The sequence below is a fragment of the Myxine glutinosa genome, chromosome 6 (genome assembly GCF_964187855.1).
Source record: "Myxine glutinosa chromosome 6, kmMyxGlut1.1, whole genome shotgun sequence".
Lineage (NCBI taxonomy): Eukaryota > Metazoa > Chordata > Myxini > Myxiniformes > Myxinidae > Myxine > Myxine glutinosa.
This window is the reverse complement of record NC_136266.1, coordinates 14507951-14652129: the sequence shown is the minus strand read 5'-3', so window position 1 is coordinate 14652129 and position 144179 is coordinate 14507951. Positions and strand designations below refer to the sequence as shown.

At 46.7% G+C, this 144179-nt stretch overlaps 4 protein-coding genes and 3 long non-coding RNA genes across 9 annotated transcripts in view; 5 read left to right on the top strand and 2 right to left on the bottom strand.

Moving 5' to 3' along the window:
- The window catches only part of LOC137429606 (uncharacterized), a 31763-nt gene extending 11574 nt beyond the window's left edge, over positions 1-20189 (bottom strand). The window contains exon 1 of the mRNA XM_068119652.2: positions 20118-20189. Coding sequence (XP_067975753.2) covers positions 20118-20189 — 72 coding nt within the window. The remainder of the gene's footprint in view (positions 1-20117) is intronic.
- Positions 20190-40323: 20134 nt separating this feature from the next.
- On the top strand, positions 40324-78116 carry LOC137429604 (ras suppressor protein 1). 2 transcript variants are annotated; one of them, XR_013623766.1, is made up of 9 exons: positions 40324-40872; positions 43592-43642; positions 45831-45951; positions 53341-53459; positions 54345-54427; positions 54941-55055; positions 55460-55592; positions 67722-67874; positions 68506-78116. XR_013623766.1 is itself a non-coding variant. In XM_078779624.1 (8 exons), the coding sequence occupies exons 1-8, from the start codon at positions 40764-40766 to the stop codon at positions 68606-68608; spliced, it is 834 nt and encodes a 277-aa protein (XP_078635750.1). In that variant the 5' UTR covers positions 40333-40763; the 3' UTR covers positions 68609-78116. The 2 variants fall into 2 exon arrangements, 1 of the variants encoding a protein (XP_078635750.1); XM_078779624.1 differs by lacking the exon at positions 67722-67874 and having other exon boundaries at positions 40333-40872.
- LOC137429605 (uncharacterized) lies at positions 46207-82760 on the bottom strand. Its single transcript, XR_013623767.1, has 3 exons — positions 82150-82760; positions 81511-81634; positions 46207-46504 (listed from the first exon to the last, which is right to left on the bottom strand). It is a non-coding gene; the product is annotated as an uncharacterized LOC137429605 (long non-coding RNA).
- Positions 59528-60888, top strand: LOC144892567 (uncharacterized). The gene is made up of 2 exons (XR_013623768.1): positions 59528-59965; positions 60062-60888. It is a non-coding gene; the product is annotated as an uncharacterized LOC144892567 (long non-coding RNA).
- A 5713-nt stretch (positions 82761-88473) lies between the features above and the next one.
- Positions 88474-113209, top strand: LOC137429332 (ras suppressor protein 1-like). The gene is made up of 9 exons (XM_078780997.1): positions 88474-88753; positions 91660-91710; positions 93759-93879; positions 94974-95028; positions 98293-98332; positions 98379-98461; positions 98975-99089; positions 99494-99626; positions 111778-113209. The coding sequence occupies exons 1-9, from the start codon at positions 88645-88647 to the stop codon at positions 111878-111880; spliced, it is 810 nt and encodes a 269-aa protein (XP_078637123.1). The 5' UTR covers positions 88474-88644; the 3' UTR covers positions 111881-113209.
- LOC144892566 (uncharacterized) lies at positions 102017-104123 on the top strand. The gene is made up of 2 exons (XR_013623765.1): positions 102017-103200; positions 103297-104123. It is a non-coding gene; the product is annotated as an uncharacterized LOC144892566 (long non-coding RNA).
- An 8659-nt stretch (positions 113210-121868) lies between the features above and the next one.
- LOC137429139 (protein mono-ADP-ribosyltransferase PARP6-like) overlaps positions 121869-144179 on the top strand; it is a 139396-nt gene continuing 117085 nt past the window's right edge. The window contains exons 1-3 of one of the 2 annotated variants that reach the window (XM_078779623.1): positions 121869-122232; positions 138786-138938; positions 141962-142129. In XM_078779623.1, coding sequence (XP_078635749.1) covers positions 142079-142129 — 51 coding nt within the window. In that variant the 5' untranslated portion in view covers positions 121869-122232; positions 138786-138938; positions 141962-142078. Of the gene's footprint in view, positions 122233-131863; positions 132438-138785; positions 138939-141961; positions 142130-144179 lie in introns of those variants that run through there. The other variant, XM_078779622.1, reaches the window with a different exon arrangement.

Here is a 144179-nt window from a genome sequence, read left to right as displayed (position 1 = left end):
TCCTTGTCAGACACACAACCTGTCCAACAAGTTTCGTCCAAATCCATCCAAAATTCTTTGAGATATCCTGCTATGAATCGTTTTTGGCCCGATCTCCCAATGGTGAAGAATCACTTTAAAAATTATAGTAGCCGGATCCGAATCCGGATCTTCAACAACATCTAATCATTTCGTCCTTGTCACATACGCTACATCTCTGCCAAATTTCGTCCGAATCCGTCCATAACTTTTTGATACATAACAGACAGGGGTGAAAACATAACCTCCATCCATCCACCTTTGCTGGCGGAGGTAATGATGTAAATCATGTAAAATTCACAACTAAGTTTGTACACTTCTGAATTCAATAAAACTTTTACCACAAAAACTTGAAATATGCACCTGAGGTCACGTCAAAAAGTAAGTACACCCCATGTAAAGTTTTGACCTTTTCAACATATTTCAACATACATCTATTTGATCTTCATTTCAACAATATTGATAGATAAAGGTGATATAATATAACAAATATCATGAAACATTTACATATTGTACTCCATTGTACAATTTAAATAAACATAAATGCAAATTTTGCATGTGGAAAAAGTAAGTACACCCCATGTAAAGTTTTGACTTTTTCAACATATTTCAACATACAGCTGTTTGATCTTCATTTCAACAATATTGATAGATAAAGGTGATATAATATAACAAATATCATGAAACATTTACATATTGTAGTCCATTGTATAATTTAAATAAACATAAATGCAAATTTAGCATGTGGAAAAAGTAAGTACACCCCTACATTTATCACCACTTCAAATACCTAAAATTAGAATCAGGTGCACCAGCTCAGGTGCAAATTAGAGGCTCAGGTTAGAGATTAGATCTTGGTTAGAGAGGATCTTGGAGGAACCTGTCTTATTTAAACCTCAGACATTTAGTTTTGTTTGGGGCAGCTTTGCTGCATCAGGGCCTGGGCAGCTCACCATCATAGAATCCACTATGAATTCTTCATTGTACCAGAGGTTGCTTGAGGATAATGTGAGGCCATCTGTCGGAAAGTTGAAGCTCAACCGAAGATGGACCTTGCAACATGACAATGACCCTAAACATACCAGTAAATCCACCAAGGAATGGCTGAAAAGAAAGAAATGGAGGGTTCTGGAATGGCCAAGTCAAACCCCAGATATAAATCCCATCGAGATGTTGTGGGGGGATTTGAAACGAGCTGAGCATGCAAGAAACCCCTCAAACATCGCACAGCTGAAATAATTCTGCATGGAGGAGTGGGCAAAAATTTCTCCCAGTCAATGTCAGAGACTGGTAGACAGTGTTACGTGCTCTTCCCCAAACCCCGGCCAAGGTGTACCTCCGAGTCCCGAAAGGAGTCACGGCAGAAAGATGTGCTATTATGTGTGTCAATGACCAATGGTGAAACCACACCAATCAGTTGTTACAAAAACCAAGTATTGTATTAAAACCACACAATAATAACAAGTAACGCACGTACAAGAAAACCTTACTTGCACAGCAAACACCATTTAATTTCTATGATGGTACCACCAATTTCCTGAATCAATAACTCACGGTATGCCCACATGAGCAATCGGTAACATCCCCCAAAGTCACTGTGTCACGATACCAGGCCAAAGTCGATCCCCTTGGCTCTCGCGATCACAAGAAAAGGTTGTACTGAGACCTGAACCCAGAATGGCTAACAGTCGACGCTGCAGACGAGCCGCTTGGTGAGGTGTCGGGCCGACGTCGGTCCGGTAAAAGTTCACCCAAAAGGCGACTGGGAATTCACACCTTCGGTTCACCAGACAATGACGCTGACCTGAACGATCAGCGGCTCCCAAGCGGAGAACCACGAAGAACCGCAAGTTCCCAAGCAAAATCCACGACACACACGAGAACCAGACGAAAGGCTGGTGCGAGTTGAAATGGCTGGTGCGAGGTGAAATGGCTGGTGCGAGGTGAAATGGCGGACGGCCCGGTAATGGAGGCGTACCTGCTCTCCAGCGATGATTCACTTTCGGAACCAAAAGCAAAACCCATCACGCAGGTTTCTTTGCCACAGCAATAACGACAATGTCACAGGAATCCCTTTCCCGGGGAAACCAATATTTGCTCGTGACCAATGTCCAACAGCGTCCGCTCGACACCTCGAAGCAGATAGGCCTTCCTTTCCCGATCTCACTCGAGCTGCTTCTTCTTCTTCTTCCGGTTTCGCCCTCACCCATCTCGTTTTCCTTCTGAGACATTATATTTACCTTTGAAGACAGTTATCTCCATTTCACACTCAAACTGTAACAATAATAGTACATGAAACTAAAAATGCTTCAAGTGGATGACAACCACAAAGACGGAAGTGACGAATCCATAACACTCACCACCCTCAAGAAAGAAAGTTTGAACATAGTGAAAACTTTATTTTCATGCAAAAACCCTCTTTAACAAACAAAAGTAAAACTCACACCCAAACACTACCAATCAACCTATGGCTGACCAACTCACGTGAGCAACAATAACTAATATTCCTCAGAAGAAAGCAACAAAATTTCCAAACAACCTACAGGAATTTTTAAAGTTAGTTCACTCTGGATAAAGCATCGGCAACGACATTGTCCCTGCCCTTTACATGCTCAATTTCCAAGTTGAACTCCTGCAAAGACAAACTCCATCTCATCAACCTCTGATTTTTATTTTTCATTTTTTGAATGAAGGTTTAGGGGTTGTGATCAGTGAAGACTTTTATAGGAAAGGTAGTAGTTCCCAGATACACCTCATAATGCTGAAGCGCTAGCAGGAGAGCAAGGGTCTCTTTTTCCACAGTGGCATAATTTGCCTGATGTTTGTTAAACTTTTTGGAATAGTAGCACACCGGGTGATCCACGCCATCATCATCTTCCTGTAATAGAACTGCCCCAGCCCCCACATCACTTGCATCAATGGCCAACTTGAAAGGTTCTTGAAAATCCGGCGCTGCTAGGACAGGAGAGCTCATTCATATCACTTTGACGTGAGCAAAGTCAGCCTGGCATTTGTCATCCCAAACAAACTTGGTCTCTTTCCTCAGCAAATTCGTTAAAGGGGCTACCACATCAGAAAAATTCCTGCAGAACTGTCGGTACCAACCAGCCATACCCAAGAATCTCATAAGCTCCTTCTTCCCTTTTGGAACTTGGAAGCGATCAATGGTTTCAATCTTGGCTGTCACTGGTTGCACCTGACCCTGACCTACTACATGGCCTAGGAACACCACCTGTGCTTTTACAAACTCACTCTTAGATAAGTTGATGGTCAACCCTGCCTCGGTCAATTTCTTGAAAAATGCATGAATTTGTTTAATATGATCTTCCATGGTCATTGGTCATGGTGTGGATGATGATATCATCCAGATAAGCCTCCACCCCCTCAAGGTCTGCAATAAGCTTATTAATCAGCCGTTGAAATGTAGCAGGCCCGTTTTTCAATCCAAAGGGAAGAACCTTGTACTGATACAACCCATTTGGTGTGAATAAAGCCGAGATTTCCTTGGCTCTATCAGCAAGAGGAATCTGCCAATACTCTTTCAGCAAGTCAAACTTAGTTACAAATTTAGCTGGGCCTATTCTAACAATAGTCATCAATCCTCGGGATGGGATATGAGTCGGTCTTGGTCACTGCATTAACCCGTTTTAAATCCGTACAACAGCGAAAACTGCCATCGGGTTTTGGAACCAACACACATGGTGAGCTCCATTCACTGCTGCTTGGTTCGATGATGTCATTCTCCAACATATACTGAACCTCCTTCCGAAGATGCTCCATCTTCACAGGGTTCATCCGATAGGGGTGTTGTTTCACAGGAGTGGCTTCCCCCTCCTCAATATCATAATATACCAAGTCAGTACGACCAGGTACATCTGTGAACAAATGTGCAAACTCAAAAATTAGGCTGGATAGTTGTCCTTGTTGTTCCCTCGTCAAATGACCTAGTTTCTCATCTAAATTGCTCAACACTTCCGTGTTCGTCAATCTGGGACAAGCCTGGTCATCAAAGTTATCAAACTTCACACTGGCGTCAACCTCTGGATTCTCTTGCACCCCAACTACAGGCACGACAGGTGAGACAGGAACCATTTTTTCCACAGGATTCCTCTCATAATATTTCTTCAGTCGGTTAACATGACACAGCTGCCACTTTTTCCGTCGGTCGAGAGTTGTCACCACATAATCTGTTTCATTAACCCTCCTTTCGATTGCATAGGGACCAAAATACCTCGCCTTTAGTGGCTGACCTGGAACAGGAAGCAACACTAACACTCGGTCATCAGGACTGAAATTTCTTATCTGAGATTTCTTGTCATGTCTCACTTTCATTTTATCCTGTGCCACATTCAAGTTTCTTCTCGCAACTTCACAAACCTTTGTCAATCTGTGCCTAACCGTTGACACATACTCTACCACTGTTGACTGCAACTCCTCCTGTAGCCACTGTTCTTTCACAAATTTCAATGGTCCTCAAACGGCGTGTCCAAACACAAGTTCAAAAGGACTGAATCCCAATGACTCCTGAACAGATTCTCTCGTAGCAAACAGCAATAAGGGTATTCCCTCATCCCAATCCTTGTCACATTCAAAACAGTACGTTCTGATCATATTGTTGTGGTTGTGAGAAATAAAGATAACCCCCCTCTTAGTTAGTTGCACCACAACATGTAGCCTCGCTTAGTTAAGTTATTTCTTATTACATGTAAGCATAGTCTCCTTTCCTGTGTTAGTATGCGTTGAAGCAGGCCAGTAAGTGTATACCATGTGCTCTTTGGGCTGGAATACCATGTGCTAGGGCCTGCAACAAGTCTGGAAGGCCCGAGAGAGGAGCTACAGGGGAGTGGCCGGTAAGCGGCAAGCAGCCAATGAAAGCTCAAGGGGAGTGGCTAACAACGGCAGCCAGGGGAGTGGCTTGGAACATTCTAATGGGACTCTGGGCGGGGCTATAAAACCCTGCCCGGGCCCCCGAACCAGAGGCGAGTCGAGTCGAGAGAGAAGTGGGTGATCGAGAGAAAGCACGAACTCTCCCTGTGCCCTGCGCTCTGCTGCCTGTTAACAGCACTTGCGAGGACGATCCCTCCCGGGGCCCACAGATGCCAATGATCTCCTTGCCTGAGCTCCCTGAATGTGCCACGAACATCCCAGGGATGCGCCCAACGAGCTGACTGGGGCGAACGGCGCCAAGGCCACGCTTGAGCGCGTTCTCTTCTCTTCCTTCCTTTCCCCGCGTGAGTGAAAGGGCCCTTGTCCAGGTATTAAGTTAAGGATGATAAGGTTCTGCTCTGTGTCTCTTTGCCCTGATCATTTGTATAAATTGTATAATAAACCTGTGTTCTTTCGCATCCATTTGGCCGTTCACCTCATTTCCCACCATTGGCTTCGCACTGTACGAATAAAACTGCTCAATCGGGTTCAATAAGAATTAACGGCATGAGTCACATGACACGCAAACCGCTCGGGTGTATCAGACCAGCGTGACTCGTGCGAGGCCCAATCCCCGTTCTCGTGGCGGCGTGTGTATAGAAGGTATGTGGGGATTCGACCCGATACCCTTCCGCACGCTCGCTGTGGGGGTGGTGGCTGGAATTGCTCCGCAATCCGCCCCACGAGTGTAAAGCGGGTCGCGGCCTTGTGGACTCGAAGGCCCGAGGGGGAAAAGGGTTTAACCCCCCTCTGTACGTCGACAGGCTCGAGATCCGCAACAATATTCTTCACTGTCTGGTGAAACCTTTCCAAAGCCCTTTGGCTCTCGGGATGGTAAGTACATGATCTTACTTGCTCCACTCCCAACAGGTATACCACTTGCTGAAAAAGCATTGACATGAAATTGGAACCCTGATCGGACTGGATGACCTTAGGTAGGCCAACCAAAGTGAAAAATTTAATCAAGGCCTTCGCAATAACTGCCGCAGTAATTTTCCTAAGAGGCACCGCTTCTGGGAACCTCGTGGAAGCGCACATGATGGTCAGCAAATACTGATGTCCAGCCTTAGTTTTAGGTAAAGGGCCTACACAGTCAACAATGACTTGGCTGAATGGCTCTTCAAAAGCTGGAATTGGTTTTAAAGGTGCAGATGGGACTTTCTGATTAGGTTTTCCCACCAGCTGGCAAGAATGGCAAGATTTACAGAACTCCGCCACATCACGTCGCAATCCTGGCCAGAAAAAATGTACCAAAATTCTGTCACATGTCTTGTTCACTCCAAGGTGCCCGGCCAAAGGTGTCTCATGTGCCAAACTCAATATCTCCTTCTGGTACGGTGGTGGCACCACAATTTGGTAATGAACTTTCCACTCGTCATTTGCTGGCACCTCCGGTGGTCTCCATTTTCTCATGAGTATTTCCCCTTTCATGAAGTAACCAACAGGTACCTTCATAGCCTCTTCCTCTGTAATGGCTTTACCAATCAAACTCTGGAGCTCCGAATCTCTGTGTTGTTCTTCAACAAGTCTCTTTTGGACCAGCACCGTCTGTTCAGCCTCGTTCCCAGATGTCTACGACGGACACTGCATTTTCTCTTTTGGTCCAGATGCCACCTTTTCCTTAGGTTCCTTGATGTCACTCCCTTTCCTATTACCGCTTCCAGACTTTTCATCCAATATCTCTATGGAACCTAAATCCATACCACCTTCCTTCTCCTTCTCTTCAGAGCACTTCTTACCCATAGCACGAGTCACTGCACAGGATGGAAAGATACCCGGTATCTCCTGCTCTAACTGTGCGGTGCTATTTTCCATACTGGGCTTTTCAACCAACATCGGATTACCAGAAACTCGACCCCCGGCCAAATCATTCCCGATAATAAAAGAAATTCCCTCTACAGGAAGAGTGGCTTGTAACCCCACAGTGACCGGTCCTGACACCAACTCAGACTTTAAATGGATTACATGAAGAGGAGCTTTAACATAGCCACCAACCCCCTGTAAGGGAACACTAACCCCAGTTGCCAACTTCTCCGACTGGTAAAATGCCCTCAAGCATCAAAGATTGATGTGCTCCTGTGTCCCTCAATACCCTAACAGGTCTCTGGTTAGTCAAGTCTCCATCCAGTGACACAAACCCCTCGGAAATAAAAGGTTTGTAACCCTCTTGGACAAGGTCGTTCGGTGATGCCGTAACTTTGGCACGGGAACCTTCACAAGGCACTGTCCTCCAAGGACCATTTCTCGCATTGGCCAACGCATTCGGAGTTGCACTAGCCTGACGCCGATCCTGATTTTTCCTTTTCAGGGCATAACATTGGGACATCAAATGCCCAGGTTTCTTGCAAAAAGTGCAAGTAGGCTCGGAGGAAAAACCCGTGGTCTGCCTCGGCCCCCCCGGAAGATAGATATGCTTTGGAACTGCAGTGTTCTGATCCCTAAAAGTCACGGTATCAGATTTTTCCCCATAGTCCTCTCCAGGCCGCCTCCATGAAAATTTGTTCTCCGACCCTGATTTACCGTAACTCCCCTGGCTAACTCTAGGTGGGAAGTTAGGTTTGTGGAACCCCATCCGGTGTGTCAAGGCAGAGTCATCTGCCACTGTTGCTGCCTCATACAACTCCAGTACCTTTTTTTCATCCAGATGCACTTTAATGTCCACGTGGACACACTGTTTGAATTCCTCCACCAAGATCAATTGTTGTAAACGGTTGAAGTCTTTCCCAATTTCCTTCGAGTCACACCACCTATCAAACATAGTTTCCTTCATTCTGGCAAACTCCACATGGGTCTCACTCTCCCTCTTCCTGGCATTCCTAAATTTTTGTTGGTAAGCTTCAGGGACCAATTCATAGGCTTTGAGAATGGCTTTCTTCACCATCTCATAATCTACACATTGGTCAATCGGTAAAGCCGAATAGATATCTTGAGCTTTACCCACCAGAACACTTTGTACAAACATAGTCCATGACCAACAGGCCATTTTAACATTTGAGCCACCTTCTCAAAGTGTAGAAAGAACTTGGCTACCTCCTTTTCATTAAAGGGTGGAACCAGCCCCACATGCCTACCAACATCCCAAGAGTTCTGACTGGTTGTCGAACTAGCCGGCATGGATACTACTTCTCTCCGTTCCCCCAGTAATTCAAGCTCCGTGAGTTTAAGTTCCCTCTGATACTCCATGTCCCATTCCTTTAACTCCCTTCCGGCTCTCCTTTCCTCTGCTCTTTCCTCTGCTCTTCTCTCCTCGAGTTCTCGTTCCTGTTCTGCTCTTTTCTTTTCTGCTTTCCATTCCAACTCTTTTAACCTTTCCTGGCTCTGCAGTTGCATCTCTATTTTCTGGAGCTCCATATTTCCTTTTTCCTCTGGTAACCAATCCAAGGCTACCTCTTCCCATGTTCCTTGTCCCACAAGAGATTCTACCACCAATGTCTGAATCTCTGCTTTCTTCATACCAACTCGGACCTCCAAGTTATAATATTTGGCCAATATCCTAAGTTCCGATCTTTTTAACGGCTGGAATTGTGCCACGTTAGGGGACGTCGCAAACTTTTCTATTTCAAACACCATTGTGACTATTAGTTAGCACCTGTTAAACTTCACACAAAAAATTCCAAATTTTTAAAAATACAAATTTGGGAATGTTAGAAAATTCCAAATTTAGGAATTTTAGGAATGTTAGGGAATTCGATCCCGGATGAGCCCCCAATTTCTGTTACGTGCTCCTCCCCAAATCCCGGCCCTGTGTACCTCCGAGCCCCGAAAGGAGTCACTGCAGAAAGATGTGCTATTATGTGTGTCAATGACCAATGGTGAAACCACACCAATCAGTTGTTACAAAAACCAAGTATTGTATTAAAACCACACAATAATAACAAGCAACGCACGTACAAGAAAACCTCACTTGCACAGCAAACACCATATAATTTCTATGATGGTACCACCAATTTCCTGAATCAATAACTCATGGTATTCCCACATGAGCAATCGGTAACATCCCCCAAAGTCACTGTGCCACGATACCAGGCCAAAGTCGATCCCCTTGGCTCTCGCGATCACAAGAAAGAGTCGTACTGAGACCTGAACCCAGAACAGCTAACAGTCGATGCTGCAGACGAGCCGCTTGGTGAGCTGTCGGGCCGACGTCGGTCCGGTAAAAGTTCACCCAAAAGGCGACTGCGAATTCACACCTTCGGTTCACCAGACAATGACGCTGACATGAATGATCAGCGGCTCCCAAGCGGAGAACCGCGAAGAACCGCGAGTTCCCAAGCCAAATCCACGACACACACGAGAACCAGGCGAAAGGCTGGTGCGAGGTGAAATGGCTGGTGCGAGGTGAAATGGTGGACGGCCCGGTAATGGAGGCGTACCTGCTCTTCAGCGATGATTCACTTTCGGAACCAAAAGCAAAACCCGTCACGCAGGTTTCTTTGCCACAGCAATAACGACACTGTCACAGGAATCCCTTTCCCGGGGAAACCAATATTAGCTCGTGACCAATGTCCACCAGCATCTGCTCGACACCTCAAAGCAGATAGGCCTTCCTTTCCCGATCTCACTTGAGCCGCTTCTTCTTCTTCCGGTTTCGCCCTCACCCATCTCGTTTTCCTTCTGAGACATTATTTTTTACCTTTGAAGACAGTCATCTCCATCTCACACTCAAACTGTAACAATAATAGTACTGTACATGAAACTAAAAATGCTTCAAGTGGATGACAACCACAAAGACGGAAGTGACGAATCCGTAACAACAGTTATAAGAAACGCCTACATGAGGTTGTTTCTGCCAAAGGGGGCAATACCACCTATAGGGTGTACTTACTTTTTCCACATGCAAAATTTGCATTTATGTTTATTTAAATTATAAAATGGACTACCTCTAAGGTGGTTCTATCAATATTGTTGAAATGAAGATCAAGTAGCTGTATGTTGAAATATGTTGAAAAAGTCAAAACTTTACATGGGGTGTACTTACTTTTTCACATGACTGTATGTCCTGTAAATATTTTGTTCGATTTTGTTTCTTAGCAACAGAATTACAGGGGTTGAAAAGCAGGAATAAATAAAAGGCCCACCCACCCTGTACATGCGAGATGGGTGTTTGCCTAATCTGCAAGACTAACACCAATGTCAATATCCCAATGATATCCCCACAGTACCTACTCGGCTCATAATCACTCCCAAGTAAACTATAGTTGATTCTGCTCTTTCGAGAAGCACACAATGCTCAGCAGTAAGACCCTCAGGTTGAATGTTTTAACATCTGAAGCCACTTAGAGAGGACTCCATAAAGATGACTTTCTACTCGTACAGTAAGAATTGAAGTTCACCTCCATTATAAGGTGGGGCCAGATCATTATTCAAATAATGCCCCACCTACCTGCTCGAAACAGAAGGGACAGGAAAGCCTCATAAGCCTTTTTAGCTGTATCTGAATTAATTCCCAGAATTCCAAATGTGGGAGTCGCCCCCATGTGGTGGAATTTACAATCCTATCGACATCAAACCTGTTTCACAAGTTTTTGGGGGAAAGAAAAGGCCAAATGAACCTTTTCATCAATGTCACCCAACTTACCGTGATTTCATGAACACACGGCGTGACTCCCATCACCTTCGCAGACGGTTTAATGAAAAGACAGCATGTCGTAATTAAAAAATATATTGCACATATATCTGAGATTGTCAACGACGATGTAAAATGAAGTAAAACATGTGATGAAGGATCTATAACATGTAATTACATCCGCCACCAAAGGTGGATGGAGGTTATGTTTTCACCCCTGTCTGTCTGTCCGTTTGTCTGTCAGTTTGTGAACAAAATATCTCAAAAAGTTGTGGACGGATTTGGACGAAACTTGGTGGACATATTGGGTGTGTGACGAGGATGAATTTATTCGATTTTGGTGAAGATCTGAATATGGATTCGGATATGAGAATTCTTTAATTCCTTAAGTGATTCTTCACCATTGGGAGATCAGGCGAAAACCGATATATAACATGACTAGCAGAAGTACCCGGCGTTGCCGGGCGGGGGAGAGGGGGGGGGTGACGGGGGGAGGGGGAGGGGAGGGGAGAAGGGGAGCAGTCAGAAGTGGCAGCTCTTTTACGGAGAATTTATATCTTAAAGGGGAGGGGTAGAAAAGGGAGGGGGAGAGGAGGGGAGGGGGGGAAGGGGAGGGGGAAAGGAGGGGGGAAGGAGGGGGGAAGGGTGGGGAGAGGGGGAAGGGGGAGGGGGGAAGAATAGGGAGGAGGGAGGCAGGAGAGGAAGGGGAGTGGCTCACGTTTCTGAGTGAATGTGGCTCACGTTTCTGAGTTAAGTGTGATGTCGATCAGGAAGAAGAAGAAGCCATACAACCAAATTCGTACACTTCCGGAATCGTTTGATTTATTTGTATTCAAATGTCTCGTAATTGTTTTGTATTTATTTATTTATGCAAATGTGTACTTGCATATAGCTGTCATTAATTTAAAAGGCTTCTGCACTATCGAGCGATTTTTATTTTCTTTTTTTTTTACTCTAAAAAAAACGCACTTTTTTTCTATTTATTTATTTATTTATTTTGCCGAAAACACTCCCAGGCACTCACTGATGAGCATGTGAAAGTTTGATGAAGATCCGTGCAGCCACCTCTGAATAAAACGCGGACACACACACACAGACAACTCACATCACTCACATCACACACTCACATCATACGTATATAATAAATCGGGATTTAAATTTAATTCAAAAATTGATCCAGACGTCGATTCTCTTTCAAACATTCAAACCAACAGAGGTAGTTATTACTCCCGCGAGGGAGTAATGCATTCGATCGTGTCCGTCCGTGTGTGTGTGTGTGTGTTCGTGTGTTTGTGAACAAGATATCTGGAAAAGTTCTGAACGGATTTGGATGAAAGTTGGTGGGATGATTGCCCTTGGGATAAGGAAGAATTGATTAGTTTTTGGTGAAGCTCAGGATATTATTCCGGATCCAGGAATTTTTTGAAGGATTTTTTTTTACCATTGGAAGATAGGGCTCATTTTTTTGGAGAGAGGGGATGTTAAACATAACGTATTATTCCAACTTGACCCACGGCGGGAGTATATGCTCTACTGAGTGGCGTTCTACTTTATCACAGCATTTGTAGAATTTTCACCCTTTTACTCAACTCCGTTTTGCTGTTATTTGGTGGAGCAAAAAGTCAACTGAGCTTTATAGATATTTAGATATTTCAAAAAGTTATGAATGAGTTATGACTAAACTTGGTGGACGAGTTGGTTTGGTGACAAGAACAAGCCGATTAGATTTTGGTTCAGGTCCGAATCCAGATCCGGCCTATCAGTGGGATACAAAACATTAACTGTTCAGCCTGGTGGAGGTATGTGCTCTACCGTGTGATGTTCTTGTTACGAATGAAACCACACCGCTTCTTCTTTCTCACTACCGGAAACACGGACTATTAAAAGAGGCAAGTAAATGTGATTAAAGGAAGTAATTTTTCTTCCAAGTAAAGTGTTTTTTAGCTTTCCAAGCAAGCAAATTGATTATGCCCTTTCCAGCGGTACCATTTATATTATTGTATGACAGCAGAAACTCTAAAATAACACGTGAGGGATGGAGAGATCACGCTCACATTTATATACAGACTAGCGAAGGTACCTGGTGTTGCCAGGCAAAGCTGGGTCCCTCCTCCTGCCCCTTCCCCTTCCTCATCCCATCTCCTACCCTGCTTCCTCCGTCCACACTCCCACCTCAACCCTTCCCCTCCCTCCTCCCACACATCAGGCACGGCTGCGGCAGCCTTCACGGCGATCCCGCTGGTTAATTATTGTTACGTTTGTGGGGGTAAAAAATGAAATACCTTAGTCGAGATAGAATAGTGTAGATTAGAATGCTCCTAGTGTCCCGTAGAGGAATCTCGATGTATCGAAGTTGGCCATCTGTCCGGGTAAGAGCGTTTGCATGTCACCTTAAGAGGCGTGGCTTTGTGTTAAGTAATTATTGGGCTTAAATATTAATTGGTAACCTAATGACCTCAGCTAAGGACCGCACCTTCAGCGTTCACCCGTCTTCCAACTACTATCACCACTATAGCCGAGCGAACCGTGAGTGCACAAAAGAGTAGACTTATCCTGAGCGAGTATTCTTAGAAATCTTAGTGTTGTTCAGTCCTCAGAAATTCTCAGTGTTTTGTCATTTAATTTGATTTCCTGGTACAGTTATCTTAATGTGCAGAATAAGTCACGATTGATAAAGGTCATTACACTGGCATTTAAAGCTGTAAGTGGGCCTTCAACTAGTCTGGAGCCTCTATACTTGCGAGCATTGAAAAGGAAGGCCGTGCAGGTGTGTACTGATGAAAGTCATTTCTTGAACGGACTTTTTGAAAAACTGCCATCAGGGAGACGCTTTCGTGTAAGGAGGACGAAGAAGAACATTTTCAAAAGGTCATTTGTACCATGTGCAATTCAAATGCTAAATTCAAATTCCTAGACATTTTGCTGTGGTCAATATTCCATATTTTATATTTATTTTATATTTTATATGTTTTTATATTATTTTATTATTCCCTTTGTGTTTTATGTTTTAATGATGGTCAACTTACAGTCACCAAAGAATAATTTCCTTGAAAATGGGACAATAAAGATTTATTATTATTATTATTAACCCACACAACAGGAGAAAGTACCTGCATGCATTCTGTGAGAAGAAAGAAAGGCAGAATAATAGAAAGAGGTGGTTTGGAGTATTTTTTTTTTTTTGGATACAGAATCGAGGCTTGTGAAAGAGCTAACATTTATCACACAAACAAATCAAACAGACAAACAAACAAAGTATATAAAAAGGGGAGCGGTAGACAAGATGGGGAGAGAAGGGGAAGCACATAAACACAACATTTGAGAGCAGGGACATCGGGAGATGTGTGGGGGGGGGGGCTTGGGGGGAGGCGGCGTGGGGAGGGGGTGGGTGAAGTATAAGCACAAGGACACCAAGGACTTCCAGGAAAGAAGTTGGCATTTCAAAAAAGTGGATTTGGGGTGAAATTAGCGGGGGTAGAAAAGATCAAGGTTTTGGATGGGGGAAGATAAGAGATGGTGGTGAACAGCTGTTTTAAAGACCTGGAGGGGGGAGTGGCATTGAAGAGAGTGAGGGAGTTTGTTCCAGAGGCAGGAGAAAAGAGGAATGAAGGAGTGAAGGTGAGCAGAGAGTCTTGATTTTGGCAGTTCAACAATCAGAGGGTTGCAGGCAGATCTTGTGCGACCTGTAGGAATATTTGGGGGACAGAGCCCAGAGAGAGCTGGAGGAGCAAGGCCGGAGAGGAGTCGGTAGAAGACAGAAAGACCACCAACCTGCCTGCGGTGAGTAAGTGAAAGGCCCTCGGAGTTAGCTTCATCGCGGGAGATTCCAATGATTCTGAACGCTTTGGTTTCAACAGCGTGAAGACGAGCTAGGTGTGAGGCAGGAGCACCAGCCCAGAGGGGAGAGCAGTATTCCATTGAGCTGCGGATGAAAGCCTTGTATGTGGTGAGGAGCTCAGGTGTGCCAAGGAAGGACTTCGCACGACGGAGGATGCCCAGTCGGCGACTGGCTTTGGAGGCCAGATTTGAAATGTGGTTTTCCCAGGAAAGATCATGGCAGATAGTGAGACCCAATAGCTTGAGTGACAGAACTTCTTGGAGAGGATTATTCAGAAAGTGGATGGGAGGGTTGTCCAGTCGGTCTTTTCGGAGAGAGTTAGTAAGAGTGTGAGATTTGTCAGGATTGAAAGACATGTTCCACTTGTTTGCCCAGTCTGTGATATGGAAAGGACTCCTTTCTCGCCTGACCCAGCAAGGCGGGGCTGGATCTGGCCATATAATATAGGCCGAGGAAAGGGTTATGATGAGGAGGGCGATGGAGTGTTAATGTGGTGACAGGTATGTATGGTGTAAATGTGATGCACATGTGACGATGGTGCCGTGTGACATGCCAGGGCCTCTGCTGCATCACTGTGCCCTCGCCTTGCATTCCTCGCGCCTCACTCCAGGCCCAGAGTAGCTTGTTCCGGCAGGCGAACCTTCGAGCAGGCAGCATCTTAACGGGGCGTCCCTGACGTACTCACAACTGACAGCTCGTATTGAGGCGTCCCTGATGTGCACAGTACAGCCGCTTTGAATCAAGCTACATTCTGGGCTTTATACTTGCCACGCAGGGTGTGGCTTCCAATCAAGTAAAGTCCATGCAGGCATCTTCAGGTGTGTGCAGCCTTTCCTTCATGGTGCATGCTCAAAGGGGGCACTTCCTGCAATGCAGCTGGTGGGAAATCCCATCGTCACTGAGGGAGCTTTCAATAAAGCCCTCGCCCCTCCTTTCTCCCAAGCAGCGGCTCCCCTGCATTGCACACACACCGAGCGACCTGGTGCTCAGCTTCCTGGATAGTATGCAACGTGCTTGAAAAACGTTCAGGTTCCCTGTACAGCACTCGACGTATTTGAAAAGGTATTATCCCGTGTGACAAACGTAGAGGTGCAAGAACGTAAGACTGCCTATCTGGAGGATTACTGCTAATAAGATTACTTGCTACTAATATTAGATTTGGATGCCTGTGCAAGTTTGGATAGAGGGTAATAATCGTCAATAATGAATGAGTGCAGAGTCGAACGAACAGATGGACCGGATGTTGGAATACATCGGTCTCAAGGTTGAATGGAGGAATTTAAAGTGAAGAAGGGGTTGGTGAATAGATGGATTCAAAGTGAAAATGATCTGGTCACGGGATTGATCAGAGGAATTGAAAGTGAGAGAATAGACCGATTGAATAGAGGGATTGAAAGCATGAACCGAATGTGGATTGAGAGAATGGACCAAATGTATATTGAAAGAAAGATTGCTGGAATGGACCGAGGTGGATTGAAGGTAAGACTGCTGGAACAGACCCGAATGAACTGAAGGAAAGTTTGGTGGAATGAGCCGAATGGGGATTAAAATAAAGAGATACACTGTAATTGGAAATGGGGAGACCCGACACCTGGAATACATAGACTAAACGAATCACAATGCATATCCCCATTCACGAACCATTAGACAGTGGGCAAAGATGTACCTTTACATAGACTATGAAATAACTATCTCAGGATTCCTAGATCATACATGGATGCACTCTCCCCGGGGGTACATTTTCCAAAACCACAACAATATTGTCCTGTCCACGGCTGGTTACCACCGAGCCATGGACGGATGAGCCGAACAAGCTTTAACCCCCGAGGCGATATCAAATTATGGGGGTTCTGAAGCGCAGGGGAACGAAGAACTATGAAGCGCTTATTCTCACAAAACATGGGTTTATTCCGAACCCACCAATAACACAACAAAAATGTAATGATCATTATTTACAACAAAGCAAGGAGCGGAATGAGAATAAAAGAAGTGCTGAGGTAAAAATGCTATGGCGAGGATCCTTTCGCACAGACACAAATACACACATAGGGTGAAGTAAGAAAAGAAAGATGCTCCGGCACGCAGCTGGCCCAAATGGATCCTGTTGAAAGTCAGCAGCCGTTGAAACCCGAAGCCACACAGGAGGGAAGCCTGGAAAATGGTGGCAAATCCAGGTGCCTGGGAGCAGGGAACATGACCCTCGTTCCTCCTCTCCTGCGCCCGCCACTTCACAATCCTTCAATGTGATAATAAAAAGCCTCCGCTTAGGTAAAGGGAAGCATGGCCTTTTGCATGAATCAGGAATTGCCAGGAACGTATCCCCCTTTTCCCCATTGAAACAATGCCTCGTCATTTGTGGATTTTCCTCAACATTCACAGGATTTCGCGAACCAGGAACTGCTGGGAACCTATCCCCCCTTTTTCCATTGAAACAATGCCCTAACATTCGTGAATTCAACATTTGCAACATTTTCCAGGAACATATCCCCAGCAAATGTAAGGGTCTGACTGTATTTGAAAAACAAACAAACAATAACTGGTTATTTTTCTAGCTTATTTTTATGAGATTTTGTTTAGTCTCACTCCAAAGGGCTATTGCAATGGTCCTGTCTGTGTATCCACATCTATATATTTTCTCTTTAACAGCTTGTCCGATAGATGTGAAACTTTAAACATAGGAGAGACTCCCCAAAGACAGTATTTTATTGATAACTACATCACAAGTCACATGGTATGGCAGCCATATTGGATTCAAAGAAAACAAATTGGACATCATTTTCTCCGAAACTGCTCAACGAAAAAATTGAAAGTAGGCATATGTCATCATCTCCTTATGAGGTATAGAGGGTGATACCGATGACACAATCTGTGAAGTGGTAGTGAAGGCATAATTGGTTGAATCAAAATCCTTATCTGAAAAATCTGAAACTTCATATATCTGATCTACAACCCGATGTAAGTGAAGAATTAAATTTGAGACATAATGGGTTATGTGGTCTGGTGGCCATATTGGATTGAAAATAAAAACGTTTAAAAAATCTTCTCTTCCAGGTGAAGATCCGGATCGCGATACCAGAATATTAAAAGTGATTTTTCACCATTGAGAAATAGTGCCAAAAACTATATATAGCAACCTTATCTCAAAGTTATAGACGGATTCGGACGAAATTTGGTGGACTGGTTGGGTGTGTGACAAGGACAAATTGATTTAATTTTGGTGAAGATCCAACTCTGGATCCAGGTATGAGATTTAAAAGAGATTCTTCACCATTGAGAGATGCGGAAATAACGATATATAGCATGAAATTTCAAAAGGTTATGGAAGAGTTCATCAGGTGACGAGAACAAGCAGATTACATTTTGCTTCAGGTCCGGATACAGATCCGGCCCATCAGTGGGATAATGTAAACTGTTCAGCCTGGTGGAGGTATCCACTCTACCGAGTGCCGTTCTAGTTGTCCCCCGTCGCACCGCGGAGCGAAAGGGGGACTATGGTTTTCCCCTCCGTCCGTGTGTCCTTCGTTGCGTCGTGCGGGCATGCGTGCATGCATGCGTGCATGCGTACGTGCATGCATGCATGCGTAAGCGAAGGACCGCATTCGAATTTGGTGTGTGGGTGGAACCCACGTCAAAATCCAAGATGGCCGCCGCCATGTATGTCTGATGCCATGTATGTCTGAACCTTGTGAGCGGAATATCTTGCAAAATAAGTGAAGTTCCAACTTCTAATCTGGTGTGTGGGTGTATCTAGGCATAAGGAAGAATGATATTGAAAATTGGGTCGCCACGTCAAAATCCAAGATGGCCGCCTCCATGTATGTCTGAACCTTGTGAGCGAAATATCATATCATAGCATGTTTTCTGCATCTTTCACTTTGTCAACTCATATCACTTCCCGACGGTGGACCTAGGCGTAACGCTTGTTTATGCCTGTAACTATATTATACAAGCGTTACGCCTAGGTCCCCCATCGGTGAAGTGATGCGAGTTGACAAAGTGGAAGACTCAAGGCGGCCATCTTGGATTTAGACGTGGCGACCCAATTTTCAATAGCGTTATTCCTTATGCGTAGATACACCCACACATCAAATTAGAATTCGGTCCTTCGCTTACGCACGCATGGACGGACGGACTCACGCACGCACGGACGGACGCACGCACAGACGGACGGACGGACGCACGCACGGACGGAGGGGAAAACCATAGTCCCCCTTTCGCTCTGCGGTGCGACGGGGGACAAAAATAGGAGTGTCCATCTATCCCCGAACTACTCGCTCAGTTTTGTGGCTATCCCTTCTGCGGAATGCTTTGGGGTCCCAATGGGTGTCCTAATGTGGGTGGGAGGTTTCATAAATTCCTCAATACAATTTTGATTTTGGATCCACAGGAAGTGTTTCCTATTCGCCCTTTCTTGCCAGCAGATTCGTCTGTATTGGTTATCATGTAAGACCGGCGTCTATAATGGCTTACCTCATGAGTGTGTTGTAACATTGTATTTTGTTATATTAATGCTGTAGCATTAATTTGCGATTCAAATGACGCTGTTTGTAATGAAAATATAGAGATTGAGTTTGAAGCAGAACGAGGAAATTAAGTGAGGATTTACACTCATGACATTTGCAGATTCGGCATTTGTGGAGCCAACACCACCAAATTTTCTGTGCAGACGTTTGGGTCCCTGCACGTTTCCTAAAGTTGGATAGGAGTTTTCATAAAATTTCTCAAAACTTTTTTTTTTGAGATCTTGGCCTCCCACTCATGTCTAGCTCGCTAGTATTGAATACAAAGAAATCAAAGTTTGCAACCTTGATACGTTTTCAGGTGTTCGCTGCATTAGTCGTTTTCAAACCTGTTAAACTGATACTGAATTAATTTGGTTAAACTATAGAATAAATATTAATTTGGTTAAACTATAGAATAAATGTTTTATTTTGGAAGCCGGGGTAGATTAAATGCCTGAAAATATTTCAGTGTTTTCTGATGTTGCATTAATTAGTGGTGAAGAAGATTACCAAGCATTTTGCAGTATCCCACCACAAAAGAATCTCGCATATACCCAGATACTTTTTAGATAAAGCTTTAGGCCGAGCTTGTGTTATATCAGCAGAATTACAATACCATACAGAGATTTAAAGCCTTATCTATGTTTGTGGTTGAGGATGACCAATCTTCCATTTCTACCACCACAGATGAGAAGATGACTGAGCCTGCAGATTTAGAAATTGGAGAGGACGACATTGGGCTGGGTGATCTGATCATATTGTAGGTGATGTCATGAAAATGAATCACCACAGGAGATCTCTGGAGCAGAAGGTGCATTACTTAGAAGATCTCGGGATTGTGGTGATAATTAACCTCCTCTCACCAGCACAACCAAAGATTTTTTGTTGAAGCAAGACAAGCAGACAGATGAGACTTCTGACAAACTTATTTGGTAACTAGTGATTCATGCCAGGAAGTAAGGTTATTGTTTTCCTGCTGTTTCATATTCTCAAAAAATTGAAACAATAAACTCTTTTTTTGATCTGCCATCATGTCGTGCCTTTTTTTTAACACGTCAGAGCAAATATGTCACATCACAAAAATATCCTTCATTTTCCTCACTTAAAGGGGCACCGAAACGCAATTTTTATTTTTTCCGAAAACCATTGAAAATCATGAATCACGGTCTAATTTGAAGGGTTGTTTTTTTTGCCAATCACAAAGTGCCAAAAAGCCCTAGAATGTCGATTTTCGATTTCACCAGTGACGTCACATCAGTGATCTCACCTCAATCCAAATGGCGACTTCCATAGAGAAACAGTGTATTCCGAGTTCGGACTCCGATACCGATTCCTCCATCATTAGCAACTCTGAAGGCTCTCAGTATGTTCAAACGGATCAGTGAGAGTGTGAAGAAGCTACTGGAGACAAGATTATTGATAGAAACACTTTCGGAGGAAGGTGTAAAAGTCGTACCTATAAACTGGGCATCAGGGTATATGGATATGCTGCATCTCCTGTGGGGATATCGCCTTTATATATTGCAGTGCAAGGTTTTCTTTCTGTGTATGTCGGCACACTACCGTAATCAAAACACACGCACATGCACGCATGACAGACATTTCAGACATACTAACCCTCATTCTCTCTATTTTCTTGAATGTCGATCATACTGAATTTGAATCTTCCTTGGGTGGTAGTGTATGGGGTTGACGTAATGCGTCCGAGACAATGGCTTCTAGGTTTTTGAGCTCTTCAGATGTGTCGGGAAAGGTGCTGGCAATGTTCGGCAGCACATCTAGTGAGGTAGAGGTAAGTTCGGTCGACGGCAGACCAACACAGGTGTTCGATTCACTACTCAAATCGCCTGGGTCCATATGCTGGTAGCTCGGCAGAGAAGGTGTTACAGATTCATGTGACGGCTGTTTTCTTCCGCCTAATTGTGGGATTGGCACCCTCTCTCAATCGTGGCGAATAACCACAAGATATAGCAATCTCTGTTGTTTCATAGCAGTTTAGGCCGTGTGCAGCAGGTGGAAAAAGCAGCTAGAAATCGGTTTTCGTTCCATGACTGAAGTGCAACTTGAAATTTCGCATATGTATAGACGACTACATGGTGGACTCTGAGTAAAAAGTTCTCCAATAAATATCTGTCCAACGCGGTGCTGTGGGATGTTAAAGTTTGCTACCAGGGTCCAAAAATCCACTTTGTGGCAATTCAGCCATTTTTAAGGCCTCGTATCTTCAGCACCACTAATACATGAGCTATTGTACTTGGTAAACTTGAAGAATGGACAACATACTTAAAAAATTCAAAATCCAAAGGTTGTCCTTGCTTTATTAAAATAATTATCCATGACGAGAACACAGTGATTTTTCATAGATAATGGCAACCACTCTCGTTTTTGATACGTCAAAGATTCCTAACTAATCACGGTAGAGACGCCATTATACATCAAAATACCCCGGTGAACGTCTGTCAAATGAAGTATGAAGGTCTTGTCATCAATAATGGTTCTGCTGTATTTATCGTAATCAGGTACTTCAGTAAATACGGATTTGAGGAGTGGCATTTGGCATTTTCGGCCTTTTTCATGCACCTGTTGCTTCAATTCAATTTTGTTTTGATTTTTTGCCAAATAAATTTGCAATTTTTTGCATTCATTGCTTCAAGACTAGACAAGTCAGACAGTTTAACCTGCAGTTTCAGAGAGTTATCAGAACAGGGTTTTCAAAGAGGAAGCAACAATGTTGACTGGCAATTATGGAGGGAATAATCATGCCTGGAGTATTGGGATTTATCCAAAGAATCAATATGGTATCTGCCACATTTTTAAAGGACTAGTGGGTCCGTTGGACCAAATTTTCATTGGTCCTCACACGATGTAACATACCCGCCTGCCGTCATTGTGGATTATTTTGGGTCCTCACGGTCTTTTGGGTCCTCGTGGTCTTTTGGGTCTTCGGGAACTTTTTGGGACTTTCGGGTTTTATGTGTCTTTTGGGTCCTCCTGGACTTTTGGGTCATCTGGGTCTGAAATGGTCTTCAAAAGTCAAAGGGGTCTCAGCAGTTTAAAGGGCTAAAAACGATGTTACAACAGTATGTAATTAATTAATAGACGTACGTAATTAAAAGACACAAAAAGTATGCCTCACACACACACATACACACATACATGCACTCACATGCTCTCCACGTGCACCACAACCACACATTCAATGAATTTATCCAAGGGGATCAGGAAATGGATGAATGGTTCACAGAAGGCAACACCTTCCTCATCCCAAAATCTAAAGAGACCCAAATACCCCACAAATACCAGCCAATAACCTGTCTACCAACAACATAAAAACCTTTAACAGGAATCATCACAGACACAATGTACCACACCACAATGTAAGAGGCCTAGAGGCAGAACAGAAGGGATGCAAGAGAGGATGTTACGGAACAATAGACCACCTATTACTAAACAAGGCCATGCACGAAAATTGCAATACGAGAAGAACCAAATTGTCTGGATAAGCCATTAAAAAAGCTTTTGACAGTGTTCCACATTCATGGATGATAAAGTGCATGCAAATGTACAAGATAAATCCCCAATTATATAATCAAGCTGATTGAGAAAGCCATGGATCTATGGAATACCACACGAATCCTGCAGCAATCAGAAGGAAAGATTGAAATACCAAGAGTAAAGATACGATGCGGGATCCTCCAAGGAGATAGCCTTTCCCGTCTCCTGGTTTGCTTGGCCCTGGACCCACTAAGTAACCTCATTAATGAGCAAGGACACAGATACACCTCTACATCTAATAAAACAACGCCCAAAGAAACAGGAAAGGTGACTTGGTCCTGAGCTCACTGGACGTGTTCACTCCACCAGGCTTAAGAATCTAATCTTGGCCTATTTTCCCAGACATGATAGCAAAAACAAAAGTCCGAGAGGTTGCACTTATTAGCAATGAGGATGTTGGTCCTGCTTTACAAAACGCATATGAATATGATGCTGACAGTGATGCCGTTATTCTTGCAAGAGAATATTCTTGCAAGATTCTTGCAAGTTACATCTCTTATCTTCCCCCATCCAAAACCTTGATCTTTTCTACCCCCGCTAATTCACCCCAGATCCACCTTGTTTGAAATTCCAACTTCTTTCCTGGAAGTCCTGGCAGTGTCCATATGTTTTATACCTCTCCCACCGCCCCCTTCCCATGCCCCCCCCCCCCAAAGCCCTCGCCCTCTCTCAGATCTCTCGATGTCTCCATGTCTCTCGGTCCCTGCTCTCAAATGTTGTGTTTGTGTCCTTCCCCCTCTCTCCCCATCTTGTCTACCGCTCCCGATGTTATATGTTTTATGTGTCGGTTTGTCTTTCTGTGTGATTAATGTTCGCTCTTTCACGAGCCTCGATCTGGTATACAAAAAAAAAAAAAAAAAAAAAAAAAAAGAGCTGCTAACATAGTTCAGAGAGACATGCTGAAAATGAAAACAAGATTCAGTGGTTAATTTGGTGATCAGTGCCAAGAGGAATCGTTACCAAGTTCCCTTTCTGCACTAGTATCTATGATCCTGAACGGGCCAAATATCAAAACACAAGCAAGTTTCACATCAGTGCCTCAACCAGTACTAACCATCACACAGCTGTTCATGTTCAACAGTTTTGTGCGCCATCAGGAGACCTCTACTGCAGCAAGTGCCACAACACACAGCCAACAACGAGACATCACTGCCAGTCTATCTAGTAGTGATGGTTCACATAAAGACACACAAGCATGACCTTGTAGACACTCTGTTCAACTTAGGACTGTCTATCTCATATGACAGAGTGCTGAACATCTCCACTGATCTAAGAAACAAGATTTGTCAACACTATGAGACTGAGAAAGCGGTATGCCCTCCTCATCTGAGAGGTGGTCTCTTCACAACTGCTGCAGATGATAACAGACCACAAACCAAGCTCGACAACTGCTCATGATTCATTCCATGGAACAGACATATCCCTGTTTCAGCTTCCAAATTCTGACACCAGTGGAGTGAAATGGGCCATGCAGGGTTGTGATGATACCCAGACTGCCTCCAAGAAGACCTTGGCCCAGTTGCCAGAATTGTATAACAGTGTGCCTTCAGCCCCAGTGCCCAGAAAGGATCCACCAGTACCTAAAACAGATGGGCCAAACAGAGCTGACTGTCGACGTATACCTGAGGCCATGCAGAAAGAATACAGGTAAAGTATAGGAAGTTGTCTTTCATAATCACCTAATTACAGTTGTTCTTTGAAAATGTATACATGTAGTTTTTCTTTGAAAATAAGTTACACTATTGTATTTCTCTTGTGTTTTCAGATGGCTGGAGCATGTGAAGCAGACAGTCGCTACTGACACATTCAGTGGTGAAGAAACTGCCTCCTGGGCTACATTCACGCATGGCCCTCCTGGGCTCCTGGGCTATGATCCTGAACGGGCCAAATATCAAAACACAAGCAAGTTTCACATCAGTGCCTCAACCAGTACTAACCATCACACAGCTGTTCATGTTCAACAGTTGAACATGAACAGCTGTGTTTCATGAAGCAGGCAGATGGTTCAGAGCTAGAGAGCAGCGTATCACTTACTGCTCTTTTTCCCCTGTTCTATGACCAAGCAAACTCTGTCATTCAATGGATGTTGTACAGAAGGCAGTGGAGATACTCATTCCTGGACAAGTGCCCATCATTACCATGGATCAGCCTCTGTTTACACGTGGAAAGCAAATCCAGTGGAGTTGGCCCACAAGCTATGGTGAGGACAAATTCATTGTAATGTTCGGTGGACTGCACATTAAAATGACAGCTATTAAGACATTGGAGATCTTCTCGACAATAGTGGATGGACCAGTGTACTGGTAGAAGCTGGTGTGGCCATATCTGGCACTGCAGATTCATTTCTCAAAGCCTCTCATGTTACTCGAACACGACGTGCTCATCAGGTCTGTTGTTACGTGCTCCTCCCCAACCCCCTGGTCGCGATGTACCTCCGAGCCCCGAGAGGAGCCACGGCAGAAAAATATATTATTCTGTGTCAGAAATCAATCGTAAAACCACACTAATGATTATAAGTGAACAAATATTGTATTAAAAATCACACAGGAATAACGATACAACCAATGGCAATCAAAAGTACACTCAATACATTTTATGATGGTACCATCCGCTAAAACCATCCGCTAAAACCATCCGCTAAAGTAAGATAACTCACTGCGCTCCAAGTGAGTGAAAAATAACACTCCTCAATGTCTCTATAACTCAAAGGTGATCCCCTCCAGCGAGTGTCAGAGCGAGATCGAATCGAGACCCGCACCCCGTTGATGCTGACAAGGCGTAAGCATAGGCAAAGCGTAGCAAGTCACGTGGTCCAAAACCAAAGGCAAACTCGATGTGCACGTTCACAGTTCAATCAGCGAACCGCAGCGTAATCTTCAAACGCAGTGTTTGCACACACACATCCCCGACAGACGACAGGATGGTGAGAAGCTGACGCGTAGCAAAAACCTTTTTCGGTGAACGAAGCGCGAGGATCAAAATGGCCGATGGCTCTTACTTGAGACGAAGCGACCCGACGAGGATTCTTCAGAATCTCCATGCCTAAACCTGACTACGCAGGTTTCTCAATCCTCCAGCGATGACACTTATCGCAGGAAATTCCTTTCAAGGAAACTCAAAGTTCACTCGCGACTTTCGTTCGATAACGCTCGCTATGGAGCTAGAAGCCACGTGTCTTGTCCGACTTCACTCGCCACGCCTTCTGTCTTCTTCTTCCTCTTCTTCCTCCTCGTCCTCCTCGTCGTCGTCCGGTTCCGGTTTAATTTAAAACATTAATTATTTTTACCTTTTGAAAATAGTTCATAAACAATAAACCTTTGTAAGACAATAATAGTACATAGAATCAGAAATATTTCAAGTGGAGGAAAACCCCAACAACGGAAGTGACGAATCCGTAACACTGTGCTCTGTACCTACTCCTGCAGGACACATATGACCAGTATGGGCAAAGCCTGCAAGAACGAGAAAGCATATTGCCTCGAGAAGACTGGTGTTCCAACCGAGCTGAAGTCAGTCCTCAATACCAGTTTTGGCTCATCATACTGAATTTGGAGCTCAAGCTAATGATCTATTTGAGAGCAATACGCGAGGCAGACGTCTTGCTGTCCATGGATGCTTTGACCAAGATCACACCCTGGTTCTTTGCTCTCGGCCACACTAATTATGCTATGTGGGTTCCTGTCCATTTGCGTGACATGGTAACATTGGAAATGAAACATCCAGAGATCTTTGCAGAGTTTCTCAAAGGAAACTTTGTGGTGAAGAAGACAGGTCGAGCATTCTCTGCAATAGCAATAGATCAGGCCCAAGAACAAAACAATGCTGCAGTGAAGGGTGATGGTGGAGCTGTTGGCCTGACTGAGAATCCAGCAGCACTGAGGTGATGGATGGTTTGTGGCCCTGAAATGGCACGAGTTATTGAAGAGTTTTAAAGCTCAACAGAGAGGAGAAAGAAGTCAGATCACAGGCATCATGATCAGGCACCACACACACAGAAGGCATTTGCTAAAGATGTCAAATCACTGAGAGATACAATAAAAAGACTGGGGAATCCCTTCTATGAGGATAGCGGTGATACTGCTGTTAGACACTGTACGTCACATTGAGAAGCTTGGACAAGGTCAGTACAACACACGTATGTCACAGAGCGCCTCGTCAACCAAACAAAACATATTTATGAGCCAATCAAGAAGAACAACCTGCCCCTCTTCAGTCGGCCTCCAGCCCAACAGAAGTCAAAGGGACAACAGCAGCTAACATCACTGAAGAGCGACTGTTATTTGTTCTCCAGTCTATACATTGCCTCACAGATACGAGATGGGGGACCTCAACGAGTTATTTCAACATGAGAATCAGGCTTGCCCACCTTTGCTGTCACAGATGGGCAAATTGAGAACTGGAGTGAAATCACACCTGGTAGGCTGCCTGGAAGAACTCATTCCTTCACAAACCAGTGCGTCTGCACCAGCTGCAGATGTTATTGTTCTTGATTGAGCTGCATTTGTCAATATGCTGCAACCTGGTCCAGGCAAATCATTTGATGATTACGCAACTGCAGTGTTCCTACCTCACATCAGAGATCACCTGCAGCAAGGAAGACATTGTGTGGGATGAGTACTTTACAGACAGTCTGAAAGCAGGTACATGGAAGAGAAGAGGGAAAGGAGTTTGAAGATGCGTAGAGCCATGTTCCTAGGAATTGGAATGACTTTCTCAGGATTGATGAGAACAAGGTGGAACTTCTCTGTTCTGGCAGTCTGGATTGGATCAATGGATACCGACAAGCAAGTCATCACCACACATCACTCTGGCATCCTTTGTAACCAGCATCGAGATGAAGAAGGCCTTGCTCCCTGCAACCACGAGGAAGCTGATACAAGGATCATGCTACACGTGCAGGATGTGGTGAAACAAGGGTATACAAAGATCTCAATCCGCACAGTTGATACTGATGTGGTGGTTCTGGCAGTGACAGCAGCAAAGCAACTCAACATGCCTGAGCTGTGGGTTGCCTTTGGAACTGGAAATAACTTTCTTATCTTGGCAGCTCACGATATGGCCAAGGCTCTGGGTCCTGAGAAGTGTGCAGCTCTGCCAGTGTTTGATACATTCACGGGATGTGACACTGTCTCGTTCTTTGCTGGTCGAGGAAAGAAGACTGCATGGGACACATGGAGGTGATTATTGAGGTGACATCAGCATTTTGCACATTGAGTGCTACACCAGAGTCTGCAGATGACTCAATGGAGCAACTAGAGCACTTTGTGATCTTGCTGTATGACCATACTAGTAGTGAGCAATGTGTCAATCAGGCTTGCAAACAGCTCTTTTCTCAGAAGGGTTGAGCACTCGATGGTCTTCCTCCAACAAAGGCAGAATTAATCCAACACACAAGGAGGGCTGCATACCAAGCTGCTTACTGCTTGGGCCAAATGATGATTGCAGCTCCTCAACTTCCAAGCCCAAGCGAATGGGGATGGAACAAGTGTGACAATGGGGAATGGGATGCATGCTGGACAATACTTCCAGAAGCATCAAAGGCCTGCCGGGAACTCTTGAGATGCGGCTGTAAGAAGGGCTGTAGAGCGCTGTGTAAATGTGTTCAGGCAGCTCTTCCATGTACAGTACTTTGTGAATGTGCAGGACAAAGCAAAACAAAATGCTTAATAAACGGTTATTTCTAAAGTATCAAACTAGACCACATATCAGAAGAACAAAAACCCAACCAAACTTTAAAGCAAACTGAGTGACACCATCAGGGTAAAGTACCTGACTTTAGTATCTGGTATAAATGATGGCCATTATTCAGGCCCAGAGCCTCTTTCTTGCTTTAATTAAAGATCAAGTCTTTCAACTGGCTTGACTTTCCTGCCAGAGTGAGTTTTATACTCAACAGATTTCTCACAGCCTTCAGTTCCAATATCAATTGGAGTTTCATCCTCGGGCTCTTCAGGAATGTCTTCTGAGCATGGCATTGCAGAAGATGACGAAGGTATGGAAGTATCAGGTTTGAGGTGACGTCTGTTCCTTTTAAAAACTTTGTCACCAATGCGTATACCATACAAGCGAGGCGTTTTAGGTGTTGGGGTGGAATAAATAGTACCCAACTGTTCCCAACTGTTCCCATGTCGATTGATCAACCAGTTCTTACTCTAACTTTTTCACCGACCTGAAGTTCAGGGAGAAGCTGAGGGGAATGCCTTTGATTGTAGTAGTAAGCGTCTCTTTCCTTGGCCTTGTCATCGTTGCTCTTCACGATATCAGGGTCGATCTTGTCTGTATTTGGTAGAAGATTCTGGAACAAGGTCGGCATAGTTGTCTTCAACCTCCGACGCAGCATCAACTGTGCAGGGCTAAAACCTGTAGGCTCAATAGGAGTATTACGGTAAGACATCAGCCCTAGATACGGATCAGGTTGGTGCAGGATCATTTTTGCAATGTGTACAGCTTTTTCAGCACATCCGTTGGCCTGTGGATACCTTGCGCTTGCGGTCACATGTTCAAAGCCATATTTTTCAGCAAATTTTGCAAACTCCTTGGACGCGAATTGACTTCCATTGTCTGAGATGAGAGTATCAAGAATGCCGCAATGAGCAAAGGTCGACTTCATTTTATGAATGAGCATTTCACTTGTGAGAGATGGTAAGTATATGAGCTCCTTGAATGTGGAGTCGTAATCCACCACAACCAGGTAGTGTTTCTTGTCAAACTCAAGGATATCGGCCGCTATCCGTCCCCATGGACGAGACGGAAGGGGAGTAGGGATTAACGGCTCTCGCTTTTGAGCGAGACAATGTTAAATATAATGTTAAACCCGGGGTGTGTGTGTTAAATATAAATAACAATGTTAAATGTAGAATATATAGAAGATAATGTAAAAAAAAAAATGAGCCCTATCTTCCAATGGTAAACAATCCTTCAAAAAATTCCTGGATCCGGAATAATATCCTGAGTTTCACCAAAAACTAATCAATTCTTCCTTATCCCAAGGGCAATCATCCCACCAACTTTCATCCAAATCCGTTCAGAACTTTTCCAGATATCTTGTTCACAAACACACGAACACACACACACGCACGGACACACACACACGCATGGACACACACGGACACGATCAAATGCATTACTCCCTGGCGGGAGTAACTACAATTAGACCGATTTGCCAATCACTTCCACCGTGTAACAGTAGCCGAAAGTCCGGGAATGATAAAGACACACCCGCTCAGTGAGCAGCCATGATGGCACTATTTTATTATAAATACGTCACAGAAACGCGTCATCAGTCCCTCATTAGCCTTCATAGAGCTGCACTTCCATAACAGCAGATAAAGTATCACAGCAGAGTATCTATCGAGCATCCGCCCACATACTATTTATCGGTATGCAGCAGATCTGTGACATTGGCACCAAATGGATGTGCACCAGACAGCATTTCTTGGTTTTAAAATACCATTACTAACATTACAAATGTGAAATGGTTCCAATAAATCAAAATAGTAATGGGACGAGAGGTCCCAATCTGACTCGTATGTGGAAAGTGCATGGAAATTGCAGCCACAGGACATTTGTGCAATGGCCCTATAGCTAAAAATCTTCCTTTAAATATAGCCTAACTCTGTTCCAAATTAGATGTTTTTATCATGAAGTGCACAATACTTTCACCTATCTGCAGTACTATCCACCAAATCTCGGGAGAATCCGTCCATAAAGTTCTGGGATATCGTGCTCACAAACAAACATACAGGTGTGAATACATAACCTCGGTCCACATTCCGTGGCGGAGGCAATAATTTTGTTTTTGCAATTTTACATTCACACGCAACGATGAACAAACAAACAAACAGAAAGTCATGAATCACAACAAACAGGAAACAGGAATTCTGGGCCCTGTGCTTTTTCTGGTCTTCATCAATGATCTCTCTGACTCTCTTGAAAATCCTCTCTATCTCTTTGCTGACGACTCTACTCTCTGTCGCTCCATTCTTCATCCCTCAGATCGGCAGTCTGCAGCCTCCTCACTCTCTGCAGACCTTGACAAAATCACAGACTGGGCAAACAAGTGGAACATGTCTTTCAGTCCTGACAAATCTCACACTCTTACGATGTCTCTCCGAAAAGACCGACTGGACAACCCTCCCATCCACTTTCTGAATAATCCTCTCCAAGAAGTTCTGTCACTCAAGCTTTTGGGTCTCACTATCTGCCATGATCTTTCCTGGAAAAACCACATTTCAAATCTGGCCTCCAAAGCCAGTCGCCGACTGGGCATCCTCCGTCGTGCGAAGTCCTTCCTTGGCACACCTGAGCTCCTCACCACATACAAGGCTTTCATCCGCAGCTCAATGGAATACTGCTCTCCCCTCTGGGCTGGTGCTCCTGCCTCACACCCAGCTCGCCTTCACGCTGTTGAAACCAAAGCATTCAGAATCATTGGAATCTCCCGCGATGAAGCTAACTCCAAGGGCCTCTCACTCACTCACCGCAGGCAGGTTGGTGGTCTTTCCGTCTTCTACCGACTCCTCTCTGGCCTTGCCCCCCCCAGCTCTCTCTGGGCTCTGTCCCACAAATATTCCTACAGGTCGCACAAGATCTGCCTGCAACCCTCTTTTGGTTAAACTGCCAAAATCAAGACTCTCTGCTCACCTTCACTCCTTCATTCCTCTTTTCTCCCGCCTCTGGAACAAACTCCCTCACTCTCTTCAATCCCACTCCACCCTCCAAGTCTTTAAAACAGCTGTTCACCACCATCTCTTATCTTCCCCCATCCAAAACCTTGATCTTTTCTACCCCCGCTAATTTCACCCCAATTCCACTTTTTGAAATACCAACTTTTGTCCTGGAAGTCCTTGGTGTCCTTGTGCTTTATACTTCTCCCTCCCCCCCCCCCCTTCCCACGCCTCCTCCCCCCGGGCCCTCTCCCTTCCACACATCTCCCTGCTCTCGGATGTTGTGTGTGTGTGCTTCCCCTTTTCTCCCCATCTTGTCTTCCGCTCCCTCTTTTTGTGTATTTTGTTTGTCTGGTCGATTTGTTTGTGAAGTTAATGTTAGCTCTTTCACAAGCCTCGATTCAGTATACAAAAACAAAAAAAAAACAAAAAAAAACGAGAAGGAATTCAAAAAGCCTTCCACCAATCCAACTGAACTGAACAATCACTTCCCAGCTACATCCAACCAACCAACGTTCCGAACAATTACTTCCCAGCCATGTCCCACCAACTAACGTTCTGAACAATCACTTCCCAGCCATATCCAACCAACCAACGTTCCGAACAATATTACTTCCCAGCCATGTCCAACCAACCAACGTTCCGAACAATTACTTCCCAGCCATGTCCCACCAACCAACCAACGTTCCGAACAATTACTTCTCAGCCATGTACCACCAACTAAAGTTCCGAACAATCACTTCCCAGCCATGTCCGACCAACCAGCTAACGTTCCGAACAATCACTTCCCAGCCATGTCCAACCAACCAACCAACGTTCCAAACAATCCCTTCCCAGCCATGTCCAACCAACCAACTAACGTTCCGAACAATCACTAACCAGCCATGTCCAACCAACCAACCAACCAACGTTCCGAACAATCATTTCCCAGCCATGTCCAACCAACCAACTAACGTTCCGAACAATCACTAACCAGCCATGTCCCACCAACCAACGTTCCGAACAATCACTAACCAGCCATGTCCCACCAACCAATGTTCCGAACAATCACTAACCAGCCACGTCCCACCAACCAACGTTCCGAACAATCACTTCCCAGCCATGTCCCACCAACTAACGTTCCGAACAATCCCTTCCCAGCCATGTCCGACCAACCAACCAACGTTCCGAACAATCCCTTCCCAGCCATGTCCGACCAACCAACCAACGTTCCGAACAATCACTTCCCAGCCATGTCCGACCAACCAACCAACGTTCCGAACAATCACTTCCCAGCCATGTCCCACCAACTAACGTTCCGAACAATCACTTCCCAGCCATGTCCGACCAACCAACCAACGTTCCGAACAATCACTTCCCAGCCATGTCCAACCAACCAACAAACGTTCCGAACAATCACTAACCAGCCATGTCCGACCACCCAACTAACGTTCCGAACAATCACTTCCCAGCCATGCCGAACCAACCAACGTTCCAAACAATCACTTCCCAGCCATTTCCGACCAACCAACTAACGTTCCAAACAATTACTTCCCAGCCATGTCGCACCAACAAACGTTCCAAACAATTACTAACCAGCCATGTCCCACCAACCAACGTTCCGAACAATCACTTCCCAGCCATGTCCAACCAACCAACTAACGTTCCGAACAATCACTTCCCAGCCATTTCCGACCAACCAACTAACGTTCCGAACAATCACCAACCAGCCATTTCCGACCAACCAACTAACGTTCCGAACAATCACTTCCCAGCCATGACCAACCAACCAACTAACGTTCCAAACAATCACTTCCCAGCCATTTCCGACCAACCAACTAACGTTCCGAACAATTACTTCCCAGCCATTTCCGACCAACCAACTATCGTTCCGAACAATCACTTCCCAGCCATGTCCGACCAACCAACCAACGTTCCAAGCAATCACTAACCAGCCATTTCCGACCAACCAACTAACGTTCCGAACAATTACTTCCCAGCCATTTCCGTCCAACCAACTAACGTTCCGAACAATCACTTCCCAGCCATGTCCAACCAACCAACTAACGTTCCGAACAATCACTAACCAGCCATGTCCGACCAACCAACGTTCCGAACAATCACTTCCCAGCCATGTCCAACCAACCAACTAACGTTCCGAACAATCACTAACCAGCCATGTCCAACCAACCAACTAACGTTCCGAACAATCACTAACCAGTCATTTCCGACCAACCAACTAACGTTCCAAACAATCACTTCCCAGCCATGTCCAACCAACCAACTAACGTTCCGGACAATCACTAACCAGCCATGTCCAACCAACCAGCTAACGTTCCGAACAATCACTAACCAGCCATGTCCGACCAATCAATGTTCCGAACAATCACTTCCCAGCCATGTCCAACCAACTAACTAACGTTCCGAACAATCACTAACCAGCCATGTCCAACCAACCAACTAACGTTCAAAACAATTACTCCCCAGCCATGTCCAACCAACCAACTAACGTTCCGAACAATCACTAACCAGCCATTTCCGACCAACCAACTAACGTTCCGAACAATCCCTTCCCAGCCATCTCCGACCAACCAACCAACGTTCCGAACAATCACTTCCCAGCCATGTCCGACCAACCAACCAACGTTCTGAACAATCACTTCCCAGCCATGTCCCACCAACTAACGTTCCGAACAATCACTTCCCAGCCATGTCCGACCAACCAACCAACGTTCCGAACAATCACTTCCCAGCCATGTCCAACCAGCTAACTAACGTTCCAAACAATCACTAACCAGCCATGTCCGACCACACAACTAACGTTCCGAACAATCACTTCCCAGCCATTTCCAAGCAACCAACGTTCCGAACAATCACTTCCCAGCCATTTCCGACCAACCAACTAACGTTCCGAACAATTACTTCCCAGCCATGTCCAACCAACCAACTAACGTTCCGAACAATCACTAACCAGCCATTTCCGACCAACCAACTAACGTTCCGAACAATTACTTCCCACCCATGTCGCACCAACAAACGTTCCAAACAATTACAAACCAGCCATGTCCCACCAACCAACGTTCCGAACAATCACTAATCAGCCATGTCCAACCAACCAACGTTCCGAACAATCACTTCCCAGCCATGTCCAACCAACCAACTAACGTTCCGAACAATCACTTCCCAGCCATTTCCGACCAACCAACGAACGTTCCGAACAATCACTCACCAGCCATTTCCGACCAACCAACTGACGTTCCGAACAATCACTTCCCAGCCATGTCCAACCAACCAACTAACGTTCCGAACAATCACTTCTCAGCCATTTCCGACCAACCAACTAACGTTCTGAACAATCACTAACCAGCCATGTCCAACCAACCAACGAACGTTCCGAACAATTACTTCCCAGCGATGTCCAACCAACCAACTAACGTTCCGAACAATCACTAACCAGCCATTTCCGACCAACCAACTAACGTTCCGAACAATCACTAACCAGCCATGTCCCACCAACTAACGTTCCGAACAATAATTACTTCCCAGCCATTTCCGACCAACCAACTAACGTTCCGAACAATCACTAACCAGCCATTTTCGACCAACCAACTAACGTTCCGAACAATCACTTCCCAGCCATGTCCAACCAACCAACTAACGTTCCGAACAATCACTTCCCAGCCATTTCCGACCAACCAACTAACGTTCCGAACAATTACTTCCCAGCCATTTCCGACCAACCAACTAACGTTCCGAACAATCACTTCCCAGCCATGTCCGACCAACCAACCAACATTCGAAACAATCACTAACCAGCCATTTCCGACCAACCAACTAACGTTCCGATCAATTACTTCCCAGCCATTTCGGACCAACCAACTAACGTTCCGAACAATCATTTCCCAGCCATGTCCAACCAACCAACTAACGTTCCGAACAATCACTAACCAGCCATTTCCGACCAACCAACTAACGTTCCGAACAATTACTTCCCAGCCATGTCCAACCAACCAACTAACTTCCGAACAATCACTAACCAGCCATGTCCGACCAACCAACGTTCGAACAATCACTTCCCAGCCATGTCCAACCAACCAACTAACGTTCCGAACAATCACTAACCAGTCATGTCCAACCAACCAACTAACGTTCAAAACAATTACTCCCCAGCCATGTCCAACCAACCAACTAACGTTCCGAACAATCACTAACCAGCCATTTCCGACCAACCAACTAACGTTCCGAACAATCACTTCCCAGCCATGTCCAACCAACCAACTAACGTTCCGAACAATCACTAACCAGCCATGTCCAACCAACCAACTAACGTTCCGAACAATGACTAACCAGCCATGTCCAACCAACCAACGTTCCGAACAATCACTAACCAGCCATGTCCGACCAACCAACGTTCCGAACAATCACTTCCCAGCCATGTCCAACCAACCAACTAACGTTCCGAACAATCACTAACCAGCCATGTCCAACCAACCAACTAACGTTCAAAACAATTACTCCCCAGCCATGTCCAACCAATCAACTAACGTTCCGAACAATCACTAACCAGCCATGTCCAACGAACCAACTAACGTTCAAAAGAATTACTCCCCAGCCATGTCCAACCAACTAACTAACGTTCCGAACAATCACTAACCAGCCATTTCCGACCAACCAACGAACGTTCCGAACAATCACTTCCCAGCCATGTCGCACCAACTAACGTTCCGAAAAATTACTAACCAGCCATGTCCAACCAACCAACTAACGTTCAAAACAATTACTCACCAGCCATGTCCAACCAATCAACTAACGTTCCGAACAATCACTAACCAGCCATTTCCGACCAACCAACTAACGTTCCGAACAATCACTGACCAGCCATGTCCAACCAACCAACTAACATTCCGAACAATCACTAACCAGCCATTTCCGACCAACCAACTAACGTTCCGAACAATCACTAACCAGCCATGTCCAACCAATCAACAAACGTTCCGAACAATCACTAACCAGCCATGTCCAACCAACCAACTAACGTTCCGAACAATTACTTCCCAGCCATTTCCGACCAACCAACTAACGTTCCGAACAATCACTTCCCGGCCATGTCCGACCAACCAACTAACATTCTGAACAATCACTTCCCAGCCATTTCCGACCAACCAACTAACGTTCCGAACAATCACTAACCAGCCATGTCCAACCAACCAACTAACGTTCCGAACAATCACTTCCCAGCCATTTCCGACCAACCAACTAACGTTCCGAACAATCACTTCCCGGCCATGTCCGACCAACCAACTAACGTTCAGAACAATCACTTCCCAGCCATTTCCGAACAACCAACTAACGTTCCGAACAATCACTTCCCAGCCATGTCCAACCAACCAACTAACGTTCCGAACAATCACTTCCCAGCCATTTCCGACCAACCAACTAACGTTCCGAACAATCACTTCCCGGCCATGTCCGACCAACCAACTAACGTTCCGAACAATCACTAACCAGCCATGTCCAACCAACCAACTAACGTTCAAAACAATTACTCCCCAGCCATTTCCGACCAACCAACTAACGTTCCGAACAATCACTAACCAGCCATTTCCGACCAACCAACTAACGTTCCGAACAATCACTAACCAGCCATGTCCGACCAACCAACTAACGTTCCGAACAATCACTTCCCAGCCATGTCCGACCAACCAACTAACGTTCCGAACAATCACTAACCAGCCATTTCCGACCAACCAACTAACGTTCCGAACAATCACTTCCCGGCCATGTCCGACCAACCAACTAACGTTCCGAACAATCACTAACCAGCCATTTCCGACCAACAATATAACGTTCCGAACAATCACTTCCCGGCCATGTCCGACCAACCAACCAACGTTCCGAACAATTACTAACCAGCCATGTCCCACCAACCAACGTTCCGAACAATCACGAACCAGCCATGTCCCACCAACCAACGTTCCGAACAATCACTAACCAGCCATGTCCCACCAACCAACGTTCCGAACAATCACTAACCAGCCATGTCCCACCAACCAACGTTCCAAACAATCACTAACCAGCCATGTCGCACCAACTAACGTTCCGAACAATCACTTCCCAGCCATGTCCCACCAACCAACGTTCCGAACAAGCACTAACCAGCCATGTCGCACCAACTAACGTTCCGACCAATTACTAACCAGCCATGTCCCACCAACCAACGTTCCGAACAATCACTAACCAGCCATGTCCCACCAACCAACGTTCCGAACAATCACTAACCAGCCATGTCGCACCAACTAACGTTCCGAACAATTACTAACCAGCCATGTCCCACCAACCAACGTTCCGAACAATCACTAACCAGCCATGTCGCACCAACTAACGTTCCGAACAATTACTAACCAGCCATGTCCCACCAACCAGCTTTCCGAACAATCACTAACCAGCCATGTCCCACCAACCAACGTTCCGAACAATCACTAACCAGCCATGTCGCACCAACTAACGTTCCGAACAATTACTAACCAGCCATGTCCAACCAGCTAACGTTCCGAACAATCACTTCCCAGCCATGTCCCACCAACCAACGTTCCGAACAATCACTAACCAGCCATGTCGCACCAACTAACGTTCCGAACAATTACTAACCAGCCATGTCCCACCAACCAACGTTCCGAACAATCACTAACCAGCCATGTCGCACCAACTAACGTTCCAAACAATTACTAACCAGCCATGTCCCACCAACCAACGTTCCGAACAATCACTAACCAGCCATGTCGCACCAACTAACGTTCCGAACAATTACTAACCAGCCATGTCCCACCAACCAACGTCCCGAACAATCACTAACCAGCCATGTCCCACCAACCAACGTTCTGAACAATCACTAACCAGCCATGTAGCACCAACTAACGTTCCGAACAATTACTAACCAGCCATGTCCCACCAACCAAAGTTCCGAACAATCACTAACCAGCCATGTCCCACCAACCAACGTTCCGAACAATCACTAACCAGCCATGTCGCACCAACTAACGTTCCGAACAATTACTAATCAGCCATGTCCCACCAACCAACGTTCCGAACAATCACTAACCAGCCATGTCGCACCAACTAACGTTCCGAACAATTATTAACCAGCCATGTCTCACCAACCAACGTTCCGAACAATCACTAACCAGCCATGTCGCACCAACCAACGGTCCGAACAATCACTAACCAGCCATGTCGCACCAACCAACGTTCCGAACAATCATTAACCAGCCATGTCGCACCAACTAACGTTCCGAACAATCACTAACCAGCCATGTCCCACCAACCAACGTTCCGAACAATCATTAACCAGCCATGTCGCACCAACTAACGTTCCGAACAATCACTAACCAGCCATGTCCCACCAACCAACGTTCCGAACAATCATTAACCAGCCATGTCCCACCAACCAACGTTCCGAACAATCACTAACCAGCCATGTCCCACCAACCAACGTTCCGAACAATCACTAACCAGCCATGTCCCACCAACCAACGTTCCGAACAATCACTAACCAGCCATGTCCCACCAACCAACGTTCCGAACAATCATTAACCAGCCATGTCGCACCAACTAACGTTCCGAACAATCACTAACCAGCCATGTCCCACCAACCAACGTTCCGAACAATCACTAACCAGCCATGTCCCACCAACCAACGTTCCGAACAATCACTAACCAGCCATGTCCCACCAACCAACGTTCCGAACAATCACTAACCAGCCATGTCCCACCAACCAACGTTCCGAACAATCACTAACCAGCCATGTCCCACCAACCAACGTTCCGAACAATCACTAACCAGCCATGTCGCACCAACCAACGTTCCGAACAATCACTAACCAGCCATGTCCCACCAACCAACGTTCCGAACAATCACTAACCAGCCATGTCCCACCAACCAACGTTCCGAACAATCACTAACCAGCCATGTCCCACCAACCAACGTTCCGAACAATCACTAACCAGCCATGTCCCACCAACCAACGTTCCGAACAATCACTAACCAGCCATGTCCCACCAACCAACGTTCCGAACAATCACTAACCAGCCATGTCCCACCAACCAACGTTCCGAACAATCACTAACCAGCCATGTCCCACCAACCAACGTTCCGAACAATCACTAACCAGCCATGTCCCACCAACCAACGTTCCGAACAATCACTAACCAGCCATGTCGCACCAACCAACGTTCCGAACAATCACTAACCAGCCATGTCCCACCAACCAACGTTCCGAACAATCACTAACCAGCCATGTCGCACCAACCAACGTTCCGAACAATCACTAACCAGCCATGTCCCACCAACCAACGTTCCGAACAATCACTAACCAGCCATGTCCGACCAACCAACGTTCCGAACAATCACTAACCAGCCATGTCCCACCAACCAACGTTCCGAACAATTACTAACCAGCCATGTCCCACCAACCAACGTTCCGAACAATCACTAACCAGCCATGTCCCACCAACCAACGTTCCGAACAATCACTAACCAGGCATGTCCCACCAACCAACGTTCCGAACAATCACTAACCAGCCATGTCCCACCAACCGACGTTCCGAACAATCACTAACCAGCCATGTCCCACCAACCAACGTTCCGAACAATCACTAACCAGCCATGTCGCACCAACTAACGTTCCGAACAATCACTAACCAGCCATGTCGCACCAACCAACGTTCCGAACAATCACTAACCAGCCATGTCCCACCAACCAACGTTCCGAACAATCACTAACCAGCCATGTCGCACCAACCAACGTTCCGAACAATCATTAACCAGCCATGTCGCACCAACCAACGTTCCGAACAATCATTAACCAGCCATGTCCCACCAACCAACGTTCCGAACAATCACTAACCAGCAATGTCCCACCAACCAACGTTCCGAACAATCACTAACCAGCCATGACCCACCAACCAACGTTCCGAACAATCATTAACCAGCCATGTCGCACCAACTAACGTTCCGAACAATCACTAACCAGCCATGTCCCACCAACCAACGTTCCGAACAATCACTAACCAGCCATGTCGCACCAACCAACGTTCCGAACAATCACTAACCAGCCATGTCCCACCAACCAACGTTCCGAACAATCACTAACCAGCCATGTCCCCCCAACCAACGTTCCGAACAATCACTAACCAGCCATGTCCCCCCAACCAACGTTCCGAACAATCACTAACCAGCCATGTCCCACCAACTAACGATCCACACCATCCCGATCCCGCTCGTGGGCGGTGCCGGTGCGGTGGCGTTTTGTACTTTTGGGTGTGCATTCTTTTTTCTGTTACAAAGCGGTTCTTTCCGGGCGTCGTCCTGTTCGTGGAGTTAGACAAGCTTCGTCCGGTTCGTGGAGTTAGACAAGCTTCGTCCGGTTCGTGGAGTTAGACAAGCTTCGTCCGGTTCGTGGAGTTAGACAAGCTTCGTCCGGTTCGTGGAGTTAGACAAGCTTCGTCCGGTTCGTGGAGTTAGACAAGCTTCGTCCGGTTCGTGGAGTTAGACAAGCTTCGTCCGGTTCGTGGAGTTAGACAAGCTTCGTCCGGTTCGTGGAGTTAGACGAGCTTCGTCCGGTTCGTGGAGTTAGACAAGCTTCGTCGTCCGGTAATCGTTTTATCGCCGACCGAGTCCCGTTGATCAGCAAAGGCCTCTCCAAAGCGAAAGCAAAATGTCCAAGTCACTGAAGAGGGCGGTCGAAGAGAGCAGGGAGAAGAACCTGCCAGAGATGGAACTTTGTGACAAGGGGATTGGAAACCTACTGGACGTTCCCGGTCTATGTGAGTTATAACCTCGATAAATACACACGTAGGGAACATACTGTACAAATACATGAAGGATACGCACTGTATAAATACGCACGTAGAAGTAGGACACATACTGTACAAATACACACGTAGGCTACACACTGTACAAATACACACGTAGGGTACACACTGTACAAATACACATGTAGGATACACACTGCACAAACACACGTAGGGTACACACTGTACAAATACACATGTAGGATACACACTGCACAAACACACGTAGGACATGTACTGTACAAATACACACGTAGGCTACACACTGTACAAATACACACGTATGACATGTACTGTACAAATAGACACGTAGGCTATGTACTGGACAATACACAAGCACGACACATACTGGAGCCCACAAATACACACGTAGGCTATGTACTGCACAATACACAAGCACGACACATACTGTAGCCCACAAATACACACGTAGGTTACACACTGTACAAATACACATGTATGACATGTACTGTACAAATACACACGTAGGCTACACACTGTACAAATACACACGTATGACATGTACTGTACAAATACACAGGTAGGCTATGTACTGGACAATACACAAGCACGACACATACTGTAGCCCACAAATACACACGTAGGTTACACACTGTACAAATACACACGTCGGCTACACACTGTACAAATACACACGTCGGCTACACACTGTACAAATACACACGTATGACATGTACTGTACAAATACACACGTAGGCTATGTACTTGACAATACACAAGCACGACACATACTGTAGCCCACAAATACACACGTAGGTTACACACTGTACAAATAGCCACGTGGGCTACGTACTGTACAAATACACAAGTAGGCTACATACTGTACAAATACACACATAGGCGACGTACTGTACAAATACACACGTAGGCTACGTACTGTATGTACTTCCACTTCCCAACGGATTGAATAACCGAACAACACATTCCTTTAATAAAGACATCTCACTGGACACCCACATGATCGCTCCTCTCGGTTATATTATAATATCTGTACAATGTACAATACTGTATGCTTCCACAATTATTCACACATCGAATCTTGCAGAACTGATTATAAGTATAACGTGTAATCATATTGACACGCATTCGAGAGTACCAGTTTAAAGTTCCCTATTTTGTTTGTGTGTGAGCACATCCCGGGTGTGTGTGTGGAAACGTGCTGCACTCCCGGGGTGTGTGTGGAACGGAACGTGCTCCACTCCTGGGGTGTGTGTGGAAACGTGCTGCACTCCTGGGGTGTGTGTGGAACGTGTTTCACTCCCAGTGTGTGTGTGGAACGTGTTTCACTCCCGGGGTGTGTGTGGAAACGTGCTGCACTCCCGGGGTGTGTGTGGAAACGTGCTGCACTCCTGTGGTGTGTGTGGAACGTGCTCCACTCCCAGTGTGTGTGTGGAACGTGTTTCACTCCCATGGTGTGTGTGGAACGTGTTTCACTCCCATGGTGTGTGTGGAACGTGTTTCACTCCCATGGTGTGTGTGGAAACGTGCTGCACTCCCATGGTGTGTGTGGAAACGTGCTGCACTCCCATGGTGTGTGTGGAACAGGTTTCACTCCCAGGGTGTGTGTGGAAACGTGCTGCACTCCCATGGTGTGTGTGGAAACGTGCTGCACTCCCATGGTGTGTGTGGAAACGTGCTGCACTCCCATGGTGTGTGTGGAACAGGTTTCACTCCCATGGTGTGTGTGGAAACGTGCTGCACTCCCAGGGTGTATGTGGAACGTGTTTCACTCCCAGGGTGTGTGTGGAAACGTGCTGCACTCCTGGGGTGTATGTGGAACGTGTTTCACTCCCAGGGTGTGTGTGGAAACGTGCTGCACTCCTGGGGTGTATGTGGAACGTGTTTCACTCCCAGGGTGTGTGTGGAAACGTGCTGCACTCCTGGGGTGTATGTGGAACGTGTTTCACTCCCAGGGTGTGTGTGGAAACGTGCTGCACTCCCGGGGCGTGTGTCGAAACGTGCTGCACTCCTGGGGTGTGTGTCGAAACGTGCTGCACTCCTGGGGTGTGTGTCGAAACGTGCTGCACTCCCGGGGCGTGTGTGGAACGTGTTTCACTCCCGGGGCGTGTGTCGAAACGTGCTGCACTCCTGGGGTGTGTGTCGAAACGTGCTGCACTCCTGGGGTGTATGTGGAACGTGTTTCACTCCCAGGGTGTGTGTGTGTCTGTGTGTGTGTGTGTGTGTGTGTGTGTGTGTGTGTGTGTGTGTGTGTGTGTGTGTGTGTGATAACGTGCTGCACTCCCGGGGTGTGTGTGTGTGTGTGTGTGTGTGTGTGTGTGTGTGTGTGTGTGTGTGTGTGTGTGTGTGTGTGTAACGTGTTTCACTCCCAGGGTGTGTGTGTGTGTGTGTGTGTGTGTGTGTGTGTGTGTGTGTGTGTGTGTGTGTGTGTGTGTGTGTGTGTGTGTGTGTGTGTGTGAGAGATAACGTGCTGCACTCCCAGGGTGTATGTGGAACGTGTTTCACTCCCAGTGTGTGTGTGTGTGTGTGTGTGTGTGTGTGTGTGTGTGTGTGTGTGTGTGTGTGTGTGTGTGTGTGATAACGTGCTGCACTCCCAGGGGGTGTGTGGAACGTAAATAATGTCTGTTTCATATTCATGACTTCACATCACACCCCATTGAATGAACTCGACAAGCTCTGATCTGGGTGACCGTGTGTTTTTGTTTAATTTCAGTCACCCTATCCCATCTGACTCAACTTGTCCTGAGCCACAACAAGTTGCAGGGTAAGTGTGTCTGTGATCGTAGCGTATTGGTGGTGATGGTTGTGTGAAAATGTTACAGATTCAGTTTGATGGTGTGCGTGCGCGTGTGCGTGTTGGTTGCACACCTTCTGTGTTTGTTTCTTCTGCTGGGCTTCAACTGAATATCCGTGAAATGAACCTTTTTCGTTCTTGGATTTCATATGTTGGCGATGGATGTAAGTTCACCTTTATGGATCTAAAGTCAAGGTGAAAGCATGCTGATATGTCTGCTATGGGCTTTGTTCAAATAATCTTGTGGAATTTCGCTGCTGTGTCTTGGAAGTTCAGCAAAGGAAGAAGATGCTGCTGTGAGTTTGACGCTGCAAGATGCCGAGATGCGCAACTTTGCCACTTTTGCGTTTTTCCCGTCCTCCACTTGCTAAAAGCAATATTACGTAATGTATCAGAATATTTTGTCTGCCACCTGTCTGGTGAGAAAATGTCACCTACTGGACACCAAACTAAATAATTGTGATGACGTCTAAGACGTGTCATTTCTCTCACCGGTAACCCCCTCCTGGTTCTACTTCCAAAATTCAGGGTTTCTGCCCACCACCGCTCTCCCGTTCATATTTTGTCCCGTTTGTGGAACTGGTGTTGGCTTAGCGGTTGGGGTGCCGGCTTGGGATCCTAGGATCCTGGGTTTGAATCCCGGTCGATCGTTGAATTAACGCCAGGGGGGTTGACTCAGCCTGTCATCCTTGTGAGGTCGGCAAATTGAGCACCAGTTCACTGATAATTCCCTGTGTGTCGCAAAAGGCGACTAACAAGATTGGCGGCAGGAAGGGCATCTGGCCATAAAACATTGCTTCAAAAAGGGGACCCACGGTGCCCCAAAAAGGCCAACCCCTGCTCTGGGGAAAAATGGCCTCTGAAGGTGGGGTCTCTCTCTTTCTCTCTCTCTCTCTCTCTCTGTCCGTCTCTCTCTCTCTCTCTCTCTCTCTCTCTCTCTCTCTCTCTCTGTCTCTGTCTCTGTCTCTCTCTCTCTCTCTCTCTCTCTCTCTCTCTCTCTCTCTCGCTCTCTCTCTCTCTCTCTTCTCTCTCTCTCTGTCTCTGTCTCTGTGTCTCTCTCTCTCTCTCTCTCTCTCTCTCTCTCTCTCTCTTCTCTCTCTCTCTCTCTCTCTGTCTCTGTCTCTGTCTCTCTCTCTCTCTCTCTCTCTCTCTCTCTCTCTCTCTCTCTCTCGTCTCTCTCTCTCTGTCTCTCTCTCTCTCTCCTCTCTCTCTCTCTCTCTCTCTCTCTCTCTCTCTCTCTCTCTCTCTCTCTCCTTCCAGAGACTGTTAAGCCCCACCATGCCCTCCAGAGTTTCAAGCAAGCGTTGCACCACCATCTCGTATTACCGTCCCTACCCTCAATCTTTTATCCACCCATTAAACTACCGAGCTGAACCACTGTACTGGCAGGCTACTGTGTTTCATCCCTCTCTCTCTCTCTTTTGTTATTAGCTCGTTCCTTGCTTATTTTATCCAACTGTGGCCCCACTGTTACTCCATTGCCTTTTGACCCTTTGGCACCCCGCACTTTCACGAGTCGAGAATTTTGTAATCGAAAGAAGAAGTGTAGCTACAATGTGAGAAGCACTGGCAGGAGGCCTAGACTCCGAGGGGTACGCACACTCGCACTGTCTGGCATGGGGGGTTGGAATCCCGACCCAGCTCTAAACTGTCATCCTGGTGTTTCACAAGCAGGACGATTCCTCAATGTGTGCAGTCCCTCAGATGGACGTTAAACTGGGCGTCCGATCTGCCGACATTAGTTGGGGACGTTAAAGATCCACGATGTCCTTCGTGAAGAGTAGGCGAGCTATCGCCGGCATCCTGAACAAATTACAATTCCTGCCCTAAATGCAGCTGGGAAGGCAATGGCAAACCACCAAGTGCAACCCTTGCTCAGGAAGTTGCTTCGGCAGCACTGACGCTCTAACAGAGTACGGAACGTCAGAATCAGAATGTGTGGCCTGCTCTCCCCTGCTTACTGGATTGTGTAAGTATAATGGCGAATGTGAATTGTGCTGCTGATTGTGGGAGTAAGAGAGGTTGCAAATTCTTCCTCATTTTGATTTGACTGCAGATGTTGTTGTGATCAACGTTTTTGTTCTTCACTGAAGTTGGGCAACAAATTCGTTATTTTTATGTTGTCTTATTCCCACTTTGCACGTTTTGCTTCTGACAGCTGTTACTGCAAACATTTCTGAGCTCTGCAATCTGGAGGTCCTCAACTTCTTCAACAACCAGATCGAGGATCTACCAACGCAGATCAGCAACCTTCAGAAACTAAAACACCTGAACCTTGGGTGCGAATAAATCCAACCACCTGCACGTTTATTGCCCAATCACCTGAGGTTAACGCACTTATCCGCACGTTGTGGAGCAACCATCTTTTTAGGGGTTATGAGGGCGTAAACATTCACCTGACTTGCTCCATAAATTTTCTGGCCATCGTTACAATTAGTCGGGTTGGTTGTGGTGGAGAAAATACTTCCATGGGGACTCTGTGTTGATTTGTGGCAAATATCCATATTCTGAAAGGTCACAATCTGAGGATTTCAAAAATACATGTGTGGCCTTTATTTTGGTTAAAAGCTTGCTGAATATGGCAGTGCAAAGATGACCATATAAGGTGGTTTGATGCAGCTATTTATGCTGAATCCTGCAAGTTTCTTCTTCTGATGCAGCTCAATAACTGTTCATAGGAATCATCTTTGGGTTGACTAACAGATGGATCTCTATCAAATTCCCCTTTTTGACAAACTAAGCACAGTTCAAAATTTGTGTTGGCCTTTCTTCTCTTGGGGTCACAAGCTTCTTCTTCTTCTCACATGCTCATATGTATTTACACAGCCGAACCTGCAACATAAAAATAATGTATCAATTATGATTTTCACCTTTCAAAATCAAGGAAACGGTAAACAGTAATTCAATAACACACGGTAAATGTTTCTGCATTGTATGATAGCTTCAGAGTAACTCAATACAAACGACAACAACATGCATTTTAAGGCCATTTTCCCTGCTAGAGCGGGGTTTAGCCTTGCGGTCCCCATGACAATCTTCTCCATTTTGCCCTATTTTCTGCACCCCCTTGCCCGCATTTCTTCTTCCACCATCTTTAGCCAAGTCTTTCTCGGTCTTCCCCGTCCTCTACTTCCTTCTACTTCTACAGCGCACATTGTACATTGAATGGAGTTCACTCCGACACCCTTCCTGCACACAGCACACGGCCACTTCCCAGTTCTTTCCACCTGTTACGGATTCGTCACTTCCGTTGTTGTGGCTCTCATCCACTGTAAACATTTTTGGTTGCATGTACTACTATTGTTGTCATTTAAGTGAAATAGAGATTACTATTTTCAAAAGGTAAAAAAGTTACTGTTTTAAAAGAAACCGGAACCGGACGAAGACGAAGAGGGAGAAGAGGAAAAGGAGGCGGAGCGAGTGAGTCGGACAATAAGCCGAGCTGCTTCAAGGTTTTGAGAAAACGTTGGCGAACGAGGGTCACGAGTGAACTTCGGGTTTCCCGGGAAAGGGATTCCTGCGACAGAGTTGTTATCGCTGTGACAGATCAACCTGCGTGTCAGGTTTTCCGGTTGATTCTGAAGAGAATCGTTGTTTGAGGGCAGTTGCGCCTCGAGAAGAGGCCTGTTGGCCGTTTTTGTTTCGCGCCTGATTTCGCATCACTCTGGGCTCTTTGCCTCGCTTCAACCATTTCACCGCATCCAGAAGTTAAGCTGGTGTGTGTGTGTAACGTGGATTTTGAGTGGAAATTTGCGGTTCACCGTAAAGGGAGCCGTTGAACGTCCATATCCAAAGGGGTGATTTCCCAGTCGCCTTGAGGGCACCTTTACGCATCTTTGGCAGCGTGACTGTCACTGTCAACCGGACGGGATTCTGGTCTCGATTCGACATCGTTCTGACGATCACTGGAGCGTGGACCAACTTTGGCTTGAAGCCGGGATAGACATTAGGGATGTTCTTTTCGCTCACTTGGAGCACAATGAGTTATATTGTACGAAACTGATGGTATTATTGTGGGGAACAACAACTTGATCGTAACAGAAGTTCACCAACAGATTGAGAATGGCGGATCTTTATTAAAATACCAATTATACAGATCTGGAGGAGACTGAGACGTCTACAGCACGAATCACCGTCATGCCACGTCTGCCTTCCTGGGGATACATTGATTCACAGTCCATTTATATAGGGACACGCTTTATCAGAGAATCTCCGAGAGGACAAAGAAAACTGGCGAAAGTTCCTCCCACCGTCATCCCCAGTGCGCCGAGCCCCCACCGTCATCCGTCCTTTCATCTTGGGGGAGTGAAGCACGCACCGTTAGGATCCGGACCAGATGTGGTTTCAAGGCTCCGAGGTGACAGAAAATATAACTCACCGAAGGGGGATTGCATTCTTGGTCCCGATAAGACCATAAAGTAAATGAGGTCGTTCTGATGAGTTCCAGGTGTTTAAATGTACCTTCAGTTCACATTTCTCATTTAAACATAAATTCAAAGCATATTTATTGTAACTCAAGCGTCACTGTGATTATACGAAATATAGTTAATGTTTTGGCAGTTTATCAAAGGTTTTATGTCTACGATTCAAGCATCCTACGTAAAGTTACACATTCCACGCGCATATTATCCATTTTCCTGCCCGCGGCTTGAGGCGCCGTCTGCGGAGAAGAGAGAAGGTTTATGACTTAGGCTTATCTAGCCGTCAAGGGGCACACGTATACAACGAGGCCATTCGTTCAGCACGGATGAAGCGAGTATTTTCTCATTTTAAACTAAAGCGAAGCGGCAACCTTTTATTAACTTTATGAAATAGCATTTTTAAACAGCATTTATAACATAACATATTAGTCAAACGACATCCATAACAGGGCATTAAGCAGTAACAAATCTGCGACCTGACATTATCATAGGAATGATATATTTGTTGCACAATTGATTACTATTGTTTTTTGTACTGTTATACTTGTGTGATCTTAATACAATACTTGTTTGTTGGTAACAATTGGTGTGGTTTCACCATTGATCTTTGACATACAGAATAACACATCTTTCTGCCGTGACTCCTCTCGGGGCTCGGAGGGACACCGTGACCGGGGTTTGGGGAGGAGCACGTAACACCACCTCACCACATGCTTTACCACTTGCCATTACCTTTGTCTTTCCGATATTCACCTTCAGACCTTTTGTCTCCATACATTCCTTCCACTTGTTCATCTTTTCCTTCAGTCCATCCATACTTTCCGCAATCAACACCAGATCATCTGCAAACAACAACTCCCACGGTAAACCCTCCTTTACGTTCTGAGCCAGCACCTCCATCACAGCTACAAATAGTAGTGGACTTAGTACCGACCCCAGATGCACTCCCACCTTCACCTCAAACTCACCACTGTTCCCGTCCTTCATCCTTTCAGCTGTGCGCGCTCTTTTGTACATTGCCATCACTACTCTGATCAACCATTCCTCCACTCCTAACTTCCTCAATGCCCATGTCACTACTTCGCGTGGAACCCTATCGAATGCTTTCTCCAGACCAACAAACCCAAGAAACAACTTCCTCCTCCTCTCCATGCACCCCTCCACACCCCCCCCCCCCCCCACAACTGCCCTACAATAAAAAGCGCGTCTGTCACCCCTCCCCCCGGCACAAATCCAAACTGCATTTCGTCAATCCTCACTTTCTTCCTTATCCTCCTCCAACACCCTTTCTAATACCTTCATTCCATGCTCCAATAACGTTATCGCTCGGTACGAGCCACACTCCAGAGGGTCACCTTTCTCCTTGTATAGAGGGACGAGGGTACTCAGTTCCCAATCCACTGGAATGCGGCCTTCTTTCACCACCAGATTGCAGATCTCTGTCATTCTCTTCACACCCCAACTTCCTGCTGCCTTCAACATATCTCCCACAACTCCTGTCGGCCCTCCCGCTTTTCTACTCTTCATTACTTTTATCGCTTCCTCAACTTCCTTCTCTGTTATCTTCTCTGCCGGTCCTAAAACTGGGTTACTCTCTATGTTTCCATCCCATTCATTCTCTGCATTCAACAGCATTTCCATATATCCCTTCCATCTTCCTTTAATTCCATCTGGGTCCACAACGATTTGTCCCACTTCATCCTTCAAGCAACTCACCCCCATCACATCACACATCTCTTTCGCTATCTGCTTTGCAATACTGCTTTCTGACCCTCTTCCAAATCCAAGCGTTCTCCGAACATTTTCCTACATGCCTCCTGCGCCTTTACTACCTCTTTCTTTGCAGCCTTCTTGGCTGCCTTGTAACTTTCATGCTCTGCTTTTTCTGCCCCCGTACCCTTCGCCTTTTGCCACTCCTTGAACTTCTTCCTCTTCTCGTCAATCCTCTTTCCAACGTCATCATCCCACCACCATGTTTCCGAGTGCCTCAGTGGTCCTTTTGTCCATCCACATACCTCACCAAAGGCTCCCAACAGACTATCTTTCATTGACATCCAACCACTTTCAAGCTCAACCACATCATCCTCTACCATACTCAGCCTCTCTTTTAATGCCTCCCTCACTGTGACCTCTTTCAACCTCCACACCTTCATTCTCGGTTCGTACTTCACCCGCCGAGCTCTCCTCGCACCTTTCACCCTTATGTCGCAGACAACCAAGTGGTGCTGTGAAAGCCTCCTCCCCCGGGATCACCTTTGTGTCCCGGAGGTGCCCCCTACCTCGCCAACGCACCATCAGGTAGTCAACGGTTGTCGTCGACCCACCTGACGTGTATGTAACAAGCCTATTATCCTCTTTCTGGTACAAATCAACAAATCAGCTCCATCAGCAAACTCCAAAATCCTTTCACCTTCTCCATTTCTCACACCATATCCGTAACCCCCATGAACTCCCTCAAAACCAGCCATACTCCTTTCCACATGTCCATTTAGGTCTCCTCCTACCACAACAACTTCCTCATCTTTCATATTTTCCATCAACTTCTCTATTGCACACCAGAACTTGTCCTTCTCTTCATCGCTCCGACCAACCTGCGGAGCATATCCCGAGATGACGTACACCAAGAGCTTTCCAGTCATCCTTTTCACCATCATCAACCTATCACTCACTCTAGTCACACTCACCACACTGTCTACAACCTCAGAAAACAGGACACCAACACCATTCACACCCTCCGGGCACCCTTGCCACACAAAGTTGTATTTCTGTCCCTGCCTACCCTTCACCATTCTCACACCACTTCCCTTCCATCTCGTCTCTTGCACACAACATATGTCCACTCTTCTTCTGACCAATACTTCCACCACTTCTCCTGATCTCCCTGTCATTGTCCCTCCATTCCATGTCCCAAACCTCAGAAACCGATCTCCACTGATGATGATGATGATGATGATGATGACTGATGATGAGAAAATGATGTTACCCGCAACCATTTGCTGTGTACACAATTGACTCGGCTTAAAGTAGGCCCGGCAAATGATGTTACCCGCAACCATTTTCTGTGTACACAATTGACTCGGCTTAAAGTAGGCCCGGCAAATGATGTTACCCGCAACCATTTTCTGTGTACACAATTGACTCGGCTTAAACTAGGCCCGACAAATGATGTTACCCGCAACCATTTGCTGTGTGCACAATTGACTCGGCTTAAACTAGGCCCGACAAATGATGTTACCCGCAACCATTTGCTGTGTACACAATTGACTCGGCTTAAAGTAGGCCCGGCAAATGATGTTACCCGCAACCATTTTCTGTGTACACAATTGACTCGGCTTAAACTAGGCCCGACAAATGATGTTACCCGCAACCATTTGCTGTGTACACAATTGACTCGGCTTAAACTAGGCCCGACAAATGATGTTACCCGCAACCATTTGCTGTGTACACAATTGACTTGGCTTAAAGTAGGCCCGGCAAATGATGTTACCCGCAACCATTTTCTGTGTACACAATTGACTCGGCTTAAACTAGGCATACAAGAATGAGCTGATGACGAGTAACTTAATAATTAATAATAATCTTGATTCAGAGTAACTTAATAAAGCTTAAAATAATTTTTTAATGCAAAAATTCCCACGCATATGATTTTGGTGGCCATCTTGAATTTCACCAAGAAGGAGTGATTGAAAAAAAATGGCAAAATGCATTTTTGGATTCAGAACCTTCAAATGACCTAAAAAAATATATATCTATATATATAAAACACAGTTTGTGTGTGTGTGTGTGTGTTTTTGTGTGTTTGTGTGTAATGTTACCGATAGACTCCTAAACGGAGAGGCTCACGTGCTTGATATTTGGCATAGACATGGCCATTGAGCCTGGGACGAACATGGCCGAACTCAAAATATTTGACGATCCATATTTTTTATTCATATTTACCTCAGCGCATTTCAGCGCACGGAATCAACGGAATCACAGCAGGTGGGCGCTGATTCGCTCAGAGCGATCACGTGATGACGCTTTGAACGATATGACGCTATGAACGCTATGACGCTATGAAAAAAAAAATCGCTATGACGCTATGAAACGCTATGGACGCTATGAACGATATGACGCGATGAACGCTATGACGCTATGAAAAAAAAAATCGCTATGAACGCTATGACGCTATGACGCTATGAAAAAAAAAATCGCTATGACGCTATGAAACGCTATGGACGCTATGAACGATATGACGCTATGAAAAAAAAAATCGCTATGACGCTATGAACGCTATGACGCTATGAAAAAAAAAATCGCTATGACGCTATGAAACGCTATGGACGCTATGAACGATATGACGCGATGAACGCTATGACGCTATGACGCTATGAAAAAAAATAAATCGCTATGACGCTATGAACGCTATGACGCTATGAAAAAAAAAAAATCGCTATGACGCTATGAACGCTATGACGCTATGAACGCTATAACGCTATGAAAAAAAAAAAATCGCTATGACGCTATGAAACACTATGACGCTATGATGCTATGAAAAAAAAAAAATCGCTATGACGCTATGAACGCTATGACGCTATGAAAAAAAAAAATCGCTATGACGCTATGAAACACTATGACGCTATGATGCTATGAAAAAAAAAAAATCGCTATGACGCTATGAACGCTATGACGCTATGACGCTATGACGCTATGAACGCTATGACGCTATGAGTATGAAAAAAAAAATCGCTATGACGCTATGATGCTATGAAAAAAAAAATCGCTATGACGCTATGAAACGCTATGACGCTATGATGCTATGAAAAAAAAAATCGCTCGCTTTGCCAAGGGGCTCGCTCCCCCCCCCCCCCCCGCCGTTCCCCTCGCCTCCCTTCCCCCTCCCCCTCCCCTCCCCCGCCCGGCAATGCCGGGTACGTCTGCCAGTATTTCATAAAATCTGCACAAAGTTCCTGCACCATTACACAAGCAAGCCAACTAAATGTCCTCTTTCATGACGGAATATCATCGATGGACGTTGGCCAGATATGTACACAACACAATTAGCAACAGTTCACACCAAAATCCCAGAAACCTTTATGATAATGTATGTAAGTACTGTTTGGACTTGGACGTCACAAACATCAGGTGCTCCTGTAAGCAAATCTTTGTTTTCGTTTGTTCTGATTCACATTTGTGCTCCTTCGTGATGCGGTACCTTGTCGTTATCTGCTGCCCCCAATGACTGGACCTTTGCCTTGATTTGTGCAGCATGAATCGCTTGAACGCTCTGCCTCGTGGATTCGGTTCTTTCCCAGCACTGGAGGTTCTTGACGTCACTTACAACAATCTGAACGAACAAAGCCTACCAGGGAACTTCTTTTATCTGAGTAAGCTTTGGCCCTTGACATGTATACACACGTGTATATGTAGAGTTCACTTCTGATCTTGTACCTCTCAAATCCTTTACTAATACTAATTAAATGGTCATTGTGCAGGGAACATTTGATTCCAGTCCGTTTGCTCCAAATATGGCTGGCAGGATAGCTATTGAGGTATAAAAAAAAACCACCTTTAGAGGCCATTTTTCCCCGCAAGCGGGGGTTGGCCTTTTTCGGGCACCGTGGTTGTTGTTGTTTTTCGGTCCCCTTTTTGAAGCAATGTTTTACGGCCGGATGCCCTTCCTGACGCCAACCCTTTTTGCCGCCTTTAACGACAAACAGGGAATTACCAGTGAACTGGTACTCAATTAGCCGACCTCGGAAGGATGTACAGGCTGAGTCAACCCCCCTGGCGTTAATTCAGCGATCGACCGGGATTCGAACCCAGGATCCTAGGATCCTAAGCCGGCACCCTAGCCGCTAGCCCAACACCAGGGATTTTGAGCCTGGTGCTATTTGGCAATAGCTATTGAGGTATACTCACTCATATTTGAACGATGTATTTTGCCTGGGTTTGAATCTTAGCCAAGACCGGGTGATACATCGATGTGTATGCCGTCCCTCGGGTGGACGTTAAAGATCCCACGGTACCTTCTCAAAGAGGAGGCTGTTGCCGGCACCCGAAACAAATTCTAAATTCCTGCTTTAACCTATAGGGGGCACTGCGTCAGTGGCACAGCCACATCCCCTGCAAATGATGTTACCCGCAACCATTTGCTGTGTACACAATTGACTCGGCTTAAACTAGGCATACAAGAATGAGCTGATGACGAATCGTTCTGTAAGTGGTGTTTATGATGAATAAATTGTTGTTTATGTTTTTGTTTTGCACAGCCACCCTGCGTGCACTCTACATCAGCGACAACGACTTTGAAACAATCCCAGCAGATATCGCCAAGCTCACCAAGCTGCAAATCGTATGCCATTTTGATTCCCATTTCCGAGCACACTTTTGTTCCGAATGTTTTCCCCACGACTTTTACTTCTTTTATTATTCTTCCTCTTCCACTATGCATTTCTCGCTGCTGGCTATTCTCTAGATTTTCTCTTTAACTCATTTGAGACTCGATACGAGCTGTGGACTGTATTAAAAAGTGTTTTGTGGTGGAGGACAGGTGTGTGAATAATGTGCAGGCCTGTTTTTGATTAACATTTTGGAAGAATGTTTTTTTGTAACTATCCTATAATTAGAGCAAGATGGTTTTATGAGATTAGAGTTGGCATTTGGGTTAAGATCTTCATGAGGTGGCTGTGTGACGTACTTTGGGTGCAGCATTCTGGAATATTCATTTGGAAAGCTTGAAAGATTATTCTCCAACTGTATGTGGATTCAGAGCAGGCCAAGTATATCGGATTTTGAACCTTGTAAAATATCAGTAGAAGTTCTGATCGCAACGCCGTTTATGCCTTCCTGTCCGCCCTGTCCATAGCTGAGTGTCAGAGACAATGACCTCGTGTCCCTACCCAAGGAGATTGGTGAGCTGACTCATCTTAAAGAGTTGCACGTCCAAGGGAACCGCCTCACGGTACTGCCTCCTGAGCTAGGTGCGTCCAAATCCTCCGTAGTTCCAAACGTCGAGGATAGGTGATGAAAGTTTACCCCCGTGAGTGATTTAAAACATGGACGCTCGTGGATAGTTGCATCTTGTCGTGTCGATTTTGCTGTGCTGGAGTTGGTGGTGACATTTGCTTTGTGCAATTAAGTGAAATCAGATGAAGACGTTGCACTTTTCCATGTACATTGTGTGCTGTGTCTTGCTATACCGATGAGCTGGTTAACTCGGAACGGTTAAACGGTTCGACAAAAAGATGAAAACGGAGGTTCGCAGTGCATTGTGGTGTGTTGTGCCTTTATAATAAATAAATAAATACTCGATAGATAAAAATAATTACAGCAATTGGTGAATCATTGTGACTCGCTTATCTTTGTCATTCTTTCTCAACCACAGGTGTGCTCGATCTCATCGGGCCTAAACAGGTGTTCAAGGCTGAGAACAACCCGTGGGTGGCACCGATCGCTGACCAGTTTCAAGTCGGGTTATCTCACGTCTTCGCCTACATCCGCTCTGACGTTTACAAATTGTGAGTCATTGTCAAGGCCTCCCTTCCTGCTCTCTCTCCACTTATCATTGCAACAATAAACTCCTCCCTGTCTACAGGCATCGTCCCACCATCCCTCAAAATTGCTGCTGTTACCCCCATTCTGAAAAAACCTGGACTAAACCCTGACACCCTAAATAACTTCAGACCCATCTCCAACCTACCCTTTCTGTCAAAGGTTTTGGAACGCGCTGTAGCCGCTCAACTCAAACATCACCTCTCTGCCAATAACCTGTATGAAACATTCCAATCCGGGTTCCGCTCCAACCACAGTACTGAAACTGCTCTCCCCAAAATCACCAACGACCTTCTCCTCTCCTCTGACGCTGGCAACCTCAACATTCTCGTCCTCCTCGACCTCAGTGCCGCCTTTGACACCATCGATCACACCATCCTCCTCACCCGACTTGAAACCACCTTTAACATTACCGGCACTGCCCTCTCTTGGATTAAATCATACCTCTCTGACAGACGTCAGTTCATCTCCATCAATAACTGAAAATCCCCCACTGCTCCCCTCCCCCAAGGTGTCCCCCAAGGTTCAGTTCTTGGCCCCCTCCTCTTCATCCTTTACCTGTCCCCCCTCGGTCACTTAATCCGCCGTCATGGTCTCCAATTCCACTGCTTCGCCGATGACATCCAGCTTTTCATCTCCACCAAGTCCATCTCCACCGCCACCCACTCTATCCTGACAAACTGCATCACTGAAATAAAATCCTGGCTTCAAATCAACTTCCTCAAACTTAACTGTGATAAATCTGAAATAATCATCATTGGCCCCAAAACGCTCACCAAGTCCACCCATAACTTTGCCCTCAACATCGACGGTTTCCCAGTATCCACCTCCCCTCACATCCGGAATCTTGGCATCATCTTTGACCAAACCCTCTCCTTCGACAAATACACTAAACAGATCACAAAGACAGCCTTCTTTCACCTGAAAAACATCGCCCGTCTCCGTCCATCCCTCTCCTCCGTGGCTGCTGAAACCCTCATCCACGCCTTCATCACTTCCCGTCTGGACTACTGCAATAGCCTCCTTTATGGTTCACCCTCAACAATCACCAATAAACTCCAATACATTCAGAACTCCGCTGCCCGTCTACTCACCCATTCCCGGACCCGTGACCACATCACCCCCGTCCTTTACAAGCTTCACTGGCTCCCCATCTCCCAGAGAATCCAGTACAAAATCGTCCTCTTGACCTACAAAGCCCTCCATAACCTGGCCCCATCCTACCTGGCTGACCTCCTCTCCAGACACACTCCCACCCGCAACCTCCGCTCTGCTGGTACCAACCTCCTGACCCCCCCCCCCCCCCCCCCCCATCCGGACCAAATTTAGATCCTGGGGGGACAGGGCCTTCTCCATCGCTGCTCCCACCCTCTGGAACTCGCTACCTCACACCATCAGAGACTCCTCCTCACTCACCACATTCAAAACATCACTCAAGACCCACCTGTTCAACACTGCATTCAACATTTAACCCACAGCATCTAACCCCTGACTATCTCCTCTCCTTCTCCCTCCTTTGTGCTTTGAATATTTCCCTATTGATTCTTCTTTTTTTGCAATTGTTTTTATGTTTTGCTATGCATTATGTTTTGCACTCTGTCAAAGCGTCTTTGGGCTTCCTGAAAAGCGCTATATAAAATAAATGCATTATTATTGTTAAAGACTGAGAGGCGTACACTCCTGATTTGGGTGCCATGTTATCGCTAAAATAGTAGAGGGTTAGTTGTTTGAATAATTTGGTTTCAGTAAGCATAAGGAAAGGAAAGGAAGCATGGCTGTTTAATATCTGGAAGTTGTACCTTTCCATCCGCCATTACAACTGCTCTTGGTTTCTACAGACAGACATCAAGGGCAAGGACATGAAGATGTGTTCAATGTGGGATTCTAACCCCAACCATGAAATTGATGCCGTCGAGCAACTCGAAAGATTCTTGGTCATTCTTTCTCAACCACAGGTGTGCTCGATCTCATCCGGCCTAAACAGGTGTTCAAGGCTGAGAACAACCTGTGGGTGGCACCGGTCGCTGACCAGTTTTAACTCGGGATATCGCACGTCTTCGACTACATCCGAGCAAACTTAAGAGCTGAGATCGCTCGGATTTTCCTTTTCAATTGAAACCACCATGACTCTGCAAGTCTTCCCAACACATCATGGTGGGCTTTTGGGACTTGCTGGGTCTTTGTGGAGAATCAGGATACTGCCATGACAACAGACCAATTTCGTCCAATACCAGAAGACAGTCAGTACAACTTTGCTCCAAGTGGAATTTTAAACGCAGGCTTCAATGAATTGCAATTGTTTTCTTCAGCGTCTCCTTCAGATTGTTAAACATCTCACTTTCTAGGCCTGTCTCATTACTATTACCAAAAAGGAGATGATACGTCCCAATTGCGCTCCCCGTAACCTCCATTCGAGATTTTGGGATTTAAATCTAGAACCATAACGATTATCACTTTTGATCTTGGTTGATCTCATGAATGGTAGTACCACTTTCATTTGGACTACTTTGAAAATATCTATACGGCTTGTAGAAGAGCAAAAGGACAGAGGGTAAGGGTAGGGCCAGCGCACTGACAATGCAGCAAGGGGGCTTTTCATGAACCTTGACCTTTTAGCTTATGGTACTCATGAGGAAGTGTCATAAACGTCTCATTTATTTCACTTAGACGTATGATGCAATCAGCCAGGAATAATCTACAAATTACTTTACCAGGAGAATCCATTTGCCTACATACTGTTACGCAACCGTGATTAACACCACAGTTACGGATGGCCGATTTGCGAGACTTTAACTCCCGAGGCGAAAACTCAATGGCGGATTCAAACTCAACACAAAGTTAAACGCGCGGAATGGCAGACACAGCAAAGCTCCGCAGCCTTATCTATTAAAATGAAACACCCAGGAAAACTGCGTTCAGATATATACAGAAAATAATATAAGGATTTATTAATGAAAAGTAAAGACAGTGAAAAAGCCCGCGCCGGTAGTACTAATAACTCTAATAAGCCTAAATTGGGATCCCACACACAACAGATACCAAACACGATACGAGGGAGATTATGAATACGAAAATAACACGTCTCGTCAGGTAAAGTGTAAACGCGGAGCTCGGGCTTATCTGGCTCCTTTCGTCTTCTTGTAACACGGCCGCGCTCAACCGCCACCAGGCCTCGTCGGTTCAACGGCACACCCACACCACGAGCTCCCTTGCTCCAACGGTCCAACGCAAGGCTGCACAAAGCAAACGAACTCCACTCGACCAGGGCCAGGAAGGACTCCTTTGAACTCCACTCGACTCGACTCTCTGCGGGAGTGCTGGCAGCCAAGTGCCAACTGTTCACTGCTCTGTGCCAACTGCCAACGAACTGCCGTACGAACTGCTCTGTGCCAACTCTTCAGTGCCAACTGTTCAACGAACTGTCGTACGAACTGCTCTGTGCCAACTCTTCAGTGCCAACTGCCGACTAACTGCTCCGAACTGCCCACGAACTGTTGCGAACTGCCGTGTGCTCTGTGTGCCCGGTGTGCCACGAAATGGCGTCCGACCGTCGCTAATATCTCTGGCCGATGACGTCACATTGGCGCACTCCTCAGCCAATCATAAGCCTCCCAACTCGCCGGCTCGCCCAGGTCACGCCCTCTGCGGCATCCCACTCCTGACATCTCCCGTCCCCGACCCCGCGGTTCTTGTGTAACACGTGCCAGGCGAGGTTTGTAGGCCTTGGAGGTGTAAACGGTGGCGGTGTATTGTGGCGGTGTTTTTGGCCTGGTTTCCTGTCCATTTATTCCGAAGTCATTGTCAGGGAAAGGAATTATTTAATGTTGCTCTAAGGACCTAACTAATGTTTATGTGGTTTGCAGTGCCATAATGGACAAAGGTTTGACTACTAGGTGAGACTCACAGGGGCGTTACCTTTAATCCCTCACTATTTAACACTCGAACCTCCAGGTAGGTCCACAATCATACATCTTCCCCCGACAAACGCCTAAACATCAAGAACTTATTACATGTAGAGTCCCTGTCACGACAGCCGAATACCTACCTATTCAGATCTACCTAGCTCTAGATGTTGCTCTACCAAATTCATAACAATACTTTATGAATTGATTAGATAAGTGAAGAACTTGGCCTTGTCCTTGTGGCCAGGGGTAATTAGCCTTGGCCTGTTTTAGTAGGATTTGTGATACTCCCTCCCATAGGGCGTGACGCTGTGCCATACATATTTACATGGAGAGAATTGCATCCAGCACATCTTTATTCATGACACGAACATTGAAACAAAGTCACCGAAGAGTTTCGGAGAGGATTCCCAGCATCTCGTGCATCTGCTTACAAAGTAATAAAGGCCATAGTGCAAGATATGAAAGATACCGGCTCATTACAAAACACAAATATGGCGTGTTGAGGACAGCGTGTTCGTTTTGCGTCCCAGACTGTTGAAGGTGAACGGCAACGTGTGCCGAGAGATCCATGCAAATCAACAAGACGACTCTCAGCTGAACCAGGAATAATTCACACATCGGGGTGACGAATACTGAAGGAAGACCTCGGGCTTTTTCCTTCCAAAATGCAGCTTTTCCAGGCACTTGATGAAAATGATCAAAGAAGACTGAATGGATTTTGTATCAGCTTTTCTGAAGCACTGGAAAATGAAGGCCTTGGTGTCGATGACGTAATCTTTTCTGGTGAATGTCATATTTGCTACATTTATGGGAGGATGATGAAACAGAATTGCAGATTTTGGGGATTGTAAAAGTCACAAGAACATGAAGAAGCACCACTTTACTCTCCAAAAATCACTGCCTGGTGGTGTGGATTGACTGTCATAAATCTACAGCCCCTATATTTTTTGGAGATTGTAATATCAAAATGCCAGTAACTGTGACATCACATCGTTATCTTCATGTTCCCCCCACCCGACTTGTTGTCACTGCAATATATTTTTATGGGGACAAGTCAAAGGAAGAATTTTTTCGTAGGAATCGACCACGATTGCTGATTTGAAAGACTAGTACACCCGTTCCCTACGGGAGGCGGGAGGAAGGGTCATTCCTCTCTAGGGTATATACAGTGCATTCAGGAAGTATTCAGACCCCTTCACTTTTTTCACATTTTGTTATGTTGCAGCCTTATGCTGAAATCGGCCAGACGGAAGCCAAACAGTTCAATCTTGGTTTCATCAGACAACAGAATCTTGTTTCTCACAGTCTGAGAGACCTTTCGGTGCTTTTTTGCAAACTCCGAGCGGGCTCTCATGTGTCTTTCACTGAGGAGAGCCTTCCGTCTGGCCACTCTACCATAAAGCCCAGATCGGTGGAGTGTTGCAGTGATGGTTGTCCTTCTGGAAGTTTCTCCCATCTCCACACAGGATCGCTGGAGCTCAGCCAGAGTGACCATCAGGTACTTGGTCACATCTCTTACCAAGGCCCTTCTCCCCCGATTGCTCAGTTTGGCCGGGCGGCTCCAGCTCCAGGAAGAGTCCTCGTTGTTCCAAACTTCTTCCATTTAAGAATTATGGAGGCCACTGTGCTCTTGGGAACCTTCAATAAAAAACCACCGTTTAGAGGCCATTTTTCGAGAGGCTCTTGGGAACCTTCAATGCAGCAGAGATTTTTTTTGTAGGCTTCCCCAGATCTGTTCCTCGACACAATCCTGTCTCGGAGCTCTGCAGGCAGTTCCTTCGACCTCAAGGCTTGGTTTTTGCTCTGATATGCATTGTCAGCTGTGAGACCTTATATAGACCGGTGTGTGCCTTTCCAAATCATGTCCAATCAATTGAATTTACCACAGGTGGACTCCAATCAAGGTGTAGAAACATCTCAAAGATGATCAAGAGAAATGGGAGGCACCTGAGCTAAATTTCAAGTGTCATAGCAAAGGGTATGAATACTTATGTCAATGTGATATTTCAGTTTTTTCTTTTTAATAAATTTGCAAAACTTTCTAAAATCCTGTTTTCTCTTTGTCATTATGGGGTATTGAGTGTAGATTGATGAGGGAAAAAATGAATTTAAACGATTTCAGCATAAGGCTGCAACATAACAAAATGTGAAAAAAGTGAAGGGGTCTGAATACTTTCTGAATGCACTGTAGATTACAGTATATCTAGGGTCGGCCCTAGAAGGTTAATTTAAGCATTCGAGCAAGCAATCCATTCAAAACCATTGATAAGGAACGGCAGGCTTGGCAAGCGCTTGCTAGCTGCTTGGTAACTGAAAACACCCCAGATTTTCCCTCTTTCAGTTTCGTGTAAAACAGGAGTAGCAAATGTTTCAAAAGGTAATCAAACGTGTTTGTGGTTTATAATAATTTTACTTCTGGTGGGGTTGCTCCCACGAAACGTCACGATAAGCTATTTGTACACGTTGACACAGCGTTTGTTAAAGGAGGAAAAACCCCTTGGGGAGATGGGATATTATTGGTATGAATATTGCTTTGCAATGACATTTATATTATTCTATTCTATTTAGTGTTGTTATTACCTCCGCCACCAAAGGTGGATGGTGGTTATGTTTTCACCTTTGTTTGTCTGTCTGTTAGTTTGTCTGTTTGTTTGTGAACAAGATGTCTCAGAAAGTTGTCTGGATTCGGACGAAATTTGGTGGAGATGTAGCGTATGTGACAAGGACGAAATGATTAGATTTTGGTGAAGTTCCGGATTCGGATCCGGCTACTGGAATTTTTTAAGTGATTCTTCACCATTGGAAGGTAGGACCAAAAATGATACATAGCAGGATATCTCATCAAGTTATGGACAGATTTGGACGAAACTTGGTGGACCGGTTGTGTGTGTGAAAAGGAAGAATCGATTCGAAGATCTGAAAATGGATTCGGATATGAGAATTATTTAATTCTTATGTGATGCTTCACCATTAAGAGATTGGGTGAAAAGCGATATATAACATTGTATTTTAAAAAGTTATGGACGAGTTATGAATAAACTTGTACGAGTTGGATAAGTGACAAGAACAAGTGTTACGTGCTCCTCCCCGACCCCCTGGTCACGGTGTACCTCCGAGCCCCGAGAGGAGTCACGGCAGAAAAATGTGTTATTCTGTGTGTCAAAGATCAATGGAGAAGCCACCCCAATTGTTACTCACAAACAAATATTGTATGAAGATCACACCAGAATAACAGTACAACAACAATAGTATTCAAAAGTACAATCAATATGTCCTATGATGGTACCATCAGTTTTGTAATATATAACTCACTGTGCTCCAAGTGAGTGAAACAAGAACATTCCCCAATGTCTCTTCTTCCCGGCTTCAAGACGAAGTTGATTCGCTCCAGCGATCGCCAGAACGATGTCCAATCGAGACCAGAATCCCATGCGGATGGCACGTACAGTCACACAGCCGAAGCTGTACAAAGGCGCCCTCAAGGTGACTGGGAAATCCAAAGGCGCCCTACAGGCGACTGAGACATCACACCCTCGGGTATGGACGAATTAACCTTCAAAAAGCCACGTCGCACACACGCCCCAGATCGACGTTTGAATGCGGTGAAAATGGTCGAAAAGAGACGAAACCGCGAGCGAAGCACAAATCCTGCGCGAGTCAAAATGGCCGACGACCCGCTCTTGAGACGTAAAGGCCCAGCGTTAATTCTCCTCGGAATCCACCGCCAAAACCCTGACACGCAGGTTGATCGGTCACACCGATGACAACTCTGTCGCAGGGACCCCTTTCCCGGGAACCCGAAAGTTCGCTAGTGACTCTTGCTCGCCAACGTTTGCTTCAGAACTCGGAGCAACTCGGCTTTCTTGTCTGACTCACTCGCTCCCTCTTCTTCCTTTTCGTCATCCGGTTCCCGATCCGGTTTCCTGTTTCTTTTAACATTAACTTTTTTACCTTTTGAAAACAGTTCATGGACAATAAACCTTTTGAAAACAATAATAGTACATGGAATCAGAAATATTTACAGTGGATGCAAACCCCCACAACGGAAGTGACGAATCCGTAACACAAGCTGATTAGATTTTGGTTCATGTCCGAATCCAGATCCGGTCTATCAGTGGCATACAAAACGTAAACTGTTCACCAGGTGGAGGTATGCCCTCTACTGAGTGCTGTTCTAGTTACTTTTGTTATTAGAAACAGCCTTGGAAAAACACCACAAGAACACTATCTTAACACGGATATGCACCTCGACACGCAATCCTTTTGGTGGGGAAAAACCCCTTGGGGTGGGGAGGAAGTGAAATCGCTACAACCTCCATCACCTGTCCCTTAGTCTCCCTGCCAAGTTTGGTTATGATTGGATAAGTAACGATCAAATGTATCATGGTTTAAAAAAATCAGACAGACAGACACTAAGTTTTTTTTATTTTTTTTATTTTTTTTTGTATACTGAATCGAGGCTCGTGAAAGAGCTAACATTTACTTCACATACAAATCAACCAGACAAACAAAATATATAAAAAGAGGGAGCGGAAGACAAGATGGGGAGAGAAGGGGAAGCACACAAACACAACATTTGAGAGCAGGGAGATGTGTGGAAGGGAGAGGGCTTGGGGGGAGGAGGCGTGGGAAGGGGGGGGGGGGGAGGAGGAGTATAAAACACAAGGACACCAAGGACTTCCAGGACAGAAGTTGGTATTTCAAAAAAGTGGAATTGGGGTGAAATTAGCGGGGGTAGAAAACATCAAGGTTTTGGATGGGGGAAGATAAGAGATGGTGGTGAACAGCTGTTTTAAAGACCTGGAGGGTGGAGTAGGATTGAAGAGAGTGAGGGAGTTTGTTCCAGAGGTGGGAGAAAAGAGGAATGAAGGAGTGAAGGTGAGCAGAGAGTCTTGATTTTGGCAGTTTGACCATAAGAGGGTTGCAGGCAGATCTTGTGTGACCTGTAGGAATATTTGCGGGACAGAGCCCAGAGAGAGCTGGGGGGGCAAGGCCAGAGAGGAGTCGGTAGAAGACGGAAAGACCACCAACCTGCCTGCGGTGAGTGAGTGAGAGGCCCTTGGAGTTAGCTTCATCGCGGGAGATTCCAATGATTCTGAATGCTTTGGTTTCAACAGCGTGAAGACGAGCTAGGTGTGAGGCAGGAGCACCAGCCCAGAGGGGAGAGCAGTATTCCATTGAGCTGCGGATGAAAGCCTTGTATGTGGTGAGGAGCTCAGGCGTGCCAAGGAAGGACTTCGCACGACGGAGGATGCCCAGTCGGCGACTGGCTTTGGAGGCCAGATTTGAAATGTGGTTTTCCCAGGAAAGATCATGGCAGATAGTGAGACCCAAACGCTTGAGTGACAGAACTTCTTGGAGAGGATTATTCAGAAAGTGGATGGGAGGGTTGTCCAGTCGGTCTTTTCGGAGAGACATCGTAAGAGTGTGACATTTGTCGGGATTGAAAGACATGTTCCACTTGTTTGCCCAGTCTGTGATATTGTCCAGGTCTGCAGAGAGTGAGGAGGCTGCAGACTGCTGATCTGAGGGATGAAGAATGGAGCGACAGAGAGTAGAGTCATCAGCAAAGAGATAGAGGATTTTCAAGAGAGTCAGAGAGATCATTGATGAAGACCAAAAAAGCACAGGGCCCAGAACACTGCCTTGTGGAACTCCAGTCTGAACAGGAAGAGGAGATGAGAGAAACCCATTCAGGGCCACACGTTGACTACGACTAGAGAGGAAGTCCGCCAGCCATGCGTGGAGATTTCCATGGATACCAAAAGAGGAGAGTTTGGTGAGCAGAGCGGGGTGCCAGACCGTATCGAAGGCACGTGATATGTCAAGGGAGACTGCTCTAATTTCCTGTTTGGCATTGAGGACCTCCATCCATTGTTGAGAAAGCAGAAGCAGCATGTCCAGAGTCGAGTGTCCAGGTCTGAAACCAAATTGATGATCAGAGATCAAGCCATTGGAGAAGAGGAAAGATTTCATATCTGAAGCAATGATTGATTCCATGACTTTGCTGATAATTGGGAGAAGGCTGATTGGTCTGTAGTTGCTGGGATCTGTTTTTGCACCTTTTTTGTGCAAAGCGGTGATGTTGGCAGATTTCCAAGCAGATGGAAGATGACCTTGAGCAAAAGAGAGGGTGAAGAGAACAGAGAGAGGGAGTGAAAGAGCGGAAGAACAGGATTTTAGGACCCGTGGGCTGATGCCGTCAGGTCCAGTTGCAGAAGCCGAGTCGAGGGTTGACAGAAACTTTTCCACCTTGTCTGGAGGAAAGGACACAGAGTCCAGGAGCAGCTGGGTACGACTGGGTACGGTGGGTACAGAGAGGGATGGGTTTGGGACACAAGATTTAGAGGCAAACACAGAGTTGAGGCATTCAGCTTTTTCACGTGGATGGAGGGGGAACAAACACCAGAAACAGATTTGACCAGACGCCACCAGGATTTGGAAGAGGGAGACAGATAAGAGAGTTCGGTCCTGAGAACGGAGAGATATTGTTTCCTGGCTCTCCTGAGCCTATTGCCTATTTAAGTATGATTATGCACTTATTCAGATTGTGTCGGGATTTACACAAGGCACCCATCATAAGGTGATGCGTAACCTGTTGCTGGCACTAGAAAATGTATAGTACAGAGGGGAGGTCAAACTGAACAATTGGTTTAAGTATTTCACAAATATTTCGCATAAAAAAATTATTTTATATCTGTCATGGTGTCGAGTTATGATTTTTTTTTATGGGTCATCCTATAGTTTGATTAAGGATATTGAAATTTTAAGTTGGTTGTCGTTAAAATCCATCGGCAATCAAGTTCGCTCGACCTATTGACTTCATCATACTAAAATACGCAATTTGACGTCTGTCTGTCTGTCTGATGATTTTTTGACCGCGATACATTCCGTCGTTACTTATCCAGTCTCAACCAAACTTGACAGGATGACGAAGGGTTACATAATGAAGGTTGTAGCGCATTCGTTTGCCAGGGGATTTTCACCCCGAGCGGGTTTTCCCCACCATTGCTGTAAATGGGGTTGCATGTTGAGGTGTATATCAATGTTAAATGAGCTTTATCGTGGCGTTTTTCCAAGGCCTCTTCTTATAACAAAACTAACGATAATAGCATAATATTAATGTTATTACAAAACAATATTAATACCAATAATAAATATCCCACCTTCCGAAGGGGTTTTTTCCGACTTGAACAAACGTCGAGTCAACGTTTATAAATAGCTTATCATGGCTTTTTCATGGGAGCAATGGCCTCTACCAGAAGTAAAAATATTATAAACCACAAACACATATGATTAGCTATTTAAACAGTCGCTAATGCTGTTTATAACACTAAATAAAGAAATTTGGAGGAATCCCGACACCCGTGAGGTAAGTTTTACTTACAGAACTGAGCGAAGATCTACTGTACTCTATATACCCCACAAAGGTTGGTTTATAACATAACCCTCCCTTCCTGCCTCTGACGTGGAGTTCTTCCGAGGCGTTTTTTGTCCCCCGTCGCACCGCGGAGCGAAAGGGGGACTATGGTCTTCCCCTCCGTCCGTGTGTCCGTCCGTCCGTGCGTGCGTGCGTAAGCGAAGGACCACATTCGAATTTGGTGTGTGGGTGCAACCCACGTCAAAATCCAAGATGGCCGCCGCCATGTATGTCTGATGCCATGTATGTCTGAACCTTGTGAGCTGAATATCTTGAAAAATAAGCGAAGTACCAACGTCTAATTTGGTGTGTGGGTGTATCTCGGCATAAGGAAGAACGCTGTTGAAAATTAGGTCTCCACGTCAAAATCCAATATGGCCGCCACCATATATATGTCTGAACCTTGTGAGCGAAATATCTTGAAAAATAAGCGAAGTACCAACTTCTAATCTGGTGTGTGGGTGTATCGAGGCATAAGGAAGAAGGCTATTGTAAATTGGGTCGCCACGTCAAAATCCAAGATGGCCGCCACCATATATATGTCTGAACCTTGTGAGCGAAATATCTTGAAAAATAAGCGAAGTACCAACTTCTAATCTGGTGTTTGGGTGTATCTAGGCACAAGGAAGAACGATATTGAAAATTGGGTCGCCATGTCAAAATCCAAGATGGCCACCGCCATGTATGTCTGAACCTTGTGAGCGGAATATCTTGAATAATAAGCGAAGTACCAACTTATAATCTGGTGTGTGGGTGTATCTACGCATAAGGGAGAACGCTATTGAACATTGGGTCGCCACGTCAAAAACCAAGATGGCCGCCTTGCGTCTTCCACTTTGTCAACTCGCATCACTTCACCGACGGGGGACCTAGGCGTAACGCTTGTTTGTGGTGTTTTTCCAAAGCCACTTCTCATTAAAAAGGTAATAACAACACTTATGATAATGGCATACCGTAATATTAATGATATAGTTTCAATGACCTGATCCAACATGTTATAATGTCATGCATGTTCTGATTCTTTCAATGACCTGATCCAACATGTTATAATGCCATGCATGGTCTGTCTGATCCTTTCAATGACCTGATCTAACATGTTATAATATGCATCTTCTGATCCTTTTAATGACCTGATCGAACATGTTATAATTTCATGCATGTTCTGCTTTCAATGACCCGGATATAACATGTGATAATGTCATGCATGTTCTGATCCTTTCAATGACCTGATCTAACATGTTATAATATGCATGTTCTGATCCTTTCAATGACCTGATCTAACGTGTTATAATGTCATGCATGTTCTGGTCCTTTCAATTACCTGATCTAACATGTTATAATATGCATGTTCTGATCCTTTCAATGACCTAATCTAACGTGTTATAATATCATGCATGTTCTGATCCTTTCAATGACATAGTCTAACATATTGGAAAAGTAATAATAATTGGAAATAATAAAAAGTATAATAACATGACTCCCCTTGCCGTTCCCATAGTGAGCGGGTGTACTCATCAATTAAAGCGAATTTTCTTTCCTTTCTTCATTCCACAGCTTGTACGGGCGGCACATGCAGGCGAACAACGCGCCCCCTCCCAAAACCAATGACAAGAGCAAAAAGATCAGCCGGAGACCTTTGGCTACCAGGAATAAGTGAACCACCTGCTCACGAGTAGTACACGGCGGCTGGAATTCCTGTCCAGTTTGGACCAGCATTGTTAAACGAGCTTTTTCAGCCACAGCGATTGCTTTTGCGAAGACGTGCCAAGAGTTACAAATACGGATTACAGTAGACTCTCTTTAAAAGTATTTGAGACAAATTCCAACATCACAAATTTAATTACTCATCTTATCAAAATGTGTTTTATAGGGAATCTCCTGTAATTGGTTGATATCAAGCTTCTGCCTTTACCTTCTACACTTTGCCTTCACTCAAATAAGGAGCAATAATCAGCTGGTAAAGAACTTATGTTTTTATTTTGGATAAGGTAGGTGGAACGGCTTTGGGCCTTGTCTTCTCACGGAAAGGTGAATTACATCATATGAAATATACAGTATATTTTTTTGTTTTTACACACAATGTAATACTGCTTTAATGCTGTTTAACACTTCAAATATATATTGGCAGTTAGTACGTGGAGATATATATATATATATATATATATATATATATATATATATATATATATATATATATATATATATATATATATATATATATTGTTGTGGATATGAGGACTGCATATATTTTTTTTTTATTGTGTGCTGTATGATTATTATTATTGTTGTTGTGCTGTGCCTCCTGCCTCCGGAGCTGTGTAAGATCAAAAGGGCGTCCCATAGTCCACAAGCATACACGTCAGCCAATCATAGGATATTCATGTTCGATAGTTATATCTTATTCTGTGTTTTAAGATAAGGCTGTGTCTCCCATTAATTGAAATACTCCATTGCACCAGTGAAAGAGAATAGATCCCCTTCCATTCCCATCCCCAAAAATCCCCATTTCCTTCACATCCCCCCTTTCGTGATTGCCGACCCTCGATTGCCATATTACATCCCCTCTCGTCATTGCTGAGCCTCGATTCCCAATCACCTCCCCTCCAATAACCACCATTGACCACGAGGCTCGGGTCGGAGAAGAAAGGCGTGTCGCACCTCGTCAGAGGGGAGGAGGGGCGCGCCGCCCGTCGTCATCCAGGGCGGAGCCCGAGGGTCGCGCGACCAACCAGGGCCGCGGTGAGTGACCCGGTAGGTGTGCCCTCGGAGTCGGCGGCTTGATTTCGCTGGAGGTGATAAAAGCGACTGTAAGGGACTGCTTTATCAGAGAGGCCTTGGAGATGAGCATGAGATGAGAAGAGAAGAGAAGAAGAAAGAGAGTTGCAAGGAGTTGGTCACAGTCGGTTGCCAGAGAGAGAAGTCGGTGGTGAGGAGTGAGAGAAGCAAGAAAGAGTTGAGGGTTGAGGGACCAGACGAGTGAGACAAGTCCTGGGAACGCAGCGGACGGAGGCCGCCGCAGCCGCGACACCCGACCGCCAAAGGGGGCCTGAACGGCGGTTCGGAGCAGGGCCGAGACGGAACGGCGGCTGCTGAACGCGCCGGTTGTGCTGCAAGACCCCCCCCCCTTGGACCTTTCCTCTCCCGCCAGCCATCCACCTTCTGCCATCCCTGGCATTCCCCGTGTGAGTCGTCTTTGTTTGTTCTGTCCTGGGTAATAAGTTAAGTCTGTAGATAAGCTAAATTTGCACTGTGTCACATGCGTCTTGTACTTGTAAATAAACTGAATTGCTTTTTGTTGCTTGTGTGTAAATAGTAGGAATAAATTTAGTAGTATTTCCAACCTGTTTGTCTTCATTTTCCTCTTTGCATTGCGTCGTTTTCGTCTTTTCCCTCATTGAGCAGCTGGGGTGCGATACGGCCAAAGTCTGGGTGAATCGGGTGAGTTTTGTTAGGTCGCGGTTCTAAACCACCGCTCGGTCTATAACATCTAACCGCGATCTATAACAATTGGTAGTCAGGAGGTGGGATTCGAACCTGGGACTAAATTTATTTAGCCCAAATTTTGGACACCAATTGTGTTAGTACTATAACAATTGGTGTCGGGGAGTGAGATCGACCCGGAGCGCGCTTCACGCGCTCAAAATTATAAAGTACGAAATTTGTTTTGTTTTAAAGGAAGAGCCCGAATTTTGAAATCGCGCCATGGCTGTCCAAGGCGACGGGATGCCGGTGGGAGAGATAGAGGGGTTAGAAGTAACCCAGGACTTCGGGGAAGAAAGGGAGGAGGAAAATGGCAATGTGGTTGCGGGAATTTCAGGTGCACAAAATGGCGCTCTAGCGCACGTGATTACAGCGGCGCCACATTTAGCCACGCCCATGGTCGCGGTAGGCGAACCGGAGATGCCAATGGATTTGAACCTTTTTTTTATACAAATGAAGGCCCTTATGGCCCAGAATAGTGAGCAATTGGGGGTAATGGGGAACCGGATGGATGCTCAGAGTGAGCAATTGGGGGTAATGGGGAACCAATTGGGGGTAATGGGGAACCGGATGGATGCTCAGGGTGAGCGATTGGAGGGCAAAATAGGGGTAATGAGGGACGAAGCGAGGGGTACCGTTGAGGGGTTAGACAATAATTTTAAGGAGTTAGACAAGAAATTTGAGGGGTTAGACAATGGGATAGAGGGGGTGAAAAATGGGTTAATGGGGTTAGAAAATAGGATGGAGGACAAATTGCGGGAAATAGGGGAACAATCCGCCCGGGAAATCGAACAGATGGGGAACCAGATGGAGGAAATACGACGAGGGGTGAGTGAGGAGGTCTCGGGGCTACGCGAGGAGGTAAAGCGAGGCGAAAAGCGTATAGAGAAAGAAGTGAGGAATAATACGGCTAAGTTACAAGGGGGAATAGAAGATCTGACGGAGGAGGTGGAGCAGCTGACAGAGGGACAAACTAAGTTAGTGGAGCAGGTTCAAAAGAACACTGCGGTACTAGGAGGGTTAAAGGCGACACAAAAAGAAATTAAAAACGAATTAATAGCGACGCAGAGGCAATGTCAGATGGTACAAGAGGAACTGACAATGAGGGTGGAGGAGGTGACAGAGATAATGGAGACAAAGGACCGGCAGGTGAGGATGCACATAGAGACGGTCACGGTGGCCTTAGAGGACGAACTTGAGGGGACGCACCGAGAAATAAAAGAGGTTAAACAAAAAGTAGAGGAAGTGGAAGAAGAGGTGAGTGAAATTAAGAAGAGACGGACAGAAACTAAGAGAGAAATAAAGGAGGAGATAGCGGAATATGTACAAGGTCTGTGTTCAAATCATGATGTGATGCTCACTAACCAAATAAAGAGTTTGCAGGTGGCAAAGGAGGGGCGGAGACGAAGTACGGAGGTGAGTGGCAATGTATATGATGTGAGGAAAGCTTCAGTCGGCTTGGGGATTGGTTTGGATCCGGGTGTTCGTGAGAGGCCGTTGGTGAAGTGTGCGACAGGTCTGGTGTGCGAAAAAAGAGGTGTGCGAGAATGTCCGACCATGGGGTGTGTGAGAAAAAAGTGCACGCCGAGGAGTGAGTGTGCCGTCAAGAGTGAGTTGGTCGAAGCGCGTGTGCGAGGGAGCACAGGGAAGCGCGGTGTGGTGAGTGTTACGGAGGAAGTAACGAAAAAGTGTGCGTGGGAGGACGCGCGAGAAAGGTGTGTAACGGACGGGTGCATGGGGAAAGCGCATGCTGTCAAGAGTAAGGGAGAATGCATGCCTGTGGTGAGTGTTACGGAGGAAGTAACGAAAAAGTGTGCGCGGGAGGACGCGCGAGAAAGGTGTGTAACGGACGGGTGCATGGGGAAAGCGCATGCTGTCAAGAGTAAGGGAGAATGCATGCCTGTGGTGAGTGTTACGGAGGAAGTAACGAAAAAGTGTGCGCGGGAGGATGCGCGAGAAAGGTGTGTAACGGACGGGTGCATGGGGAAAGCGCATGCTGTCAAGAGTAAGGGAGAATGCATGCCTGTGGTGAGTGTTACGGAGGAAGTAACGAAGAAGTGTGCGCGGGAGGACGCGCGAGAAAGGTGTGTAACGGACGGGTGCATGGGGAAAGCGCATGCTGTCAAGAGTAAGGGTGAGTGCGCGACCGAGAGTGGAGGTGAGAGTAGTGAGAGTGACAAGGAGAGTGAGCTGGTTGTGACAGGTGAGCGAGGATGTACGCCTGGGATGGAAGGATGCACACCTGGAATGGTAGAGCGTGTGTGGGAAGGCACATTTGAGTTGGTAGTGAGGCACGTGGTTGGGTGTGCGGGTGAGAGCACACCTGTGATCGTCACAAAGGAGGTGACCGAGAAAGGGGCGCGAAGCGGTGTATTGGTGAGGTGTGCGAGCAACGAATGTGTGCCAAAGTGTTCGGTGGTCAGGTGTGTGACCAAGTCGGTGAGCGGAGTGAGTGTACCGAGGTGTGAAAGAAAAGGTACGAGGAGAATGGGAACGGCTGCATGTATGAGCAAGAAAGAGGTAGCGTATGCATGTAAGCCTGCAGGTGAAGCGTCGACGGTAACCGGGTTAAAGGTTAGGTCGACTTTTAGCCGGATCGGGCCCTCGGTGCGTGCCGGGCTTCGCGTGCCGCGAGAACCAGCGGAGATCCGAGCCACGGCGGGTTCGAAAGGACCGCCGTGCGCGATCCACGCTGGGCCTCGCGTGGAGCGGCCGCGTCCGGGCTCCACAAGGCGGAGCGGGCAGCTCGATAGGAAGGGTCGTCATGGCGACCACTTTCTATTGAGACGTGCCGGCAGGTCGAGATCGGGACATTGGATGGCTCCACGCCGAAGTGGTGCATGGGATCTCGGCCCGGGTAAGCCTCCGTCCCTGCCCCGAATGCGGGACGTATCCAGCCGCTGGCACAAAACGACCCGCGTTCACTGCTCGGCTGTACGAAGCCGGGCTGTAGATGTGAATTGGCGCACCGAGAGGATGTAATAAGTAGACGGGTGATGGTGATAGTGATAGTGATTTAAAACGAAATTTAGAAAAGTGAATAGAATTGGCAGTAAATGGAAAATTTTTGAATTGTTGGATTTGGACGAGCGAAATTGGTAGTGAGAGACCCCCGATGTGGTGGGATGGCAAATCCACCATCCCTCACAAGGTGGGGGCAAAGGAGCACTAGATTATGGGGTGTATGGCAGTGAAAACTAGCCCGGGTGGGTTAGGATATGGTGTGTAGGGATCTAGCGAAGATGACCTTAGGTAACGTTAAGTTTAGTTCGTGACTGATACCTGTAGTGGGGACGCAGGTAGATTAGTGTGGTTGATAATGACGTGGGAGCGCAATAGTTTAAAGGGACGACTGGGAAGCGCAAGTTTCAGAGGGGAGAAGTTAGCTGAGATGATGCCGTGTGTGTGAGGATTGAACAGGTGAGGATGGAACAGGTGTGATTGCACAGGTGTGCAACTGAACAGGTGTGTGGAGCAGTGTATGAGGGAGTAGTGGTGATTGCGTGTTGTGTTGACCAAATGGTCCAGGAAGAGGAGGAGGGTGCAGGTGGCACCAGGTAGGATTGCACAGGTGTGCAACAACAGGTGAATGAAAGACAGGTGTATGGAATAAATGGTCTGGAGGATTGGAATGGATGGTCGTGGAGTGAGAATGGTGGAAATTGTGGAGTGGAGTGGATGGTGCGAAGGTGTGAATGGGGGAAGAGTGGACCCCCATCACGGATACCCGGGGCGGGTAGTGTAAGTGTTAGGTAGAGGGTACAGGTAAATTGTGGTTTGGATATTGGCATCTGTGGTGCGGGTGACAGAATGGTATGTGGATGGGTGCGTTGGTGTTGTGGAAATGGCTGGGCGTGTAGCCTGTTAGTGTGTGTAGTTGTTTGAGCACTCCACCACTGTGAGGATGTCGGCCAGGTGAGGCCGCCGGTGGGCTCTGGGAGCCGGTAGTAGTTGTTGTGGATGGGGCCCGAGGATCCGGAGGACGGACCCGGGTAGCCCAGTGCCAGAGGGCACCATGGGGTGACAGAGCCAGGAGAGGGGCTGCCCCCAGTTAGATAGGTTAGGGTGAGGAGCTAGGTAAGCTCGGGTGGCAACTACAGTGGTGGAGGTGTGCAGGTGGGTAGACCTGTTGGGAGAGCTACACGTCGCGGCCCAGAAATTGTGCGAGGGCACCGGGAGATGAATCGGGGGAGTGAGACCCCAAATTGAAAAGCACCACAGTTTGGCCAATGGGAATTGGTTTTTAGAACCCATAGTGTAAGAGGGCCAATGGTTTGGCCGGAGAAAGACCCCGGGTAGTGTAAAGTGTGTTAAAGTCATTTAGAGGATAGTTAGGATGAAGGATCTCCTCGCACCATCTGCACCCACTCACCGGAGGTGACAGGTAACTCCACACCATGCCATGTTTTATTATTTTTTATTGTGCAAATGTTTGGAATGTGAGACGCATCATGACGTGGGTGTGACATTGTGCTTTGATGTTCCATCTCTGCCTCCTTATGAGGATTGACGATGAATTGATGATGGCAAATTTTTGAAGTAGAGGGATTGTGGTGACGAATTTGGTATAGGGGAAATATGGGGAGGACGTGACAGTAGTGACGAATTGGTAATGTGTAGGTTTTGTACATATGGGGTAAGGGCAAGGGTGGGCTAGGTAACAGGGGGGTGACGTACGGTAGGGACGAGCTTTCTCACTTCGCCCTCCGTACGCATTTCGCCTTGCATTGCCTTTTTGATGTGTACCCTTGAGACCTTACCCCTCGCTCATCTGTCTTGTCCCCCCTTTTGTCTCCCACATGAGGACCTGAGCGCCGTTGGGCGCCGGGGGGAGCGTGCGTGGGTCGGCCATTGTGCGCCCGAAATTCCCAGAACCAGCTGTCTGCATCGATGCACCACATTATGGACCACATGTCAGTGGCCGAGCACCACTTATGGACCCCATGGGTTGGGGCAAGGCCCCTCTGCTGGAACCGGCCATGAGGGCCCGAAATCTTGCTGGCGGACCTTGGCCACAGGGCACCGATGCCCCACAGGTGAACCACACGTAGTCGGCCCTGTGGGCCATAAATAAAGATAAATAAAATGGACACGTTTGGGCAAGCTTTATTGCAAATAGGCCGCCAGTAAGCAAAGCAAATGAAAATGACAACAACTGGAAGAAATAATGATAACCAGCAGAGGGAGCCGAAGAGCAAGAGACACCTGCAGGGTTGGGTTTGTTGGTTTTATTTTATTCATTGAACAATGGGGACTGCACCGATTGGTGCTTGGGTGTGTATTGGTGCGTTTGTGGGTGCTTTAATGGTGCATTGATGCAGAGCAGACTGTCCTCCCCCCAGAAAGAACAATTACAGGTCCTGGGTTAGTTTTGTAAATAAAAGCAGAGTCATTGTAAATAATGCTCCCCACCGTCAGTGTATAGTTTGAAGACCATTCCGCAATTCGGTTAACTGTGGGCGTGTGTCTGTTAGGCAGGGTGCAATGGAGCAGCGGGACACATTTATTTATGTTTTAAAACTGTCGCACTCAGGGTCAGGTTAAAAGTAGAGGGAACTACACCTACGTGTCACGCTAAAGCTAAAAGTTGTAGGCCCGGGACGTGCCTAAGAGGAGGAGAGTGCAGTGTTGTGGATATGAGGACTGCATATATATTTTTTTTATTGTGTGCTGTATGATTATTATTATTGTTGTTGTGCTGTGCCTCCTGCCTCCGGAGCTGTGTAAGATCAAAAGGGCGTCCCATAGTCCACAAGCATACACGTCAGCCAATCATAGGATATTCATGTTCGATAGTTATATCTTATTCTGTGTTTTAAGATAAGGCTGTGTCTCCCATTAATTGAAATACTCCATTGCACCAGTGAAAGAGAATAGATCCCCTTCCATTCCCATCCCCAAAAATCCCCATTTCCTTCACATCCCCCCTTTCGTGATTGCCGACCCTCGATTGCCATATTACATCCCCTCTCGTCATTGCTGAGCCTCGATTCCCAATCACCTCCCCTCCAATAACCACCATTGACCACGAGGCTCGGGTCGGAGAAGAAAGGCGTGTCGCACCTCGTCAGAGGGGAGGAGGGGCGCGCCGCCCGTCGTCATCCAGGGCGGAGCCCGAGGGTCGCGCGACCAACCAGGGCCGCGGTGAGTGACCCGGTAGGTGTGCCCTCGGAGTCGGCGGCTTGATTTCGCTGGAGGTGATAAAAGCGACTCTAAGGGACTGCTTTATCAGAGAGGCCTTGGAGATGAGCATGAGATGAGAAGAGAAGAGAAGAAGAAAGAGAGTTGCAAGGAGTTGGTCACAGTCGGTTGCCAGAGAGAGAAGTCGGTGGTGAGGAGTGAGAGAAGCAAGAAAGAGTTGAGGGTTGAGGGACCAGACGAGTGAGACAAGTCCTGGGAACGCAGCGGACGGAGGCCGCCGCAGCCGCGACACCCGACCGCCAAAGGGGGCCTGAACGGCGGTTCGGAGCAGGGCCGAGACGGAACGGCGGCTGCTGAACGCGCCGGTTGTGCTGCAAGACCCCCCCCTTGGACCTTTCCTCTCCCGCCAGCCATCCACCTTCTGCCATCCCTGGCATTCCCCGTGTGAGTCGTCTTTGTTTGTTCTGTCCTGGGTAATAAGTTAAGTCTGTAGATAAGCTAAATTTGCACTGTGTCACATGCGTCTTGTACTTGTAAATAAACTGAATTGCTTTTTGTTGCTTGTGTGTAAATAGTAGGAATAAATTTAGTAGTATTTCCAACCTGTTTGTCTTCATTTTCCTCTTTGCATTGCGTCGTTTTCGTCTTTTCCCTCATTGAGCAGCTGGGGTGCGATACGGCCAAAGTCTGGGTGAATCGGGTGAGTTTTGTTAGGTCGCGGTTCTAAACCACCGCTCGGTCTATAACATCTAACCGCGATCTATAACAATATATTATAACATGAAGAGAAGAGATATACATATATCTTTTTTTATTTTTTATTTTATCTATCTATCTATCTATCTATCTATCTCTCTTCTCTTCTCTCTATATTATAAAAGAAAGTTTTTGTTTGTTTGTCTGCGCAACCTAATCTGAACGGTGAAAGATAGGAGGAAACCTCTAATACAAAAAATGTCGGAACGGGCCCCGGGAAGGTTTTTGGCGAGGTGGTGAGGCCGCTTCGGCCGGGCCGGGCCCATTTCGCAATTAAAAGCTGAGCTGAAATATAGCAGTCAATCTTCTATGGCCGCGAGTAAAAGCTGAATTATCGTAGTAAATTCATTCAAAAAGAACCAAAAATGTCGGGATGGGCCCCCGGAAGGTTATAGGCCAGATGGCGAGGCCGCGTCGGCCGAGCTGGGCCCATTTCACAATTAAAAGCTGAGCTGAATTATAGTAGTCATTCTTCTATGGCCGCGAGTAAATGCTGAATTATCGTAGTAAATTCATTCAAAAAGAATCAAAAATGTCGGGACGGGCCCCGGGAAGGTTATAGGCTCGGTGGCGGGGCCGGTCGAGGCTGCATCGGCCGGGCTGGGCCCTTTTTGCAATTAAAAGCTGAGCTGAATTATAGTAGTCAATCTTCTACGGCCGCGAGTAAAAGCTGAATTATAGTAGTAAATTCATTCAAAAATAACCCAGGCAATACCGGGTGCTTTCAGCTAGTATATGATATTTTAAGTGCTATTGGTTGAAAATAAACTTTCAACGTCAGTACTACACTTTGGTATCTTCGATGCTATACTTTTGTGATCATAATGGGAAGCAAATGATGCTCACTTTAAAGATAATGGCAGAAAGAATAACAAACACGGCAAATCAATTGAATACAAACTTGAGTGTCGACTTTCAACATGCGAACTATCGCAGACACCCTGGTCAAATTCCAAATTCCTGCCTTCACTTACTGTGCGAGAGTGTCAACCCATCCAGGATTGTAACCCTAGATAGAGAAAGTGCTTCGGCAGCATCAACACTCTGTATAGAGTATGTTGCATGATCTGACTCTCAACTGAACAAGCACTAAATATTCATGGCAGGCAGACCAGTCTTGCAAACTGATATTAGAGGCTGCTGATTAAGGATGAGTGATCAAGTGGGTAAAACAAGGATGTCGTACAAGTACAGAGGGGAGCTGTGTGGGATGGCTGGTTTTGCAGGGAAGCGTGGATGTGGTTTGCCCAAGAAAGATCGGAGATGAGTGTGACGTCCTAATGATTGATGGACTGAACCTCAAGTGGTTTGTCCAAGTGAGTATGAGATTTGCCAGGGTTGAAAGTGTGAGATGGGAGTGTTAGCCCAATGGTCCAATTGAGTGCAAGATTTCCCAAGGTTGAAAGACCTCTTCTAAGGGCTGGACCAGCTCCTGATTCTATCAAGGCCTGCGGAGAAGGAAGCAGCTGCTCCCCTCCCATCTGAAGCATCAGTGCTGCTATGAGAGATAGTGGAGTCGGCAGCAAAAACAAACAGACAAGGGTTTTGCAGATAATCAGGTCGTTGAGGAACAAAATTGGGCCCAATAAACTGCCTTGGAGCACTTCAGCCTCAATAGCAAGAGGATTCCATTAAGATAAGAGCCACAACCTGAGTAGGAAAATGGAGGAAGTCAACAAACCATGACAACAACAACAACATGCATTTTAAAGCCCATTTTCCCTACTAGAGCGGGGTTTAGCCTTGCGGTCCCAATGACAATCTTCTCCATTTTGCCCTATTTTCTGCATCTCTCCTTGTTAACCCCCTTGCCCGCATTTCTTCTTCCACCATGTTTAGCCAAATCTTTCTCGGTCTTCCCCGTCCTCTACTTCCTACTACATTTATTTCCATCACTCTTCTCAACCAGTCACTTTCATCCTTCCTCAACACATGACCAAACCATCTCAACCTGTTCCTCTTCACAGCATCAATCACAGGCTCTATTCCCATCATCTTTCGCAATTCATCATTTGTCTTCCTCTCTCTCAACGATACTCCGCACATCCGTCGAACCATTCGCATTTCCACCCTTTCCAACCTTCGTTGCTGCTCTACGTTCATTACCCATGTCTCGCTCCCATAAATCATAACACTTCTCACACATGCAGCATACACCTTTCCCTTCAGCTTCAACGACACTCCCCTCATCATCAGCACGCCACTCAGTTCCCGAAACTTCTTCCATGCATATCTCACTCCAACAACCGTTGCCGAGTCTGATCCACCTTCTCCATTCAGCATGTCTCTGAGATAGCAAAATGTTTTCACACCTTCCAGCTTCACGCCGTCTCCAAGATCCAACTCAACATTTCCTCCATCTGCAGCTCCCCCTGTGCACACCTTACATTTGAATAAAGCTGCCACACTGGTTAATGACCCTCTCAGACCACTACATTTTTGATGAACCCACTCAGCGCACATTGCACATTGAATGGAGTTCACTCCGACACCCTTCCTACACACAGCACAGGGCCACTTCCCAGTTCTTTCCACCTCACCACATGCTTTACCACTTGGCATCACCTTCGTCTTTCCGTTATTCACCTTCAGACCTTTTGTCTCCATACATTCCTTCCACTTGTTCATCTTTTCCTTCAGTCCATCCATACTTTCCGCAATCAACACCAGATCATCTGCATACACATCCCACGGTAAACCCTCCTTTACGTTCCGAGCCAGCACCTCCATCACAGCTACAAATAGTAGTGGACTTAGTACCGACCCCTGATGCACTCCCACCTTCACCTCAAACTCACCACTGTTCCCATCCTTCGTCCTTACAACTGTGCGTGCTCTTTTGTACATTGCCATCACTACTCTGATCAACCATTCCTCCACTCCTAACTTCCTCAATGCCCATGTCAATACTTTGCGTGGAACCCTATCGAATGATTTCTCCAGATCAACAAACCCAAGAAACAACTTCTTCCTCTTCTCCATGTACTTCTCCTGCAACTGCCTCACAATGAAAAGCACGTCTGTCGTTCCTCTTCCTGGCATAAATCCAAACTGCATTTCGTCGATCTTCACTTTCTTCCTTATCCTCCTCTCCAACACCCTTTCCAATACCTTCATTCCATGCTCCAATAACTTTATCGCTCGGTACGAGCCACACTCCAGAGGGTCACCTTTCCCCTTGTATAGAGGGACGGGGGTACTCAGTTCCCAATCCACTGGAATGCGGCCTTCTTTCACCACCTGATTACAGATCGCTGTCATTCTCTTCACACCCCAACTTCCTGCTGCCTTCAACATATCTCCCACAACTCCCGTCGACCCTCCCGCTTTTCTACCCTTCATTGCTTTTATCGCTTCCTCAACTTTCAGTTATCTTCTCTGCCGGTCCTAAAACTGGGTTACTCTCGATGTTGCCATCCCATTCATTCTCTGTATTCAACAGCATTTCCATATATCTTTTCATATATACCACAACAACTTCCTCATCTTTCACGTTTTCCATCAGCTTCTCTATCGCACACCAGAACTTGTCCTTCTCTTCATCGCTTCGACCAACCTGCGGAGCATATCCCGAGATGATGTTCACCAAGAGCTTTCCAATCATCATTTTCACCATCATCAACCTTTCACTCACTCTAGTCACACTCACCACACTGTCTACAAACTCCTCAGAAAACAGGACACCAACACCATTCACGCCCTCCAGGCACCCTTGCCACACAAACTTGTATTTCTGTCCCTGCCTACCCTTCACCATTCTCACACCACTTCCCTTACATCTTGTCTCTTGCACACAACATATGTCCACTCTTCTTCTGACCAATACTTCCACCACTTCTCCTGATCTCCCTGTCATTGTCCCTACATTCCATGTCCCAAACCTCAGAAACCGATCTCCACTTCGGGCTGTACCCTGCCCATATGTCGTTGTAATTGTCATGGTTTTACTTTTTGAGGCAATGTTTTTATGGCCGGATGCCCTTCTTGATGCCAACCCTCTTAGTCGTCTCTTAAGACACGCAGGGATACGGTGTACCTATTCTAATCCAGGGTACACACTGGGAAACGTTTAAAACATGGAAATTCTGGGGGGGGGGGGGGGGGGGGGGGTGGGGGGGGGGGAGGGCGGCGAGGGCGGCGTCAGTAACAAACCATGAGAGGAGATTATTTATGAGAGATTACCCTGGATGATCGTTTGTAGAGCAGGTTCTGCCACCAGACTGTCAAATGCTTGAGGTATTTTTGTAGTGATGGTCCCAGAGATTGAGTGCCTCCATCCATTGTTTGGAGAGCAGCATCAGCATGTCTTGGTAGGATGGAGGGACCGAGTCAAAAATCAAATGGATGTTTTCAGTTCAGGCCGTTGGAGAAATGAAAGGATTTGATGTGACCTGTGATGACAGAATCCATGATGTTGCTTATAATTGAAAAGAATGTAATAGGCCGATAGTTGAGGATATGTTTTGGTATCCTGGAGCATGAGCAGCCAGTTTCATCAAAAACGGTCCGCCAAGAACTCCACAGAACAGGATACCAGTCGCGTTGCAGTGCACAATGCGCTCATAACATCTGACGATGCACGTTTGCAAGTCCAGTGGTGCAAAGGGCACAGCCAATGATGGACGACCGAGCAGTGGCGAAATGTGATGTAGTCAGATGAATCATCCTTCACCAAGCTATCTATGTGCAGGGCATTCCTTGCTCCCATCCCATCAATAGTAAACGTAGACTGCCAAGCACAGCATTACCTAAACTCTGTCGTTCTCCAGCTTTTGACCTAATTAAGATGAATGAATAATTATATATAAGTTCAAAACACACCTGGTCACAAGTGTGCCTCAGTGACCAGGTCCTCAGGCGAGGCCCTCAGCATCATCCAGTTTCGGCCCTTCAAGCTCGATACGGTCAGCTAAGGTGGGCCAGCAGGGGCACATACGCCTTCACATGCAGCAGCTACACCTGGATGTGAACACACCTCCAGCCAGCAAGAACAGAGACTACAACAACAAAACTGCCTCCACTCCCAGAATCCACAGCCCCTCATCCACTCACTCACACCAAAAAACAACATAAAACATGCAATGAAGGGAGCGGGAGACAAGATGGGAAAGAGAGGGAAGGAAAAGCACAACAACAGTAGAGATCAGGGACATCGGGAGATCTGTGGAGGGAGGGGGGCTGGGGGAGGAGGGAGGGGTACACGGTATAAAGCAAATGAACACTACTAGGAATTTCAGGAAAGAAGTTGGGAATTGAAAGAGGTGGATTTGGGGTGAATTAGCGGGAGTAGAAAAGATCAAGGTTTTGGATGGGGGAAGATAAGAGATGGTGCTGAACAGCTGTTTTAAAGACCTGGAGGGAGGAGTGGGATTGAAGAGAGTGAGGGAGTTTGTTCCAGAGGCAGGAGAAAAGAGTAATGAAAGAGTGAAGGTGAGCAGAGAGTCTTGATTTTGGCAGTTTAACCATAAGAGTGTTGCAGGCAGATCTTGTGCGACCTGTAGGAATATTTGCGGGACAGAGCACAGAGAGAGCTGGAGGAGCAAGGCTGGAGAGGAGTCGGTAGAAGACAGAAAGACCACCAACCTGCCTGCGGTGAGTGAGTGAAAGGCCCTCGGAGTTAGCTTCATCGCGGGAGATTCCAATGATTCTGGAAGCTTTGGTTTCGACAGCGTGAAGCCGAGCTCGGTGAGAGGCAGGAGCACCAGCCCAGAGGGGAGAGCAGTATTCCATTGAGCCTGCGACTTGTTGTTGAGATATGTTGAGGAAAGCAATCTTTTTAATAACAGGCCGTAAACACTGAAATAAACTCGACTGGCACCCAGTGGAGAGCACACTTCCACCTGATCACTTTAAAAATTCGACTAGCCCGATCTGGATCTTCACCAAACCCGAATCGATTCTTCTTTGTCACACACAACCTGTCCGCCAAGTGTCATCCAAATCCGTTCACAACTTTTTGAGATATCTTGGACAGACAGACAGGGGTGAAAACATAACCTCCATCCACCTTTGGTGACGGAGGTAATAAATTTAGCAACAAATCACAACAACCTCAACATGCGATCGCGCCCAGGGGGAAACACCTAGGCGGTGTATGCACAAGGCCCGATCGAAGCCTGAAGACCAATGACGATCTGGTTTTAATATAACTTTTAATTATCCAAACGACAAACATGGGCGTCGAGGTTCCTCTGGATGAAAGAGGAGACGATGCAAAGTTTGATTATACTGGTGTCTGCACTGGTCCCTCCAGGGTGTGAATTATTATTATAAACGAAGAAACTGTCGTGTATGCAGTGCAAATATTCACCGTTGTATCCCTACACCGGGAGTCCGGGACCGGGTTGTATCCCTACGCCAGAGCTCGGATGGCGCTGCTGTGAATCGGGCCTTGATCGGCAGAGTGAATAAACGCGTACGACAATCGATCGTAGTTTGTCGAGATACTTTACATGGCGACGAGGATAAACATCTAGACCATGACTTCTTTCGGCCATATCGATGAATTCGACACTCATGAGGGGGATTTTGACACGTATTCTGAGCGGTTGTCTTTCTACTTCCAGGCGAACAACATCGCGACCGCAGCCCAGATGAAGGCCGTCTTCCTGTCCGTTTGCGGAGGTGAGACGTTCACACTCGTTAAAAACCTGATTCTGCCTCGGACAATCCAGGAGCTGACGTATGCAGAGCTCAACGCCGCTTTGAAGGATCATTGCAACCCATCTCCTTCAGTCATCCTGTGTCGGTTTAATTTTTACATGTGCAGACAGCAGCAAGGTCAGTCGATCGCAGACTTCATTGCACACCTCAAAAAACTGTCACATCTGTGTGAGTTTGGGGACACGATCGATGACATGCTTCGTGATTTGCTGGTGGTTGGCATGTCCGATGACCGCACTCGTAGACGCCTGCTTGCTGAGAGAAGACTGACGTTCCAAAATGCCAGAGACACCGCCATTTCCATGGAAAGTGCTGAACGCAACGCTACAAGCATCGGTGCCACTCGCTCGTCTGGTACCAGCCCTGCTGTGAATCGGTTGGATCATGTTCAGCCAAAACGTTGGAACAAGGCTCCTCGTCAGAAGCCAGTGCAGTCTCAAACCCACAACAACTGTTTTCGGTGCAACGGAAAGCACCCTCCGGAGACGTGTCGGTTCAAAGATGCCACCTGCCATTTCTGTTCGAAAACTGGCCATATTGCTCCATCTTGCATCACTCGCAAATCGAGAAAAGGAAAAGCTGCTGACAAGATTCATCAGTTTATCGGTTCGGAGGAACCCGAGCTTGACCAGGTGAGCTCTGTTTCCGACAACTCAGAATCGTATGACCTGCTTCATATTGATTCTCACCATAGGCAGGACCCTCTTCTTGCCAATGTTGTCGTCAACAATCGACCATTGCAAATGGAGGTCGACACTGGTGCGGCCGTCTCGCTCATCAGCCATGCTGTTTTCACAAACCTGTGGAGTGATGCTGACCGACCCCATCTGAAACCTACTACCTATGGACTCTCCACCTATACAGGTGAGAAGATTGTTCCCTGCGGTACATGTGACGTCACGGTGGGCTACGATAACCGTGAGTTTCACCTACCCCTGATCGTCATTCCTGGAAAGGGTCCTTCCTTACTCGGCAGGAACTGGTTGAGCATAATTCGACTGAAGTGGGAAAGCATTCATCAACTCCGGGCAGCCAACGTTTCTCCTACCGCAGCATACACACTCAAAAATGTGCTGGATACGTACCCGGATGTCTTCAAGGATGAGCTTGGAACCTTGAAAGGACATACGGCTAAACTCAGGGTTGACCGGGATGCCAATCCTATATTTTGCAGGGCTCGCCCAGTCCCTTTCGCCCTGCGTGAGCGGATTGACAAGGAACTGGATCATCTTGAAAATCTGGGGATCATCGAGCAAATCCAGTATGCCGAATGGGCGGCGCCCATCGTTCCGGTCATAAAATCGGACCAGTCCATCCGCATATGTAGAGATTATAAAATGACCGTGAACAGGTGTTCTTCATTGGATAAATATCCAATCCCGAGGATCGAAGACCTCTATGCTCGTCTCACGGGAGGCAAGACTTTTACGAAACTCGATCTCAAATCCGCCTATCTACAGCTCTGCTTGGACGAGAATTCGAAACAGTATCTTACCATCAACACGCTTCGTGGGTTGCACAGCCATGTCGCACCAACTAACGTTCCGAACAATTACTAACCAGCCATGTCCCACCAACCAGCTTTCCGAACAATCACTAACCAGCCATGTCCCACCAACCAGCTTTCCGAACAATCACTAACCAGCCATGTCGCACCAACTAACGTTCCGAACAATCACTTCCCAGCCATGTCCCACCAACCAACGTTCCGAACAATCACTAACCAGCCATGTCGCACCAACTAACGTTCCGAACAATTACTAACCAGCCATGTCCCACCAACCAACGTTCCGAACAATCACTAATCAGCCATGTCGCACCAACCAACGTTCCGAACAATCACTAACCAGCCATGTCCCACCAACCAACGTTCCGAACAATCACTAACTAGCCATGTCGCACCAACTAACGTTCCGAACAATCACTAACCAGCCATGTCGCACCAACTAACGTTCCGAACAATTACTAACCAGCCATGTCCCACCAACCAACGTCCCGAACAATCACTAACCAGCCATGTCCCACCAACCAACGTTCCGAACAATCACTAACCAGCCATGTAGCACCAACTAACGTTCCGAACAATTACTAACCAGCCATGTCCCACCAACCAACGTTCTGAACAATCACTAACCAGCCATGTCCCACCAACCAACGTTCCGAACAATCACTAACCAGCCATGTCGCACCAAATAACGTTCCGAACAATTACTAATCAGCCATGTCCCACCAACCAACGTTCCGAACAATCACTAACCAGCCATGTCGCACCAACTAACGTTCCGAACAATTATTAACCAGCCATGTCTCACCAACCAACGTTCCGAACAATCACTAACCAGCCATGTCGCACCAACTAACGTTCCGAACAATCACTAACCAGCCATGTCGCACCAACCAACGTTCCGAACAATCATTAACCAGCCATGTCGCACCAACTAACGTTCCGAACAATCACTAACCAGCCATGTCCCACCAACCAACGTTCCGAACAATCATTAACCAGCCATGTCCCACCAACCAACGTTCCGAACAATCACTAACCAGCCATGTCCCACCAACCAACGTTCCGAACAATCACTAACTAGCCATGTCCCACCAACCAACGTTCCGAACAATCACTAACCAGCCATGTCCCACCAACCAACGTTCCGAACAATCACTAACCAGCCATGTCGCACCAACCAACGTTCCGAACAATCACTAACCAGCCATGTCCCACCAACCAATGTTCCGAACAATCACTAACCAGCCATGTCCCACCAACCAACGTTCCAAACAATCACTAACCAGCCATGTCCCACCAACCAACGTTCCGAACAATCACTAACCAGCCATGTCCCACAAACCAACGTTCCGAACAATCACGAACCAGCCATGTCGCACCAACCAACGTTCCGAACAATCACTAACCAGCCATGTCCCACCAACCAACGTTCCGAACAATCACTAACCAGCCATGTCCCACCAACCAACGTTCCGAACAATCACTAACCAGCCATGTCCCACCAACCAACGTTCCGAACAATCACTAACCAGCCATGTCCCACCAACCAACGTTCCGAACAATCACTAACCAGCCATGTCCCACCAACCAACGTTTCGAACAATCACTAACCAGCCATGTCCCACCAACCGACGTTCCGAACAATCACTAACCAGCCATGTCCCACCAACCAACGTTCCGAACAATCACTAACCAGCCATGTCGCACCAACTAACGTTCCGAACAATCACTAACCAGCCATGTCGCACCAACCAACGTTCCGAACAATCATTAACCAGCCATGTCGCACCAATTAACGCTCCGAACAATCACTAACCAGCCATGTCCCACCAACCAACGTTCCGAACAATCACTAACCAGCCATGTCCCACCAACCAACGTTCCGAACAATCACTAACCAGCCATGACCCACCAACCAACGTTCCGAACAATCATTAACCAGCCATGTCGCACCAACTAACGTTCCGAACAATCACTAACCAGCCATGTCCCACCAACCAACGTTCCGAACAATCACTAACCAGCCATGTCCCACCATAAAACGTTCCGAACAATCACTAACCAGCCATGTCGCACCAACCAACGTTCCGAACAATCACTAACCAGCCATGTCCCACCAACCAACGTTCCGAACAATCACTAACCAGCCATGTCGCACCAACCAACGTTCCGAACAATCATTAACCAGCCATGTCGCACCAACCAACGTTCCGAACAATCACTAACCAGCCATGCCCCACCAACCAACGTTCCGAACAATCATTAACCAGCCATGTCCCACCAACCAACGTTCCGAACAATCACTAACCAGCCATGTCCCACCAACCAACGTTCCGAACAATCACTAACCAGCCATGTCCCACCAACCAACGTTCCGAACAATCACTAACCAGCCATGTCCCACCAACCAACGTTCCGAACAATCACTAACCAGCCATGTCCGACCAACCAACGTTCCGAACAATCACTCACCAGCCATGTCTAACCAACCAACGTTCCGAACAATTACTAACCAGCCATGTCCCACCAACCAACGTTCCGAACAATCACTAACCAGCCATGTCCCACCAACCAACGTTCCGAACAATCACTAACCCGCCATGTCCCACCAACCAACGTTCCGAACAATCACTAATCAGCCATGTCGCACCAACTAACGTTCCGAACAATCACTAACCAGCCATGTCCCCCCAACCAACGTTCCGAACAATCACTAACCAGCCATGTCCCACCAACCAACGTTCCGAACAATCACTAACCAGCCATGTCCCACCAACTAACGTTCCGAACAATCACTAACCAGCCATGTCCCACCAACTAACGATCCACACCATCCCGATCCCGATCGTGGGCGGTGTCGGTGCGGTGGCGTTTTGTACTTTTGGGTGTGCATTCTTTTTTCTGTTACAAAGCGGTTCTTTCCGGGCGTCGTCCGGTTCGTGGAGTTAGACAAGCAAGCTTCGTCCGGTTCGTGGAGTTAGACAAGCTTCGTCCGGTTCGTGGAGTTAGACAAGCTTCGTCCGGTTCGTGGAGTTAGACGAGCTTCGTCCGGTTCGTGGAGTTAGACAAGCTTCGTCGTCCGGTAATCGTTTTATCGCCGACCGAGTCCCGTTGATCAGCAAAGGCCTCTCCAAAGCGAAAGCAAAATGTCCAAGTCACTGAAGAGGGCGGTCGAAGAGAGCAGGGAGAAGAACCTGCCAGAGATGGAACTTTGTGACAAGGGGATTGGAAACCTACTGGACGTTCCCGGTCTATGTGAGTTATAACCTCGATAAATACACACGTAGGGAACATACTGTACAAATACATGAAGGATACGCACTGTATAAATACGCACGTAGAAGTAGGACACATACTGTACAAATACACACGTAGGCTACACACTGTACAAATACACACGTAGGGTACACACTGTACAAATACACATGTAGGATACACACTGCACAAACACACGTAGGACATGTACTGTACAAATACACACGTAGGCTACACACTGCACAAACACACGTAGGGCATGTACTGTACAAATACACGTAGGCTACACACTGTACAAATACACACGTATGACATGTACTGTACAAATACACACGTAGGCTATGTACTGCACAATACACAAGCACGACACATACTGTAGCCCACAAATACACACGTAGGCTATGTACTGCACAATACACAAGCACGACACATACTGTAGCCCACAAATACACACGTAGGTTACACACTGTACAAATACACACGTAGGCTACACACTGTACAAATACACACGTCGGCTACACACTGTACAAATACACACGTAGGCTACACACTGTACAAATACGCACGTAGGACATGTACTGTACAAATACACACGTAGGCTACACACTGTACAAATACACATGTATGACGTACTGTACAAATACACACGTAGGCTACACACTGTACAAATACACACGTATGACATGTACTGTACAAATACACAGGTAGGCTATGTACTGGACAATACACAAGCACGACACATACTGTAGCCCACAAATACACACGTAGGCTATGTACTGCACAATACACAAGCACGACACATACTGTAGCCCACAAATACACACGTAGGTTACACACTGTACAAATACACACGTCGGCTACACACTGTACAAATACACACGTCGGCTACACACTGTACAAATACACACGTATGACATGTACTGTACAAATACACACGTAGGCTATGTACTTGACAATACACAAGCACGACACATACTGTAGCCCACAAATACACACGTAGGTTACACACTGTACAAATAGCCACGGCGGCTACGTACTGTACAAATACACAAGTAGGCTACATACTGTACAAATACACACATAGGCGACGTACTGTACAAATACACACGTAGGCTACGTACTGTATGTACTTCCACTTCCCAACGGATTGAATAACCGAACAACACATTCCTTTAATAAAGACATCTCACTGGACACCCACATGATCGCTCCTCTCGGTTATATTATAATATCTGTACAATGTACAATACTGTATGCTTCCACAATTATTCACACATCGAATCTTGCAGAACTGATTATAAGTATAACGTGTAATCATATTGACACGCATTCGAGAGTACCAGTTTAAAGTTCCCTATTTTGTTTGTGTGTGAGCACATCCCGGGTGTGTGTGTGGAAACGTGCTGCACTCCCGGGGTGTGTGTGGAAACGTGCTGCACTCCCGGGGTGTGTGTGGAAACGTGCTGCACTCCCGGGGTGTGTGTGGAAACGTGCTGCACTCCTGTGGAGTGTGTGGAACGTGCTCCACTCCCGGGGTGTGTGTGGAACGTGTTTCACTCCCAGTGTGTGTGTGGAACGTGCTGCACTCCCATGGTGTGTGTGGAAACGTGCTGCACTCCCGGGGTGTGTGTGGAAACGTGCTGCACTCCTGTGGTGTGTGTGGAACGTGCTCCACTCCTGGGGTGTGTGTGGAACGTGTTTCACTCACAGTGTGTGTGTGGAACGTGTTTCACTCCCATGGTGTGTGTGGAACGTGTTTCACTCCCATGGTGTGTGTGGAACGTGTTTCACTCCCATGGTGTGTGTGGAAACGTGCTGCACTCCCATGGTGTGTGTGGAAACGTGCTGCACTCCCATGGTGTGTGTGGAACAGGTTTCACTCCCATGGTGTGTGTGGAAACGTGCTGCACTCCCATGGTGTGTGTGGAAACGTGCTGCACTTCTGGGGTGTATGTGGAACGAAACACTCCCAGGGTGTGTGTGGAAACGTGCTGCACTCCTGGGGTGTGTGTCGAAACGTGCTGCACTCCTGGGGTGTATGTGGAACGTGTTTCACTCCGAGGGTGTGTGTGTGTGTGTGTGTGTGTGTGTGTGTGTGTGTGTGTGTGTGTGTGTGTGTGTGTGTGTGTGTGTGTGTGTGTGTGTGTGTGTGTGTGTGTGTGTGTGTGATAACGTGCTGCACTCCCGGGGTGTGTGTGTGTGTGTGTGTGATAACGTGCTGCACTCCCGGGGTGTGTGTGGAAACGTGCTGCACTCCCGGGGTGTGTGTCGAAACGTGCTGCACTCTCGGGGTGTGTGTCGAAACGTGCTGCACTCCTGGGGTGTATGTGGAACGTGTTTCACTCCCAGGGTGTGTGTGGAAACGTGCTGCACTCCCTGGGCGTGTGTCGAAACGTGCTGCACTCCTGGGGTGTATGTGGAACGTGTTTCACTCCCAGGGTGTGTGTGGAAACGTGCTGCACTCCCTGGGCGTGTGTGGAAACGTGCTGCACTCCTGGGGTGTGTGTCGAAACGTGTTTCACTCCTGGGGTGTATGTGGAACGTGTTTCACTCCCAGGGTGTGTGTGGAAACGTGCTGCACTCCCTGGGCGTGTGTCGAAACGTGCTGCACTCCCTGGGGTGTGTGTCGAAACGTGCTGCACTCCCGGGGTGTGTGTGGAACGTGTTTCACTCCCAGGGTGTGTGTGTGGTGTGTGTGTGTGTGTGTGTGTGTGTGTGTGTGTGTGTGTGTGTGTGTGTGTGTGTGTGTGTGTGTGTGTGTGTGTGTGTGATAACGTGTTTCACTCCCAGGGTGTGTGTGGAACGTAAATAATGTCTGTTTCAAATTCATGACTTCACATCACACCCCATTGAATGAACTCGACAAGCTCTGATCTGGGTGACCGTGTGTTTTTGTTTAATTTCAGTCACCCTATCCCATCTGACTCAACTTGTCCTGAGCCACAACAAGTTGCAGGGTAAGTGTGTCTGTGATCGTAGCGTATTGGTGGTGATGGTTGTGTGAAAATGTTACAGATTCAGTTTGATGGTGTGCGTGCGCGTGTGCGTGTTGGTTGCACACCTTCTGTGTTTGTTTCTTCTGCTGGGCTTCAACTGAATATCCGTGAAATGAACCTTTTTCGTTCTTGGATTTCATATGTTGGCGATGGATGTAAGTTCACCTTTATGGATCTAAAGTCAAGGTGAAAGCATGCTGATATGTCTGCTATGGGCTTTGTTCAAATAATCTTGTGGAATTTCGCTGCTGTGTCTTGGAAGTTCAGCAAAGGAAGAAGATGCTGCTGTGAGTTTGACGCTGCAAGATGCCGAGATGCGCAACTTTGCCACTTTTGCGTTTTTACCGTCCTCCACTTGCTAAAAGCAATATTACGTAACGTATCAGAATATTTTGTCTGCCACCTGTTGTCTGGTGAGAAAATGTCACGTACTGGACACCAAACTAAATAATTGTGATGACGTCTAAGACGTGTCATTTCTCTCACCGGTAACCCCCTCCTGGTTCTACTTCCAAAATTCAGGGTTTCTGCCCACCTCCGCTCTCCCGTTCATATTTTGTCCCGTTTGTGGAACTGGTGTTGGCTTAGCGGTTGGGGTGCCGGCTTGGGATCCTAGGATCCTGGGTTTGAATCCCGGTCGATCGTTGAATTAACGCCAGGGGGGTTGACTCAGCCTGTCATCCTTGTGAGGTCGGCAAATTGAGCACCAGTTCACTGATAATTCCCTGTGTGTCGCAAAAGGCGACTAACAGGATTGGCGGCAGGAAGGGCATCTGGCCATAAAACATTGCTTCAAAAAGGGGACCACGGTGCCCAAAAAAGGCCAAGCCCTGCTCTGGGGAAAAATGGCCTCTGAAGGTGGGGTCTCTCTCTCTCTCTCTCTCTCTGTCTCTCTCTGTCTCTCTCTCTCTCTCTCTCTCTCTCTGTCTCTGTCTCTGTCTCTGTCTCTCTGTCTCTGTCTCTGTCTCTCTCTCTCTCTCTCTCTCTCTCTCTGTCTCTGTCTCTGTCTCTGTCTCTCTGTCTCTGTCTCTGTCTCTCTGTCTCTGTCTCTCTCTCTGTCTCTGTCTCTGTCTCTGTCTCTGTCTCTCCCTTCCAGAGACTGTTAAGCCCCACCATGCCCCCCAGAGTTTCAAGCAAGCGTTGCACCACCATCTCGTATTACCCGTCCCTACCCTCAATCTTTTATCCACCCATTAATGTGTTTCAGAGACGCATCATGTGTTTCATCCATGTGTTTCATCCATGTGTTTCATCCCTCTCTCTCTCTCTCTTTTGTTATTAGCTCGTTCCTTGCTTATTTTATCCAACTGTGGCCCCACTGTTACTCCATTGCCTTTTGACCCTTTGGCACCCCGCACTTTCACGAGTCGAGAATTTTGTAATCGAAAGAAGAAGTGTAGCTACAATGTGAGAAGCACTGGCAGGAGGCCTAGACTCCGAGGGGTACGCACACTCGCACTGTCTGGCATGGGTTGGAATCCCGACCCAGCTCTAAACTGTCATCCTGGTGTTTCACAAGCAGGACGATTCCTCAATGTGTGCAGTCCCTCAGATGGACGTTAAACTGGGCGTCCGATCTGCCGACATTAGTTGGTGGACGTTAAAGATCCCACGATGTCCTTCGTGAAGAGTAGGCGAGCTATCGCCGGCATCCTGAACAAATTACAAATTCCTGCCCTAAATGCAGCTGGGAAGGCAATGGCAAACCACCAAGTGCAACCCTTGCTCAGGAAGTTGCTTCGGCAGCACTGACGCTCTAACAGAGTACGGAACGTCAGAATCAGAATGTGTGGCCTGCTCTCCCCTGCTTACTGGATTGTGTAATTATAATGGCGAATGTGAATTGTGCTGCTGATTGTGGGAGTAAGAGAGGTTGCAAATTCTTCCTCATTTTGATTTGACTGCAGATGTTGTTGTGATCAACGTTTTTGTTCTTCACTGAAGTTGGGCAACAAATTCGTTATTTTTATGTTGTCTTATTCCCACTTTGCACGTTTTGCTTCTGACAGCTGTTACTGCAAACATTTCTGAGCTCTGCAATCTGGAGGTCCTCAACTTCTTCAACAACCAGATCGAGGATCTACCAACGCAGATCAGCAACCTTCAGAAACTAAAACACCTGAACCTTGGGTGCGAATAAATCCAACCACCTGCACGTTTATTGCCCAATCACCTGAGGTTAACGCACTTATCCGCACGTTGTGGAGCAACCATCTTTTTAGGGGTTATGAGGGCATAAACATTCACCTGACTTGCTCCATAAATTTTCTGGCCATCGTTACAATTAGTCGGGTTGGTTGTGGTGGAGAAAATACTTCCATGGGGACTCTGTGTTGATTTGTGGCAAATATCCATATTCTGAAAGGTCACAATCTGAGGATTTCAAAAATACATGTGTGGCCTTTATTTTGGTTAAAAGCTTGCTGAATATGGCAGTGCAAAGATGACCATATAAGGCGGTTTGATGCAGCTATTTATGCTGAATCCTGCAAGTTTCTTCTTCTTCTGATGCAGCTCAATAACTGTTCATAGGAATCATCTTTGAGTTGACTAACAGATGGATCTCTATCAAATTACCCTTTTTGACAAACTAAGCACAGTTCAAAATTTGTGTTGGCCTTTCTTCTCTTGGGGTCACAAGCTTCTTCTTCTTCTTCTCACATGCTCATATGTATTTACACAGCCGAACCTGCAACATAAAAATAATGTATCAATTATGATTTTCACCTTTCAAAATCAAGGAAACGGTAAACAGTAATTCAATAACACACGGTAAATGTTTCTGCATTGTATGATAGCTTCAGAGTAACTCAATACAAACGACAACAACATGCATTTTAAGGCCATTTTCCCTGCTAGAGCGGGGTTTAGCCTTGCGGTCCCCATGACAATCTTCTCCATTTTGCCCTATTTTCTGCACCCCCTTGCCCGCATTTCTTCTTCCACCATCTTTAGCCAAGTCTTTCTCGGTCTTCCCCGTCCTCTACTTCCTTCTACTTCTGTAGCGCACATTGTACATTGAATGGAGTTCACTCCGACACCCTTCCTGCACACAGCACACGGCCACTTCCCAGTTCTTTCCACCTGTTACGGATTCGTCACTTCCGTTGTTGTGGCTCTCATCCACTGTAAACATTTTTGGTTGCATGTACTACTATTGTTGTCATTTAAGTGAAATAGAGATTACTATTTTCAAAAGGTAAAAAAAGTTACTGTTTTAAAAGAAACCGGAACCGGACGAAGACGAAGAGGGAGAAGAGGAAAAGGAGGCGGAGCGAGTGAGTCGGACAATAAGCCGAGCTGCTTCGAGGTTTTGAGAAAACGTTGGCGAACGAGGGTCACGAGTGAACTTCGGGTTTCCCGGGAAAGGGATTCCTGCGACAGAGTTGTTATCGCTGTGACAGATCAACCTGCGTGTCAGGTTTTCCGGTTGATTCTGAAGAGAATCGTTGTTTGAGGGCAGTTGCGCCTCGAGAAGAGGCCTGTTGGCCGTTTTTGTTTCGCGCCTGATTTCGCATCACTCTGGGCTCTTTGCCTCGCTTCAACCATTTCACCGCATCCAGAAGTTAAGCTGGTGTGTGTGTGTAACGTGGATTTTGAGTGGAAATTTGCGGTTCACCGTAAAGGGAGCCGTTGAACGTCCATATCCAAAGGGGTGATTTCCCAGTCGCCTTGAGGGCACCTTTACGCATCTTTGGCAGCGTGACTGTCACTGTCAACCGGACGGGATTCTGGTCTCGATTCGACATCGTTCTGACGATCACTGGAGCGTGGATCAACTTTGGCTTGAAGCCGGGATAGACATTAGGGATGTTCTTTTCGCTCACTTGGAGCACAATGAGTTATATTGTACGAAACTGATGGTACTATCATAGGAATGATATATTTGTTGCACAATTGATTACTATTGTTTTTTGTACTGTTATACTTGTGTGATCTTAATACAATACTTGTTTGTTGGTAACAATTGGTGTGGTTTCACCATTGATCTTTGACATACAGAATAACACATCTTTCTGCCGTGACTCCTCTCGGGGCTCGGAGGGACACCGTGACCGGGGTTTGGGGAGGAGCACGTAACACCACCTCACCACATGCTTTACCACTTGCCATTACCTTTGTCTTTCCGATATTCACCTTCAGACCTTTTGTCTCCATACATTCCTTCCACTTGTTCATCTTTTCCTTCAGTCCATCCATACTTTCCGCAATCAACACCAGATCATCTGCATACAACAACTCCCACGGTAAACCCTCCTTTACGTTCTGAGCCAGCACCTCCATCACAGCTACAAATAGTAGTGGACTTAGTACCGACCCCAGATGCACTCCCACCTTCACCTCAAACTCACCACTGTTCCCGTCCTTCATCCTTTCAGCTGTGCGCGCTCTTTTGTACATTGCCATCACTACTCTGATCAACCATTCCTCCACTCCTAACTTCCTCAATGCCCATGTCACTACTTCGCGTGGAACCCTATCGAATGCTTTCTCCAGACCAACAAACCCAAGAAACAACTTCCTCCTCCTCTCCATGCACCCCTCCACACCCCCCCCCCCCCCCCGCAGCTGCCCTACAATAAAAAGCGCGTCTGTCACCCCTCCCCCCGGCACAAATCCAAACTGCATTTCGTCAATCCTCACTTTCTTCCTTATCCTCCTCCAACACCCTTTCTAATACCTTCATTCCATGCTCCAATAACGTTATCGCTCAGTACGAGCCACACTCCAGAGGGTCACCTTTCTCCTTGTATAGAGGGACGAGGGTACTCAGTTCCCAAACCACTGGAATGCGGCCTTCTTTCACCACCAGATTGCAGATCTCTGTCATTCTCTTCACACCCCAACTTCCTGCTGCCTTCAACATATCTCCCACAACTCCTGTCGGCCCTCCCGCTTTTCTACTCTTCATTACTTTTATCGCTTCCTCAACTTCCTTCTCTGTTATCTTCTCTGCCGGTCCTAAAACTGGGTTACTCTCTATGTTTCCATCCCATTCATTCTCTGCATTCAACAGCATTTCCATATATCTCTTCCATCTTCCTTTAATTCCATCTGGGTCAACAACGATTTGTCCCACTTCATCCTTCAAGCAACTCACCCCCATCACATCACACATCTCTTTCGCTATCTGCTTTGCAATACTGCTTTCTGACCCTCTTCCAAATCCAAGCGTTCTCCGAACATTTTCCTACATGCCTCCTGCGCCTTTACTACCTCTTTCTTTGCAGCCTTCTTGGCTGCCTTATAACTTTCATGCTCTGCTTTTTCTGCCCCCGTACCCTTCGCCTTTTGCCACTCCTTGAACTTCTTCCTCTTCTCGTCAATCCTCTTTCCAACGTCATCATCCCACCACCATGTTTCCGAGTGCCTCAGTGGTCCTTTTGTCCATCCACATACCTCACCAAAGGCTCCCAACAGACTATCTTTCATTGACATCCAACCACTTTCAAGCTCAACCACATCATCCTCTACCATACTCTGCCTCTCTTTTAATGCCTCCCTCACTGTCACCTCTTTCAAACTCCACACCTTCATTCTCGGTTCGTACTTCACCCGCCGAGCTCTCCTCGCACCTTTCACCCTTATGTCGCAGACAACCAAGTGGTGCTGTGAAAGCCTCCTCCCCCGGGATCACCTTTGTGTCCCGGAGGTGCCCCCTACCTCGCCAACGCACCATCAGGTAGTCAACGGTTGTCGTCGACCCACCTGACGTGTATGTAACAAGCCTATTATCCTCTTTCTGGTACAAATCAACAAATCAGCTCCATCAGCAAACTCCAAAATCCTTTCACCTTCTCCATTTCTCACACCATATCCGTAACCCCCATGAACTCCCTCAAAACCAGCCATACTCCTTCCCACATGTCCATTTAGGTCTCCTCCTACCACAACAACTTCCTCATCTTTCATATTTTCCATCAGCTTCTCTATTGCACACCAGAACTTGTCCTTCTCTTCATCGCTCCGACCAACCTGCGGAGCATATCCCGAGATGACGTTCACCAAGAGCTTTCCAGTCATCCTTTTCACCATCATCAACCTATCACTCACTCTAGTCACACTCACCACACTGTCTACAACCTCAGAAAACAGGACACCAACACCATTCACACCCTCCGGGCACCCTTGCCACACAAAGTTGTATTTCTGTCCCTGCCTACCCTTCACCATTCTCACACCACTTCCCTTCCATCTCGTCTCTTGCACACAACATATGTCCACTCTTCTTCTGACCAATACTTCCACCACTTCTCCTGATCTCCCTGTCATTGTCCCTACATTCCATGTCCCAAACCTCAGAAACCGATCTCCGATGATGATGATGATGATGATGATGATGATGATGATGATGATGAGAAAATGATGTTACCCGCAACCATTTGCTGTGTACACAATTGACTCGGCTTAAACTAGGCCCGACAAATGATGTTACCCGCAACCATTTGCTGTGTACACAATTGACTCGGCTTAAACTAGGCCCGGCAAATGATGTTACCCACAACCATTTGCTGTGCACGCAATTGACTCTGCTTAAACTAGGCATACAAGAATGAGCTGATGACGAATCGTTCTGTAAGTGGTGTTTATGATGAATAAATTGTTGTTTATGTTTTTGTTTTGCACAGCCACCCTGCGTGCACTCTACATCAGCGACAACGAGTTTGAAACAATCCCAGCAGATATCGCCAAGCTCACCAAGCTGCAAATCGTATGCCATTTTGATTCCCATTTCCGAGCACACTTTTGTTCCGAATGTTTTCCCCACGTCTTTTTCTTCTTTTATTATTCTTCCTCTTCCACTATGCATTTCTCGCTGCTGGCTATTCTCTAGATTTTCTCTTTAACTCATTTGAGACTCGATACGAGCTGTGGACTGTATTAAAAAGTGTTTTGTGGTGGAGGACAGGTGTGTGAATAATGTGCAGGCCTGTTTTTGATTAACATTTTGGGGGAATGTTTTTTTGTAACTATCCTATAATTAGAGCAAGATGGTTTTATGAGATTAGAGTTGGCATTTGGGTTAAGATCTTCATGAGGTGGCTGTGTGACGTACTTTGGGTGCAGCATTCTGGAATATTCATTTGGAAAGCTTGAAAGATTATTCTCCAACTGTATGTGGATTCAGAGCAGGCCAAGTATATCGGATTTTGAACCTTGTAAAATATCAGTAGAAGTTCTGATCGCAACGCCGTTTATGCCTTCCTGTCCGCCCTGTCCATAGCTGAGTGTCAGAGACAATGACCTCGTGTCCCTACCCAAGGAGATTGGTGAGCTGACTCATCTTAAAGAGTTGCACGTCCAAGGGAACCGCCTCACGGTACTGCCTCCTGAGCTCGGTGCGTCCAAATCCTCCGTAGTTCCAAACGTCGAGGATAGGTGATGAAAGTTTACCCCCGTGAGTGATTTAAAACATGGACGCTCGTGGATAGTTGCATCTTGTCGTGTCGGTTTTGCTGTGCTGGAGTTGGTGGTGACATTTGCTTTGTGCAATTAAGTGAAATCAGATGAAGACGTTGCACTTTTCCATGTACATTGTGTGCTGTGTCTTGCTATACCGATGAGCTGGTTAACTCGGAACGGTTAAACGGTTCGACAAAAAGATGAAAACGGAGGTTCGCAGTGCATTGTGGTGTGTTGTGCCTTTATAATAAATAAATAAATACTCGATAGATAAAAATAATTACAGCAATTGGTGAATCATTGTGACTCGCTTATCTTTGTCATTCTTTCTCAACCACAGGTGTGCTCGATCTCATCGGGCCTAAACAGGTGTTCAAGGCTGAGAACAACCCGTGGGTGGCACCGATCGCTGACCAGTTTCAAGTCGGGTTATCTCACGTCTTTGCCTACATCCGCTCTGACGTTTACAAATTGTGAGTCATTGTCAAGGCCTCCCTTCCTGCTCTCTCTCCACTTATCATTGCAACAATAAACTCCTCCCTGTCTACAGGCATCGTCCCACCATCCCTCAAAATTGCTGCTGTTACCCCCATTCTGAAAAAACCTGGACTAAACCCTGACACCCTAAATAACTTCAGACCCATCTCCAACCTACCCTTTCTGTCAAAGGTTTTGGAACGTGCTGTAGCCACTCAACTCAAACATCACCTCTCTGCCAATAACCTGTATGAAACATTCCAATCCGTGTTCCGCTCCAACCACAGTACTGAAACTGCTCTCCTCAAAATCACCAACGACCTTCTCCTCTCCTCTGACGCTGGCAACCTCAACATTCTCATCCTCCTCGACCTCAGTGCCGCCTTTGACACCATCGATCACACCATCCTCCTCACCCGACTTGAAACCACCTTTAACGTTACCGGCACTGCCCTCTCTTGGATTAAATCATACCTCTCTGACAGACGTCAGTTCATCTCCATCAATAACTGCAAATCCCCCACTGCTCCCCTCCCCCAAGGTTCAGTTCTTGGCCCCCTCCTCTTCATCCTTTACCTGTCCCCGCTCGGTCACTTAATCCGCCGTCATGGTCTCCAATTCCACTGCTTCGCCGATGACATCCAGCTTTTCATCTCCACCAAGTCCATCTCCACCGCCACCCACTCTATCCTGACAAACTGCATCACTGAAATAAAATCCTGGCTTCAAATCAACTTCCTCAAACTTAACTGTGATAAATCTGAAATAATCATCATTGGCCCCAAAACGCTCACCAAGTCCACCCATAACTTTGCCCTCAACATCGACGGTTTCCCAGTATCCACCTCCCCTCACATCCGGAATCTTGGCATCATCTTTGACCAAACCCTCTCCTTCGACAAATACACTAAACAGATCACAAAGACAGCCTTCTTTCACCTGAAAAACATCGCCCGTCTCCGTCCATCCCTCTCCTCCGTGGCTGCTGAAACCCTCATCCACGCCTTCATCACTTCCCGTCTGGACTACTGCAATAGCCTCCTTTATGGTTCACCCTCAACAATCACCAATAAACTCCAATACATTCAGAACTCCGCTGCCCGTCTACTCACCCATTCCCGGACCCGTGACCACATCACCCCCGTCCTTTACAAGCTTCACTGGCTCCCCATCTCCCAGAGAATCCAGTACAAAATCCTCCTCTTGACCTACAAAGCCCTCCATAACCTGGCCCCATCCTACCTGGCTGACCTCCTCTCCAGACACACTCCCACCCGCAACCTCCGCTCTGCTGGTACCAACCTCCTGACCCCCCCCCCCCCCCCCCCATCCGGACCAAATTTAGATCCTGGGGGGACAGGGCCTTCTCCATCGCTGCTCCCACCCTCTGGAACTCGCTACCTCACACCATCAGAGACTCCTCCTCACTCACCACATTCAAAACATCACTCAAGACCCACCTGTTCAACACTGCATTCAACATTTAACCCACAGCATCTAACCCCTGACTATCTCCTCTCCTTCTCCCTCCTTTGTGCTTTGAATATTTCCCTATTGATTCTTCTTTTTTTGCAATTGTTTTTATGTTTTGCTATGCATTATGTTTTGCACTCTGTCAAAGCGTCTTTGGGCTTCCTGAAAAGCGCTATCTATCTATAATTCCAGTAATCTCTGTTTGTACGTTTGTACGTCTGTACGTCTGTACGTCTGTTTGTCTGTGACCGCTGTTTCTCGACAACCACGGGTCCGATATACTTTTAACTTGCCAGGTATATTGCTGGGGACCCGAGGATGTGCCTTTTCAAGGTTTCATATTAATCGGACAATTACTTACCGAGCTATGTCCAAAAAACGATTCAACCAATCAGAGAGCAGCGAACGATCGCGTGTGCCGAACGTGGAGGACACACTCTGCCTCGGATGGCACATTTGAGAGCGTATTCATTTATTTCACGTTTGCAAACTATGTTGGCGTTAAACTATGTTTTAAAACTAATAAAACCGAATTTGCGATTCATTCGCTTTCCTGCGCGTTTGTGCACGCGATGGCGATTTCTTTACCAAACTCCGGAAGCCGTTCGCTTTGGACCAAACCATTGCATGTAAATAGAGGGGGGGGATTGTCACCGTACTCGCAAGCCGTTCGCTTTGGACCAAACCATTTCATGTAAATAGAGGGGGGGGATATAATTTTAGATATAGATATAGTACGGGCAATGCCCTAGTATAAAATAAATGCATTATTATTGTTAAAGACTGAGAGGCGTACACTCCTGATTTGGGTGCCATGTTATCGCTAAAATAGTAGAGGGTTAGTTGTTTGAATAATTTGGTTTCAGTAAGCATAAGGAAAGGAAAGGAAGCATGGCTGTTTAATATCTGGAAGTTGTACCTTTCCATCCGCCATTACAACTGCTCTTGGTTTCTACAGACAGACATCAAGGGCAAGGACATGAAGATGTGTTCAATGTGGGATTCTAACCCCAACCATGAAATTGATGCCGTCGAGCAACTCGAAAGATTCTTGGTCATTCTTTCTCAACCACAGGTGTGCTCGATCTCATCCGGCCTAAACAGGTGTTCAAGGCTGAGAACAACCTGTGGGTGGCACCGGTCGCTGACCAGTTTCAACTCGGGATATCGCACGTCTTCGACGACATCCGAGCAAACTTAAGAGCTGAGATCGCTCGGATTTTCCTTTTCAATTGAAACCACCATGACTCTGCAAGTCTTCCCAACACATCATGGTGGGCTTTTGGGACTTGCTGGGTCTTTGTGGAGAATCAGGATACTGCCATGACAACAGACCAATTTCGTCCAATACCAGAAGACAATCAGTACAACTTCGCTCCAAGTGGAATTTTAAATGCAGGCTTCAATGAATTGCAATTGTTTTCTTCAGCGTCTCCTTCAGATTGTTAAACATCTCACTTTCTAGGCCTGTCTCATTACTATTACCAAAAAGGAGATGATACGTCCCAATTGCGCTCCCCGTAACCTCCATTCGAGATTTTGGGATTTAAATCTAGAACCATAACGATTATCACTTTTGATCTTGGTTGATCTCATGAATGGTAGTACCACTTTCATTTGGACTACTTTGAAAATATCTATACGGCTTGTAGAAGAGCAAAAGGACAGAGGGTAAGGGTAGGGCCAGCGCACTGACAATGCAGCAAGGGGGCTTTTCATGAACCTTGACCTTTTAGCTTATGGTACTCATGAGGAAGTGTCATAAACGTCTCATTTATTTCACTTAGACGTATGATGCAATCAGCCAGGAATAATCTACAAATTACTTTACCAGGAGAATCCATTTGCCTACATACTTTATGAATTGATTAGATAAGTGAAGAACTTGGCCTTGTCCTTGTGGCCAGGGGTAATTAGCCTTGGCCTGTTTTAGTAGGATTTGTGATACTCCCTCCCATAGGGCGTGACGCTGTGCCATACATATTTACATGGAGAGAATTGCATCCAGCACATCTTTATTCATGACACGAACATTGAAACAAAGTCACCGAAGAGTTTCGGAGAGGATTCCCAGCATCTCGTGCATCTGCTTACAAAGTAATAAAGGCCATAGTGCAAGATATGAAAGATACCGGCTCATTACAAAACACAAATATGGCGTGTTGAGGACAGCGTGTTCGTTTTGCGTCCCAGACTGTTGAAGGTGAACGGCAACGTGTGCCGAGAGATCCATGCAAATCAACAAGACGACTCTCAGCTGAACCAGGAATAATTCACACATCGGGGTGACGAATACTGAAGGAAGACCTCGGGCTTTTTCCTTCCAAAATGCAGCTTTTCCAGGCACTTGATGAAAATGATCAAAGAAGACTGAATGGATTTTGTATCAGCTTTTCTGAAGCACTGGAAAATGAAGGCCTTGGTGTCGATGACTTAATCTTTTCTGGTGAATGTCATATTTGCTACATTTATGGGAGGATGATGAAACAGAATTGCAGATTTTGGGGATTGTAAAAGTCACAAGAACATGAAGAAGCACCACTTTACTCTCCAAAAATCACTGCCTGGTGGTGTGGATTGACTGTCATAAATCTACAGCCCCTATATTTTTTGGAGATTGTAATATCAAAATGCCAGTAACTGTGACATCACATCGTTATCTTCATGTTCCCCCCACCCGACTTGTTGTCACTGCAATATATTTTTATGGGGACAAGTCAAAGGAAGAATTTTTTCGTAGGAATCGACCACGATTGCTGATTTGAAAGACTAGTACACCCGTTCCCTACGGGAGGCGGGAGGAAGGGTCATTCCTCTCTAGGGTATATACAGTGCATTCAGGAAGTATTCAGACCCCTTCACTTTTTTCACATTTTGTTATGTTGCAGCCTTATGCTGAAATCGGCCAGACGGAAGCCAAACAGTTCAATCTTGGTTTCATCAGACAACAGAATCTTGTTTCTCACAGTCTGAGAGACCTTTCGGTGCTTTTTTGCAAACTCCGAGCGGGCTCTCATGTGTCTTTCACTGAGGAGAGCCTTCCGTCTGGCCACTCTACCATAAAGCCCAGATCGGTGGAGTGTTGCAGTGATGGTTGTCCTTCTGGAAGTTTCTCCCATCTCCACACAGGATCGCTGGAGCTCAGCCAGAGTGACCATCAGGTACTTGGTCACATCTCTTACCAAGGCCCTTCTCCCCCGATTGCTCAGTTTGGCCGGGCGGCTCCAGCTCCAGGAAGAGTCCTCGTTGTTCCAAACTTCTTCCATTTAAGAATTATGGAGGCCACTGTGCTCTTGGGAACCTTCAATAAAAAACCACCGTTTAGAGGCCATTTTTCGAGAGGCTCTTGGGAACCTTCAATGCAGCAGAGATTTTTTTTGTAGGCTTCCCCAGATCTGTTCCTCGACACAATCCTGTCTCGGAGCTCTGCAGGCAGTTCCTTCGACCTCAAGGCTTGGTTTTTGCTCTGATATGCATTGTCAGCTGTGAGACCTTATATAGACCGGTGTGTGCCTTTCCAAATCATGTCCAATCAATTGAATTTACCACAGGTGGACTCCAATCAAGGTGTAGAAACATCTCAAAGATGATCAAGAGAAATGGGAGGCACCTGAGCTAAATTTCAAGTGTCATAGCAAAGGGTATGAATACTTATGTCAATGTGATATTTCAGTTTTTTCTTTTTAATAAATTTGCAAAACTTTCTAAAATCCTGTTTTCTCTTTGTCATTATGGGGTATTGAGTGTAGATTGATGAGGGAAAAAATGAATTTAAACGATTTCAGCATAAGGCTGCAACATAACAAAATGTGAAAAAAGTGAAGGGGTCTGAATACTTTCTGAATGCACTGTAGATTACAGTATATCTAGGGTCGGCCCTAGAAGGTTAATTTAAGCATTCGAGCAAGCAATCCATTCAAAACCATTGATAAGGAACGGCAGGCTTGGCAAGCGCTTGCTAGCTGCTTGGTAACTGAAAACACCCCAGATTTTCCCTCTTTCAGTTTCGTGTAAAACAGGAGTAGCAAATGTTTCAAAAGGTAATCAAACGTGTTTGTGGTTTATAATAATTTTACTTCTGGTGGGGTTGCTCCCACGAAACGTCACGATAAGCTATTTGTACACGTTGACACAGCGTTTGTTAAAGGAGGAAAAACCCCTTGGGGAGATGGGATATTATTGGTATGAATATTGCTTTGCAATGACATTTATATTATTCTATTCTATTTAGTGTTGTTATTACCTCCGCCACCAAAGGTGGATGGTGGTTATGTTTTCACCTTTGTTTGTCTGTCTGTTAGTTTGTCTGTTTGTTTGTGAACAAGATGTCTCAGAAAGTTGTCTGGATTCGGACGAAATTTGGTGGAGATGTAGCGTATGTGACAAGGACGAAATGATTAGATTTTGGTGAAGTTCCGGATTCGGATCCGGCTACTGGAATTTTTTAAGTGATTCTTCACCATTGGAAGGTAGGACCAAAAATGATACATAGCAGGATATCTCATCAAGTTATGGACAGATTTGGACGAAACTTGGTGGACCGGTTGTGTGTGTGAAAAGGAAGAATCGATTCGAAGATCTGAAAATGGATTCGGATATGAGAATTATTTAATTCTTATGTGATGCTTCACCATTAAGAGATTGGGTGAAAAGCGATATATAACATTGTATTTTAAAAAGTTATGGACGAGTTATGAATAAACTTGTACGAGTTGGATAAGTGACAAGAACAAGTGTTACGTGCTCCTCCCCGACCCCCTGGTCACGGTGTACCTCCGAGCCCCGAGAGGAGTCACGGCAGAAAAATGTGTTATTCTGTGTGTCAAAGATCAATGGAGAAGCCACCCCAATTGTTACTCACAAACAAATATTGTATGAAGATCACACCAGAATAACAGTACAACAACAATAGTATTCAAAAGTACAATCAATATGTCCTATGATGGTACCATCAGTTTTGTAATATATAACTCACTGTGCTCCAAGTGAGTGAAACAAGAACATTCCCCAATGTCTCTTCTTCCCGGCTTCAAGACGAAGTTGATTCGCTCCAGCGATCGCCAGAACGATGTCCAATCGAGACCAGAATCCCATGCGGATGGCACGTACAGTCACACAGCCGAAGCTGTACAAAGGCGCCCTCAAGGTGACTGGGAAATCCAAAGGCGCCCTACAGGCGACTGAGACATCACACCCTCGGGTATGGACGAATTAACCTTCAAAAAGCCACGTCGCACACACGCCCCAGATCGACGTTTGAATGCGGTGAAAATGGTCGAAAAGAGACGAAACCGCGAGCGAAGCACAAATCCTGCGCGAGTCAAAATGGCCGACGACCCGCTCTTGAGACGTAAAGGCCCAGCGTTAATTCTCCTCGGAATCCACCGCCAAAACCCTGACACGCAGGTTGATCGGTCACACCGATGACAACTCTGTCGCAGGGACCCCTTTCCCGGGAACCCGAAAGTTCGCTAGTGACTCTTGCTCGCCAACGTTTGCTTCAGAACTCGGAGCAACTCGGCTTTCTTGTCTGACTCACTCGCTCCCTCTTCTTCCTTTTCGTCATCCGGTTCCCGATCCGGTTTCCTGTTTCTTTTAACATTAACTTTTTTACCTTTTGAAAACAGTTCATGGACAATAAACCTTTTGAAAACAATAATAGTACATGGAATCAGAAATATTTACAGTGGATGCAAACCCCCACAACGGAAGTGACGAATCCGTAACACAAGCTGATTAGATTTTGGTTCATGTCCGAATCCAGATCCGGTCTATCAGTGGCATACAAAACGTAAACTGTTCACCAGGTGGAGGTATGCCCTCTACTGAGTGCTGTTCTAGTTACTTTTGTTATTAGAAACAGCCTTGGAAAAACACCACAAGAACACTATCTTAACACGGATATGCACCTCGACACGCAATCCTTTTGGTGGGGAAAAACCCCTTGGGGTGGGGAGGAAGTGAAATCGCTACAACCTCCATCACCTGTCCCTTAGTCTCCCTGCCAAGTTTGGTTATGATTGGATAAGTAACGATCAAATGTATCATGGTTTAAAAAAATCAGACAGACAGACACTAAGTTTTTTTTATTTTTTTTATTTTTTTTGTATACTGAATCGAGGCTCGTGAAAGAGCTAACATTTACTTCACATACAAATCAACCAGACAAACAAAATATATAAAAAGAGGGAGCGGAAGACAAGATGGGGAGAGAAGGGGAAGCACACAAACACAACATTTGAGAGCAGGGAGATGTGTGGAAGGGAGAGGGCTTGGGGGGAGGAGGCGTGGGAAGGGGGGGGGGGGGGGAGGAGGAGTATAAAACACAAGGACACCAAGGACTTCCAGGACAGAAGTTGGTATTTCAAAAAAGTGGAATTGGGGTGAAATTAGCGGGGGTAGAAAACATCAAGGTTTTGGATGGGGGAAGATAAGAGATGGTGGTGAACAGCTGTTTTAAAGACCTGGAGGGTGGAGTAGGATTGAAGAGAGTGAGGGAGTTTGTTCCAGAGGTGGGAGAAAAGAGGAATGAAGGAGTGAAGGTGAGCAGAGAGTCTTGATTTTGGCAGTTTGACCATAAGAGGGTTGCAGGCAGATCTTGTGTGACCTGTAGGAATATTTGCGGGACAGAGCCCAGAGAGAGCTGGGGGGGCAAGGCCAGAGAGGAGTCGGTAGAAGACGGAAAGACCACCAACCTGCCTGCGGTGAGTGAGTGAGAGGCCCTTGGAGTTAGCTTCATCGCGGGAGATTCCAATGATTCTGAATGCTTTGGTTTCAACAGCGTGAAGACGAGCTAGGTGTGAGGCAGGAGCACCAGCCCAGAGGGGAGAGCAGTATTCCATTGAGCTGCGGATGAAAGCCTTGTATGTGGTGAGGAGCTCAGGCGTGCCAAGGAAGGACTTCGCACGACGGAGGATGCCCAGTCGGCGACTGGCTTTGGAGGCCAGATTTGAAATGTGGTTTTCCCAGGAAAGATCATGGCAGATAGTGAGACCCAAACGCTTGAGTGACAGAACTTCTTGGAGAGGATTATTCAGAAAGTGGATGGGAGGGTTGTCCAGTCGGTCTTTTCGGAGAGACATCGTAAGAGTGTGACATTTGTCAGGATTGAAAGACATGTTCCACTTGTTTGCCCAGTCTGTGATATTGTCCAGGTCTGCAGAGAGTGAGGAGGCTGCAGACTGCTGATCTGAGGGATGAAGAATGGAGCGACAGAGAGTAGAGTCATCAGCAAAGAGATAGAGGATTTTCAAGAGAGTCAGAGAGATCATTGATGAAGACCAAAAAAGCACAGGGCCCAGAACACTGCCTTGTGGAACTCCAGTCTGAACAGGAAGAGGAGATGAGAGAAACCCATTCAGGGCCACACGTTGACTACGACTAGAGAGGAAGTCCGCCAGCCATGCGTGGAGATTTCCATGGATACCAAAAGAGGAGAGTTTGGTGAGCAGAGCGGGGTGCCAGACCGTATCGAAGGCACGTGATATGTCAAGGGAGACTGCTCTAATTTCCTGTTTGGCATTGAGGACCTCCATCCATTGTTGAGAAAGCAGAAGCAGCATGTCCAGAGTCGAGTGTCCAGGTCTGAAACCAAATTGATGATCAGAGATCAAGCCATTGGAGAAGAGGAAAGATTTCATATCTGAAGCAATGATTGATTCCATGACTTTGCTGATAATTGGGAGAAGGCTGATTGGTCTGTAGTTGCTGGGATCTGTTTTTGCACCTTTTTTGTGCAAAGCGGTGATGTTGGCAGATTTCCAAGCAGATGGAAGATGACCTTGAGCAAAAGAGAGGGTGAAGAGAACAGAGAGAGGGAGTGAAAGAGCGGAAGAACAGGATTTTAGGACCCGTGGGCTGATGCCGTCAGGTCCAGTTGCAGAAGCCGAGTCGAGGGTTGACAGAAACTTTTCCACCTTGTCTGGAGGAAAGGACACAGAGTCCAGGAGCAGCTGGGTACGACTGGGTACGGTGGGTACAGAGAGGGATGGGTTTGGGACACAAGATTTAGAGGCAAACACAGAGTTGAGGCATTCAGCTTTTTCACGTGCGGAGTCAGCCGTGTGGCCATTTGAGGTGAGGGAGGGGATGGAGGGGGAACAAACACCAGAAACAGATTTGACCAGACGCCACCAGGATTTGGAAGAGGGAGACAGATAAGAGAGTTCGGTCCTGAGAACGGAGAGATATTGTTTCCTGGCTCTCCTGAGCCTATTGCCTATTTAAGTATGATTATGCACTTATTCAGATTGTGTCGGGATTTACACAAGGCACCCATCATAAGGTGATGCGTAACCTGTTGCTGGCACAAGAAAATGTATAGTACAGAGGGGAGGTCAAACTGAACAATTGGTTTAAGTATTTCACAAATATTTTGCATAAAAAAATTATTTTATATCTGTCATGGTGTCGAGTTATGATTTTTTTTATGGGTCATCCTATAGTTCGATTAAGGATATTGAAATTTTAAGTTGGTTGTCGTTAAAATCCATCGGCAATCAAGTTCGCTCGACCTATTGACTTCATCATACTAAAATACGCAATTTGACGTCTGTCTGTCTGTCTGATGATTTTTTGACCGCGATACATTCCGTCGTTACTTATCCATTCTCAACCAAACTTGACAGGATGACGAAGGGTTACATAATGAAGGTTGTAGCGCATTCGTTTGCCAGGGGATTTTCACCCCGAGTGGGTTTTCCCCACCATTGCTATAAATGGGGTTGCATGTTGAGGTGTATATCAATGTTAAATGAGCTTTATCGTGGCGTTTTTCCAAGGCCGCTTCTTATAACAAAACTAACGATAATAGCATAATATTAATGTTATTACAAAACAATATTAATACCAATAATAAATATCCCACCTTCCGAAGGGGTTTTTTCCGACTTGAACAAACGTCGAGTCAACGTTTATAAATAGCTTATCATGGCTTTTTCATGGGAGCAATGGCCTCTACCAGAAGTAAAAATATTATAAACCACAAACACATATGATTAGCTATTTAAACAGTCGCTAATGCTGTTTATAACACTAAATAAAGAAATTTGGAGGAATCCCGACACCCGTGAGGTAAGTTTTACTTCCAGAACTGAGCGAAGATCTACTGTACTCTATATACCCCACAAGGGTTGGTTTATAACATAACCCTCCCTTCCTGCCTCTGACGTGGAGTTCTTCCGAGGCGTTTTTTGTCCCCCGTCGCACCGCGGAGCGAAAGGGGGACTATGGTCTTCCCCTCCGTCCGTGTGTCCGTCCGTCCGTGCGTGCGTGCGTAAGCGAAGGACCGCATTCGAATTTGGTGTGTGGGTGCAACCCATGTCAAAATCCAAGATGGCCGCCGCCATGTATGTCTGATGCCATGTATGTCTGAACCTTGTGAGCTGAATATCTTGAAAAATAAGCGAAGTACCAACGTCTAATTTGGTGTGTGGGTGTATCTCGGCATAAGGAAGAACGCTGTTGAAAATTAGGTCTCCACGTCAAAATCCAATATGGCCGCCACCATATATATGTCTGAACCTTGTGAGCGAAATATCTTGAAAAATAAGCGAAGTACCAACTTCTAATCTGGTGTGTGGGTGTATCGAGGCATAAGGAAGAAGGCTATTGTAAATTGGGTCGCCACGTCAAAATCCAAGATGGCCGCCACCATATATATGTCTGAACCTTGTGAGCGAAATATCTTGAAAAATAAGCGAAGTACCAACTTCTTATCTGGTGTTTGGGTGTATCTAGGCACAAGGAAGAACGCTATTGAAAATTGGGTCGCCATGTCAAAATCCAAGATGGCCGCCGCCATGTATGTCTGAACCTTGTGAGCGGAATATCTTGAATAATAAGCGAAGTACCAACTTATAATCTGGTGTGTGGGTGTATCTACGCATAAGGGAGAACGCTATTGAAAATTGGGTCGCCACGTCAAAAACCAAGATGGCCGCCTTGCGTCTTCCACTTTGTCAACTCGCATCACTTCACCGACGGGGGACCTAGGCGTAACGCTTGTTTGTGGTGTTTTTCCAAAGCCACTTCTCATTAAAAAGGTAATAACAACACTTATGATAATGGCATACCGTAATATTAATGATATAGTTTCAATGACCTGATCCAACATGTTATAATGTCATGCATGTTCTGATTCTTTCAATGACCTGATCCAACATGTTATAATGCCATGCATGGTCTGTCTGATCCTTTCAATGACCTGATCTAACATGTTATAATATGCATCTTCTGATCCTTTTAATGACCTGATCGAACATGTTATAATTTCATGCATGTTCTGCTTTCAATGACCCGGATATAACATGTGATAATGTCATGCATGTTCTGATCCTTTCAATGACCTGATCTAACATGTTATAATATGCATGTTCTGATCCTTTCAATGACCTGATCTAACGTGTTATAATGTCATGCATGTTCTGGTCCTTTCAATTACCTGATCTAACATGTTATAATATGCATGTTCTGATCCTTTCAATGACCTGATCTAACATGTTATAATATCATGCATGTTCTGATCCTTTCAATGACATAATCTAACATATTGGAAAAGTAATAATAATTGGAAATAATAAAAAGTATAATAACATGACTCCCCTTGCCGTTCCCATAGTGAGCGGGTGTACTCATCAATTAAAGCGAATTTTCTTTCCTTTCTTCATTCCACAGCTTGTACGGGCGGCACATGCAGGCGAACAACGCGCCCCCTCCCAAAACCAATGACAAGAGCAAAAAGATCAGCCGGAGACCTTTGGCTACCAGGAATAAGTGAACCACCTGCTCACGAGTAGTACACGGCGGCTGGAATTCCTGTCCAGTTTGGACCAGCATTGTTAAACGAGCTTTTTCAGCCACAGCGATTGCTTTTGCGAAGACGTGCCAAGAGTTACAAATACGGATTACAGTAGACTCTCTTTAAAAGTATTTGAGACAAATTCCAACATCACAAATTTAATTACTCATCTTATCAAAATGTGTTTTAAAGGGAATCTCCTGTAATTGGTTGATATCAAGCTTCTGCCTTTACCTTCTACACTTTGCCTTCACTCAAATAAGGAGCAATAATCAGCTGGTAAAGAACCTATGTTTTTATTTTGGATAAGGTAGGTGTAACGGCTTTGGGCCTTGTCTTCTCACGGAAAGGTGAATTGCATCATATGAAATATACAGTATATTTTTTTGTTTTTACACACAATGTAATACTGCTTTAATGCTGTTTAACACTTCAAATATATATTGGCAGTTAGTACGTGGAGATATATATATATATATATATATATATATATATATATATATATATATATATATATATATATATATATATATATATATATATATATATATATATTATAACATGAAGAGAAGAGATATACATATCTTTTTTTTTATCCATCTATCTATCTATCTCTCTTCTCTTCTCTCTATATTATAAAAGAAAGTTTTTGTTTGTTTGTCTGCGCAAGCTAATCTCCTGAACGGTGAAAGATAGGAGGAAACCTCTAATACAAAAAATGTCGGAACGGGCCCCGGGAAGGTTTTTGGCTCGGTGGTGAGGCCGCTTCGGCCGGGCCGGGCCCATTTCGCAATTAAAAGCTGAGCTGAAATATAGCAGTCAATCTTCTATGGCCGCGAGTAAAAGCTGAATTATCATAGTAAATTCATTCAAAAAGAACCAAAAATGTCGGGATGGGCCCCCGGAAGGTTATAGGCCAGATGGTGAGGCCGCGTCGGCCGAGCTGGGCCCATTTCACAATTAAAAGCTGAGCTGAATTATAGTAGTCATTCTTCTATGGCCGCGAGTAAAAGCTGAATTATCGTAGTAAATTCATTCAAAAAGAATCAAAAATGTCGGGACGGGCCCCGGGAAGGTTATAGGCTCGGTGGCGGGGCCGGTCGAGGCTGCATCGGCCGGGCTGGGCCCTTTTTGCAATTAAAAGCTGAGCTGAATTATAGTAGTCAATCTTCTACGGCCGCGAGTAAAAGCTGAATTATAGTAGTAAATTCATTCAAAAATAACCCAGGCAATGCCGGGTGCTTTCAGCTAGTATTTGATATTTTAAGTGCTATTGGTTGAAAATAAACTTTCAACGTCAGTACTACACTTTGGTATGTTAGATGCTATACTTTTGTGATGATAATGGGAAGCAAATGATGCTCACTTTAAAGATAATGGCAGAAAGAATAACAAACACGGCAAATCAATTGAATACAAACTTGAGTGTCGACTTTCAACATGCGAACTATCGCAGACACCCTGGTCAAATTCCAAATTCCTGCCTTCACTTACTGTGCGAGAGTGTCAACCCATCCAGGATTGTAACCCTAGATAGAGAAAGTGCTTCGGCAGCATCAACACTCTGTATAAGAGTATGTTGCATGATCTGACTCTCAACTGAACAAGCACTAAATATTCATGGCAGGCAGACCAGTCTTGCAAACTGATATTAGAGGCTGCTGATTAAGGATGAGTGATCAAGTGGGTAAAACAAGGATGTCGTACAAGTACAGAGGGGAGCTGTGTGGGATGGCTGGTTTTGCAGGGAAGCGTGGATGTGGTTTGCCCAAGAAAGATCGGAGATGAGTGTGACGTCCTAATGATTGATGGACTGAACCTCAAGTGGTTTGTCCAAGTGAGTATGAGATTTGCCAGGGTTGAAAGTGTGAGATGGGAGTGTTAGCCCAATGGTCCAATTGAGTGCAAGATTTCCCAAGGTTGAAAGACCTCTTCTAAGGGCTGGACCAGCTCCTGATTCTATCAAGGCCTGCGGAGAAGGAAGCAGCTGCTCCCCTCCCATCTGAAGCATCAGTGCTGCTATGAAAGATAGTGGAGTCGGCAGCAAAAAACAAACAAACAAGGGTTTTGCAGATAATCAGGTCGTTGAGGAACAAAATTGGGCCCAATAAACTGCCTTGGAGCACTTCAGCCTCAATAGCGAGAGGATTCCATTAAGATAAGAGCCACAACCTGACTAGGAAAATGGAGGAAGTCAACAACCATGACAACAACAACAACATGCATTTTAAAGCCCATTTTCCCTACTAGAGCGGGGTTTAGCCTTGCGGTCCCCATGACAATCTTCTCCATTTTGCCCTATTTTCTGCATCTCTCCTTGTTAACCCCCTTCCCCGCATTTCTTCTTCCACCATGTTTAGCCAAATCTTTCTCGGTCTTCCCCGTCCTCTACTTCCTACTACATTTATTTCCATCACTCTTCTCAACCAGTCACTTTCATCCTTCCTCAACACATGACCAAACCATCTCAACCTGTTCCTCTTCACAGCATCAATCACAGGGTCTATTCCCATCATCTTTCGCAATTCATCATTTGTCTTCCTCTCTCTCAACGATACTCCGCACATCCGTCGAACCATTCGCATTTCCACCCTTTCCAACCTTCGTTGCTGCTCTACGTTCATTACCCATGTCTCGCTCCCATAAATCATAACACTTCTCACACATGCAGCATACACCTTTCCCTTCAGCTTCAACGACACTCCCCTCATCATCAGCACGCCACTCAGTTCCCGAAACTTCTTCCATGCATATCTCACTCCAACAACCGTTGCCGAGTCTGATCCACCTTCTCCATTCAGCATGTCTCTGAGATAGCAAAATGTTTTCACACCTTCCAGCTTCACGCCGTCTCCAAGATCCAACTCAACATTTCCTCCATCTGCAGCTCCCCCTGTGCACACCTTACATTTGAATAAAGCTGCCACACTGGTTAATGACCCTCTCAGACCACTACATTTTTGATGAACCCACTCAGCGCACATTGCACATTGAATGGAGTTCACTCCGACACCCTTCCTACACACAGCACAGGGCCACTTCCCAGTTCTTTCCACCTCACCACATGCTTTACCACTTGGCATCACCTTCGTCTTTCCGATATTCACCTTCAGACCTTTTGTCTCCATACATTCCTTCCACTTGTTCATCTTTTCCTTCAGTCCATCCATACTTTCCGCAATCAACACCAGATCATCTGCATACACATCCCACGGTAAACCCTCCTTTACGTTCCGAGCCAGCACCTCCATCACAGCTACAAATAGTAGTGGACTTAGTACCGACCCCTGATGCACTCCCACCTTCACCTCAAACTCACCACTGTTCCCATCCTTCGTCCTTACAACTGTGCGTGCTCTTTTGTACATTGCCATCACTACTCTGATCAACCATTCCTCCACTCCTAACTTCCTCAATGCCCATGTCAATACTTTGCGTGGAACCCTAATCGAATGCTTTCTCCAGATCAACAAACCCAAGAAACAACTTCTTCCTCTTCTCCATGTACTTCTCCTGCAACTGCCTCACAATGAAAAGCGCGTCTGTCGTTCCTCTTCCTGGCATGAATCCAAACTGCATTTCGTCGATCTTCACTTCTTCCTTATCCTCCTCTCCAACACCCTTTCCAATACCTTCATTCCATACTCCAATAACTTTATCGCTCGGTACGAGCCACACTCCAGAGGGTCACCTTTCCCCTTGTATAGAGGGACGGGGGTACTCAGTTCCCAATCCACTGGAATGCGGCCTTCTTTCACCACCAGATTACAGATCGCTGTCATTCTCTTCACACCCCAACTTCCTGCTGCCTTCAACATATCTCCCACAACTCCCGTCGACCTCCCGCTTTTCTACCCTTCATTGCTTTTATCGCTTCCCTCAACTTTCAGTTATCTTCTCTGCCGGTCCTAAAACTGGGTTACTCTCGATGTTGCCATCCCATTCATTCTCTGTATTCAACAGCATTTCCATATATCTTTTCATATATACCACAACAACTTCCTCATCTTCACGTTTTCCATCAGCTTCTCTATCGCACACCAGAACTTGTCCTTCTCTTCATCGCTTCGACCAACCTGCGGAGCATATCCCGAGATGATGTTCACCAGAGCTTTCCAATCATCATTTCACCATCATCAACCTTTCACTCACTCTAGTCACACTCACCACACTGTCTACAAACTCCTCAGAAAACAGGACACCAACACATTTCACGCTCTCCAGGCACCCTTGCCACACAAACTTGTATTTCTGTCCCTGCCTACCCTTCACCATTCTCACACCACTTCCCTTACATCTTGTCTCTTGCACACAACATATGTCCACTCTTCTTCTGACCAATACTTCCACCACTTCTCCTGATCTCCCTGTCATTGGTCCCTACATTCCATGTTCCAAACCTCAGAAACCGATCTCCACTTCGGGCTGTACCCTGCCCATATGTCGTTGTAATTGTCATGGTTTTCTTTTTGAGGCAATGTTTTTATGGCCGGATGCCCTTCCTGATGCCAACCCTCTTAGTCGTCTCTTAGACACGCAGGGATACGGTGTACCTATTCTAATCAGGGTAAACACTGGGAAACGTTTTAAAACATGGAAATTCTGGGGGGGGGGGGGGGGGGGGGGGAGGGCGGCGAGGGCGGCGTCAGTAACAAACCATGAGAGGAGATTATTTATGAAAGATTACCCTGGATGATCGTTTGTAGAGCAGGCTCTGCCACCAGACTGTCAAATGCTTGAGGTATTTTTGTAGTGATGGTCCCAGAGATCGAGTGCCTCCATCCATTGTTTGGAGAGCAGCATCAGCATGTCTTGGTAGGATGGAGGGACCGAGTCAAAAATCAAATGGATGTTTTCAGTTCAGGCCGTTGGAGAAATGAAGGATTGATGTGACCTGTGATGACAGAATCCATGATGTTGCTTATAATTGAAAAGAATGTAATAGGCCGATAGTTGAGATATGTTTTGGTATCCTGGAGCATGAGCAGCCAGTTTCATCAAAAACGGTCCGCCAAGACTCCACAGAACGGGAAACCAGTCGCGTTGCAGTGCACAATGCGCTCATAACATCTGACGATGCACGTTTGCAAGTCCAGTGGTGCAAGGGGCACAGCCAATGATGGACGACCGAGCAGTGGCGAAATGTGATGTAGTCAGATGAATCATCCTTCACCAAGCTATCTATGTGCAGGGCATTACTTGCTCCCATCCCATCAATAGTAAACGTAGACTGCCAAGCACAGCATTACCTAAACTCTGTCGTTCTCCAGCTTTTGACCTAATTAAGATGAATGAATAATTATATATAAGTTCAAAACACACCTGGTCACAAGTGTGCCTCAGTGACCAGGTCCTCAGGTGAGGCCCTCAGCATCATCCAGTTTCGGCCCTTCAAGCTCGATACGCTCAGCTAAGGTGGGCCAGCAGGGGCACATACGCCTTCACATGCAGGCAGCTACACCTGGATGTGAACACACCTCCAGCCAGCAAGACAGAGACTACAACAACAAAACCGCCTCCACTCCCAGAATCCACAGCCCCTCATCCACTCACTCACACCAAAAAACAACATAAAACATGCAATGAAGGGAGCGGGAGACAAGATGGAAAGAGAGGGAAGGAAAAGCACAACAACAGTAGAGATCAGGGACATCGGGAGATCTGTGGAGGGAGGGGGGCTGGTGAGGAGGGAGGGGTACACGGTATAAGCAAATGAACACTACTAGGAATTTCAGGAAAGAAGTTGGGAATTGAAAGAGGTGGATTTGGGGTGAATTAGCGGGAGTAGAAAAGATCAAGGTTTGGATGGGGAAGATAAGAGATGGTGCTGAACAGCTGTTTTAAAGACCTGGAGGGAGGAGTGGGATTGAAGAGAGTGAGGGAGTTTGTTCCAGAGGCAGGAGAAAAGAGTAATGAAAGAGTGAAGGTGAGCAGAGAGTCTTGATTTTGGCAGTTTAACCATAAGAGTGTTGCAGGCAGATCTTGTGCGACCTGTAGGAATATTTGCGGGACAGAGCACAGAGAGAGCTGAGGAGCAAGCTGGAGAGGAGTCGATAGAAGACAGAAAGACCACCAACCTGCCTGCGGTGAGTGAGTGAAAGGCCCTTGGAGTTAGCTTCATCGCGGGAGATTCCAATGATTCTGGAAGCTTTGGTTTCGACAGCGTGAAGCCGAGCTCGGTGAGAGGCAGGAGCACCAGCCCAGAGGGAAGAGCAGTATTCCATTGAGCCTGCGATTTGTTGTTGAGATATGTTGAGGAAAGCAATCTTTTTAATAACAGGCCGTAAACACTGAAATAAACTCGAGTGGCACCCAGTGGAGAGCACACTTCCACCTGAGCACTTTAAAAATTCGACTAGCCCTCACTTTAAAAATTCGACTAGCCCGATCTGGATCTTCACCAAACCCGAATCGATTCTTCTTTGTCACACACAACCTGTCCGCCAAGTGTCATCCAAATCCGTTCACAACTTTTTGAGATATCTTGGACAGACAGACAGGGGTGAAAACATAACCTCCATCCACCTTTGGTGACGGAGGTAATACATTTAACCACAAATCACAACAACCTTAACATACGATCGCGCCCAGGGGGAAACACCTAGGCGGTGTATGCACACAAGGCCGATCGAAGCCTGAAGACCAATGATGATCTGATTTTAATATAACTTTTAATTATCCAAACGACAAACATGGGCGTCGAGGTTCCTCTGGATGAAAGAGCAGACGATGCAAAGTTTGATTATTCTGGTGTCTGCACTGGTCCCTCCAGGGTGTGAATTGTAATTATAAACGAAGAAACACATACTTTCCTCTTTATATGTTGTATGATATACATGTTACATGATCGATGTCATCTATGCAGGGAACATGCATCGTTTGTTTTTTACACTTGTATTAGCGCTGAGGAAGCGCCTCTAGCGAATGACTTCCAGCCAGTGTAACGCGAATTCCTGTCACAGGAATTCTGAGATCATATAAGTGTGACGTGGCAGTTCCTGATTGGTTCGTCTTGGGGAACCCCTTCTCGCTGCCGACGTGACGTAAATTCGCGCACGCCCACTGGTGAAGCGCGAGATTCGGCCCAAGGTTCTTATTATTATTACCTTCGCAAAAGCGGAAGGTTATGTTTTGATCGCTGTGTATTTATTTGTATGTCTGTGTGTGTGTGTGTGTGTGTGTATGTTATTCGCATAACTCAAAAAGTATTCAACCGATTCGCATGAAATTTGGTGGGATGATAGGTTATTATCCGGGAACCATTTGATTAGATTTTGGAATCGATCGGGTCAAAGGTCAAGGTCAAGGTCATGAAAAGGTCAAAATCGTCTTTTTACCATAGCGCGGTCAATTTGTGTCCAATTTGTATGAAACTAATGCCAAAATGTTCAGAATTCAATGCCCAATCTTGTGATATGCGACATGACACTCTGACGTCATAACCCTTGTTAGCGGATGTTAGCGGACACCACCACATGGATGTGATTACAATATCAAACTTTTGGCGGGATAGAATGGTTTAATTTGAAACAAATCTTCCCGCATGACAACGTAGGTGTGGCTTTGCTACACAGATCTTGTAGTCTTTTATTTTGGCAACAAAAGTAGCTGCGGCGAAGGTATGCGCTCTACCGAGTGCCCGTTCTAGTTACCTTCGCAAAAGCGGAAGGTTATGTTTTGATCGCTGTGTATTTATTTGTATGTCTGTGTGTGTGTATGTTAATCGCATAACTCAAAAAGTATTCAACCGAATTGCATGAAATTTGGTGGGATGATTGGTTATTATACGGGACACATTTGATTAGATTTTGGGAAACAGATTTGCTCAAATTCTGACTATTTTTAACTCGATCGTATTTCACTCAAAGTTATGAGCGACTGAAGAAGAAGATGTCCATCCAGGACGTCATCACTATAACGCGATCTCCCGCGATCATTTCAACCTCAAAAAAAATTATAATTGCAGATTTGACAATAGATGAGGCATATTAACAAACGAATGAAACAGATTTGCTCAAATTCTGACTATTTTTAACTCGATCGTATTTCACTCAAAGTTATGCGCGAATGAAGAAGAAGATGTCCTTCCAGGACGTCATCACTATAACGCAATCTCCCGCGATCATTTCAACCTCAAAAAAAATTATCAAATCAAAAAATCAAATCAAGTACCACCACATGGATGTGATTACAATATCAAACTTTTGGCGGGATAGAATGGTTTAATTTGAAACAAATCTTCCCGCATGACAACGTAGGTGTGGCTTTGCTACACAGATCTTGTAGTCTTTTATTTTGGCAACAAAAGTAGCTGCGGCGAAGGTATGCGCTCTACCGAGTGCCCGTTCTAGTTATTATTATTTTTGTATACAAGATCGAGGCTCGAAATTCCATGCCCGAACCTCAGCGCAATCCAAGAGGATTCACTTGTTTAACTTCATCTGAACTTTGTTTGGCCCGTTTCAAATCTTTGAGCCGTTCGTTTTCCAGGTTACATACGTCATAGAGAGATGACGGTTGTCCCAATGTCCTGTTTTCTGGCACATTTTCATTTATCCAAATTTAATAAAAGACATCAATTAAAACAGGTTTAAACCGTTTTTAAATAACGGTGTGTAGCTTTAAAACCTGTTTTATCGTTTACCTGTAATGTTGACGAAGGGATTCCTCTATTTTAAAATTCACCGATATTGTTTGGTTGATTGTGACGTCACATTCCATCATTTCTCGAGTGACGTGGATCGCGAACGCGTCGTCTTGTTTCCCGTGGACTCCAAGAGTGATTTTTCTCACAATGTCGATCCGCTTTGTCGCGGCTCTGTTGACCGGATGTCTTACGTCGATCTATTTATCCTTCGACAAGTTGTTTGTCGTTACCCCCAAGAAGCCAGTCACCTTTCTCGATTGGCTTTGCCGCTTCGGTCGCACTTCTCCGGTAAAGGTAATCCATCATTTACATCTACGTGCTCCTCTTCACACGCATTTTAAATGTCGATTTTAAATGATTTGAAATGTGGAACTCAAAATGACGGACCGGACACAATTTGGTCGAGTTCACGCCACGACAAGTTTGCGTGGAAACCGCCGTGTGGTTAAGCGGTGACGAGCACTCCGTTCCGTTGGAGTGCTTGTTTGAGCTCTTTGAATTCAGCAAGCAGCTAGGTAAGCGGTAGCAAGCTGCTTGTTAACGGAACACACCCCGGGTCTCGCCTTTTCCACTCAGAGAGATATGTGGATCGGTTGTTTCGGTCGACCGGACACACTATGCCCATTGAACCATAAATATCATGTGTGTCGATGTTGATGAGTCCGTTGTTTATTTCAGCCGGACTGTCCACATCAGGCCCCGCCCCACTCGGTCACGCAACAGGAAGGGATAACCCCACTTCCGTGTCACCCACATCATGGCTAGCTTCTTCACATCATGGCTAGCTTCTTCACATCTGAAGCAAACATATTGCAAAAAGCATCCTCGACTGTGCAAATCGATTTTAAAATCCCTGAAAGATCCGGGTCAAAATTCAAATAAAACTAGAACGGCACTCAGTGGAGAGCACACCTCCGCCAGGTGAACAGTTTACGTGTTGTATCCCAGCCAGAAAATCACAATACAGAATCACATTTAATCAAAATCATCCGTCCATAACTTTTTGAGATATCTTGTTCACAGGACACAGATAGACAGGGGTGAAAACATAACCTCCATCCACCTTTGGTGACGGAGGTAATAAATTTAGCAACAAATCACAACAACCTCAACATGCGATCGCTCCGAGGGGGAAACACCTAGGCGGTGTATGCACAAGGCCCGATCGAAGCCTTAAGACCAATGACGATCTGATTTTAATATAACTTTTAATTATCCAAACGACAAACATGGGCGTCGAGGTTCCTCTGGATAAAAGAGGAGACGATGCAAAGTTTGATTATACTGGTGTCTGCACTGGTCCCTCCAGGTCCAGGTCCAGGGTGTGAATTATAATTATAAACGAAGAAACTGTTGTGTATGTAGTGCACATATTCACCGTTGTGTCCCTACACCGGGACCGGGTTGTATCCCTACGCCAGAGCTCGGATGGCGCTGCTGTGAATCGGGCCTTGATCGGCAGAGTGAATAAACGCGTACGACAATCGATCATAGTTTGTCGAGATACTTTACATGGCGACGAGGATAAACATCTAGACCATGACTTCTTTCGGCCATATCGATGAATTCGACCCTCATGAGGGGGATTTTGACACGTATTCTGAGCGGTTGTCTTTCTACTTCGAGGCGAACGACATCGCGACCGAAGCCCGGATGAAGGCCGTCTTCCTGTCCGTTTGCGGAGGTGAGACGTTCACACTCGTTAAAAACCTGATTCGGCCTCGGACAATCCAGGAGCTCACGTATGCAGAGCTCAAGGCCGCTTTGAAGGAACATTGCAACCCATCTCCTTCAGTCATCCTGTGTCGGTTTAATTTTTACATGTGCAGACAGCAGCAAGGTCAGTCGATCGCAGACTTCATTGCACACCTCAAAAAACTGTCACATCTGTGTGAGTTTGGGGACACGATCGATGACATGCTTCGTGATTTGCTGGTGGTTGGCATGTCCGATGACCGCACTCGTAGACGCCTGCTTGCTGAGAGAAGACAAAAAAAAAAAAAAAACCAAAAAAAAAAAACCACCTTTAGAGGCCATTTTTCCCCGCAAGCGGGGGTTGGCCTTTTTCGGGAACTGTGGTTGTTGTTGTTTTTTTTTCGGTCCCCTTTTTGAAGCAATGTTTTGCGGCCGGATGCCCTTCCTGACGCCAACCCTTTTTGCCGCCTTTAACGACAAGCAGGGAATTACCAGTGAACTGGTACTCAATTTGCCGACCTCGGAAGGATGTACAGGCTGAGTCAACCCCCCTGGCGTTAATTCAGCGATTAACCGGGATTCGAACCCAGGATCCTAGGATCCTAAGCCGGCACCCTAGCCGCGAGCCCAACACCAGGGAGAAGACTGACGTTCCAAAATGCCAGAGACACCGCCATTTCCATGGAAAGTGCTGAACGCAACGCTACAAGCATCGGTGCCACTCGCTCGTCTGGTACCAGCCCTGCTGTGAATCGGTTGGATCATGTTCAGCCAAAACGTTGGAACAAGGCTCCTCGTCAGAAGCCAGTGCAGTCTCAAACCCACAACAACTGTTTTCGGTGCAACGGAAAGCACCCTCCGGAGACGTGTCGGTTCAAAGATGCCACCTGCCATTTCTGTTCGAAAACTGGCCATATTGCTCCAGCTTGCATCACTCGCAAATCGGGAAAAGGAAAAGCTGCTGACAAGATTCATCAGTTTATCGGTTCGGAGGAACCCGAGCTTGACCAGGTGAGCTCTGTTTCCGACAACTCAGAATCGTATGACCTGCTTCATATTGATTCTCACCATAGGCGGGACCCTCTTCTTGCCAATGTTGTCGTCAACAATCGACCATTGCAAATGGAGGTCGACACTGGTGCAGCCGTCTCGCTCATCAGCCATGCTGTTTTCACAAACCTGTGGAGTGATGCTGACCGACCCCATCTGAAACCTACTACCTATGGACTCTCCACTTCTACAGGTGAGAAGATTGTTCCCTGCGGTACATGTGACGTCACGGTGGGCTACGATAACCGTGAGTTTCACCTACCCCTGATCGTCATTCCTGGAAAGGGCCTTCCTTACTCGGCAGGAACTGGTTGAGCATAATTCGACTGAAGTGGGAAAGCATTCATCAACTCCGGGCAGCCAACGTTTCTCCTACCGCAGCATACACACTCAAAAATGTGCTGGATACGTACCCGGATGTCTTCAAGGATGAGCTTGGAACCTTGAAAGGACATACGGCTAAACTCAGGGTTGACCGGGATGCCAATCCTATATTTTGCAGGGCTCGCCCAGTCCCTTTCGCCCTGCGTGAGCGGATTGACAAGGAACTGGATCATCTTGAAAATCTGGGGATCATCGAGCAAATCCAGTATGCCGAATGGGCGGCGCCCATCGTTCCGGTCATAAAATCGGACCAGTCAATCCGCATATGTAGAGATTATAAAATGACCGTGAACAGGTGTTCTTCATTGGATAAATATCCAATCCCGAGGATCGAAGACCTCTATGCTCGTCTCACGGGAGGCAAGACTTTTACGAAACTCGATCTCAAATCCGCCTATCTACAGCTCTGCTTGGACGAGAATTCGAAACAGTATCTTACCATCAACACGCTTCGTGGGTTGTACAGGTACCACCAACTTAGTTTTGGAGTGAAATCTGCACCTGGAATTTATCAGCGTGTCATGGACAGTTTGTTTGCCGCCGAACGCAACATCGTTTGTTACCAGGATGATATTCTGGTTACTGGTCGTACGGACGCGGAACATCTACAGAACCTGGAGAGAGTTCTGAAGAAGATTTCGGACTCCGGCCTACGTTTGCGTCGAGACAAGTGCAAGTTTATGGTGCCATCAGTCAAGTACCTGGGTCATACGATTGATGCCGAGGGTCTACACCCGACAGATGAGAAAGTCCGAGCTATCAAGGATGCTCCTGCTCCACGAGATGTGACCGAATTGAAGTCATACCTCGGTTTGCTTCAGTTCTATGGTCGTTACATCCCGAATGTGACCGACGTTTTGGGCCCCCTTTATCGGCTTTTGAGGAAAGGAGTCTCCTGGAGCTGGTGGTCTACTAAACAATCAGCATTCCAGACCTCTAAGGATCTGCTCAAATCGTCCAATGTTCTCGTTCATTTTGATCCAGAGAAGGATCTTGTGCTGACATGCGATGCCTGTCGGTATGGAGTGGGGAGTGTATTATCACACGTGATGCCTGATTGTACGGAAAGACCGGTTGCATTTGCATCCAGAACGTTGTCCCCGGCAGAGAAAAACTATTCCCAACTTGACAAGGAAGGATTGGGAATCGTTTTCGGCGTCGGCAAATTTCGCCAGTACCTTCTTGGACATCATTTTACGATTCGCACTGATCACAAGCCGCTGATCAGTTTGTTTGGTCCAACTAAGGCGACATCTGACACACTACCGCCCAGGATCATCCGCTGGTCCCTGTTTCTCGCTGCTTATGACTACACCATATGTTATAAGCCCGGTTCGTCTATCACAAATGCAGATGCCATGAGTCGGTTACCCCTTCCAGAATCCGTTGATGATTCGCCTACACCAGGATCCATTATCGCACTGATGGATCATCTGGAAGATTGTGCTGTCGATTCCAGCCAGATCCGCACTCATACTCGACGAGACCCCGTTCTGTCCAGAACTGTCCAGGCTGTACAGCTTGGATGGCATTTGCTACCTGAGGGTGACCCAGATTTTGCAGCTTTTAAAGCACGTAAAAACGAACTCAGCATGGAAAATGGTTGCCTACTCTGGGGATGTCGTGTCGTGATCCCGAAAAATCTGCGTTCCAGGGTCATGGATGAAATCCATGACTGTCACCCCGGGATTGTGAAGATGAAGTCACTCGCCAGAAACTATGTGTGGTGGCCGAATCTTGATGCTGATATCGAACATCATGTTCGACATTGTTACCCCTGCCAGAGCACCCGGAATACACCTGCGAAAGCGCCACTGCATCCCTGGGAATGGCCCAGCGAACCGTGGCATCGCCTACATCTCGATTATGCCGGGCCTATTAACGGCAGCATGATTCTAATAATTACGGACGCACACACAAAATGGATTGATGCCTATGTGACGCGTGGTACTACGTCAGCCATTGTCATCGAAAGACTCAGACGCTGTTTCGCCACTCATGGTCTGCCCAGGATGATCGTGAGTGATAACGGTTCGTGTTTTTCCAGTACCGAGTTTGCCGAGTTCACACGTCAGAACGGCATCAAACATAAGTTTGTCAGCCCACATCACCAGGCTTCAAATGGCTTGGCCGAACGATCCGTGGGAATCATCAAATCCAGATTGCAGAAACTTCAGGAGGGAACCCTGGAAACAAAGCTGTCTCGTCTCCTGTTCAAATACCGCATCACGCCACAATCAACAACCGGTGCAGCTCCGTCTGAGTTATTGATGAAACGACACTTGAGATCGACACTTGACAATCTCAAACCAGACATATCATCAAATGTTTATCAGAGCCAGCTTAATCAAAAGTTGGTGCACGATGAGACGTCCAACAGTCGATGTATCAACATTGGAGATCCAGTGTTTGCCCGAAATTTTGGTGCAGGTGCGACGTAGCTACCGGGGGACATCATCGAGAAGCCAGGTCCACTGTCCTGTGTGATTCGCCTGCAGGACGGCCGCGAAATTCGTCGACATCAGGACCACATAACCTACCGTCACTGTGAGTCGATGGAGCCTGTAGCATCGTCACAGTCAGGACAACAGTTTGACCCGCCACTGCCGGAGATCGTCGTGGCCGCTCCAGCCGGCTCGGATGCCCCGAAAACCTCTGCAAACGCTACACCCTTCGTGGAGACCAAAGGAATCACCTTGGACTCTGTATCCACTGGTACACCGCGACCCAAAGGAATCACCTCGGACTCTGTATCCACTGGTACACCGCGACGCTCAATGCGTGAGAGAAAAGCACCCGACCGGTTGAATCTTTGAAGATGTTTTTTTTCTTCACGTTGACACATGTTCTATTTTCACGTATTTTCATTATTCTCATAATCGTTTGCACACATATTTTCACATGTTTTGGAAGTGTTGCTTTTGAAATGTCAATTCTGGAAATCTAGCACGTATTGCTCTTGGTAATTTTGGACTTAAAGGGGAGGATGTCATGTATGCAGTGCAAATATTCACCGTTGTATCCCTACACCGGGACTGGGTTGGATCCCTACGCCAGAGCTCGGATGGCGCTGCTGTGAATCGGGCCGTGATCGGCAGAGTGAATAAACGCGTACGACAATCGATCGTAGTTTGTCGAGATACTTTACAGAAACACACAAACTTTCCTCTCTTTATATGTTGTATGATATACATGTTACATGATCGATGTCATCTATGCAGGGAACATGCATCGTTTGTTTTTTACACTTTTATTTAACTTCATCTGAACTTTGTTTGGCCCGTTTCAAATCACGAACGTGTATAAAAAACCTGGACCCGCAATCCGTCTATCGCTCCCACGCGAGCTGATGAAGTCACCGGAAGCAGTCTGGCGGCCATGTTGGTGTGACACTCCCGCCGCCCCGCGAAACTTGAAATGAGTCAGTTCGTTCATCAGTTGTTCAATTCATCAGCATGTGATGGTGTTCAAATGTTTGTTCATCATCATGTGTTTATGTGTGTGTGTGTGTGTGTGTTTATGTGTGTATGTGTGTTGATGTCTCTGTGTGTGTGTGTGTGTGTGTGTGTGTGTGTGTGTGTGTGTGTGTTTTTTTTTTTTTTTTTTTTTTTTTTTTTTTGTTTGTATACTGAATCAAGGCTCGTGAAAGAGCTAACATTTACTTCAAAAAATAAATCAACCAGACAAACAAAACACACAAAAAGAGGGAGCGGAAAACAAGATGGGGAGAGAAGGGGAAGCACACAAACACAACATTTGAGAGCAGGGAGATGTGTGGAAGGGAGAGGGCTTGGGGGGAGGAGGCGTGGGAAGGGGGGGAGGGGGGGGGGGTGGAGGGAGAAGTTTAAAACACAAGGACACCAAGGACTTCCAGGACAGAAGTTGGTATTTCAAAAAAGTGGAATTGGGGTGAAATTAGCGGGGGTAGAAAAGATCAAGGTTTTGGATGGGGGAAGATAAGAGATGGTGGTGAACAGCAGTTTTAAAGACCTGGAGGGTGGAGTGGGATTGAAGAGAGTGAGGGAGTTTGTTCCAGAGGCGGGAGAAGAGAGGAATGAAGGAGTGAAGGTGAGCAGAGAGTCTTGATTTTGGCAGTTTGACCATAAGAGGGTTGCAGGCAGATCTTGTGCGACCTGTAGGAATATTTGCGGGACAGAGCCCAGAGAGAGCTGGGGGGGAAAGGCCAGAGAGGAGTCGGTAGAAGATGGAAAGACCACTAACCTGCCTGCGGTGAGTGAGTGAGAGGCCCTTGGAGTTAGCTTCATCGCGGGAGATTCCAATGATTCTGAATGCTTTGGTTTCAATGGCGTGAAGACGAGCTAGGTGTGAGGCAGGAGCACCAGCCCAGAGGGGAGAGCAGTATTCCATTGAGCTGCGGATGAAAGCCTTGTATGTGGTGAGGAGCTCAGGTGTGCCAAGGAAGGAAGGACTTTGCACGACGGAGGATGCCCAGTCGGCGACTGGCTTTGGAGGCCAGATTTGAAATGTGGTTTTCCCAGGAAAGATCATGGCAGATAGTGAGACCCAAAAGCTTGAGTGACAGAACTTCTTGGAGAGGATTATTCAGAAAGTGGATGGGAGGGTTGTCCAGTCGGTCTTTTCGGAGAGACATCGTAAGAGTGTGAGATTTGTCAGGATTGAAAGACATGTTCCACTTGTTTGCCCAGTCTGTGATTTTGTCCAGGTCTGCAGAGAGTGAGGAGGCAGCAGACTGCCGATCTGAGGGATGAAGAATGGAGCGACAGAGAGTAGAGTCATCAGCAAAGAGATACAGAGGATTTTCAAGAGAGTCAGAGAGATCATTGATGAAGACCAGAAAAAGCACAGGGCCCAGAATACTGCCTTGTGGAACTCCAGCCTGAACAGGAAGAGGAGATGAGAGAAACCCATTCAGGGCCACACGTTGACTACGACTAGAGAGGAAGTCCGCCAGCCATGCGTGGAGATTTCCATTGATACCAAAAGAGGAGAGTTTGGTGAGCAGAGCGGGGTGCCAGACCGTATCGAAGGCACGTGATATGTCAAGGGAGACTGCTCTAATTTCCTGTTTGGCATTGAGGACCTCCATCCATTGTTGAGAAAGCAGAAGCAGCATGTCCAGAGTAGAGTGTCCAGGTCTGAAACCAAATTGATGATCAGAGATCAAGCCATTGGAGAAGAGGAAAGATTTCATATCTGAAGCAATGATGGATTCCATGACTTTGCTGATAATTGGGAGAAGGCTGATTGGTCTGTAGTTGCTGGGATCTGTTTTTGCACCTTTTTTGTGCAAAGCGGTGATGTTGGCAGATTTCCAAGCAGATGGAAGATGACCTTGAGCAAAAGAGAGGGTGAAGAGAACAGAGAGAGGGAGTGAAAGAGCGGAAGAACAGGATTTTAGGACCCGTGGGCTGATGCCGTCAGGTCCAGTTGCAGAATCCGAGTCGAGGGTTGACAGAAACTTTTCCACCTTGTCAGGAGGAAAGGACACAGAGTCCAGGAGCAGCTGGGTACGACTGGGTACGGTGGGTACAGAGAGGGATGGGTTTGGGACAGAAGATTTAGAGGCAAACACAGAGTTGTGGCATTCAGCTTTTTCACGCGTGGAGTCAGCCGTGTGGCCATTTGAGGTGAGGGAGGGGATGGAGGGGGAACAAACACCAGAAACAGATTTGACCAGACGCCACCAGGATTTGGAAGAGGGAGACAGCTAAGAGAGTTCGGTCCTGAGAACGGAGAGATATTGTTTCCTGGCTCTCCTGAGGGTGGACACACACTTGTTTCGGGCTTTGTGAAAGGAAATGAGATTTCCTTCCGTTGGATTTGCTTTCCAGGAGACGAAAGCAAGTTGTTTCTGGGTAATAGCCTCACCACAAGATTCCGTGTATCATGGACGGGAGGAAGGGTAAGACAACAGAAGACGAGATGGGATAAATCTGTGCATGAGAGAGAGCAGTTTGCTTTGGGAGAATTCCCAGGAAGAATTTATGTCAGAGGCAGTAGAGATGGGAGACCAGTCCAGATGATTGATGGCTGCTTGAAGACCGTGCCAGTTGGCCTGAGTGAAATGCCAGACTCGTCGACGCTGAGGAGGCTCTCTGAGAATGGTCAGAGAGATGTCCACTTTAACAGTGTGTATGTGTTACTTTAACAGAGTGTGCTTATGTGTGTGTGTGTTTATGTGTGTATGTGTGTGTGTGTGTTTTTGCATGTGTGTGTGTTTATGCATGTGAATGTGTGTGTGTTTTTGTGTGTATGTGTGTTGATGTCTGTTTGTGTGTATGTGTGGTGATGTCTGTGTGTGTGTGTGTGTGTGTGTGTGTGTGTGTGTGTGTGTGTGTGTGTGTGTGTGTGTGTGTGTGTGTGTGTGTGTGTGTGTGTGTGTGTGTGTGTGTGTGTGTGTGTGTGTGTGTGTGTGTGTGTGTGTGTGTGTGTGTGTGAGAGAGTGTGTGTTTTTGTATGTGTGTGTGTGTGTTTATGTATGTGAATGTTTTTGTGTCTGTATGTGTGTGTGTGTTTATGTGTATGTGTGTTGATGTGTGTGTTTTTGTGTGTATGTGTTTATGTGTGTGTGTTTATGTATGTGAATGTTTGTGTTTATGTGTGTGTGTTTATGTATGTGAATGTTTGTGTGTATGTGTGTGTGTGTTTTTGTGTGTATGTGTGTTGATGTCTGTGTCTGTGTATGTGTGTGTGTGTTTATGTGTGTATGTGTGTTGATGTGTGTGTTTTTGTGTGTATGTGTTTATGTTTGTGTGTTTATGTATGTGAATGTTTGTGTGTATGTGTTTATGTGTGTGTGTTTATGTATGTGAATGTTTGTGTGTGTATGTGTGTTGATGTCTGTGCTTGTGTGTATGTGTGTGTGTGAGTGTGTGTTTTTGCATGTGTGTGTGTGTGTTTATGTATGTGAATGTTTTTGTGTGTGTGTTTATGTGTGTATGTGTGTTGATGTGTGTGTTTTTGTGTGTATGTGTTTATGTGTGTGTGTTTTTTTTGTGGTAAAATGGGCGTATCTTTTATTAAAACAGCTGTTCACCACCATCTCTTTTCTTCCCTCTTATTACCTCCGCCACAAAACGTGGATGGAAGTTATGTTTTCACCCCTGTCTGTCTGTCTGTCTGTCCGTTTGTGAACAAGAAAAAGCAATTTAATATTTCAATACAAATGGGTCATCGATCGTATGCATGCAATTTCAGATTTTTAGGATAAGGACTTTTATAAAAACATGTTTGGCTGGTACACAACTTCACCGATGATGTCATCATTATCATGCTTTTGTTCCCCATTGTGAGTATTTCACAATGTGCCAAGTTTCAAATTTTTCCATTCAGCGGTTTCCGAGGTTGCATCTATTGCTGAAAGTCGAAGCGTGCATGTGTGTGTGTGTGTGTGTGTTTGTGTGTGTGAGTGTGTGGGTGTCTCTGTGTGCGTGTGTGTGTTTATGTATGTGAATGTTTTTGTGTCTGTGTATATGTGTTTGTGTGGGTGTGTGTGTGTTTATACAAATGGGTCATATCTCAAAAAGTTGCGGACGGATTCAGCCGAAATTTGGTGGACAGGTTGGGTGTCTGACAAGGACGATTCGATTAGATTTTGGTGAAGATCTGAATATGAATTCGGGGATGAGAATTATTTAATTCATCAGTGATTCTTCACTATTGAGAGATAGGGACAAAAACGATACATATGGCAGGATATTTCCAAAAGTTGTGGACGGGTGATTTTGATTAAATGTGATTCTGTGTTGTGATTTCTGGTCTACTCTGGGATACAAAACGTAAACTGTTCACCTGGTGGAGGTATTCTCTCTGCTGAGTGCCGTTCTGGTCTTCCTTGTCTTCCGAGAGTCGCGATCGAGTTTATTAATTATTATCTCAGCATAATCAGCTGAAATTACCTCAATCTTGATCATCCGTGTTAATCATCCAGTTCTTTCATGTTCGACTCGAGTCCGTCAATGTGTTAACTTTAAAATTAAACACAATCAGTTATGGTGGTTTCCCGCTCATCAACGCGATTACCTGAGTCCATCGACCCAGCACGGATCTCAATGAGGGTCTGACGGACCAAGTGTTCCAATTCAACCTTAGAAAAGGAGAATCTCTCGGAACAGATTTTCAAATGGATGAAGATGGAATATGATAAGTTTGATGCTCGAGTTCACAAATCCGACATTCTATTCTTCTTCAGTCGCCAACTTCGATGCCATGTTTGACGAAATGAACAAACGTGTGAAACGTGTGAATATTTTGAAGAAAATATGCTCCCCTGACCTATGCATCCATGTTATCACGTTGGTTTGTTTACAAGCGAGTGTCACACAAACATGGCCGCCGACCGACTCGCTCTGACTTCAGCCAAGCAGGCGTATTGCGGGTCCAGGTTTATGAGATACGTCTGTGGCGGACACGATGACTCGCTGGCGCAGTGACATAATTCCGAGCACCAGTGGGTGTCGGCCACGCCCCAGGTGAGGCGTGGCCTCAGGATATACACGCGGGCTCGCAGTCCAGAGCACGGCAGTGCTGACGAGTGAGCAAGGAATAAAGAGCTCGAGTTAACCCAAAGCGTTGTGGCCTACCTTTGTTTAACGTGTGTGCCCAGCACCACACTGGTGACCTCCAACTGGTTCAGCCGTTGCTGTTCCCCGAACGCGCTATGGCCACAAACGCTGTCGCCATAAAGCTACCGGACTTCTGGGAAGCGCAAGCTGACGCCTGGTTTCTACAGGCCGAGGCCCAATTCCAGCTCCGGGGCGTCACGGCGGACGACACGAGGTACTTTTACGTGGTCGCTGCCCTCGGAACCGGCACGGCCGCTCGAGTCGTGTCCTTCCTCCGGCACCTGCCGGAGGAGAGCAAGTACGCGGCGCTCAAGCGGCTTCTCCTCGACACGTTTGGCCTCACAGAGGCCGACCACGCAGACCGTCTTTTGGACCTTCCCGTACTCGGCGACACACGACCGTCCGCCCGCATGGATTACATGCTGTCCCTGCTCGGCGACGGCCACACGGATTTCCTCTTCCGTGCGCTCTTCCTCCGCCAGCTACCTGTACAGGTGCGGCTCGCGCTCGCCGGTTCGACCATTACGGAACCGCGCGCCCTGGCCAGAGAGGCGGACAAGTTTGTCGCAGCCCACGACGCATGGCCGGCATATAGCACGGCCGTCGTGGATCCCGGCGCCGCACACGGCGCGAGTGGTTCGGATCGCCACGTGGCATGGCGTTCGGATCCTCCCGAACACGGCGTAGGTTTGGCGGATCCACGTTTGCGTTCAGATCCTCCCGAACACGGCGCAGGTTGGGCGGATCCGTGTTTGCGTTCGGATCCTCCCGAACACGGCGCAGGTTGGGCGGATCCACGCGTGGCTGCCGCCACGCCCCGCCCACCACTGTCATCACGACCGGCGTGACAACCACCACCGGGCCAGACCTGGTGTCATTTCCATAACAGGTTCGGCCACAAGGCCAGGGCCTGCCGCCCACCTTGTACTTTTGGCAGGTCGGGAAACGGCCAGGCCGGCGCTCGCTTCCTGCCATGAGCGTCGGCCATACTGGCAGCCTGCTGTTCATAACGGACACCTCCTCGGGTCGTCGCTTCCTGTGCGACACGGGAGCGCAGGTGAGCGTCCTCCCTGCCTCCGCGTCCGACAAGCAAGCTGAGGGCCATGGCCCCGCTTTGCTTGCCGCCAACGGCACGCCCATCCGCACGTTCGGAAAGCGTTGTCTCTCGCTGCGGTTCGGGGGGCAGCGCTTTCAGTGGTCGTTCGTTACCGCTAGTGTCCCCATGGGCCTACTCGGAGCGGACTTCCTCTGTGCGCATGGGCTGCTGGTGGACGTGAGGCACAGACGCCTTGTCCAAGCCGAAACCTTCAGCTCGCTTGCTTGCGCGCTGAGCAGTTCGTTGAGGAGCTCCCTGGGCGGCTCACAGAGCGGCTCGCCAAGCGGCTTGCTGAGCGGTTCGGTCCCGGCGAGGTTGGTCTGCACGCTTCCGGCAGCGGACGAGTTCACCCGCCTCCTCGCCAGTTTCCCGGCCCTCACGCGGCCCACTTTCTCGGCGGTGGCCGTCAAGCACGGGGTGGAGCATCACATCCCCACCGTCGGGCCACCGGTCTATGCCCGGGCGCGCCGCCTCGACCCGGCGAAGCTTGCCGTGGCGCAGGGGGAGTTCGCCACACTGGAGCGACTGGGCATCGTCCGGCGCTCCAACAGCGCATGGGCATCGCCGCTGCACATTGTGCCCAAGCCCGGTGGCGGCTGTGCGGAGACTACCGCCGCCTCAACGATGCTACCACCCCCGACCGCTACCCGGTCCCTCACATCCAGGACTTTTCCGCCCGGTTGGCGAAAATGTCCCTCTTCTCCAAGGTGGACCTCATCCGCGGATACCACCAGGTCCCCGTCAGGCCGGAGGACATACCGAAGACGGCCGTCATCACACCATTCGGCCTCCGAGTTTCTGCGGATGCCCTTCGGGTTGAAGAATGCGGCCCAGGCGTTCCAGCGGCTTATGGACAGCGTCTTGTGCGACTTGGACTTCGTGTATGTCTACCTGGACGACATCCTCGTCGCAAGCGCGTCCCGTGAGGAGCACCTCCGCCATCTCCGCACGCTCTTCGAATGCCTGGGCCGACATGGGCTGATCATCAACCCCGCCAAGTGCCGGTTCGGCGTCACCGAAATCGACTTTTTAGGGCACCGCGTCACCAGGCACGGGGCCATCCCCTTACCGGCCAAGGTGGAGGCGGTCAGGGGTTTTCCGTGCCCCCGCACGATCAAGGGGCTCCAGGAGTTCCTGGGCATGGTGAACTTTTATGACCGTTTCCTGCCTCGCATCACCCAGCTCCTGCGCCCCCTGCACGAGGCCTTCCGGGGGGAGCCGGGCAAAGGCGACGTTGCCTGGACCGAGCCGATGGACGCGGCGTTCGCGGGCGCGAGGCTCGCCTTGGCTAACGCCACCGTGCTCGCGCACCCGATGCACCGATCGCCCTCACCACCGACGCGTCAGACTACGCGGTGGGCGCGGTGCACGAGCAATGGGTGAAGGGAGCTTGGCAGCCGCTGGCGTTTTTTAGCCGGCAGCTCTGCCCGCACGAACGGCGGTACAGTACCTTCGACCGCGAGCTGCTCGGGCTCCACCTGGCGGTCCGGCACTTCCGCCATCTGCTCGAGGGCCGCCCGTTCGTGGCCTTTGTCGACCACAAGCCCCTGGTTTTCGCGATGGTCAAGGTCGCCGAGCCGTGGTCGGCCCGGCAGCAGCGTCACCTCTCGGCCGTGTCCGAGTACACGACGGACATCCGGTACGTCGTGGGGAAGGACAACCCAGTGGCGGATTGCCTTTCCTGGTCCGTCGCCCACGCGGTCCACCTCGGGATCGACTATGCCCGGATGGCGGCGGACCAGTCCGCCGACCCCGCCGTCCAGGCTTTTTGGACCGCCGTCACGGGCCTCAGCGTCACCGAGGTACCGTTCGACGGCGCGGGTGCGGTCCTCTTGTGCGACGTCTCCCTCGGCCGGCCTCGCCCCATCGTGCCTGCGGGCTGGCAGCGCCGGGTTTTTGACGCCTTCCACGGCCTGTCCCACCCGGGCACGAAGGCCTCCCAAAAGGTGGTCGCCGACAAGTTCGTCTGGCATGGCCTCCGGAAGGCCGTCCGCGATTGGGCCAGGACGTGCCTCGCGTGCCAGCGCGCGAAGGTTCACCGCCACACCCAGGCCCCGCTGGCCCCGTTTACGGTGCCCGAACGTCGGTTCGACCACGTTCATGTGGACCTGGTGGGACCTCTGCTCTGCCCCCCTCGCGGGGTTTCACCCACGTCCTCACCATGGTGGACCGCACCACCCGGTGGCCGGAGGCCGTGACTTTGGCAGCAACGACGGCGGCGGACGTCGCACAGGCGTTCATTGCCACTTGGGTTGCCCGGTTCGGCGCCCCCTCAGACATCTCGTCCGACCGCGGCCCCCATTTCACCTCGGAGCTCTGGGGGGCGGTAGAGCGGGGGCTTGGCGTCCAGCTGCACAGCTCCACGGCCTACCACCCCCAGGCTAACGGCCTGTGCGAGCGCTTCCATCGCGCCATGAAGGCCGCGCTCCGGGCCAGCCTCCGACGGCGGCTGGGTCGACAGGCTCCCCTGGGTCCTGCTGGGCCTCAGGACGGCGCCCAAGGATGACCTGCGCGCATCCGTGGCGGAGCTGGTCTTCGGACAACCGCTACGGGTGCCGGGCGAGTTCCTCCCCGACTCCATGGCACCATGGTCCGCGGCGCAGCAGTGCTCCGCCCTGCAGGAAACCGCCCGGAGGTTCGCCCCGGTGCCGACGGCGCACCACGGTTGCCCGCCAACGCACGTCGCCCCGGAGCTTCGCACGGCGGAGTACGTGTTCGTCCGCCACGACGCCCACCGGACACCGCTGCGGCCCCCGTACGACCGGCCCTTCCGCGTGCTGGAGACCGGGGCGAAGCATTTCACCCTGGACATCGGCGGTACTCCTGACCGCCTCAAGCCGGCCCACCTCGACTTGGATCACCCCCCGCCAGCGGCTCTGCCCCCGTGTCGGGGTGCCCCCCGGCGGGCGGACCACCGGCACCGCCCAACCCCGCCGTCACGCCACCCCCCTGCCCTGCACCCATCCCAGATGCCGCCAGAGGCATCCCAGATGGCATCCCGGCATCCGACGCCGCCAGCCGCTAGAGGGCGCTTCCGCCGGGTCATCCATTTGCCCCGCAAACTGACCCTTCAGGTGCGCGGGAATTCTGGGGGGGCGCGTGTGGCGGACACGATGACTCGCTGGCGCAGTGACATAATTCCGAGCACCAGTGGGTGTCGGCCACGCCCCAGGTGAGGCGTGGCCTCCGGATATACACGCGGGCTCACAGTCCAGAGCACGGCAGTGCTGACGAGTGAGCAAGGAATAAAGAGCTCGAGTTAACCCAAAGCGTTGTGGCCTACCTTTGTTTAACGTGTGTGCCCAGCACCACACGTCCGTGTTTCAAATCTTTGAGCCGTTCGGTTTCCAGGTTACATACGTCATAGAGAGATGAAGGTTGTGCCAATGTCCTCTTTTCTGGTACATTTTCATTTATCAAAATTTAATAAAAGAGATGAATTAAAACAGGTTTAAAACGTTTTTAAATAACGGTGTGTAGCTTTAAAACCTGTTTTTTCGTTGACTTGTAATGTTGAAGAAGGGATTCCCCTATTTTAAATATCACCGATATTGTTTGGTTGATTGTGACGTCACATTCCATCATTTCTCGAGTGACGTGGATCGCGAACGCGTCGTCTTGTTTCCCGTGGACTCCAAGAGTGATTTTTCTCACAATGTCGATCCGCTTTGTCGCGGTTCTGTTGACCGGATGTCTTACGTCGATCTATTTATCCTTCGACAAGTTGTTTGTCGTTACCCCCAAGAAGCCAGTCACCTTTCTCGATTGGCTTTGCAGCTTAGGTTACACTTCTCCGGTAAAGGTAATCCATCATTTACATCTCCGTGCTCCTCTTCACACGCATTTTAAATGTCGATTTTAAATGATTTGAAATGTGGAACTCAAAATGACGGACCGGACACCATTTGGTCGAGTGCCACGGTCAGTTTGCAAGGAAACCGGCGTGTGGTTAAGCGGTGACGAGCACTCCGTTCCGTTGGAGTGCTTGTTTGAGCTCTTTGAATCCAGCAAGCAGCTAGGTAAGCGGTAGCAAGCTGCTTGTTAACGGAACACACCCCCGGGTCTCGCCTTTTCCACTCTAAGAGAGATATGTGGATCGGTTGGTTAGGTCGACCGGACACACTATGCCCATTGAACCATAAATATCATGTGTGTCGATGTTGATGAGTACGTTGTTTATTTCAGCCGGACTGTCCACATCAGGCTCCGCCCCACTCGGTCACGCAACAGGAGTCAGGAACAGGAAGGGATAACCCCACTTCCGTGTCACCCACATCATGGCTAGCTTCTTCACATCTAAAGCATACATATTGCAAAAAAGCATCCTCGACTGTGCAAATCACATTTAATCAAAATCATCCGTCCATAACTTTTTTAGATATCCTTGTGGAGCTATGCTCGCACGATAAAGCCGGGAAAAATGGACGACACCAGGAACGAAGTTTCACTGAGCTATTTATTCTAGTTCAACTCGAAAGAACTCAAAAGCAAATAGCAATGAATAGCCCTTTAACACGGGCGAATCTGGATCTTCACCAAAAATCTAGTCATTTCGTCCGTGTCACATTCGCTACCTCTGTGCCAAATTTCGCCCGAATCCGTCCACAACTTTTGGAGATATTTTGTTCACAAACGGACAGACAGACAGACAAATGGACAAACAGACAGGCAGGGATGAAATCATTTCTTCCGTTTTAACCCCTGTGACCCGTAGTCCCCACTCCCTGGGGTATGAACCGGTAGTCAAATCCCCAAAATTGTTACGTATTTCATACGCTCCCCAATGCTTTTTGCATGTATGAAGTTTCATGAGAAAATGTGTAAAAATGTACCCGTAATTGCATTTTCTGGTATTACACACCGCACCTTTCCTGTGCCATCACCAGGCGCTGCATATCGTCATTGGTGGGCACCGAAGGGGGCTCAGCAATGACGCACGCTGAAAGGGAGGACTCAGTTTTCACTCTGGTTGTTTGTTTGTTGTACACCGCACCTTTCCTGTGCCATCACCAGGCGCTGCATAACGTCATTGGCGGGCACCGAAGGGGGCTTGGCAATGACGCATGCTGAAAGGGGTACTCAGTTTTCACTCTGGTTGTTGCACACCACTCCTTGCTGGAACGGTGTAAAAGGACGAATTACGATATTTGTGCGTGGAGGAGGGAATGGATTGAGAATGAAATAGGAGATCACACACATGGGGTTATTCAAAGACACATCCCTTTAATCCAGGAAGATATTCGACTTCCTGTCCATTTAATGGCTTCTTATCCATGTTTCTTGTGCAGCATTTCTTGTGCAGTAAGAATTGTCCCAATTTATGTGTGAAGTATGATATTGATGATAATATTGAATGGTGGATTTTATTTATGGGTTTAAAAATTGATCATGTCTCCTCCAATGTGTGCACTCACTTTGAACTGCATTTGTCTTATATTCCTCATTTTTTGTGTTCTGCTTGAATAGGAGAAATCGATCTTTGATTGGTTTTGGACGACAAAGAAACAGGAAGCTCCAACATACTTCTGGCAATGCGTCATCTTCTTGTGTTTAATTCACTGTCTCTTCGTGCTGGCCAGGATCGTTCATTCTCTTCGTTGGCTTTGGCAACGGCTTCCGGTAAGTCAATGATGCTGTTTTACCATTTGTTCTGTAATTTGTTCGACAAACAAAAATGACCACACTGTAGTCACAACCTGAGACAAAATCAGTTAACGGGTCGATCGGGAAATGAGCATTTAAAACGCTCTTAAAAGATGAACAGTGCGATTGGGAAACACATTTAATGCACATTGAAATAATTAACTCGACACCTATCATCAATGTCACTTACCCACGGTTATATCAGGACGAGCAGATTCGTCACATGGTCACGGATTGCTTGACCCCAATATGGGGCCGTTCAAAAATTACGTAACGCAATTTTGTTTGTAGTAATTTGTAGAACGTAACACTTGATTACATAACGTAACGCTTGATTACATAACGTAACGCTTGATTACTGAGTGTTCTGATGTACAGTGCATTCTGACAAGCTCGAGTAAACTTTACTATTATTTGACTTATGATTCGATTTTTGGGTTCCCTCATTGTAAATAACACTTCACCCAAGCAGTCAATGGAAATGTGATGCACCAAATCCCGGCAGTGCATAATCAGCAGAAACCTGCAGGCCTAATGTGTGACGCCCACCAGAAAACCAAGATGGTGGCCATATCATTTAATCTCAGTGCTATGGTGGGTCTCAGTGCTTTTTTATGCTGATTTAGTTTCAACAATGGGTTTTGCAGATTGCAAGAGTCTATTAAAGTAATAGGACAATGGGTTTATAAAAGGACGAATTACGATAGAAAATGGTTTTAATAAATTTTTTTTAATTTTTTTAAAAAAAAATTTATGTTGTAGGCTCCAGGCACGGACTATGTAGCCCTCATCGAGGCCAGGCCTTAAATAAAAGAGAAGAAAAGTGTATGATGTTTGTTTGCGAGAAAGAGAGATTAAAGTTGGGCCGGTAGCTCCAGTTTGAGTGAGACAGAGAGTAAGACCAGCAATCCTGACACGGAGAGTGTAAGATGGTTCCACACTACAGATGAAGAGCGGGGTATGTCGATGCACATACTTCCCATCTGATCACTTGAAACAACGTGAATGGAATCTAAACCTACATTGTCCAGCAAGCTTGATTGACCTGACAAGACTATAACTGTCGCCGCCCATGTTAGCAGTTCTTCATTGTATAGCGGATTCTACCCTAGGGAGATTGATTGGTAGACGAGGGAGATTGATTGGTAAAACCTCCGACAATTGTCACTGCTCAGTTCCCTAAGATGAACTTCGTGAACCGGATGGGTGGGAGAGAGGTCGTTGATTTACCGACGAACATCAAAATTCGCTTCAATAAGAGATAATAAACGCCTCGCCAATTCAAATTACGCATCGAATTGAGATGAGCACGTCGTTCATCTTCCTGCTCATCCTCGTCGACCAATTCAGCGGTGTTGATGTTCCCATCATCAGAAGGCTTTGCTTCGTATGTGTGTGGTCATGGTGTTCAGCATTTCCAATTCTAGGCTGAGGTGAGTGTTTTCATCGGTAGAGGGGTCGAACTCCAAAAACAAATCTGATACGCAGCTACAGGATCATTGTTGAATTCTTCTGCCGTCGAAGAGGTTGTGCGATTAGACGCCATCTTGCTCACTGAGTCAAGTCACAGGTGGGCGTGTCGATGTTGTCCCGAGATGACGTCATGTGCTGAAGGACCTTGTTTCTAGAGCCCCCAATAAAACCCCTATTTTTATTGTTGTAACAATGGAAACTAATTGAAACGTCTTCAAAGCATTTATGAAGGTGGGATTTTCTATCATTACCTCCGTCACCAAAGGTGAATGGACGTTATGTTTTCACCCCTGTCTGTCCATTTGTCTGTTTGTTTGTCCGTTTGTTTGTTTGTAAACAAAATATCTCAAAAAGTTATCGACGGATTCGGACGAAATTTGGCAGGGAGGTAGCGTATGTGACAAGGACGAAATGATTAGATTTTGGTGAAGATCCGGATTCGGATCCGGTTACTAGAATTTTTAAGTGATTCTTCAACATTGGGAGATAGGCCCAAAAACGATATACATAACATAAACGATTTCCAAACACATGCAATGAAGGGAGCGGGAGACAAGAGGGGGAGAGAGGGAAGCACAAAAGCACAACAACAGTAGAGAACAACGACGTCGGTAGATCTGTGGAAGGGGGAGGGCTGGGGAGGAGGGAGGGTCCACGGTATAAAGCAAATGAACACCACTAGGAATTTCAGGAAAGAAGTTGGGGGTTTAAATATGCGGATTTTGGGGTGTTTTAACGGGGGTAGAAAAGATCAAGGTTTTGGATGGGGGAAGATAAGAGATGGTGGTGAACAGCTGTTTCAAAGACTTGGAGGGAGGAGAGGGATTGAAGAGAGTGAAGGAGTTTGTTCCAGAGGTGGGAGAAAAGAGGAATGAAAGAGTGAAGGTGAGCAGATAGTCTTGATTTTGGCAGTTTCACCAGAAGAGGGTTGCTGGCAGATCTTGTGCGTCCTGTAGGAATATTTGGGGGGAAATAGGAGTCGGTATAAGACAGAAAGACATCCAACCTGCCTGCGGTGAGTGAGTGAAAGGCCCTCAGAATCGGCTTCATCGCGGGAGATTCCAATGATTCTGAAAGCTCTAGTTTCAACCGCGTGAAGCCGAGCTAGGTGTGAGGCAGGAGCACCAGCCCAGAGGGGGGAACAGTATTCCATTGAGCTGCAGATGAAGTGCAGAGCAGGCAATATGACTGCTTCCATTGTGCTCTCAATTTATTGAATGGAAATAAAAGTTTGAACCAATTAAAAGGACCTAAAACACAGATTAAATGGTTTTTTTTTTCCAAACAAAAAGCAAAAATCACTTTCATTTTCACTTTTTTAATTCGTCGAAATCAGTGAGCTGTTCCCAGTTCCGAGGGCGTCCATCAAATGGTGGCGTCCGGCTTTTATGGAGAACACCGGATGTTGTTAAATTAATGATGCGACATTTTAAATGTTTGATATGCACATTATGAATAGCTATTACCATTAACCTATCATGATTGTGAGCTCCAGTTGTGTGTGTGAAATGGTGTGTGTTTTGCAGAATTTGAAATCTTCGCCATCAGTGTATTACCACATAAGCGCTGTTCTGTGTAAGCTGTTGCTTTCCTTTACCTCAATCTGGATTTTCTTTGAGAAGCTGTTTCGGCCTCCACAAAAGATGGAAGTGACCTTTCATAATTGGATATACAGCATGTTTTCGACTCCACCGGTAAGTCTGCAGAAAATTGCCGACAGATTGTATGCGTTTTAAGGCTGACTTTTGTATGTGTGTGTATATGGATGTATATGTATATATTGTTACGTATTACCTCCCCAAACCCCGGTTACGGTGCACCTCAGAGTCTGGAGTGGGAAAACGGCAGAAAGACTTATTATTTTGAGTGTTATAATAAACCATGTTTAAACCGCACCAATGCAATTGTAGAACAAAACGAGCAATTGTATTGAGAACTCTCACATACACAATAATAACACTATGAAAGAAAGTACAATGAAAATATCACTTGCATCAAATGAACAATGCCTATGATGGTACCATCATTCTCCAATGCTCTGAAAGCAAGGAACTCACGATACACCAAACGTGAGTGGAATGTAACATTCTCCAAAGTCCATGCACAAATCATGACGCGGTGAGTGTCGAAATCATGCAGAATGGCAAAACAACAGGCAGGTATTGGCGCGGCTGTGGATGAGGAGTTACAAGGTGAGAGGTCGACATGGGAATTGAGCCGACATGTAAACCAACGGCAATCCACACGGTGAGGTCGATATGGGAATCCTACTGACAAAACAAGATGTACCAAGCTGACAGCCTCTTCGAGGACAAAATGGTGTATCGGCCTGTAATGGAGGCGCTCGCTCCCTCCAACAATGACTCACACTTCGTGATAAAACCTGAAACGCAGGTTTAATTGCACTCGCAATATATGACGATGTCGTGGACAATCCTTTTCCCAGGAAGCCTCAACTCATTCGCGACCTGTATCAAAAATGTTCGCTCGCAGCCTCGACGCGACTCACAACTGTCTCTATCCTCCTCTTGCATCTTCCGGCCTCTTTGCAGCATCTTCATTTCTCCTTCAAAACATCTATTTTTACCTTTTTTCTAAAGTCATCTCCATATCACACAAAAATCTTTACAACGATATTACCTCAAACTAAAAATATTCCACTCGTAAAAAATAATAACAAAAGTGGAACTGACGGATCCGTAACAATGTGTGTGTGTGTGTGTGTGTGTGTGTGTGTGTGTGTGTGTATATATATATATATTGTTGCAGATCCGGGGGTCGGCGCTCCCCTTACCAAGGGGGGGTTAATCCCCTCGTCTTTTAAACTGGCAGATCCCCCAGCCCTGGAAATTATAACGCTCCTTTGCGGTGGAAATTGGCCAAGGTGATTGGTCAAGATTGGTTGGTCCCAAATACACCTGAGTGCCAATCTCTTCCCAAAGCAGGGAGATAATTCCCGCTCGAACCACGGATATGATGGTAATTGCCGAGCAGTTTAGCAATCTACAGCCCGAGCCATTAACAAAAGGACTAAACCCGATTAAAGCAGTTCCGAATCGTGCCGCAGGTACTCAATGGGGAGAAAAGACGAAAGCGATCGAATAGAGGAAATCAAAAGGTAAGGAAGAACAAATATGATTTATTACTCCACTAATAAAAGAGGAAACGAAAGAAGGGCATGTACAAGTAGAAGAGCAAAAGGACACAGGGCAAGCTTACACAGTCTTAATTAACACGCCCAGGACAATACAAACAGACTTACACAAAAGGGGAATAGCAGGAAGGAAGGTCCAAGCAGATGGGCCAACGTTGGCTCTGGCCCCGGTTCACGCTCCACTCCGGTCCACGCTTCACATCAGTCCATGCTCCGGTTCCGCGGCGAAACCCGGCAGGCAACGTGGTGGGTATTGTCGGCACGAGCGGACCTTACATGTGGGGGGGGTTCATATATCGGGGAGGAATCGTGTCTCGTGACTCTCCAATTGTCAATGGTCAACTCACCAATGGCAGACTCCTCCTCCAACCGACTTGTGTCTCTGACTCACCGACTCTCTCACGCAACTACTGAAGTAGTCCCACGCGAGTGCTTATATTACGTGCTCGCGTATAAAGCCGCATGCTTTTAGGACACACCCACCGGTTAGCTCGCCTCGGCCCTGGTTGGTCGCGAGGGCTCACCGACTCCGCCCTTAACAGGGCTACGCCTTGCTCTGATAACTCCTCCCCCTTCTTCTCCAGCTTGAC

Excerpts from the sequence above, each read along its gene's own strand:
- LOC137429604 (XM_078779624.1), top strand. The coding sequence starts at position 40,764 with ATGTCCAAGTCACTGAAGAGGGCGGTCGAAGAGAGCAGGGAGAAGAAC. Across the intron at positions 40,873-43,591 it reads ACTGGACGTTCCCGGTCTAT|TCACCCTATCCCATCTGACT; the intron begins GTGAGTTATAAC and ends GTTTAATTTCAG. Across the intron at positions 45,952-53,340 it reads CTAAAACACCTGAACCTTGG|CATGAATCGCTTGAACGCTC; the intron begins GTGCGAATAAAT and ends TGATTTGTGCAG.
- LOC137429332 (XM_078780997.1), top strand. The coding sequence starts at position 88,645 with ATGTCCAAGTCACTGAAGAGGGCGGTCGAAGAGAGCAGGGAGAAGAAC. Across the intron at positions 98,333-98,378 it reads GACGAATCGTTCTGTAAGTG|CCACCCTGCGTGCACTCTAC; the intron begins GTGTTTATGATG and ends TGTTTTGCACAG. Across the intron at positions 99,627-111,777 it reads CGCTCTGACGTTTACAAATT|CTTGTACGGGCGGCACATGC; the intron begins GTGAGTCATTGT and ends TTCATTCCACAG.